General features: G+C 41.3%; 4 protein-coding genes across 7 annotated transcripts in view; 2 read left to right on the forward strand and 2 right to left on the reverse strand.

Moving 5' to 3' along the window:
* The window catches only part of tarbp1 (TAR (HIV-1) RNA binding protein 1), a 20,113-nt gene extending 5,590 nt beyond the window's left edge, over window positions 1-14,523 (forward strand). The window contains exons 11-29 of one of the 3 annotated variants that reach the window (XM_065959502.1): window positions 874-1,140; window positions 1,962-2,059; window positions 2,160-2,309; window positions 2,402-2,631; window positions 2,707-2,950; window positions 3,077-3,265; window positions 4,497-4,687; window positions 4,779-4,850; window positions 4,963-5,086; window positions 6,505-6,615; window positions 6,737-6,886; window positions 6,970-7,056; window positions 8,502-8,710; window positions 8,798-8,879; window positions 8,960-9,131; window positions 9,211-9,396; window positions 10,283-10,407; window positions 11,323-11,459; window positions 13,827-14,523. In XM_065959502.1, the coding sequence (XP_065815574.1) occupies window positions 874-1,140; window positions 1,962-2,059; window positions 2,160-2,309; window positions 2,402-2,631; window positions 2,707-2,950; window positions 3,077-3,265; window positions 4,497-4,687; window positions 4,779-4,850; window positions 4,963-5,086; window positions 6,505-6,615; window positions 6,737-6,886; window positions 6,970-7,056; window positions 8,502-8,710; window positions 8,798-8,879; window positions 8,960-9,131; window positions 9,211-9,396; window positions 10,283-10,407; window positions 11,323-11,459; window positions 13,827-13,995 (2,993 nt within the window). In that variant the 3' untranslated portion in view covers window positions 13,996-14,523. Of the gene's footprint in view, window positions 1-873; window positions 1,141-1,961; window positions 2,060-2,159; window positions 2,313-2,401; window positions 2,632-2,706; window positions 2,951-3,076; window positions 3,266-4,496; window positions 4,688-4,778; window positions 4,851-4,962; window positions 5,087-6,504; window positions 6,616-6,736; window positions 6,887-6,969; window positions 7,057-8,501; window positions 8,711-8,797; window positions 8,880-8,959; window positions 9,132-9,210; window positions 9,397-10,282; window positions 10,408-11,322; window positions 11,460-13,826 lie in introns of those variants that run through there. The other 2 variants (XM_065959501.1, XM_065959503.1) reach the window with 2 other exon arrangements.
* Window positions 14,524-14,603: 80 nt separating this feature from the next.
* On the forward strand, window positions 14,604-18,531 carry LOC114920250 (5-hydroxytryptamine receptor 1D). The gene is made up of 3 exons (XM_029277133.2): window positions 14,604-14,935; window positions 15,383-15,543; window positions 15,892-18,531. The coding sequence occupies exons 1-3, from the start codon at window positions 14,776-14,778 to the stop codon at window positions 17,134-17,136; spliced, it is 1,566 nt and encodes a 521-aa protein (XP_029132966.2). The 5' UTR covers window positions 14,604-14,775; the 3' UTR covers window positions 17,137-18,531.
* Window positions 18,532-19,304: 773 nt separating this feature from the next.
* Window positions 19,305-98,963, reverse strand: slc35f3b (solute carrier family 35 member F3b). Of its 2 annotated transcripts, XM_020632807.2 has the most exons (8): window positions 98,736-98,963; window positions 97,680-97,894; window positions 35,904-36,246; window positions 29,847-30,066; window positions 24,871-24,996; window positions 23,394-23,586; window positions 23,203-23,292; window positions 19,305-22,078 (listed from the first exon to the last, which is right to left on the reverse strand). In XM_020632807.2, the coding sequence occupies exons 1-8, from the start codon at window positions 98,831-98,833 to the stop codon at window positions 21,837-21,839; spliced, it is 1,527 nt and encodes a 508-aa protein (XP_020488463.2). In that variant the 5' UTR covers window positions 98,834-98,963; the 3' UTR covers window positions 19,305-21,836. The 2 variants fall into 2 exon arrangements, with proteins under 2 accessions (XP_020488463.2, XP_020488464.2); XM_020632808.3 differs by lacking the exons at window positions 97,680-97,894; window positions 98,736-98,963 and adding an exon at window positions 56,216-56,674.
* A 10,463-nt stretch (window positions 98,964-109,426) lies between these two features.
* Window positions 109,427-121,151, reverse strand: kcnk1b (potassium channel, subfamily K, member 1b). The gene is made up of 3 exons (XM_020632795.3): window positions 120,615-121,151; window positions 116,171-116,566; window positions 109,427-112,542 (listed from the first exon to the last, which is right to left on the reverse strand). Exons 1-3 carry the CDS (start codon window positions 120,967-120,969, stop codon window positions 112,286-112,288), a joined length of 1,008 nt encoding a protein of 335 aa, XP_020488451.1. The 5' UTR covers window positions 120,970-121,151; the 3' UTR covers window positions 109,427-112,285.
* Window positions 121,152-121,896: the final 745 nt, after the last annotated feature.

The raw sequence follows: 121,896 nt of genomic DNA on the forward strand, positions 1-121,896 counted from the left end.
CACACAAAGTACAAAATATAACATACATAATAAAAATAAAATATAAAAATAAAAACCTATTTCAAACTAAAAAAAAAAGGATCTTAAAGGAGCAATATGTAACTCTGACACCTAGTGTTTAAAATGGGTACTGCAGTCCAAATATAAGACATTGTAGAGAGCTGTCTCTCTCTCCCCTCCTCTTTTAGAGTGGATGCTCACTCAGGTCACCATGTGGTGGACACTGAAGCTTCAGTGTTTATCCAGCTCTGCATGGGTCTGTAAACCTTTCTGTGTTCTAACCTCTCTCCATTTTTCAAAAGCATCTCCAATATTGATTCTAGTTTGAGCACGTTTCTGCTCGTGGAGCTTATTAGAAACATGCAGAGGCTTTTTAGGTCGGGTACAATCACTTCTATCTGAACCACTTCTCTTCCATCGCTGCAACACCTGTTGACCTGATAACTGCTCTCATATCTGACAAACCGAGGGGCGTCCAAAACAACCATTTGGTGGTGCCTTAAAACCGCCTACCTTCTCTGGTCCAAACAAATCCAGAGCATTCAGGAGCAGAATCTAAAGTTAGAAGGAGGACATACTGGCTGCTGCATTGTTGTCAGAGAAGTCAGCACTTCAACATAGCATGTTTCCTTAATGTCTGATCAGATAGTAAGGTACCTTTATCATTTAAATAAACAGAAATCAAATCAAATTTTTGTTTCCATAGAGCATTCTATTTCTGAATGAACCACCTTCTAAGTTGTTTTCCTTTTATCAGATGATGCTAAAGGTCTTTGATCCGTTATTTAAAAGGTGAAGGGAATCGTCCATCATCCCTAACCCTTAACTAAGTTATAGTTTGTTAATTAAAGTTGTTTTTGTCTTGCTCTTCAGGTCACACTGAGAAGTTACCCGACCCCAAAGAGGCTGAAAAGTTGGCCCGGGCCGTTCTGCTGTGTGTGGACGTGGAGAGGAGTCGTGTCGGGGCACAGATCCGTCACACTCTGGACTCGTTACTGTCTCCTCTGCTCGACACTCTGAGCAGAGTCAGCACCAACATCTACCTGCCCGTGCGCAAGAGTGACAAGAGCCTGCAGCTCGCGCTCCGGCTGCTCCAGCTCGGAGGGAAACGGAGCTGTCAGCGGGTTGGAGAGGAGAAAGGTTTGTGATGAAAACAGTGAATAAGGGAAACAGTGTGGGTATAGTAGATGGACAGCTGCATCCATTTGTTACCTTAATATCTATAATGGTAATTGTATTTTACAAAGTGATGAGTAATACCCTGAAGTATTTAAGTACATTTGGGCTTTTTATCATTCCAAACAGTATTTGCATCTCATAGTCGTTCTGATATCTGCTAATGAGGTCCATCTTTTTTTTCTCTGAAGTTAGTTTTAAACAGAAGACTGCATAAAAGAAGTGGAAAAAGCTCACTGGCTTTAAAAGTAAAACTAATGCAGACTTCCCTTACACGTGCATCTTTTCTAATGGCCAGCAGGGGGAGACTCTATTAAGAAATTGAGTCTGTATTAGTGCTTTCACACTTAACACAAAACTATGTAAGTATTCGGGGGAAGCTGCATGTGTGAACGCAGAACGCAGCAGTCTTGCCTCAGAAGAGGTGATTTTTTTTACGACTTATTTTACACAGGAAGTTTTCAGGCACCTTTATGCATATTAATGAGAGTGCAGATTAATCTTTTTTTTTTTTACTCAGTTTTTATTGGATTTTTACGTGTTATACAGCACACAACAAAAGGAAAGAAAAGCACAGACTTACACATGAGAACAAAAACAGTACAGGAATGCATGCTAAAAAAACAAAACAAAAACAAAACAAGCAAGGTCAAAGAGTCACATTTTTGCGTTATTACATCAAAACAGAAGGCGTCAGGTTTAGGAGTTAGTTCATGTGCAGATGAATCTTTATGTTTTGTATCTCGGGGGTGTGTTACTTTCCCGTCTCTCCTCTCCTCTCACAGTAGACGAGGTGACGGCGTCCTTGGAGAAGCTCGTTCCTAAACTGATCGATCCCATCCTGGAGTTCATCTTGAGGCGGCTGTTCGGGGAGCTGCAGGAGGTAAAACAGCAGGTCAAACAAAAGCACTCCAGTTAGCAGAGCGGCTCCTGTAGGATCTGAAGTGTGGAGTGTAAAGGTGCTGTTCTGGTTTGTTTAACAGCTGTTCGATGTGGAGCGGGCCGAGCTGTACCTGTGTGTCCTGAGGACGCTGTGGGACAGTTCTGCACAACACATCCAGAACAAAACTCAGCAGACATATTTCCCTAAGCTCGTCAAGTACAGCTTGAAGGTCCTGAAGGAGCCCAGCCAGGTGGTAGGAAGAGAAATACTAAAGGTAGATACTTCCTAAATATGTTTGCTTGCTTGATTATTAACGTCTGATTGTTTTTCTTCTTCTGTTAGATTAACTCTGTGGCAAACCAGGTGGCTAAAGCGATCGCCATGGCAACTCTGGCTACAGTCTGCAATCTTTTGGAGCAGGAAGTGACTGATATACAATCAGAGACCGTTTCTGCCATGAAGTCACTCAATGAGTATTTCTATTTCCAAACCTCACCTTCTCCTCAAAGTCCTCCTCTGCTCGGAAACTTTAACAAACGGCTGCAAAAACCGCGGACAGAAGACGGCTCAAGGTCAGTTAGAGGCTGTAAGAAACAATCGGGGTTAAAGTTTACATGCTGGTATGATAAAAGTATCTTTTGTTTTAGTGATGTAGGAGTGCAGGGTCCGCTGCTTCAGGACTGGGGACGCGTTGCTGCCAGTTTTATGCGGGACCAGTGGGTTTGTCTGAGCTTCCTGATGAAGACTGTTGGGTTACCGGAGTGTGCAGAAACGTCCAGACCTCCTGACGCTCTTAAAGCCGCTCTGAGCTGCAGTATGGAGGCCCTCTCTCTGCTGCCCAGTGACCTGGTGCTGCCTGTGCTCACCTTTATGGAGACACTTCTGCCACAAGTGAGATTTAGTCAATTTAAATGATATGCATGCATTTAAAATGAGGGTTTTGAGTTTGAAAATATGAAGAACTCTCAGCAGAAACTGAAGTGTGTCTGGTTTGTTGATGTTTTTGATTTTTTTCAGTTGGTGCTCCACGAGGAGGCTCTCTGCGTGGAGGCCGTGACCCTGAGCTGGGAGCTGGTTCAGGGGCTGAGCACCAACGCCCACGACTTCTGGCTGGCCCTGAAAGGCTTCGTCTCCATGGCCTTCCACCAGAAACTCCTCCAGATGACGGACAGCCAGGCTCCCACACTCACATCCACACTGAAACAGGTGATTCAAATGTTGACTTCACAATCAGTTTTATTTTTTTTATACTTTATTTTTCATTTTTGTTTTACAAGAAACACAGAACAAGTGAGGACTAGGGCAGTAAGACAGTATGAATACAATCAAATACAAGAATGTAAAAGGCACAGGTACAGTACAAAATGGATGGTACATTCTAATGAAAAAATATATATTTATGAGTCTTTATCTTTGTGTAAATCCCATTTTCTCCATTATTCTTCTCCCTGCTCCTTTTGAAGTCGCAGGACAAAAGTCATTTTTTCCATAAAGCTGATGGACTTCACAATGTTCCTCAAGAGTCTCATGGTAGGAGGGTTCCTCTGAAGCCAACATTTACTAATCGCTTTTTTACTTGCCACCATAAGAATCTTTAAAAGGTATTTGTCCTTTTTACCAAGACCTTCAGGAATTTTTCCGAGGTAGAGGGATGTGAAAGAGAAATCCAATGTGATGTTCAGAGTCTCTGCGATTACAATTCTACAATTCACTTAGCAGACTCTTTTATCCAAAGCGACCTACATCAGAGAGTAAGAACAACACAAGCAAGGATCTAGAAAAAAGGGAACAATGTCAGTAAGAGGAAACGATCAGCTTTGAGTCTGATTGGACACACAGGTGCTGACAGGAAGTGACCAGAGGCAAAGCACAACATGGAGGGCAGTTCTTGAGAGCTCTAATCAGTATAGAAACCATCTTATAAGTCGTCGTTATCAAACAAAAACCATCGTCATTACCATCATCATCATCAATAATATGGAGACCATCATCATTAAGTTAGTAGGTATTCATGAAAGAGCTGGGTCTTTAGCTTTTTCTTAAAGGTGCAGAGGGCGATTAATAGAGAATCAGTTTTATTGACTGAGTATGAGGGCGCATGCAAGGAGTCTGACTCCGGTTTTACATTTCTCTCAATGCACTGACAAACTTTTGACTGCCTGCTCTTAAAATTGATTCTGAAGCGTTTTGGGAGACAGTGAAGGGATGCTAATTCAGGACTGATATGCTGCTTGTTCCTGGACCTGGACTTGGAAATATCCAAAATAAAGAAATATGAGTTGCCAAAAATAAGCATGAAAAGTGTTTCCAGGTCCTGTATTGTAAGGAGAATATTTCTTGCCTGTTGGTAAACCGCTTTTTTTCAAATCTGACCTTTTTAAAAAAACAAAAGTGACTGGCCCTAAAGTTCTGTATTCATGTGTTGTCATGTTTTCAGATTTCCTCCGAGCTGATGGAGCTGTCTCAGTCAAAGAGCGGCGTGTTCGGCGTGCTGCTTCAACACTGCTGTCAGACGTGGCTGCCCACAGGCGGCGACCGCGACGACGCCGTGTTCTCAAGTGTTTTCAGCCACATCGACATCCTCACTGAAGCCTGCGTCTACGGTCCAGTGTTCAGGAGGGATCAACGGTACCTCTCAACAGCAGGTCCTCATGTTTACTCTGCTGTTTCTCAGACCTTCACTCACTTTCTCTGTTGTTGTTGTTGTTGTTTTTTAAAGGCTTGTCCAGGACGTCCAAACATATGTGGAGCAGCTGGGGGAAGAGTGTTCAGCCAATGTCGCCGTTTTAAGGTGAGCTGCAGCTCCTGTGTGACTGTGGTTTTTAAAAACGGGCACTAGGGGGCTCTCTCGCTCTCTACATGTTTTCACACTTCAACCTCATTACTTCTGTCATATTTTTCAGTGATAACAGGGACGAGCAGTTTCCCCGGACGTGTGCTCTGGCGTTTCTCGTCCGCCTGGATCCCTTTAATCTGCCGCAGCATCAAAGGCTCATAGAGGAAGTCGTTCTGGATTTGTTGAAAAAGGTAAAAGATGACTCTGTCTTGCATAAGCAGTCACCTCCTTTGAACTGTCCCATATGTTGTCACGTTACAACTTGTGTTGCACGTCAGGGACCAACATGAAATAGTCCTTATTTTAGAAGTTTGAGGATGAGATATTAAATGGTATAATAAGTTATTTACAAAGGAAAAGGGTTGACTGCTTCATATCTCTAACAGAGATCTGGGGCAACAACTTGCCTCGGTATAACTTGTGCATCCAACAGGTCTCTTCTTGGACTTTTCTTGGTTATTTATCAAACTTTTTAAGAGTCTATAAGTCTCATTTTAAAGGGTTATTTCAGGATACAACATTTTAAAAAGTGGAAAAGTCAAAGGGAGTGGAATATTTTTGCCAGGCAGCGTAGTTTGGGAGGTTTGATTCAGAGCGATATTAATCATACAAATATCAGATTTAGTAAAATCACACAAAGAATTATTTATTAATGTTCACTCTTCACAAAATGTATTAAATGAAAACATTTGTGTTTTAAAAGATGCTTTAATTGATATATTTTATTCAATTTGATTAAAAAAAAAGTTATTGATCTCTCTTTGGGCTATTGGTTTGCATTCAAAAAAACATAAATAAAACTAGTGATAGGACAGATCTGATCTAATATCTGTATCGGGTCCGATATTGATGTAATTTATGTATCACTTATCGTACTGACGGCACCGATCAAGAAAAATTGTCCACTTTAAACATACTGAAAGATCAGTCAAATTAAAGGAGACAAAGGATCTGTGATAGTGAAATGATAAAAAGTCAGTAACATTATAAAAGCTAAGGAGCACTTAGTAATCTAACTGCAGAGGGGGATGAATGATTGACAGGTAAAACATAACGACGTCCTGATGGCATCACACAGATTCCCTTAAAATTCCAGAAGAAGCTGAAATCATTTGAGCCTTCCTGAGGATCAGATCTATTTGTTTCACGCTCATAAAGTTCAAACGGATTTGAACAATTCTGTTCAGACTGTTTCTCTTAACTTTGATTTGCTTGAAATCATTTTAACACAATTTTTAAATTCCTCTAAAATTCATTGAATAAGAAAAAGTATTTAGGATCAGTTTGAAGGTTTTGTTTCCCACACGTCTGCCTTTTTTAATTTCATCTCCCTGTAAAAACATGTTGATTTTAAAGTGCAATCCAAATCCCTCACTTAGTGTTCGATTCCCCAGTTGGATGTAAATACAAGCTTGATTCTGATTTGTCAACATGATGTCATTTATTTGTTTTACTTCGACGTGCTCACTCTTAATACCTGCTCTGCTACGAGTCGTCTAATTTGCACTCAGAGTGTTTTTCATCAAGATAATAAGCAGAGCATCAGTTACAGATAATTTAACAACACTTAACACCAATTTTCATTATCTCCCCCCCCCCATCTCTCCAGGATAATGACATATCAAAGTCAAAAGTGCGTTACTATAGCAACTCCCTGCAACATCGAGTCAAAAACAGAGCATGGCAAACGCTGCTGCTGCTGCTGCCCAAACTCAAAGAGGTACGATTATTCCAGTCACGTTTACAATCACACAGGTAATAACCACTCAGGTAGTAACTGTGTGTGTGTGTGTGTGTGTGTGTGTGTGTGTGTGTGTGTGTGTGTGTGTGTGTGCGCGCAGGAGTTTATTGCCTCTTCAGTAAAGCGCATGTTTGAAGCTGGATTCTGCAGCAACCAGGCCTCAGTCAAATACCTGATGGAGTGGATGATGATCCTGATCCTCGTCAAACATCCTCGACACATGGAACACTTCTGGGACTGCTTCAGCATGGTGAGCTCGCACTCTCTCTGAACACCAGACGATCCTGCAGTATGAGGGAAATAGTTCAATTATTCACGGTCTCTTCTGCTCAGGATCATGAAAAGACAAAGACGAGCGTCTGCACCTTCCTGTCGGTGCTCGTACATTTCAACGTCATCCTTCCTCTTCTCACGCAGAAGGTAAGGCCTTTGAAGATTTGTCTCCAGTCAGTCACCTTTCTTCAGCTTCTCAGCTTCTGCACGATCCCTGATCCTTTTTCTAAATATGTTTATTTTGCCTTTTCAATGTTGAACATATTGACAAACTGTGATTGATTATTTTTTGATATAAAAAGGAAAAATAAAGCTACATGAAGGTACATAAAAATATTACATTTTCACCACAAGAAAAGAGAATTATCAATCATTTGCAAGTATAAGTTTTCAAATAAACCAAGAGGGACGTTTCTCTTGTAAATGGTTTCACTCTTACTCTCAAACAAATAGCTTTTTTTCTCGTCCTTGCATATTAATAAACATTTCGGTAAATATGCCAGATTTTATAAAAAGCTCCCTTAAAAGAAAAGCAAATTCAAACATCGCTAAAAGCTACATAAATAGAAATATCATAACAGTAATGAAGCAGACAGGTAAGCAGCCACAGGAGAAAATACATAAACCCTGCAGGATACACATAAAGCAGCATTTGGTTAATATAAAAAATGTATATCATGCAGAACAGACACGGAGCAGCATTGAGCAAACAGAACAATGTACCAAAAAAAACAAACAAGTATTAGTAAAAGCACGTATCCAATAACCTACTAAAGTAAATGTAATGTGCACACATCAAGACAACATGTAACACTGTAAGGTGTGTCCTTGGACAAGACATTTAACCCCAAGTTGCTCCAGCTGCTTAGTTAGCTGCGTGTGAATGTGTATGAATGGGTTTAGTTACTTCTGATGGTCTCTTTACAAAGCAGCCTCTACCATCAGAGTGTGAACGTGTAGGTGTGACCTGCAGAGTAAAAAAGCTTTGAGTAGTCAGAAGAGTAGAAAAGCGCTTTCTAAAGTGTTGTAGTTTGAAAGGTTGAATCATAACAGAAACACACAATCTGGACAGCAACAGGCACAAACCAATAAGTATCTAACCTCTGAATTTGGTTAGGTCATGATCTGATACTCGTACACACATACCCACACACTCTTTCCTTGTAAGGAACCAGGTGTCTGTCCAAAAAACTTCTAGGAAATGGTCTGTATATAGCACACATGTTGTAATTGCCCAGTGTGATGATTGCCCATAACAGGATGATTGGGATGCTATAAAAGATCTGCTCCAAGGGAGATAAACAGATCCTCGATTCACAAGCCATAGTCTCTGTGTGAGTGTTCAAGAGCATTTACTCTTCTGCAAAAGCTTAACTGTAACTTAACTGTCTAAGCCCTTTACTTTTGCTAAGAGAAAGTAATCCATCTTTTACAAAGGGGATGATATTGTGGGGGCCATACTTGTTAAATGTGTAGGGCGTGATATGGAGCTGATGAAATTCTTTATATGCACAAAGCAAAGAAGGGAGAAGGAAAAGTAAAATGTAGTTTGATCTATTTGATGTGAGCAATCATCTCTGTGTGTTTTTCAGGCTGCACAGTTGCGTAAAGCGCTCGACATCATCCTGCAGTGGTGTTTCAACCACAACTTCAGCGTGCGTCTGTACGCCTTGCTGGCCCTGAAGAGGGTGTGGAGCCTGGCTAACGAGGTCATGGCGGAGGAAGGGGACTGTGGTTTGGGAGGTCTGTCCACTGTGATCCAGGCCTGTTTGAACCAGGCTGAGGCCATGCAGAACACCGGGTGAGAGCAGGAAGTCCATACTGTGATACTGATAGAAGTCTGTTGTCGCATGCTCATGTTTGTGTTCTTGTTTTTTTTTTTTTTTAGAAATGCCAACAAGAACTGGTTGAGGATTCAGGAGCACTTCTTCTTCGGTGCCTTTCATCCGATCAGGGATCACAGCGTCGAGGTGTGCTAGTCTGTTTTTCTGAAGCCTGTTCTTTCTTTACAATCAGACCGTGTAATGACTTTCTTGTTTCGCTTCCTCAGACCATATTCTGTACGTTCCCCAGTCTGTCAGAGGTGGCTGACGATGAATGGATTCCACCCTGGAAGTTTGAGGAGCATCCGGGTTTCTCTGACACTTTATCTTTATGTTTGAGGAACCCTTCTCCGGACCTGAGCCGGCTGCAGCCTGGAGACTGGATCCAGCAAGACAAAGGTAGAGCAGCACCTCTCACAAGTTCAGCGCCTTACTTAACACAACACATTCTAATCTACACCTGTGGTTGTGTGATCAGGTGAGCAGAATAAGGAGGACCGCTGGGCCGAGGTGCAGAAGAAGATCACTCCCTGGAGGTTGGGGATCCAGGAGCAGGAGCCTGAACTTCAGCTGGTTCCCCAGCAGAGGGCGGCTCGTCTGGGCAAACTGCACGGGGCCCTGCTGGTGGTCGCCTCGCTCATCGACAAGCCTACCAATTTAGGAGGTCAGACTTACTATGAACACAAACATTACTTAATGATGGAGAAAACACGCTCGGCTACCTTTCAGCGTAAAACATAAAAGAACTGGGAGCTGAATCCAGAAACATGTTCAAACAAGAAAAACGATTAGGACAGCACTCTGAAATATTATTTTAATTGCCGCACAAACGTTTCTTCTTCAGCGTGTAACAAGCAATTTTCTCAAACACACAATGTGGCAATTAAAATACAATTAGTTTTTCTTGACTTACATTATATTACATATCTATCAGGTAATAACAGAAACATGTATGGAAATTTGACCTGATTTGTCTCGTATTTTTTGCAGATTTTAGTTTGTTTTTATATTTAAGATTTGAAAGGGGCGCTGTTATCCTCCAATCGGACGCACAGGTTTGCATCCGACCTGTGGCTCCTTTCCTGCATGACATTCCCCACTCTCTCTCTCTCTCTCTCTCTCTCTCTCACTTTAAATACAGCCATAAAAAGCCCTAAAATAAACCTAAAAAAATTAGGATTTGAAAAATGCATAAAACTCAAGTTTCAATCACAGATGTTTCTGTTTTCTAACACTGTTGTGTCAGGTGATAATGGACTTTGTCAGGATTTGTTTATAGAGGACACACAAAGACTAACTTTAAATCCAATATTGATTTGCGATGATGTAAATAAGAACATCAGCTCAGCTGTGCTGTGAATACTTAACTGCGTACTTTACAGATGTGGCTTCTTTATGAATGTCTGACAACATCAGTTTTATGTCTAAAATATAACAATGAGTCGACGTTTCTTCAGCTGCATGGTGGTATTATAAATAAAGAGCACATAGAGATGTCACTTTAAGGTGTTAATAACATTGTTTGTTTGTTTTGTTTGTTTGTGTTCCAGGTCTGTGCAGGACCTGTGAGATCTTTGGTGCCAGCGCTCTGGTTCTGGACAACCTCCGCCACGTCAGCGACAAACACTTCCAGTCCCTGAGCGTCTCGTCTGAGCTTTGGCTTCCTCTGTTAGAGGTACATGTTACTCCAGATGTCATGATGATCACTTTGTCTTTGAGTTAGCTGTCTCAGTAAGTTTTAGAAAGATGTGTAAATGGTATTTGGACTTGTACTTATGTGACTCCTTGACCCCTCAAAATGCTTTTACCCGTTCACACACTGATGGCAGAGGATGCTACGTTACATTCACACACTGATGTTAAAGCCACAGCGATCAATTCAGAGAACACTTTGACTGGTAGACTTCTAGAACTGGGATCAAACTGGCAACCTTCTGATTAAAAGACAACGGACTCAGGGGGCGCTGTTGGTCTAGTGGGTTGGTCGTTGTGCCCCATGTGCAGAGGGTGGGTGGCCCAGCTTCGGGTCTGGCCACATGTCATTCCCCACTCTCTCTCTCTCTCTCCCTGATTTATGACTCTGTCCACTGTCCTGTCTCTCCAATGAAGGCAAAAAAATAAATAAAATAAATCTTCAAAAATCTTCCATGTAGTCACATCCCACCTCCTTGCTCTCCTGATTTCTGCTGCCGTAACCAACAACAACAACATGTCAAAATCATGTGTACATTTAGGAGTCATCAATCTTATGACGTTGCTAAATAATAATAATACATTAGTTTTATATAGCGCTTTTCTGAAAACTCAAAAAAGCTTTGACAAAAACATAAAACAATAAAACAAAAAAGCAGCAGGAGGTTTGCATCTGCAGACCTGAGAGTGCGGGGTAAATGCTCGGGTAAGTTTAGCTTCATCAAAGCTCCATCTCTTCATCATCAAAGCTCCATCTCTTCTTCCAGCACATGAAGCAGGAACAAGTGAACATATCTTCAGCAGATTGACTGAATTTATGGTCCACACTGTCAAATGTATCTTAGCTGCTTTGTGTGGTTGAAACAGAAAGGTTATATAAACTGTTTCTGTCCATCAGGTGAAGCCTGCAGAGCTCGCCGACTTCCTGCAGATGAAGAAGAGTGAAGGTTACTGTATCGTCGGAGTGGAGCAGACCGCCAACAGCCAGAGCCTCCAGGACTACCAGTTCCCCGAGAAGACGCTTCTACTCCTCGGGTAGGACAGATTTTAGAGTCACATTATTTTCCATCAGTGCGGTTACTTAATGTATGCAGGGTCTCTGCCTTCCCCGTTTCCCTCGTGGCTCTCAAATAGATTAAGGTGCGAGCTGACGAGGCTGTTTAACGTTATCTCTCAGGTTTTTCTGTTTCCCCCCGCGGGGCCATGCGCTTCTCCTCTCCATGGAGTGAACATGTCTGAGCATGCTGGGCTATAATTGGTTCTCCCCCGAGGAGGAGAGCTCAGGAAATAAATTACAAAATGCAATACAAGCAGTGTGATGAAATCACCGGGCACATTTTTGTCAGACAGTAGTGAGGTGTTTGTTTGTGATTGTTCCCTGCTGCTTTCATCAGTCAGGTCAACAGGAGCCAGACGTGTGTCCTGATTTAGTCATTATTTTCAACAAGTTTTTCAGGTGAACATCAGTCAGTAACCGCTTTCAGTTACAACATACATCCAACAATACAGAAAACCAACATCCAGTTTTCACCTGCAAATGTACACTCCTCTTAACCCCACCCCCTTCCTCTCTCACTTCTTATTCCACTATACAAACACTGACGGGTTCAAACTGGTTCACAGAGAGCTCTGTAGATTAAAACGTCTGTCAAAGAGTGAATCAGCTGATGAATAAAAAGAGAGTTCAGCAGTTTCCAACAAGCTGCCAACTAATTTTAAGCAGCACTGCATGCAGGTGTCTTTGGATAAAATCAAAACTCTTTATAATAATTCAACAGCATACATTAAGTAACAGTGACCGTGCAATCACAGCTGATCTTTGAACCAACTTTATCAAATGGATGTTTTAGTTTTTTTTTTGCTGCACGGTGGTGAGCGCTGTTGCCTCACAGCGCCGTCAGTCAGACGTGCAAAGTGACGCCTTGCATCGTCACCGTGCTTGTATAGGGGCACCACAGGGCAGGGGTGGTGGTTTAAAAACAGGGTTGGCCGTAGGTGTAAATGTGAGTGTGGCTGGTGAGCAGGTAGAAAAATTCGGAAACTTTAAGGGAATTTCCAATGGAAGGTTCTGAGATTTTCAGGAATATTAATGGGACATTTTAGGACAACAAGATTCTCAGGAATTTTACAAAAGGAAATGTTTGGGGATTTTTTTTCCTTTTTATTTTTCAGTAGACATTTTAGGGAACTTTCTGATTTCTTTTTGAATTTTAAATGGAAATTTAAAGAAACTTTCAAGAATTTTCAATGTAAACTTTCAGAAACTATGCGCATTTTTCAGTAGAAAGTTTTTGAAAACTTTTAAGTGACTTGTTCATATCTTTCAATAAAATTTGTCATGAAACTTTCAAAATCATTTTTTTTTCCTTCACATTCATTAACACCAAAGTAAAGCAACAAAACCTCACAGTAAAGAAGTTGAAACCTCCAGATTTATGCAATTTCTGCTTGAACAATGACTAAAACAATTAATAAATGATCATAATAGAAGCTCTTTAATGTTCTCACTCTGATGCAAACCGAGCTGTGAACTTAAACATTCTTCATGTGAGCTGAATGTTGAGTGCCTTCACAGCTGCGCTCTCCTCAGCGCAGCACGCCCCGCTTTAATCTCTCATCAGGTCGCTATTATCTCACTCGGTGGCACTCGAGAGAAGTGTAGCTCATCAAATCACCCTTTTCCTAATGTGTGGCCTCCTCCTGTAGGCTCGCTGAACGCCAGGCTCATTACCTCTTTATGTGAGCTTTGCATCGCCCATACTGCTGCATCTGGATGTATGCTGTGTTGATTACTCTTTGGTCTGCAGCTCTGGAGACATCTGTGCATGAAGCTCATGTCTCATGACGGTGAAAGCTGACGAGCAATAACTTGACTGCTCATGCTACGGGTTGAGTTAAAATATCGAGATAGCATCACTAAACGGAGTATAAACACTCAGTTTACTAAAAAAATATTGTTTGGTTGAAGATGATACACAGCAGTGTGTGACTGAAAACAGATGGTGTGATGTTATGTATCAGATGTCTGGGAGTTGATGTTTGCAAATTGCTGACTTGATGCATATTCTAACGTTAATTAGATGCATGTGAGTGTAATACTGATCTGTGGGTTTGCAGCATGCTCCAACAGCAGAGTGTAAAAGTGGAATTTCCCTTCTTCTGTTTTTGTCTCACTCTTGTCCTCTTCAAAATAAAAAATTGTATGCTTCTGTTAGGAAAAACTCAGCTAAACATGTAGAGGCTCGAGCTCTGTATATAGAGCGTTTACTTCTGTAAGGTTTCTGTGATTCTCTGAACCAACCAAAAAAAAGTGTGAGTGATAAACATGGGGGATAATGTCGATATTAAAAATCTCATTGTAACTGTTTGCATTGTATTGTTTTTCTCTTTTCTACCTCGCAGTAACGAACGAGAAGGAATTCCCGCCAACTTGCTCCAGATGTTGGACGTGTGCGTGGAGATCCCTCAACAAGGCATCATCCGCTCGCTCAACGTGCACGTGAGCGCCGCGCTGCTGATCTGGGAATATACACGGCAACACCTCACCTCAAGTTCAACTCCAGCTGACTGAAAATTAAAAAAAAAAAAAAGACATCATGCAGCAACAGCTTGGCCTGAAGGACACGACTTCCAATCCTCCTGCATGAGAAACATGAAGACTGCTCCACACAGTCTATTACCGTGGTCAGCGGGCCTCAAGAGGACACTTTTCATGCGCTTTAATGAGAGTCATGAATAGTGATCGGCTTTGGTTATTGCAATTTTAATATTCCAGCAGGCATGCCGTGATATTAATGGAGGCAATCTGAGTATCAGTGGAGCGGCAGCATTAACGGAAATGTTCTCATTTGAGGAGGAAAAGTGTCTTATTTATGTGAGCAATTAGTTTTTGCCTCAGAGCAGCAGGACTGGACTATAATCTCCACACCCAGGAGAATATCATTCATATATATATATATATATATATATATATATATATATATATATATAGCTGCTTTATCGATAGGCATCATCTTCGTTTCTTAAGGTTTTTATTTTGTTGCAACTTGTGGTTTTATAAACTTTCTTACATGCTTGAATAAATAAATGCTATGACATATTTTATGTCGTTTTCTCCTTTATTATTGTTTGAGATTTGAGCTGAAGGGGTTAAAACAGGTGCTCATGTACCCCCGCCCTCCTGCCCTCCTCTTTTCAAAGAGTAAAGCGTTCACCTGGAGACTGTGCGACCGGAGGGGGGGGGGAGGAGGGCAGACAGGAGAACATCTGATCGCGCTCATTTCTTTTTTCCATCCAGTCACTTGTGTACTGAGTCTCATCATGTGAGGACATCAGCTGTTCTGAATGGGACATGGAGCCCGGGCCCGAGTCCGAGTCTGGGTCCTCTCTGCAGAACGCATCGCAGGCGGGCAACGTGAGCTGGACAGGGGCCGCAGGTCTCGGTGTGTCCGGACGGGCCCACCTGGTCCTGGAGGTCCTGATGGTGCTGATGTGTTTGGGAGCTGTGACAGGTACGGAGGTTTTGATTTTGATTTGATTTGATTTGATTGATTTTAAACATAGCATGTACAGAACACAACATTTTCTATTTTAAGCTCACAGCTTTTTCTATTGATTGATCTATTGACTCGATGATCCTCTTGTTTTTCTCAGATAAGGTCATAAAAATGCAGTTTGAAAGTTAAATGGAACATAAAACATTCTTGTTCTAGCACCATAACGATGCTCGGAAAAGTTTTGTACTTGATTTATTTGAATTAACTGATAGAGAAGTCTTCATTAGCTCTTATTGAGAAAGCACATTTAGAGTGTCCACAACTTCCTGGAATCAGTTTGTAATTCACACGTGGACTTCTGTGTAGATTTTTCTCTTTTGCTTATTGAGAGTTGATGAGATTGCTGCTTTAGAATCCATTTAGTCTCACAAACGGTGTCTTCTTGTGTGTATTCCTGTGTAGGTAATATACTCGTCATTGTTATCGTGGCTGCAAACAAGACTTTCCACACGGTGACGTCAGTGCTCGTCATGAACCTGGCCGTCAGTGACCTCCTGGTGGGCGTCGGAGTGATGCCGTTTGTTGCCTTGTCCATCATGAACCGTGGATGGGTGGATTGTGCTGTGAGTCACCTCCGTCCTGAGTTAGGATGAGCTTTTCAGATTTTGTTACATCACAGCATCAGTGTCTGAAGTCATTTAAAGTCAACGTAGTGACAGCAATTTATACTCTTTATCTTCCTGGACACGTTACCTGTTCAGGGTGTAATCTCAACATTTTCCCCATATTTAAAATGTTCCTACACCAGCTTTTTAGACCTTCAACAGTAGGGGGAAATCGTATCTTTGCATGGTCCTGTCTGACATTAAAATTGATGCCTCTTCATGTCATTTAAAAACAGTCTGTTTCATTACCAGCTCACAGGAGCTTTCAGCTAACTGGTGAGATTCTGTGTCTCTCCTCTCCTGCAGGGTCTCTGTCTGTACGTGGGCTACACCTCCTCCGTTTACTGCACAGCTTCTGTTCTAACTTTAGCCGCCATCGCCCTCGACCGCTACCACTCCATCATGGACTGCCTGCGCTACAGCTCTCGCTGCACCCCGTGGAGGACCGGCGCTGTGGTGATGTGGATCTGGCTGCAGGCTCTGCTCACCAGTTGCCCCCCCCTGCTCGGCTGGGGCTCCATCAGTTATGTGGCGCCCGTGTACAGCTGTGCAGTCAACTGGTCCAGCAGTTCCAGCTACGCGGCTTTCACGGCCGCCCTCTCCTTCCTCGTACCCGCGGGGGTCATCCTCTTCTGCTACGGGAACATTGTTAAGGTTGCACGCAGCCATGCCAGGAGGATTCACACATTGGAGGAATCGGTGCAGCGCAGCAGGAATCAAGACTCTGCCTCTTCTCCATGTGGTTCATCTCACCAGTGCTGCCCCTCCAGACTGATTTATCACATAAGCGGAGAGTTTGTGTCTGAGATAAGAAAGGAACAGGGGCATTATATGAGCTCTGCTTTCCCTGATTCTGCTCCAGAGAAGAATAACTCAACATCCAGGCGTTTCTTCACCTCCCTGTCGCAGCATCACCAAAACCACCAAGGACTTCTGCGTTTATTTCTGGTTATCTCAGCCTTCTTACTCTGCTGGACGCCTTTCATATGTGTGGCCCTGGTTCAGGCTGCAGAAACGGCAATTTCAGGCCAGACCAGCCTGGTCCCGCCCCCTGCCGTCACCTTTTCACACCTGCTGGTGTTGCTGAACTCTGACATCAATCCTCTTTTGTACGCTCTGCTCAGCAAGCGTTTCCAGTGCGCTCTGCGGGGACTGGGGCAAAAGATCCGAGCAGGTGTTGGGATTTTTGTCTGCAGGGGAGAGGAGGTCAGAGCAGATGACCCCAATACCCTCGTCACCACCCACCCTGGTCCGCCTTCCTGTTCTGAGACTCTGAACTGTGATGATTATTCCTCCGTTTTTACCGTGAGCACCGACTTCAAACATTACTCCAAGGAGCATCAATGCAAACTGTGTCACCACAAAGACATCTCTCCCTCTTGTTTGAGGGAGCAAGATGCTGCTGGAGGATGTAAGAGGGTGGACTGCTTGCAGGTCCCCTCTCGACCACAAGAGGGCAGCAGACTACCTTTCTCTGCTCTGACCAAAAAGCGTCAGGCCACTTTCTTCTTCGGCCAGATTGTAGTGAGAGTGGAGCATGATGTTTGTTAAGACTGACAATTGAAGATGCTGTTGGATTTGAATAGAAATCTAAAAATCAACATCTTTTATAATTATGAACCCTCTCAACTGTCTTCTCAATTTATCTGTTAGACATAAAGAAACAAAATACAAGTTGTTAAAGCCTAAATTGGCATCATTGACCTTATTATTTCTGACCTAAAGGTTACAAACTCAAACTTTAATATTGAAATCTGATACAATACTGGTGTTAAACTATGAAAACTTTACTATGATATCAGACAAAGTTAAGCATAAAAAAATCTCTTGAACACTGTTTCCAGAAAAAAGTTGACACAGTGTCAAATATAAAATGACAAAAGTAAAGATTTGCAAAAGATTGAAACCCATATTTATTTGGAGTGTAGTTAAAAGACGAGCTGAAGCTACAGGGGGGTAAACATGATCCTGCCTCATGTGATCGACATCAAATTGAAAATGGGCGTATAATTTATAAAACAATGACTGATTTATCGGTTTCAATATTTGACACAGTGTCCTTGTGCTCAGTGTTTCACCAATCATCACTTTCTGTTTTTATCCCAAAATAACTTTAAATCAAAGTCTTCACTATTTTGGAAACATGGTTTTACATGCGAGTGGCTGATGTTACATTTTTACTTTCAAAGATGACCACAATGATTAACAGACGATAACAACAGTCGCAGGTTAAAGGTCACATATTATCCTCCTTTTCAACGGGTTTAAAGAAGTCTCAGAGCTCCCTGAAATGTGTTTCTGAAGTGTCTTGTTCTAAATCCACTCTGATCCTGTCTTTGATCATGTCTATAAACCCCTTTATTTCAGCCCTGCTCAGAACAGGCTGTTTCTGTGTCTGTACCTTTAAATATGTAAATGAGCTGTGTCTGACCACGCCCCCTCTCTGGAAGTGTGTACTCGGTGCTCTCTCGCTCTATGCCTTATTATTTACAGTAAGAAGGCAGACTCAGAGGACAGAACAAACACCTAGCTGTGGGAGTGTCACCCACCTGGGGGAGGGGCTACTGCCCTTTGTGATGTCATGAAGGGAAAATCTCCAAACGGCCTGTTTGAGCACACATTTTCTGAAAGACTTTTCTCATAATTGGGGGGTTTGTAGACAGACTAGGGGCACATATTAGTGTTAGAAAAACATGGAGTGTATTTTGCACTGTATTCTATATGTTGCCATTTAGAGTAGTCAATTGTTGTAGAAAAACTTAAGAAAACAAACTCAGACAAAGAAATGTATTGAAAAGAAATCTTTTATATAGTACATGTGATTACACTTGAAGACACCCAGCAGTAAATCGAGTAAACCCGTCTTTTATTTGCACTCCTAATATCTCTTCCTCAAACGTGATAATCATATGTTGCATCTGCAGTGTAAAAATCATCATTCCTTACAAAGGTTTACATTTATGTCTCGCAATAATTCCAGAGGAATACAATATTATTATTTATTGTCATAGAGTATGACAATGGGAAACAGTGCTGATGTACTCTATATTGCAAAGAAAGAAAAGGCAGTGACGTGGACCGGTCAAGCTGTATCTGCTCGTACAGTTATGTGCATGCTCCTCCTGCAGATGTTACTCACCGTCCCCTCCAGGTTACTAAGCAACCAAATGCAACAAACAAAACAAAAAAACAAGTAGTAGAAAAGTAGTCCAAAACGAAGCTTTGAGAGATCTCCCTTTTAAAAAAAACAAAAAAGCAACTGAGTCATCAAGAAGGGAAGTATTAAAGAGTGTCTCTGCAGCAGTCTGTAAAAAATCAGATAGCGAGCGTGTGTGGTCGAGTGATGTTCATACATTCACAACAAGGCAGAGTATCCATCCGTCGCTTTGCAAGGCGTGGGGCCTCGTTCTCTCTCAGCTTCATCTCCATCGGTTTTTTTTTTACTTGCCTTAAGAAATGTGTTTCAGTAAACTACAGGTTTTTTTCATAAAGTGTAAAGGTGGAACAATGTGTCAGCATATTTAAACATCACCTGATGTCACGCTCAGAGGGGGAAGCTCAAATGTTGTTAGCATGTCGTACTTGTGTGTCCCAAGAATGCAAATCCTATAAAAGCGGCACATCCTTCAACGTTCCTGCTTCTCACAAGTTCTTGATTTATCAGCTGGGAAAACTGAAAATGTATAATTTTAAAGGCAGTCAGCAGCTTTCCCCCCCCCCCCCCCAAAAAAATGTAGAATTTACCTAGCCACCTAGCGTCTTTTTCTGAGCGCCATCGTCTTTTTCAGTTGTTTTCAATGAGGAGCGAGCGTTCGCAGCAGAAAGCGGCTGCTTGGAGAAACAGGGCAGCTCCAAGCGTCTTTGTATTGAGTGCTCACGGTCGGATGTGCACACAAACGCTTCATGAAAACACTTCTGAGTGCACAGCCAGCACTTTTCTGCACGGAAAAAAATGCTAGGTGGACTCGGGGCATTAGACTTAAGACAAAAGTAATGTCGCTCAATCATCCCTTCTGGGCCTCCATACATGTGTGGTGCTGATTGTGTCTGCAGAGACCCCGTCCTCTGACTGGATTTTGATGTTTTGGTTTGTTTAAGTTGACTGGATGTTTCTGGAGTGCAGCTAATGACCACCCACAGGTGAGTTTAGGAGTGGATACAATTCAGCTATAATAGCATGTGGTAGCTTGCAGTGTAGGTACAAGCAGTAAACGTACACACTAAGTCATTTCAAGGGGCGATGAGTCCAGGAGGAGGGGCCCAGTTTGAATGAAAAATGCTACTGACTCCACCTTAAATTAATTAAATCAAAGTGGGGCGAGAAGAACCGTACCTGTTAGTTCAAGTAGCTAATGTTAGCATTTAACCACTCAAGTCATCACCACATAAAACAATGTTGAAGTTTTCAATTCTGAGCTTACAACAACACTTACGTCTTCTAATCACATCTTTTCCTGTGACCTCCTGAGCTCTCTCAGGCTCCTCGGGGTCGTTGGTGGACGTCCTGCCTGAACGACCATTGATTGATTTAATGAGTAATGATGGCTAGGAATGATTACACTTATTATTTAGAGACTGTACATTACATTTGTGGTTAAAAATGTTGGTTGAAATAACATATTTCGATCATTGCATGTCACAAACAGTGTCAATTTAAATGTTTCTGCATGTCAGGTGGTCAGGGGAATCTAAATGCTGATTGGTTTTCCTGACAGCGTCGAGCAGATTTGTGTCTGAAACATTCAAATGTTTGATCCGTAAATGACTGTTAGGTGCACTTTTATGAGAATATCTAAATATCCTGTTTTTATAGGATTTGCAAACCTGGAAGAAAATCAGCATGACATCATGACAGCATTTCCGCTTCCCTCCCTGAGCGTGGCATCAAAGAAAAACGTCGGCCATGTGAATATGGTGAATTCTCATGAGTGGGTTAAACTCTCCTCAAGCCCCCAGCAAAGACAGTTTTCGTCTTTTCTCTGTAACTAATCCAAAAAAACAATCTTACCGAACAATGCTGCAAATAAGTTTTTACGTTCCAGCCGAAAAACAATAATGTGATTAGAGTTCACAGGGAGGCTCAGTGATAGCTTTGAAGTTATTAAAGGGCGATTTCATGGAGCTGTTGAGTCCAAAAGACTGGGACACCTGAAACCATGCAAGTGGGCTTAGACTGAGATAGTGGATAAAACTCACAGTCGCATGTTAATAGATGTTTTTACCTGCATTGCTTGGTTAAGAGAATTGTAATACTGTTTGCTGCCAATATCGGCAAGAGAATATGTGAGGCAAATGTGCATCATGGACGGACTGAAAACTCAACTGTATCATGCATTGATAACTTATGCAATGGAGATACTGGTGTTAAATCTAGCGTGACTCATCTGTGGGCCTGAGCAATGGGTGTCAGCGTTGACAGAGTGGGAGTTTGGCCACAGGAGAAACAAATAACCACGGGGGCGAGGGCGGGGGAGCCAATCAGTGTGATCAACAGAGACCTGACCTCTTCTCTCGGGGAGGAGCAGAGTGAGGCGTTGTGAAAGCTCCTTCAGCGCTCGGATTTGATGCTCAGATGTCCAGACAGGTCCCCCCCCCCCTCACACCAGATGAGACCATCAGGGTCAACAACTCCCAGGACATCAGGGGTGTGAAAATCAGCTATGTACAGTGCATGAAAGGCAGGTAGTCAAAGTCAAACCTGAAGGCAGCCTCTGTTTGGCCTCCCTTTTTTTTGTTTTTGTTTTCAGGCGTTCAGCATTTTAGGCATTCTTCTTTGGATCTTAAAAGGTGTGTAAATGTGTACAACAGCAAGTCCACGCGGTGTCTGTCTTTTTTTTTAAGAGTTGAAGAATATCAGGCAAGTTGGCAAGTCTTCCCAGGCGTGAGGATGTCGTGAATGGAATGATGAAAGCAAAATTAAATCGTGATTCGATCAGTTTTGTCTGATCTTATTATTTTTTTTTTTTTGGTGAAGAAGGATTTCAAATGATACGAGTCCATGCAGCCACTCGGATAACTTCTGAGCGGAATGGACGCCAAAATGAATAATACAGTCCTGTTCCTCTTGCTGCTTCTTCTTCTTCTTCCTTTTGGCTTGACGAGTGACAAACCCAGAGGACAGTCTGTAATACTGTTTTCTCCTCGGGGAGCTGCAGGTCAAAAAAAAGTCCCGACACCAACCCTGTGAGAGGTTAACGTGTCTCCCTTCCCCTGCGTCCATCTGTTTGTCTGTTTATTACCTTTAAACGCAGTCAGTGTGCAAATGTTGACATGGAGGTCCTGGTTCTGCCCCTCCAGTTGAGCCCTGTGGTGGCCCCCGCCTCCGCGCTGCCCTCTGCTGGCTCGTCCCGCTTGCGCAGCTTTGTGCTGAGCTGGATGATGCACTGGTCCCAGTCCTCCGGTAGCAGCAGCATGAGGAAACCCAGGCAGATGATGCACACGGCGATGAGGCGCACCGTGTTGAAGTTAATTTCACATGTGTAGAGGTCCACCACTGCAAGATAATGACAGCTACTATCAGAGTGAAAACATTAAACAGTCACCAGTTACATTGCTTCACATTCTCCATTTCTCCACAAGATGCTCTCAAACTCTCCCTCACTTCTTCATCTATACACCTGTTTTATTCCAATCCACCAGATCATCTACCTCCACCAGATCATCTACCTCGACGGACGTAGTCTCAGTGAGATCACCAATTTATCTCTGATGAAGCATTTAGAAGCTCAATGATGCTGGTCACCATTTTGGAAAATGCTATCTCTCACTAACTTTGGATCATATTAGTAACAGACAAAGAGGTGGATTTGAGGCGGGCCTTAAGTCTCCTGGCAACATACCAACCTGTCAGTAAACTCGGCCACGCCCCCAATTTCTGCAAATGTATTCAAAACTCTTAGCTTCATATCTCTAAAATTGATGTTATATTCAAAAAATCAAGCCCTGTGGAGTTTCAATAGGACTTGTGCTATTTGCATCAAATCCATTTTTGGAACCAGGCTGTAAACATGTTTATTTTCATCTCTAAAAGTGGACATAATTATATGGGACCTAAAGAGGATTCCTTGGCTTTGCAGCCAGCTTCAAGTGGACTCTCGAGCAACTGCTGAACTTGATTTCCTGACTCATCAAACCCCACTTCATACCTGACCTTTTACAGCATTTTACAGCAGTTTGTATCCTTATTGCTTTGTTCCATTGATTTTTTTTTTTGTACTTTGTCCTTTAGAGTTTTTGTACTGGAAGCCTGGTTCTTCCTACCTGCCTGGATACCACTTCTTGCCTATGAGCTGTTAAGTTCACCAGCCTGCCTGTAACCATCTGCATTCTTGCCTGCAACACTTTCCCTCATAGTTGTTGTCAATATTGTATTAATATCCATAGAAATCAGGATTCATTTGAACAATAAATATGCAAATTTGTAAGTAAATCAACATGATCAATACTCGGTTTTTTTTCTACATAAAATCAGAAATTGTTCAGCCAAACTATTCCACTTTGTTTCATTAAACATGAAAACCATTTGGGGGAATTTTTAGAGCCATAAAAAATGCTGACTGGATCTAAAAGTCCTTCAATTCAATTAATTTATGTCCGTAAGAAAGCGGAGAGACTTACTGGCATTCACTGGGACACTTAAGACGATGCCAAGGGAGATTAATGTTGGGTATGTTATGGCAATGCCAAAGTTCACCAAGACGTTGAAAGCTGTGGAAAGATGCATAAAGAAGCAGGACATTCATCGGTTACATGATCAGTACAGTGTCATGTTTATGCAACATATTGAATCACATTTTGTCTTCACATACCAAAAAGCAGGCCAGCAACGCCACAGAGGTAGGCCCACGGGATGTCTGCAGGCGAGCCGATGTACTCGACGCGTGTGAAGTACAGGATGACCGGCACAAAGCTGACAAAAACAAAGTTTGCGCTTCCGACGATGCTGAGAAAGAGTGCAGCCTCTCCAAATTTGGCACTGCCCAGGACCATCTTGAAGAGCACCTGAGGACAAACAGGGAGGAGGGCGATGATTGCACCAAAAAAGGAATCTGCCCCCTCATGGAGCAGAGAGGGATAATGCAGAGGCTGCACCATGCCAAGCACCTGTCATTTCTTTGGCACAGGGTCGCTGCTGTCGGTTTATCACATTAGGCAGTACAGACAGCAGGCCAGAACCCCGTCAAAATAAGGCCACCCGTCCCGTGACCTCCTTGATCAGGACATCACAGCCTTAGGGCGGCAACCGAATGCTCTCATATCACACGTTCTGTCAGCTACCATGTCATAATCTGCTTCTGTCTAACGCTACCAGGTTATATAATTAGACAGGAGCTAGAGACGAGTTTAAAGGGAAAACACACATAGTCACAATTTAAAAAGCAATCTAAATCATTACCTGCAATAGTGCTTAGAAATCTGTGAGGTTAAAAAGATCACACATGTATAAGGACTGAGATGAATCATTATTTAACACTGATTAAACAAATCACGTACCAAAAATGGTTAAAAAAAGGAAGGTAAATATCTTCTGCTGTTCAATTATTCCTACATCGTTTATTTTCAGAGTTGGTCTTAATCTGAAAGCTGCTTCTGTCTCTGCACACATACTCTAAGAAATAATGTGAGTTGGGAAACTTTGGTCTCCACATTAATTTTATTCTCACTGCCAGAGGGCCGAGTTGTTACAGATTGTACGATACTCTCAATTAGACAATTATAATTACTTCAAATTTAACAAAAGGAACAAAAATACAGCTTTCATCAGATCTATTATCCCAACATTTATATTTTTAATACGCAAATATTAAAATAAATGCATAATTAATGCCAAAACACAGAATTAAAGCCCATTTAAGCCTCTTTTTCAGTACAGTGAACAGAGTCTTTAATGGTTATTAAAGCAGATATTTCTTACTTGACTATTGATTTTAAATGTATTGCTTAATAACAGAGATTAACAGAAACATTTACTGCAACAATGGTATCTACTACATTTTTACAAAAAACAAAACATATACCAGTTATTAAAGATTAAAGAAAGATTTATATTTTTCATATTCTCATAGATTTGGTCTTCGTACATGTTCTATTGGCAACAGATTATTTCATATTTTCTTTATGTTTACAAGTTATTGATATATGGAAATTGACTTGCAGGCCGCATTAAGTGAGAACGGGGTCCGCATGAGGCCCCCAGGCCGCCAGTTTCAACTCAAGAGAGGAATGGATAAAAGTACACAAGCTCAGTAATTAAGTTCTTAAAGTGTTTCAAATGCAAACTAATACCTTGTAAAGCGCTGACATTGAAGCCGAGGCCACGACCAACGTAATGCCGATGACGGAGTGGCTGTGGAATCCATCAGCGTAGGTCATCATTACAATGCCTGCTATGGCCAAGATAGCAGCTACGATCTGCAGAGAGAGAGAGAGAGAGAGAGAGATCAGCGGATGACGGATGGACATGCTGCTCACAGTGAGGTGATAAAGACGCTCGAGCCTTCACCGCTGTGGGGGGACACAGCAGGCCCACATGGCCGACACTTGCAGAAATCACAAGCCTAACAGGACGCGGCTTGTAACGATATAATTAATCTGTTGGTTTTTCTTTTACAGGCAGCAGCATTTGATATTTTAAGGCAAACACTATCATGTAGACATCAAACATTCATGTGCTTCCAACACAGGACAGGCAGCCTTCTGCAGCGTTGGTGTCTTTGTCTGACATTGATCATTGTTACTACACTGTCATGTTTACAAACTAACCCCCCCCCACCCCGCTTTAGTCCACCAACCCCCATCTCGTACTCCCACTCCCTGTCTTTGGAATTTACACAGCTTCAAAACAGCACCAAGCCATCTCTTTCATCCCACCAGCCAAGGAGAATCAGAGCCAGCATCTTTCATCTGTGCTTAAAGGGACAGTCCAGATATTTTCAATAGGGATATTTTCAGAGTATTTGCATTCAGCACTTGTCCTGTTTGGTGAAGCCAGCCAGAGTACAAACATACATGGAATCTAAAGTATGTCTTACAGTGGAGAGGCTTAAGAGAAAAAATTACTTTAAGGACCGACCAAAGACTTTGAGTACAAGCTACATTTCTGTACATTTCCACAGCTTCAACTTGACGTCAGACAGCCCTGACCTTTGACACTTGCCTGTCCCAAGCAGTGCACCGTATCAGTCCAGCTGTTTGGTCAGACTTTTATGGTAGACACTAGAAATACAATGAAATATGAAATAACAATTGAAATGCAATGCAAGGTTGAGATTAAAAAAAATAATGATACTTATCATGAACCTGAGTACACACGGATAACTTTTTCAGATGAGAAAGGAAAGAAGAGACGCAGAAGGCTTTTACCTTAATCTGGATAAGACTGCTCTAGAAGAACAGGTAAGGTAAGAGAGAGAGAGAGGGGGAGGTGGGGACGACTTGCACCAAACATTGTCAGAATCCAGACTGTAACCTGCAACCACTGGGTCAAGGACTGTGGCCTCTGGACGTGGGGCATCTGCTCTACCAACTCAACCCCAACTTTTTTTTTGTTTCGGTCCAATTATATTTTTCTTGAAGTTATTTTTTGTGGCCAGTTTGCCTTTATTAAATAGGACAGCTGAAGAGAGTTGGTAGGAGAGAGTGGGGGATGACATGCAGCTGCAACGAGGAATCTGACCTTTGTACACAAGTGACATGCGACCTAACCGACGGCAAGTGGTCCAATGTTTTTTTTTTAAAAAGGCTAACGTACATATTGCAACAAACCACATCCAGAGCATTACAAAACTCAGCTACCTTGTGTGTACTTCCGCCAGCTTCTCCAAGCAGAGCCTGTGCTGACCGACCTCTCCTGTCTGCAATAAACCACAGACAGTGGAGCCAGCCTCAGGTGGACACTAGAGGAACGGTAGCATTTAGCTCGTCAGGTTGCAGCTTGTAATAAACTGCCTAATGACCGACACCTCATACACCCCCACTTTACAACCTCCAAACTATCCCTTTAACACTTCTGCAGCACATGTCTTAGTTTGATCTTAAAGTGCACGTGAACGTAGTTGTGTGCTGGGCTGATAAATAGCGGCAGGGCACAGTCCAGCCGAGTGGATGAGTGCTGCATTAAAGGAGGTGTCAGGAAGATAAATGAGCTGCGTGTTTTTGCTCGGACAAAGCCCCCCCCCCGGGCGCCTTTAGCGAAAACGGCTCTTTCTGCACTGCAGGCAGCCCCGTCAGTCACACACACACCTTCCATTTGTGCGAAGGGCTGTTTGCTTACAAGGTCAGCGACCCGGCATGTGTCCCGTGTTTTTGTTTTCTCGAGATGGGTTCAGCACGACGACGGAAAAGGATCATGCCACCTGCAAACAGAGTGGCTTATGTGATTACAGTGTTATTACTGCAGTATGTCGATGTGGATTAGGCCGTATCTAACTCCCTTTATGACTGATAAATCCAGCCACAAATCCCACATAAACCAACACTTGTCTGTTTATTTATAAGCATCCAACCTGGTGGTTTCTGGTGCTGCTGTTGCCTCCAAGCTAAGCCTCTAAATGGCCGTATTTTCATGCACACAATGTCCCAAAAACATTGCTTTTTAACCAGAATGATTTAGCATTCCCATCCCCATCTCTCTCTCTCTCTCTCTCCACTCCTTTACTTTCATGACAAACTCATCCAAGATCCCCTGCATTGCTGCAGACGTACAAACACTGCAATCCTTCCCACTGAAAGAGAAAGAGAGAGAAGATGGGGGTGGAAAGACAGAGAGAGAGAGAGAGAGAGAGCGAGAGAGAAGACATTTTACAGTATTTGTCTCTTTCTGAGGCCTTTCATAGCAGATAATGGGGGTTGGGGAGTCGGGGCATGCACGAGGGAGTAGATGAGATGGTTGGGAGTGTGTGACGGAAACAAAAAAAAAAAGGGGGAAATTCATTCTGCAGGAGTGCAGGACGGGCTGCAGATATGAAGGCTTCTGAAGAGAGCAGCGGGAGGAGAGCAGGAGATACCCCAATTCACACCCCGCTAAATCCCCTCACTCCCCCTGCTGCTTTTTTTTTATCCTCATGCTGAAAGAATCAGTTACAAACATGGCAACAAACACACCACGATGCAGACACAAACACACACACACACACACACACACACACTCCAGGAGGTACATTTGAATGACACAGTGATCACTGGTGGGAAATCACGCTGTCACACAGGTAAACCCACTCCAACGCGCTGTGTGCAGCTCACACCTTCAAATGGAAAGTCAGTCAGAGCAACAAAACACACATTATCTGCACTCCTGTGGGGGGTTTATACTCTTAATCCTTTCACCTTCATGAGTGAACATGACACAATAAAGGGGACTCTCCACAGTAAGGTTGTCAAAATGTTTGACTTCTTTGCGATGCTATCACTCATTAAAACAAAGATTTAAAAAAAATGCTTTTTTACCAGCTGCCGCGAGAGAAGGCAAACTTGCATAAATACAATGGCAACATTTTTGCCTTTGTTTAAGTGCAATTTAAACAATGTGCAGGAGTTTTCCTGGTTTCAAACCAGATATTCATATTATATGATTTTTACTAGTACCATGTCTAAGTTAAATTAGTGACAACCCTTCTCCCTACCCCTTTGAGCGCTGCAATACAACTGAGTCGGTCGTGCCTATATTGTTATTTTTGCTGATGGTGTTGTTACTTCTTGGAGTATCTTGAAATGTCTAATATCCCTAGAATCTTTAAAACCTATATGCAGGTTTGGGAAGGGGTTGCACACAGCCTCAATTGGTGTTTTCTACTAAAGCAAAGAGGCTCTTTATTAAAAGCTTCAGGTCAAGTGAAGGTTATCTTGTCATCTCAAGCTGCACTGCAAGTCTTTACAGCAGCACTGCCTTTAAGGGATCGGGACATACTGGTGGGTCAATATGTGCCATGGATTTCATGAAAAAGAATACAAATTGAAAACGAAGCAAAGATATCCAAAGTGATACGTTCGATAGGAGAGGGAAGCAGGAGGAACAGACCTCTTCTTTGAGATACTTTATCAGCCTGTTCTTTAACTTTGGCTTGGTCCTTTTGACAATGTGACACTTTTAGAGCTCTAATACTAACTAATGAAATCCCTCCCAACGGTATTGACGAATGAGTAGTGTTGTAGTCAAGACCACACTAACTGAGACCAAGACATACCCGAGACCAGAGTGCTCCGAAACAAGACAGAGACCATAAAGATCACTGAAAAATCACCATCTTGTGTGCAGCAGGTATGTCACCTACTTAGACTGTAACACTTTGGAACTGACTTTGGAACAGCCTGCCAGAGGAGATCAGACTTGCAGATTCAGTCCCTTGTTTTACATCCCTACTCATTCTTTTATAAAAATGCTTTTACTCTGTTGTAAAGCACTTTGTTACATGTATAGAAAAGTGGTATACAAATAAAGTATTATTATTATTATCACACCAACAGAATCTTTCTAGCGTAGCACCAGTGTCAACACAGAACAGTTTACACATGCAGCTCACTTTCAGTTCACAACAGTTTTATGTACATAAGTGTGAAAACACCAAGAGACTTCACGTTTTTAAGGTAAAGAGGATGATCAAATGAAAATTCAATTCTCAGTGTAGCCATCAGAAACCTGACCTCTCTGTTCTTAATGGACACAAAGTTTTGCAAAATGTCATTCATTGAAATATGGTATTTTTTTCTATAAAGCCAAAGCATTAAAACTATCTATCCATCCATTATCCATACTGCGTTTTCTCTTTCGGGGTCAACGGGTGCTGGGACTGATCTCAGCTGTCATTGGGTGAGAGGCGGGGTTACACCCTGGACTGTTCACCAGCCAATCACAGGGCTGACATATAGAGGCAGACAACAAGCAACAACCAATCACACTCACAGGCAATTTAGAGTCACCAGTTAACCTAACGAGCATGTCTTTGGACTGTGGGAGGAAGCTGAAGCACTGGGAGAACATGCAACTGCACACAGAGAAGTTCCTGCCCGACAGGGATTTGAACCAGACCCTCCTTGCTGTGAGGTAACAGCTCTAACCGATGCACCACTGTGCAGTGTGTTGGTTATTTTGTTGGATATTGAAGGTAACGGTTGCCACAGATGTGTAGCCTGAAGCACAAATCTTTCATTTCTTTGCTTTTTTGTGACTAAAAACTGTAGCAGCAACATTTTTCTCTCAGGAAAAAGAAGAAGAAAAAAAGACTAGACAAAAAAACACACACACACACACGGGCAGCTGAACTCACCCTGACCCCCATGAAGCGGTCTCTGAGTACAATCCAGGACAGCAGGAAGACGAAGGCCTTGTTACAACAGAAGAGCGCCGACACGTCTGTTGTGTTGATCTTCCTGAGGGCCTGCAGGTACAGGTAGTTGGTGAGGATCCACAGGAGGCCAAAGGGCGCCACCTTGGTGAAAAACACCTTGGGCGTCAGCCCGTCGTCCCCGAAAAACCTACAGCACTCCCTGAGCAGAGACAAAATGCAGAGCACGGCATTAGAATATTAAAAACATGTTGGACAAGTAAATTAAAAACTGATGGGTATCATTACAGTGTGGGAGTTTTTTAAATCAATGTTTATGAATATAAATAGCTTCTGCTGAAATAATGATACCACAGAGACCAGAGGTTTTAATCAGTGATCAGTAATGAGTGTGTAAAGTAATTCCCATTGTAACAGTCACATCTAAGTGATTATTGCATTGCAGTGCGTGTGGGAACAACTCCACTCTGCTGGAGAAGAAGTAAATGTTTACAGATAAAAATCAGATCTGCCACGAGGTACTAAAAGTTGGAGATCGAGTGAGATGAATCTGAGCTGTTTCCAGTCATGACACTAAACTATTGATCTCTTCCTCAGGCATTTTTTTTTTATGATCTGTCTTTGCCAATTCCTGCTTGACAGTGTGAGCTTAAATGAGGGCAGATACAATATGTTTATAAAAACATCCCACCAATCAAAACACTACAACTAATATGGAGCTTTTTTTAGACTTCTCAGTGTTATTTGACAAAACTGAGTGTTCACTTTCCTGGATATGAAGGTCCATATGTCCTACATGCTGGAGGCCGAAACATTTGAATGATTTAGGAATACAGTTGGGACACACACAAATAACTGTTTCCAGGACGTATGCATGTGTTAAATCTCATGATGACTCAGCATATTCACAGGGTACACGAACTGTCTTCCTATTTATGTTCTTTACTGAATCCTGAAACGTCAAGTAGCTCCAACGTTTAATTGTGTGGATGTTTAATTTTTGTCAATCCTTAAAATGCCTTTAAAGATGTTTCTCCATTATCTCTGTATAGGCCGCAGTGTCACCTTAAACTAGACTTTTTTTTTTTTTTTTTTACCAAAGAAGTTAAGGACGTAGAGGATTAAGGATTATCTGACCAGTGAACGTACATGCCTTGTTGCAGAACAAATCATGATAAAACATTCAATCAATCATCAAAAAAAAAAAAAATGAAGTTGGTCTGGTAGCTGCAGAGGTGCCAGGTCACTTCCTGTGTACTGCCGATGGCTCTTTAGCACGGTACCCAACCCCTATCAGCTCCCTGTGTAGTAGAGTGTTGCAGCCCCACTCTGACATCCCTCCATCTTGTGCATGTCCACAGCTCCTGATGGTGCATGTGTGTATATTTTGGGCCTATGTGTGTGAGAAGCATGACAGAGTGTAAACCAGAAATTCCCTCAGGGATTAATAGAATGTGTAATCTTAGACCCAGCCCGTTGTATCAGACATGTTCAGGAGGATTCACCACGAGCCACGGGGAAGGGGTGATCATGTTTATATCCTGTGACCACCGCACGACCATCTCTGGATCTCTGTGCACATAATAAAACTGAATCATCTCTGTTTGCCCTTATATCCTCTGCTCTTTTGTTAACACCAGATATAAAGGCAAAAACTCTCATTACAGAGTCCAACTCCGCTGCTTTGTCCACCCCACTCTGTGTCGTTCTTTTCACGTCATGATGGGAGGATTTCAGGGGAAGCCTGCCTGACATTTTCAAGAGTGCATGTGTGAAAACAGATCATAGAAATGTATTAAGTAGAATAAAGGTTGGATAAATATTTAACAATGTGTCAGGTCGGTCGTACTGGATACTTGGAGTCAAAATTGGGACATTTTGACATTTTATTATATCATAAGAGATGAAACTGTAATGCTAGCATTCCCCACCATCATTGAAGCTAAGGCATAAAGCATATGTGATTTTTATTTGAAGTCTTGTCCTTGTGACTGTCAAGAGGAGTTTTTAAGTACACAAAGAAGAAGCTGTGGGGTTTTGAATATTTGAAATGGATAAAAAAAAAAAGCTGTTAGATAAATGCAGAAACTCGAGACTCATTGGCCTGACAGTCGATGTTTCACACTCTTTGTAATGTGAGAAAGGAACCAAACGGTGACATCATGTATCAGTATCAAAACACTCCAGACTTATAGATCCTGTCCCCTCACGTTACAGTGTGTTGATATGTTCAGGGGTCAGAATACAACATCATTGCACTTCAACAGCTTCTGTTTACGTTGCTCTCCCCTGAAAAAATCCAGCCCTTTGGAAAGCAATGAAGCAGCAGCAGAAAACGAGGATTGGCAGGTGGCACAGTTATCGGAGTGACTGAAGAGGAACAAGCTTTGTTATAAACGCGCCGAGTCTGCACTAAAAAAACGCACTTTTCACAACCTGCTTTCATAAACACAAAGCTGCATTCAGTGACAGCTGCATTTACGTCTTTCATCGTTTCTTTACAGACACTGAAAGAAACAGCTGAAATCAAAATACTGACAGTTTGTGAGTGGCCAATCAGGGAGGGTCTGGATCCCCCTGCTGTAACAGATGGGTGAGTTTTCTATTAATATTTACACTCTTACGGCGCTGACTAGAGGAGCTTCTCAAACTGCAGTAGAAGAGAAGAAGCAAAACATGAACAGAAGGAGAATTATAATTCTTGAATTGAAAGTCAATACAGCAGAAAGCTTCCAAAGAAAACATCCAGTTACAGTGAAAATACATCACCAACGTCAGGTCTTCTGTTACTCTAGCTGCTGTTTTGCAGAGAACGGACGGGCAGCTGATACAAACGTCAACTCTTATCTCTTTTCCTCTGCATTTTCTGAAACTCACCGGGAGCGTTTCTAACTACAAGGGAAACAGAGGGATTCATATTCTGAACACATCAGCTTTTGGTCGAGGAGCCCCAGTTTCCTGGTGTAAGCCCTCAGAAAATTAAAGGATTACATCACAGAGGTGCTGCAGAGATACAGAGCCGGGACCTTCCACCACCGTCCTTGTCTCTCTCTCTGCGCTAAAGCAGCACAGCAAGTATAGGAGAGATAAGACTTCTGTTTAAAGACTGTGATTAATGGACTGTTTGAATTGTGGGAGCTCTTCTGACACACCTAAGATGACTTTCTTTCTGCTCGCTGCTGCAGCAGAATAACTAAACACGACCAGGAAGCTGAGAGTACAAATTAAATAAGTGGAGTGCTTAGCTGGAAGTCAGATATGAACGGGGAGTGACTGTACATATACAGTATAACCAGCAAATATGACAAGCAAACAACTCCAACTTTCTCTCTTAAATATGAGGATGCTTCTGTTCTAACAATAAACACAACACATATACTTTCTCACACAGAAGGTTTTTGGGTTTTTGAAAGTTCTTGTCAGAAACATTTCAGACCCGGGCTTTGAAGTTTGACCTTTGTTATCAAAGGGGTCATGTTGGTGCAACTCACGTTTTTGTACAAAGATATAGTTTTGGTAGATTTTTATGCCTTTATTTTATAGACAGGACAGACTGAATAGAGTCACAAATCAGGGAGAGAGAGAGAGAGAGAGGGGAACGACATGTAAAGGAGCCACAGGTCGGATTTGAACCAGGGTCGCCCGCTTGGAGGACAGCCTCCGTACATGGGGAGCGCGCACTAACCATGTATTTATTCATGCTTTTGTTTAAAAAAAGATCTGGGCGGTTTCGCTACCAGGTTTTGTATATATGGCTATATTAAAAGGTTAACAGGTGGTTTGGAGATTGTCCCTTCATGACATCACAAAGGGCAGTAGCCCCTCCCCCAGGTGGGTGACACTCCCACAGCTAGGTGTTTGTTCTGCCCTCTGAGTCTGCCTTCTCACCGTAAACAATAGAACATGGAGCGAGAAAGCACCAAGTACACCCAAGCCCTTCCAGAGAGGGGGCGTGGTCACACACAGCTCATTTACATATTTAAAGGTACAGACACAGAAACAGTCTGTTCTGAGCAGGGCTGAAATAGAGGGGTTTATAGACATGATCAAATACAGGATCAGAGTGGATTTAGAACAAGAAACTTCACACACATGTATTTGGAGAGCTCTGAGACTTTTTTAAACTGGTCAGAAAGGAGGAGAATATGTGACCTAATAATTCCCTCATAATCATCATAATCATTTCATAATTTTATTCTGCTTGCTTTTCTAAAAATCCTTCCTGATCTTCTTGTTTAAATTGTCCAACTACTTCAACCAAAGAGTAAGGTTTCTACATTTTACTCCTTTCTTGAAAGGCCCAATTTGTTCGGCAGAGGTAAAGATGGGAGAGGGAAAATCATGGGGTTAAAAATAAACATTTGAAATGTTGTTTTTCCTGTCTGATTTATGTTGTGTTGACCCCTCAGGCTTGCGTTCGAACACCTTTTTCAGCTTGGCCACAACTGCATACAGATATTTCTCACAGGGCTTTTCGTCAATCTCTACAGGACGTGCCCGAGCATTTCAGCTGCATGTTTTATCTGCATCAAGAAGAATAGTGAGATTTGTTATCAGTGAAGAAAACAACTTTCTGCAGAATGATTTCTAATTGTATTCTTGTCTACTGTTGCTGCTGCTGCTGATGGAAAAGTGCTTTCTCTCCCAGTTGTGTGATTGTTGACGTCTGTGCATCATTGGTGAGTGTCGAAAGAAAACAAATCTATTTGTAGTTGACGAGACAGATATGGTTTCTATTTTTCCTCCAAGTCGTCTCTATTTGAACCTGCAGAAAAAATACTCTGACTACACATCAACTTTTGTGTCTTCGGCTTGTTTACAACGACAATAAGAAGAAGAAGCAGTACAACAAAAAAACAAAAAACCTGAGCACTGAAGAAAACAAAAGTGCAACATCACTGAAGGTTGATCTTTTATAGTATTGCAGCTTTTTTGCCCTAAAAGTTATGCTACACTCCTTCTTATACAGAACAACATGAGAGACGCTATAGGAACGTCTCTGTCCACAGTTTTGTACGTTCAGAGCTCTACATGCTCTGCTGGAAATGTCTAGATAATGTCAGGGGGACTTCCCCTGAAATCCTTCTGATCTTGTTGTTCACACATGCACCTCATACCTCACACCCTGTCAGACTGGAAGGGGACAGTGGGGGACCTGAGGCAAGACATGACATAAAAAGAACGACGCGGGAGTTTTGGACAAAGCAAAAGAGTCCACTGCAGCACGCTACAATGAGAATATTTGTCTTTATATCAATGCTATGTGTAGTTCCACAGACTCACAATATCAACAAAAGAGTGGAGAAGAACGTACTGGTGAACAGAAAATATAGTGAAGCAAGTATTACATGTACGGAAATTGCAACATAAAGTCTTTGGTCACACACTGATTGAAGGGTATAAATGTCACCACACCCTCCTGGCTCGAGGTGAACTTTCTGATGAAAATATACAAGGGGGCTGGCCAGAGAAACTCTTTTTTCAGGACGTTTTTTTTGTGCATGTCTGAACACGGCTTCAGATACATTTTTACATTTCAGCAGGTTCAGGACACTGAGAGTCAGCTGCTTTGATTGTTTTTTTTAATCACAACCAACTCTTGAATTTGTTAACTCTTGGTTTCTCTGATTTCAGGAACATTTTGAAAACTGGAAACTACTTCAAAATTCAGAAATCTTATCCAGACCTTGACTATTGTTACATCTTGTTCTCCTTGTTCCTTACAGCTCTGATTGGCCTTAAACTCTCACTAACTAACTCCATTTTGTCTGTTAAGGATGGATTTTGAAGTTCACCAAGAAATACAAGAGATTAAATGAAAGCTGTCTGACTCTGGCCTTCAGAGCAGACTCTCAGGTTCTTATTTCAAGGTCAAGGAGCGTGACATTCATGTTGCTGATTCTAAAACAGCCTTTAAAGATGTCTTAAAGAAACCAAATCAAAACCAGCTTTCGTCATTACCCCCTCTTTCAAACGTCTGTTTTAAAAAAATGCTACATTAACAATGTTTACTTGCTGATGCAGGTAAAGCCTCCTCACCTGAATCTCTGTCTGGGCGTCTGCCTCTCCGGACTCTTGCACAGGTGGCCGATGTAATAGAGGGGGAAGAAGAGGCTGTTCCAGGAGGTGGCGAACCATGTGAGGGTGAAGGGGGCGTCGAACTGCTTAAAGGTCAGCTTGGCCAGCTGGGTGGAGCCTGCCCAGGACGAGCACACGCACATCACCATGGCGACCCCCCACAGGGCCTTCTGTACCTGCACGGTCGTCACTCGGATGCAGCAGTGGAGCTTCCGTCTGCTGGAGCCGGACTCTGCTCCAGCTGTGCCGCTCGCTGCTTGTGTGTCTGTTGTGCCCACCACATTCTCCCTGACGCGGTCTTCTCCTGTGGATGGACACAAACATGTAACACTGACAGCTCAAAATATCAATGTTTTTCAATGTTTATTCAGGCAAATCTTTGGGAAAACAGCTTATCAATCACATTTTCCAAGTATCTAACTGCTCAAAAGTGGCTCTACACTGCACCTTTTGCTGCTGTAGGTACCCCTATAGCCACAGTTTTGCCCACTAAAGAGCTATGCAGTATAATTATTAAGTTAAATCTGCATTTTGTGGGTAGACCAAATACATATGCCCATACCAATTTGAGATATCTAGATGACACGTTCTGCATGGGCTCTTTTGTTGACATTTTCTATGTTCAGCGTCCTGAGCACAAAAGAGCACCATGTTTTTTGTCCCTGCGTTCAGAGGCTGGTTGTCAGGCAAGGCAGGCAACTGCTTGGGGCCCCGGGCCTGTAGAGGACCTCCGAGGGCTGACAAACCACTGCAGTGACTCAAAAGCCACTCACTTAACAAATAGTAAATTACTAAATGTTGCAATTCTAGCCCTAAATCTGCAATTTGTGGGAAGACGGTCAAAATAAGAACTCAGGTTAACAATGACACATATGCAACGTCTAATGGGAGTGAAACCGGGTCAAGATAACAGTTACAAAGTTACAATTTTAACAACTTTTACATCTTTTGGATATGCTGACTTCAATTGAGATGGATTGGATGCAGCCTATAACAATGGTTGATTTCTTCGTTCTTCTTCTTGGGTTATTGGTATGGAAGAGAGTTTTTTCAGTAGGTCCCAACTTAATACATATGCCCATTCCCATTTGGGATATCTAGATAAAACGTCCTGCATGGGTATCCTTTGCTAAAATTTTCTAGGTTCAGCGTCCTGAGCACAAAAGGGCCCAAAGGGACAGTGGCTCAAAATGTGACAAGTTTGCAATTACAGTTGGAAAGCCCCCTAAATGGACCCCATCTGACAGCACTCACTCAACAAATAGGAAACGACTAAATGTTGCAATTCTAGCCCTAAATATGAAGAAAAGACACTAGAATAACATAACTTTGCTAGGATTACATCATAATGTTTTTATTGTTCTTTGTATTTATGTTTTGAAATGAAACTAATTTGAGCAGATCATTTATCACATAAAGGTGACGAGGGACCCCTGTATGTTTTGGTCGCACACAGCACTCTTAGCTGAAATTAGTTGAACTTTTAGAACAAGGCCTCGTTTGTCCATGTCACCTCACCTCACCCTCACCGACCAATCAAAATGGAAAAACAAGAATGGTGGAGGACATGACTCATTTACATTGTTTCCATGTCTTCTTGTAGATATTAACATGATGAAGGAAAACATGAAGCACAAACAGCTATTAAAAACAGAGCTAACGGTCACTACCAAGGGAAGCGGAAGCTGAATTTTGTAACCAAGCAACAATTAGTGCCGCTGGGAAAGCGCTCTGAATCTGAGGATGTGGGCGCTGACGGCACAAAAAGCATCGTCAGTGGACACTTAAAGTGGAAAATCACTGACGGACAGAAAGAAAGAAAGAAACCATAGCCTAAAGAAAGACTCTTACTCTGCACATATATAGATTATCAGATTATTCTCGGAGTGGATCTGAACTAAAAGCCTTCACAGGGAGACTCTTATCTGAGCGAAGGCCTTCAGGTCACCCATGTCGCTCTGTCTGTTTTCCAGATAAAAATAGCTCCTTTCACAGTTTAATTGAACTTGAAGGTAATCAATCAGACATCCGAGTTCAAAATGTGGTGATCAAGTGTGTCAGGCTGAAGCCAAACAGAGGACGAAAGAGGGCAGATCTGACATCCAATACAACACAACCTCTTCTCCACCTCACCAGCTACCATGACGCTTGTGTGTGTGTGTTTACTGGAGTGCACAAATGCAGACACAGCAACACTTTACTTTTCTATTGTTCCTGTCAAAACCTGATAGCCTCCATACTTGTTCAATAACCTGTGAATTGAAGCAAAGTGTTTGTTGTCCCACTCACACCCACTCTTTGCTTCGAAACCAATTCACTCGCCAAGGTCATTTTGATTCCTTCAGACTTTAAACTTTTGTCACAAATAAACAGAATATCGTCTCCTTGAGGCAATTCACCGACATCTGTGCAGAAAGTAAAATAATGAACAAATCAAAATGCACCAGTAGAGTCATTTTCAAGATGTCCTTCACGAACGTGTCGTAATCAGTGCCAGTGTTTGAAGGCAAGAAGGCTTCAACTTTCAAGGAATATGTATAGAAAACAAAAGCTACAAAAGAAGAGTTTTCCTCCTGTCAAGACACTTAAATCAATAAAATAATAAACAGCAAAATATAGAAGAATACCTAAAGTTTGCCTTTTTTAAGGGGAATGAAAGAGCTGCACAAATGTTGCCCTTTATATGTTTGCAAAAGCTCACAGTTCCAAACACAGGAAAACTCTGCAATGTGAACAGAAGATAATCTGCTGTGTTAACGTATTCAGTCAGATTCTGATATATTTTGCAGATAACAATGGATGCATTATTTACACAGCACATCTTCATTCGGAGCAGCTATCTGCCTCCTTTAATCTCTCAAGAGAGATTGGGTATCGATGATACCATAAAAAAAAACCTGGCTATGAAAAACAGTTATTAAGATTAATAACACATTTGTCAATAAACTCCTCCCCCTTTTCCAACCAGAACAACCTCTAACTGTTCTCTTTTACAACAGGCAACCAAACTGAAAGACCGCAACCTCTAATACCTCACACTGCTTGTATAAGCCGCCCCATGAATCTCCTGCAGCCTTCCAACAAGTTAAGTTTGAGGGATCTCCCTGCTGGTGCTTCCAGGGGTAATGATGTGCCGCAGGGAGGCTTTTTGCAGATTCATCTGCACTGTACACTGCTGACTGGAATACAGAAAGCACTTCAAACAGACCTCTGCGAGACGAGATTAAATCTATCACATTAAGTAGGAGTTATACACTGTGAGAATTATCATCATGGAGCATCAAACAGAACCCTGAACGCTCTCATATTGTTATTTGAGTTGTCCTTTATCGCAACAATCCCCGGGACTGATGACGCTGTTTGTCTTTATGTTAATGTGATGGATGTAATCAAGAGGACACCTTTGCCACATTTTTCACAAAAGGAGGGAATCCATCATGCCTGATGAGGCGGCTCATTCGTCCTGGGAGAGTTGCCTCTGACCTTGCCAGGTGGCCTCATCATATCGCAGATTAACTCTCCTGATGTCTGTCGCCTCACATGCTAATGCCTCGGCTTCCCTCCCAGACTCTCTCCGCTGAACGCGCAAGAGCTTCTTCTTTTTTGTTTGCCCACGGTGAGTGAAAAGCAATGAAGAGGTAATCTATTTAAGATGAAAAGATGCCGCATTGTTTGGACATCCTGTACAATGCTCCCTGCTGTATGCTGCATAAACACTCTGACAGCCCTGAGGTAAACTTTACAGCAAAGGAACATGACTCAAGATCCTTTCTGTAATAGTAGACATAATGAACCAGCAATGACCAAAAAAGCCAATAAGACACCCCAAGAATGAAAACATGAACTTAAGATAAAAGATATGTTTTGTTGTTTGGGGCATCCTGAATAACGATCCCTGCTGCAGAAACACTAAAGAGCTCTGACACCCAAAGGCAAACTGTGCAGCTATAAAAACATGATACAAGATTGTCCCTTTTATAGTTAGAATAAAAACATCGGACAAGCTGTCAGCCTCCAAAACAAAAGAAGAAAATCATTTAAAAAAAACGACTCATTTCAGTTGAGCGATGTTGCATTACTTAGACATCATGAATATGCATCTCTGCAGTTAACAGCCTTAGAGGCAACACAGCATGTTTTTTCCACTAAGAAAGATGATTCATGATTGTTTCTGTTTTTGCAATGAAATAATAAAAGTGGGCCAAGCACCCCTCCCCCCTAAAAGAATGCATTTAAGATCATTTTGATGTCGCATAATTCTTACATCCTGAACAATGATTCTTACTGCAAGCTGGATAAACATTACAAAGCTCATTTTTGTTTTTGCAACGAAATCAGTAATAACAACAAAACTGGAAAAGCCGTCAGCCCCTTAAAAATGATTCAATTAAGACGTAGATGTGGTGGACTACAGGCATCCTTATCCTGCTCCTTGCTACATTCTGCAGGAAAACATGGATCGAGCAGCCTCATTGCAAATTTTGCAGCAATGAAGATAGTCTCCATTGTAGCAATAAAATAATGAATCGGCAAAAAACAATGCATTTAAGATGAAAAGACAATGCTCCCTGCTGTATGCTGCATAAACACTCTGACAGCTCTGACATCCCTAAGGTGAATTTTACAGTAATGAAAGATGACTCAAGAATCTTTCTTTTATAGCAAGAAAATAATGAATCAGCGGTGACCTCAAAAAAGTTGGACGAGCTGTCAGCCTCCCAGAAAAAAAAAAACTGATATAATGATGCATTAAAAGGGCGTCGATGGCCAAGCTGTTAGGTAGCACCCCATGTATGGAGGCTGTAGTCCTTCAAGACTTTGACATACCACACAGAATGCTGCATACTCACTTAGCAGCAATAGCAACCACATGGCAAGATTTGGAGCAAAGAAAGATGCTTTAAGAAAGATAGCATCAGCATTGACCAAAGAACAGAAAAAATGGAACAAGCAGTAACCCTCCCATCCACCCAAGTTATGCCATTTAGATATACATGCTCTGCAATTTTGACATCCTGAACCATACAAGCTCCTGCATGCTATGTAGAAATGTGACAGCCCTGACAGCATGGAGGCACATTTCCTGCAATTATGGATGAATTAAGATTTTTTTCTGGTTTTGCAATGACATCATGATAGATACATTACAAAACATGGGTTACAACAATCAGCATCTGCCCGCACTCACTCGAAGAAAAAAAGGAAAATAATGCACAAGTATGAAAAGATTTTGGAAATATTTGAACATCATGAACAGTGGTCCTTTCTGCATGCTGCATTTTCACTTAACAGTACAAGCAGCCCCCTGCGGAACTTTAACAGTGATGAAAGATGACTCAAAACCATTGCTGCAACAAAATACTGAATCAATCAAAATAGAAAATAAAATAGAAAATAGAAAAATGCATTTAGGATAGATGTTGTGCAGTTTGGACATCCTACACAATGCATCCTTGCTTTATGCTGCATAAATGCTCTTGCAGCCTCACTGCAACTCCAATAATGGATGACGACAATCACCCCCCTCCCCATCCTAGCCCTAAAAAAAGAAAAACACGATGCATTTAAGATGAGCTAATGTTGCATTATTTGGACATCCTAAACAATGCAGTAACACTTGACAGCTCTGGCGGCCCCACTGTGATTTTGCAGCAATAAATGATGATTCGAGATTGCCTCTCTCTCTAGTAAAGTGATGAATCAGCAACGACCAAGAACAAAAAAAAAAAAAGACGGAGAGACGGGCACAAATGTCAAAGTCTGTGTCACGAGGTGCGAGCGTTAAGTTTCTCTATTCTGAGCTCTGTGCCTCTTTGTCTTGTCCTGAAGGTCATCTCTTTGTTTACACTGCACAGTTTTTTTTTTGTCCTTCCTGGGCTGCCATCCCACATCCCCGTGGCCCCTCCGTACTGCAGCACAGTTTAATCTTCCAAATGCAGCGATGGGCCGAGCCAATCAGCCGCCCCCAGAGTGGGACTGGGGTCCAGCTAATCTTTTCCAGCTCTGGCACACATGTGAGAAGTCTGAGTATTGCCATGACAACATAAAGTTTAGTCATATTCCTGTCACACACTCTTCAGTTAAGCTCTTAACATTACACTCGACATATAATCCTCTTGTATTAAATGAAACATATACATTATTAATTAAGATTCGACACCTAGCGACATTAATGTGTTGGTTAGCCGCTCAAGCTGTGACTTAATAATTAAAAGGTACTTGTTTCACACTTATCCTGACGCTGAATAACGACTCTGAATCAAGTCAACCTTGACTGTCAGGGATGAACAATACGCAGCAGAACTCATCAGTAAGAGAGAGAGAGAGAGCCGACTCAAGAGATTGGCTGAGCGAGGCAGAAAGGTTCCTCCATCAATGGCACTTGAGGCCATTATAACCATGAGTCACACACCAAAGAAGAGCCCTTTACTGTAACTGCTAAATGATTAACTAAGAAGCTCTTTAGATTATCACTTGGTAATCAGACGTCAGACGTCAAGGTCAACCTGTGACGGTGAGAGGACTGAGGTGGTTACGGCTCTTAGAGAGAAGGAAGTTAGATCTCATCAGTCTGAGAGCGGCTGATGACGACAGCTTATCTCAGGTTATGATGTAGATCTTATATACGCTGTATAAAAAGATGGACAGTATGACAACTCGCAAAAAAGTGAAGCCAAAGCATTTGGACCCTCCTCTACTTACTAATGTTTAGGTTATAAAGCTGCTGGCCATTACAGCCTGTCCTGCACGAGTATGAGTCAGTAATAAAATCAGCTTGATTCTATTGTTTCCTATTTGAGGTTCCTAGCTGCCCATGAGCGACGCAGTGCAGCTCATCTATTTTCCTCTCTGCCGCTGCGTAGTCAGAGGAGGAGTCTCTACAAGGCAAGGCACTGGGGCGCTCGTTTTTCTCACTCATCAGATCTTGTTAGCATGTTATACAAGGTGAAGATAATGGTGCATTAATAATATCCACATCCTTGATTGATATGTTGAGCGTTGCCTTGTGTCAACACCGGAGAACAACTTCATCAAGCTCACCGTGTGCTGTTCAACGACGAGCCTCTGAGGGCTGTGATCTGAGTCAACAGCTCCCGCGATACAAAAGCACCACTCTTCTGTTTGTCCACTTTCAATACAAACGCACTAGATGTGGTACTGTGTTCGTAAGGGGAAACTGAAGTTCACAGAGCAAAGAGTGAAACAATGTGGACAGGGATCCTGCGGGATGTGACGCGATATCCAACACTTCCGTGATGTAAAAACATGTTGGAAGGAATGCAGTCTCAAGGCACTGCAACTCCTACATGTACACCATAGAAAACTAGAAGCTGTGTCTTCATTTTGAATGTGAACAAAATGGTGTTTATTGAAGGTTGGCAAGCCATCTTGGTAGTGCATTATTTCCCCCAAACTAATCGAAAGAGGCAAAAAGGGTGTTGGTTTGGGGCAGGCAGTATAATTGGGGCACAATGACAAACAGAAAAGCCCGAAAGTAGGACTCGGTTTGCTTGTTTAACCAAAAGAGAAGCTGACTGTGTGCGAACATAACTGCATTAAAGGTCACTAAAGGTCAAGAAAAAGCCTGCTACACAATCTCTATTTTGTTAAATTATGTTTTTGATATCAGCTTTAACACGCTAAAATCGACTTCTATTTGGTGTAGTCTCAGACTAAGCAGAAGCAACGATCCTTAATTCAACACTAGATAAAAATATCTGCACTCATTTAACACACATTTGTGTCCACATTTACTAAAACACACCTAACAGGCATCTGTGAAATCACTGCAGACATGAAGAGAGTGTTTGGCATCCTTGTGGGAGCAGCTTTGGATCCTCTCTGACAGCCGGTTATGGATTCTCGCATGCATTCATCTTAACCACGCAGCTGAATCAAGCCATAGAAATACATTGGAATTCAATATTCACACGTTGAGCTTTAACTCAGTAGATATCTTACATGTTGTACCTTTAAACAATATTTATTTAAATTACTAGTTCAGGAAAAGTCCACTTGTCTAGGGTGACACCCCTCCGCCTGTGTGAGAACTCTTGCTAAATAAGTCTCTTTATCACCAAAGGCAGAGTAAATCAATCTTTATCTGATATGCTCATTTGTTTGCCTTCAGTGTTTTACACTGAGCACCTCACAGGCGGGTATTGAGTACATGCCCCACTGCCAGCAGGCTTGAAGCATGCCGATTGGTGTGGAGATTTATCTGGCCATTAACTGGTCAGTTTTCCAGTTTTTTCCCCCAGTCTGTGTCCATGCTTCCCTGCTTCCCAACCGGCCTCGTTCCCACTCCGACTCTCCCTCCTCCTCCCTGCAGACTCTGCAGTGCAGATCTCTCCTGCTGATAGCTGCAAATCCCAAACGTGCCAGCAGAGCCCCGCATGACTGCCTTGCTCTCACACTTCACAGAACCGAGCCATGACAGGCCGAGAAAGCCACACTATACAACCCTCTGTAGCTCCCTAAACAGGCCACCGCCCACACAAACCACCACTCTCTCTACTCCCAGAGCAAGAACAAAGATCCCAACAGGCAGCAGTTGCGATAGCATCAGGCAGGGGGGGTGGTTGTGCTGTCCTCACAATGGAGCCTCGACTGAGTTAGAGAAGTAAGAGGGGGGTTTGTCTGTTGGCTGTTTGGTGACACCTCTGTGGGAGTGAGCGTGCACTGCAGCGCTCTGCCTCACTGATTCAAGAGGGTAAACAGATCAATCACTGATACACACTTCAGAGCAACTCCGTTCCTTGTCTCGCTGTCTGCGGGCTCTCTTACTGAGCGATGAATATGAATTGACTGGTGCAACTTCTTCGTTTTTGTCACGCTCATAATAAAACATCAAAGTGTGACATCCTTATTTAGCTAAAATATGCACACAGCTCAAAACATCTTAAATACCTTACATTTGATTTTAAAGGAGCTTCTTTCCATCTTTAAACTCATCTTTCGGCTGTCACAAAACATCAATCACTGCATCAGAAGTCGTAATAAAAATAAACCCTTCAGTCTCATGTTGATGTATGCAGTTTGTCATTTCTGACAATTGAGTCTTAGATTCTGAATTTGCCTAAAACATAAGAATTCCTAGGACATAATTATGAACCGTTTCCAGTTATCGTTAGAGGATAGTTGTACCATGGCAGAGAGACAGTCAGGCAGCTCGCAGACAGACAGGCAGCAGTCCCTGTCTGTGTGCGTCTGACAGACTGTGGGAGTCTGGGATACTTGGCTGTGACAGCTTGGCCTGACCGTGCTGTCAGTCAGAAGCCTTTCAACACACCAGAGCAGGCTCATCTGACAACGCTGTCTCACTCAATAACGCTACAGAAAGACAGGAGGAGAACACACCCTGCTGTTGTTTCAACCCGGCTGATAGGTGGGACCACATGGACACAGGGGGGGGAGCGAGGCCCCAGGAGGGCAGACAAGGGCGGGACGGATGTTACTGATCCCTCTATCCTGAACTTCCTTCAACCTCAAAGGACGACAGAAAGACATTCTCTCTCCAGAGTAGAATCCTGTTGTGTTCTGTAGAGACAGAAGCTTTTTTTCACATCTCCATCCCTGAACACTTCTAGAAAACTTCAGGACAGCGTGCGCCAGGAAAACTTTATGAGTTACTCTTTTACACAAGTCCTTCACAGTTGGAGATTTTCCCTGATGGAAGGGGGGCGTTCTGATATCGATGTTTGTTTCATGAAATCCTTTTGTTGTAAACTCCCACAATCTCAAAACTGTTGCTCATGTTTGACAACAACAACAACAACAACAACAAGAGTGTGTTCAACAGGTGACGCCATCTGTCCAATAAAAAACTTTTCTCTGAAACAGCTGTTTGGTGCACGAGATGCCAGCATTGATTTGGCACAACAAATAAAGACCGGCTACAGACAGTTTTTACCTTCATGTCACTGCTCAAAGTAATTAGACATCTTCTAAACCAAAGAGTGGAAAATAACATGTAGAAACCATAGACTGTAAAAATAAGAAACGCAGTAAAACAGAAAGGAGTATGAAGCAGTTCCATTTCACTTCAATCAAATCAGTTTCTTGTCCGATCCTTCATCACGAGGCCATCTCGCTTGCGATCACACATCTGCTCATCCTGACTTCTTTCTGAAATGTAACTTCAGGCAGGCTGTGGTGGTCCGTGTCATCCTAGCAATGTTGCTTTGCTGATTTTTTATTTCTGTACACGTCTGCTGGGTTTAAGCTTTTTGGAGGTTTCTGCCAAATCCACAATCATCCTTTAAAGTTTTTTTTTATACTTTTGAGTGAAACAAAATGAACTAAACTTGAGCTTTGTGTTGCTTCTCTCCACCTTGTTTTTAATAATTCATCTCTTTAATTTAATCTCCATGTAACATGATCATTATCTAAGTTCAGATCCCTTTCACAGCTTACTTTCATCCCTCTACAATTTGTCTGTTTTAAACGACTGATTGTCGGGATCACACAGTTTTTATACATTTCCTCACATTGCCTCATGTCTCTTTGATTTCTTTCTTCCTTCAGGTTTTTTTTTTTAAGCTTTTAAAAACTTAGTTCTGGATTCATGACCTTCTTGTTACTGCATCCCTCCACACAGCACTATTTAGACTTTTTTAGGTTTTTTTTTGCTGGCAGGTGAGAGTAAATAAGGAGCACCTTGACACACAACAAAGTCAGAGCGATGAATTTTGTTTTCCGCTCTGTTGGGGGCTTGACCTGCCCAGCCGGTTCAACAGATGCTCACAGTACAGGTCAGTGCCGCGGCCCTCTGACGCCTCATTGGTTGCTGACAATACAAAACAGTGTTGAAAGAAGGCCAGAGTTTGTTTATGCGTGTCAGTGCGCTGTGTGTTACAGCAGAGCTTTAGCATTACTCATATTTAGCAGAACAGTGTATCCCCCGGTCTAGAAGCTTCCCTCCCTCCTCTCTCTCTCTCTCTCTCTCTCTCTCTCTCTCTCTCTCTCTCTCTCTTTGGCAGTCCCTTCTCACAGTGAATATAGCGTGATGAAGCTGCAGTTAAACAGACTGGCAGGAGTCCCAGGACTTTCCGCGACAAATCAATATTTAAAAGATTGGCCACAGCCTCCGTGTTGAAGTAATGGATCGGCAGACATCGCAGGTGTACACTCGGAGTGTCGGCCCAAACATCGGTTTCACCCCCCGCCCTGCACCCCCAAGGGCCTCTGAAAATGCAGTGATGATCAGACATAAGCTACATAGTCCTGATTTATAATGTTGTCTATTTCAGACACATCCTGAGGGAGCAAAAGCAGAAAGTGTAAAGTCTTTACTCAAGTGGAAGTATTTCAACTTCTGTTTAAAAAAAAGTTTTCCACATAATTTTACTGAAATGATAGTGAAAAAGTAAAGCACTGCAACATACTCAGCTCTCTGATGGACGTTTGTATCTGCTGTTTTCATGCAGAAGTGAAGCTCACATCATATTTGAGAGAGTATTAAACTTTTATCATTCTAACTTTAGACGTTGCAGGTCACACCTACACATTCACACACTGATGGTAGAGGCTGCTATGTAAAGTGACCATCACAAGTAACTAATCCCATTCATACTCTGCTGACGAAGCAACTTGTGGTTAAAGGGATACTTCACCCATTTGCATTAAGCTTTGTGTCATTAGAAACCTGGTAGTATTTTTGAATGGTCGTGCATCCCGCCCTCATTTTCCCCTGAAATGGGAAATCTTTGTATTTTTAAGTCTGACAAGGAGCTTCCGCAGGCCGCCGGGACCGCCGCCGGCCGCTGCCAGCTCAGCAGCCGAGACATAATGCCTGCCTGTTGGCGGTGGTGAGGACGAGGAGCCCGGGCCGGCTCGAGCTGGGGTGGACTGGTAGTGTCTGTGCTCTCACTGTTTGTCTATGAACACAGACGTAGAGTCTGTTTTCTGCCAGAAATTTCCAAGATACCAATTCCTTGAAAGAAATCTTGGAATCAGTTGAGGAAAGGGCCGTATGTGTTGAAGTAAATATGTCTGTAAACCTGACCTTAGTGGGAGTGGCCTGCGGTGCTGTGCATTCTGGGATTTGGTGTCTTTCATCCACATGAGACAAAAAGACACTTTCTGCCTTTTCTCGGCCAAGAAGGCACCAACTTCAATATTTATTTACTTCATATATGACCCAATGTCAATACAGATTCATGTTTCAACGGGTGAAGTATCCCTTTAAGTGTCTTGCCCAAGGACACATCAGACATGTTGCTGCAGGAAATGGGGATTGAACCCTCAACTTTCTGGTTGAGAGACGACCGACTCTACCTACTGAGCCACAGTAACATCCCTCCTCTGGATACATTCCCTCCCGTCTGTAAGACTCTCCCTTTGTGTCTCTAACTGCAAAATGACCTTCAACATTTGGTGATTGATGAAAAGAAATCAAAAGAATAAAGAAGTTAATTTAACAAGATTTAGAGCGAGTCAACTGCAACCTCAGTCATTTTGCAAAGACGAAATGCAACACAGCACACAGAGCTCTTTTGTGCTGACACTATTCCTGTGCTGGTCATAATTACTACAGCTGCTGTAGGGGTGATGGAAATATTTTTGTTATTTCAGCTCTGTAACAGTTAGCCTTGGAGGCACACCACAACTGTACCATCTGGTCTAGTGGCTGTGTGAGACGACGGGCAGCTTTCCTGCAACCCCGCAGGAAGCTCTTAGATCTACTCCCTCAATTTAGGATTAGAGCTTTATCTGTGCACATTTTCTGCAGAGGCTTTTGCTCAAAGATGAAAGTACTACACTCTGTAACAGGGTCATGGCTCATGAACAAAAACCACCAAGCAAAGTCACGGCAGCAGGCCTCATATGAACTTAAACAATGAATCAATGGAGCACTTAACATCAATCCATCCATTCAAATCTCATTTATTACACTGAAACTAATAGCCTTTCTGCACACACACGCTGGATTTGATAGACCAGAGGAAAACGACTTGCCTCTTAATGAAATAGACGCCTTGTCATTGTGTATTCATTGCACACTTAAGACGCAAGAAAGACCTGTTTCACTTGTTTATAAAAATGAATTTAGACTGGAGAGGACGCCTCCTCCGACAGCCTTCAAAGTCGACTTTGATTACATTCAACTGATGAAAGTATTGAAGTGAGATTTCAAAAGGGTTTAAAGAGGAAAACTCCCGATGAATTTATCACCACTGCGCCGTGTGATCTTTCAACCGCAGGTGATGCCAGTCTAACATGTTGTGCGTATACATGTGACCTTCACTTTGGAAGGTGCAGCTTCATTTCCATACTCAGGTTGTTGGTGTTCACACAGGCCTGATGGTACATTAACATACAAATAAGAAACATGCAAACAAGTACATGATGTAAGATTCTAATTATGTGCTTTCAATCACGTGCCCACTCTCTTCTGATTGGCCAGCTCTCTGGAAGCCTTCCTGGGGGGCAGAACCAGGGGAGGGCTGCTCTCCAGAGCTGGGAGAAGAGAGTCTATGTACTGTATGAGGTTTGAACGGCTAACATAGAGGCTTGGTTTCATATTTGTGAACTGTGACGTGATTCGCAGAACAAGCTGTTTAGCGCCCTCTGCAGACTCATCCTGGGATTACTCCAACACATGTTCACCTCATGATCTAAAACTTTCCCCCCGTTTAGTTTGGGCATCCAGGATTATAACACTATATGCAAGTTTTAAAAAGGGGGATCAGCATAATGGGTCAAGCTTCACCCTCATTTTCCCCTGAGATGAGAAATCTTTGTATTTCTGAGTCTGAAAAGGAGCTTCCAGCTTCCAGTGATGCAAAATGATGATTTTTGCGTCACTGGAAGCTGTTGCGGTTAGCGGGGTGAAACTACAACGCCAGTTCCTCATATTTTCGACCACCGAAGCTAAGGACCAATCACAGATCAGTGGGTGGGAACTCACTCCCAGAATCAAAACTTAACGTCCGCCATATTGCTTGGAAGCTATGCTTTGTTTTTATTACTATATTTCTACTGCTATATTGTATATATTGGAGAAACTGTAACAATCGAATTTCCCTCTGGGATTAATAAAGTATTTCTGATTCTGAACTAGAGGACCTTAGTGGGAGTGGCCTGCGGTGCTGTGCATTCTGGGATTTGGTGTCTTTCATCCACAGGAGCCAAAAAGACACTTTCTGCCTTTTCTCGGCCAAGAAGGCACCAACTTCAAAATGTATTTCACATTTCTACATATATGACCCAATGTCAATACAGATTCATGATTCAACAGGTGAAGTATCCCTTCAAGGGTTTTTGTGTGCTAACATGGAGGATGGCCAACTGGGTTCTGAAAAGGGGAGCACATGCAAAAATGACTCAAATGTGCATTCTCTATATTGGCCAGCAGGGGGCCACTTCATTGTGGTGAAAAAGAGGTTTGAATGAAATCAGGTATTTATTTTTATTCATTCTTCATACTGATTTTTTCTCCCACAACAGATTTGGTTTTAAAATGTCAGGTCTACTTCAATACAGCGTAAAGTTTATTATGAAAATAAAACTAAAAGAAAATCCATCAGAGCAGTGATTTATAAAGACAGTGATTCTGGGACAGGGGTCCGTGGGTAGGGGTTCGGGGAATTTGAGTGCCGACCATTCTTCCAGGATTAGAAAGGCAACAGTCCATAAGCACCCTGTCACCCAAATATGGGTGACACTAATGGCTCCAAGGAAACCAATATGTCGACCACAGAAATGCTGAGTCAAGGCTCAGTTGATGACATCACACTAAACACATCCATTTCTTTAATAAGAAATGATGATATTTAAACGTAGCCACCAAATCAATATATATATTTGAATTGATTAAAAAGCAATCCAGTGATCTAGTTTTTCATACATTTTGACCAGAATATGTACTTCTGCATGTGACAGCAATAAATTTGCTCTCGTACCATTGATATACTATAATCTGAAGTTCAAGGTTCATGCAGCCCTCGGGGGAAGATTGAGTGTGACCATAACAGCAGCCGGAGAAATATAACCAGCCTCTAGGGAGACGTTTGTATGCTGGACCCCTTTTAGAAGACGCCTGCTCTGTGTCACAGCGTGTAATGTAATAACAGACATTAAAAGGGACTTTTATGTACTTCTTACCCCCCTGATGACTCAGAAAAGAACAACAGACATTCCCTGAGAAGTCATCAGCAGCAGCAGACTCAAAGAGGGAATCGATAGTTATAATCCCATGGCCGCTGGTTGGCTGAATTTGTCAGTAAATACTGCAGATGAGACAGTGAATCAAAGTTATGGCTGAAGGAGACAGCGGCGGGTTGGCAGAAAAATGCCATCTGTTACAAATTCAGGGAACACTAAAGGAACACTGGTGGATTCTGGGACGTGCTCTCTGATGATAGATTATAGTGTGTTTCCAGCCTCAAGACCACAATCATTTGATGTCAAAATTGATTGGTGGTGGTTCAATATTTTCCCCCTCAAAGCACAATGTGCGACCGTGTCTGACCTGAGAAATGTTGGTGATGTAGAGAGAAGACGCATAGACTGTAGTGGACATAGCAGTCCAAGTGGGCGTGGCCAATGCCTAGAGTGCCTCAAACCTGCATTATTTCTGACGCCCAGCAGGGACGACTCCACTAGAGGCAAAAGTTGTCATGACAGGATGAGAAAACGAGCTTTCTTCTCATTTGATTCAGTGCCTCAGTAAATACATTTATTTTGGTCAAAGTCGCCTTTTCTAACTCCTCTTTCACACATGCACTGCATACAGCTGAGTCTACTCACTCTGACTTCAGGCAAACTTTTTCCTGCCAGCCCCCTACCGGTATGTAGTGGCAACTTAAAGAAACCCTCCTTTAAAAACTGTACAGGGAGTGTCTTTTTCAATAACTTTAATAGGCTAAGCGTTAGGCATGTATTTGCATAATTAGGGGTGTGGTTAATTTGATTGACAGGCGGGTATGTTTTAGCCGTTTGTCGACAGGCTGAAAGACCACCTCAGCTCCAATTCTTCCTTTATTATCGCATGATTGATCAACAGTTAGGTGGAGATGTCATTTCCAACAGGGCGACGCCATCACAGGGCTTCAGAACGCCTCTTCAGAAACAAACGGATGACGTGATTGAGACTACATGCATGTTTTATACGGTCTACTATGATATGGACCACATTTATGAAGAAATGATCAAGAAACAGTTGATTAAACGTCTGCATATCATCCTCTAGTTTTGTACTTGATTTAAAAAAAAAACAATGGTACTGTGATGACTCGGATGTTAAATGGACACAAAACAAAACAGACAAAGAGGCAGCTAAAGATGTCAAACTGAAGAAAAACGATATATTCTTTTTGGCTGTCAGGAGCAGGTTGTTAGTGAGTAGAACAGAAGTTTCTGGAGCCGGTGTTACATAAGAAGCAGAGTCTCTGAAAAGCTGCATGTTGAGCCGCTGTGGCCCCCTGTGATTTCCTCTGCCTTTTTAAGCAGCTGGGGAGCTGAATGCTCACATCATAAACTCGACAGCTTTTGAGTCCCTTCAAAAAAACATACAATACCATACAACCCCAGTCATAAACAGACACATTGGCAAACGTGTGCCACACCACAGCTTTTCTTAAACACATATAACAGCCTAACATCTCACTTATTCTAAAAGTAAAATATTTAAAGCCGACTTTATCTCTAATGAGCTTAACATCTCGCCAACACAGCCGCAGCGATTATTCTGAGGTTACCCAGAATGCCTTACAGTAACTGAATAAATGCAACACAGTTTAAAACAGCTTCAGCATCTTAACAGTTCTCTGCAGTGTCCATGTGAAAACTGCAGGAAAGTCCTCATTCATATTCCAGCAGCTGGTGTTGTCATTAATTATGAATAATGAAGTACTTTATGATATTTCATATTAACAAGCACAGGCTGTAGAATCCCTCAAAAACAACAGGAGCATCAACATACAGAGAGTTAAGCTGCACTGACGAGTCTGAGTCAGCAGACTAGCTCAGCTTTGACTCAGTAACAAGAGGGTGAGGAGGAAACCGTTTCATAAGAGTTTATGTTGCATGGTGTTAGATATTACTAATGATGCAAGAGCAAGCCAATTCTGCTGATGTAAAAGCAGTTTTGAAGTTAGATAACAAGAGAGATGTACTCATTTGATTGGGGAGTTATTGAGATGCAGCAGCAGAGGCGGAGCCAGACTTTTTTTGGACTGGGGTGGCCCGTGACTTCTGATGGGGTTTGCATAAAAACTACTCAATGAAAAGCATTTATTTCCCATATCTCCACAAAGCATTTCTACTTTAAAGCAACAAGATCTAACTTTTAGTTAAAATAGTCGTTTCAAAGTCGATCAAATAGCAACAACAACTTTCAACAGGCAGATTAAAGTGTCTCTCAAATCAACCCGGTCACCTCCTTATAACAACATGTAAGTTTGACAGCAGGATGGGTTCTCTCCCAGCGTGCAGACGTCTTTACGGCACTATTTAATTAGCCTGTCTCAGTACTGTTTGATACAATGGCTGAGACCAGAGCCAGAAGAGGTTGGTGGCGTATGAAGCTAAGAAGAGAAAAAGAGAGAGTGACCGAGCAAGAAGCAGAGCGTACATCCCTGCAAATATTATCCACAACAGACTGCAATATTCTTATCTGATTTTCACTCATGTGCATGCTCTTCTTCTCGTCTTTTTACTGCTGCAACACTTGAATTTCCCCACTGGGGATCAATAAGGGATTATCTCATCTTATCTGTGTAATGGTTGTCTCATGTTTAGCAGTTTTACCAGGTGCAGAACCCAAGTTCTAACCCAAGTTATGTTTCAGGATTGCATAGAAATAAATAAATAAATAAATCTGTCTTCTGCCAATAGTCGTCTCTACAACGGGCTGTAGATGCCAGCAGAGTCATATTTGCACAAAATCCTGTGATATTACTGAACCCTGTCAGTGGGACATGGATTCTTGGCTCCACAACACCAGCTCCTCTGCTTGTCAACAAATGCCCTTTGTCTGTGCACTCAGAAACCGTTCAGCCGGCACCAGAAAGCACCAAACCAAATTCCTACATAGTGTTGCTTAGAAGCAACGAAGGGCTATGTTAGCTTAGAATCGTAGTTTCAAAGTTGATCTAATGGTACACTAACTTTCAACAGGGAGAATAAAGTGTCCATCCCATGTCCACAGATCGACCCTAGTCGCCTGCTTCCAGCACTATGCAGTTCTCTCAAGACAAGTGTGTCTTTACAGAGCAGCCTTCAACTAAAAAGAAGCCAGTTAGCCCGTCTCTGTGCTGTTTGATACCGCGGCTGATGTTAAGAAACAGAAAAAGACCAAGACGAATGAAGGCAAAAAGAGAAAAAAGAGAGAGAGCGAGCAAGAAGCCAGACTTGGGTAAATATTGGACAGACTGACACATTGGTGAGAGTCTTTTTAAGGACATTCTCCTCTTGTGTTGTCCTAATTTTTCATGGGAAACTTCTGGATTACTTTAGATATATGACTCCAAAATAAAAAGCTGTTTGGAGATGGATGGAAAGATGCATTTTATCAACCCCAAAGCTGAGAAATTATCAGTTGCAGCAGCAGGCAAGAAATGAGGCACAGTAAATTTAATTTGTCTCCTTGTGTAAATTAACGGCAAATGTTAAATGACTGGATGAACAGCTGCTAACACAAGAATGTCGCAGTTTGGTATCAATCCAATAAAACCAGAAAACACTTTTGTTCGAGCTAAATTAGCTCTGCTTGCTGTGGCACCATTAGTCAAGCCATCAGTGTTCATTAAAGCGGCACCTTACTGCACAAAGTAAAACTGCCGGTTTATTCCCTAACGCTAATCAAATGGCAATTATACAAGTCGACATTACCTCACAGGACGAGTCCACATATGTTTGTGTGTTTCAATCATTCAGAAATGAATAAAAGTGTTCAAAAAAATGCCTGTTTGTATATGATAATCATGCTTTAATTCAACATAATCCTTATTTCGCTTTAGTCGGTCTAAGAAACGTAATTGTTCTCTGGATTTCTTCAGTTTCAAGGCGCTGAATTGCTGTGAAATCAGCAGCTGATTCAGTCTTTACTCTGCGCTTATTCTCAACACTGGAGACATCCAGGAGTTCTTCGTGCTGAGGGGCGGATTAAAAAATGCATAACATCACTGCTTTTGCACAAGCGTGAGGCTGAGGAGAAGAGGAGCCGAGGAGCGGAGGAGGAGGCGTACTGTAGAGCCAGCAGAGGAAACATGGCACCACGCTTGTTCAAGGCGTCAGGACAGGCGTTCAAGAGGATGCAGCAACACACACACACACACACACACACACACACACACACACACACACACACACACACACACACACACACACACACACACACACACACACACACACACACACACACACACACACACACACACACACAAACATGAACAGTCACACAAGGAGTCAGTGGGGAGTAGTCCCTTAATGATGTCATAAGGACGTGTCAGCCTCCTGCATGATCAGAGGGTCTCTCTCAGGAAAAGGCAGGGAGACCCAAATAAAGGACAGATCCATTAGAAAGCCATGCACTGAAGGGCGACCTGTGATTACAGAGTAACATTTACAGGAAACCATTCAAATGTTTTAATGCCGACTGGGTTCATGTCCCAGCAGCTATGTGTGATGTTTTGAGATGTGATGCTCCGGTGTGACTCCTGCAGCCAGTGATGGGGTGGAGGGGTGGTGGAGAGTGAGAGTGAGAGAGTGAGAGAGAGAGAGAGAGAGAGAGAGAGAGAGAGAGAGAGAGAGAGGGGGGAATCCCTGCTGCAATAACAACTTAAGATCCTCCCTGTGGACCAGTCAATTTAGCTCAATGTTGATGAAGCCAGCTGCAAGAGACGATCCTATTATTCACAAAAATAAATAAATAAATAGATCAATGCGACAATAACAGGTAACTCAGACCATGCAGGTTGATTTCGGAGATTTGCACAACATGATTAACTTAATATATGGATTTCCATGTGTATATGAGGGCATTTTTGTGCAGAAATTCTGTGCAGAAATGTTGCATCTTCGATTTAAAGGCAAGTTACGCGCTTCGTTGATTCCCGTGTTTGCAGGAAGATTTCTCTAAAGTTGATCCCTGTCAGGATGCTGACAATATTTCAGCCATAATCCTTCCCATCAGGTCAACAGGAGAGGAGGATGCATCTACATTTTTAGAGTATTCTGTGGGAAAGCAAGCCCAACAACACACAGCATCAGTTCTGCACGTTCTGCAGGCTGCGCGCTCTTAACGCAACACGAACTCTCTCCCCTACCTTCCACTTTGGTGAGGGTGAGCACCGGACTGTTGCAGGCGGACAGCGGGGCGACCCTTGCGGAGTGCTTCTTCATGGTGCTGAGCTCGGATGGGCTGAGCTCGAAACCGCTTCGACTACATCCCTGAAGCTGATTTGGTGCAGACACCAGACCTCTTGATGGGACACCTTGATGTTTCAGAGCCTGGCTCCTGCTCTCTGTCCCCTCGCATCCATCCAACTCCCCGACGGTGTTTGTGTCTTTTCTCTTTCTCTCTCTCTCTCTCTCTCTCTCTCTCTCCTCACCAGCTTCCTCCACTTGCCCTCCCCTCCTCTAATCTGCCGTATTCAGCGCGTCCTGCCCTGCCTGGTCTCTCCCCGCGTACAGTTTGGCATATGCTGCAATTCGGCAACGTCACTTATTCATCAGTCACCCCACAGCGTCAAAACCATCTCCCCACCTCCCCACAACCCACCCACTTGTCCTGAAGCAGGCTGTGCACGGCTGTGCCCGGCTGTGCCCGGACCCCCTGTGGTCCCCCCGCGGGAAAAGAGAGAGAGCTCTGTCATGGAAGTGTGATGGTGGACTCTTGGCTTTGAAATTGAATCTTTCAGAATTGAGTTGACCAATGCAGATTGGCAGGAGAACGCTGCATAAACGACATAATTTGGTGCTTTAGTAAATTGAATAATAATGAGACAAACACATTCTTATTATATTCAGAGACAAGGTGAAATACCCACACCAAACCCACAGTAATACACCCAGACACTTTGTTATTCAGCCTTTTACTCGGTTTTCTTTGGAAAGGCTGTATTCCTCTTCATTTTAGTCAATGAGAACGAGTACTTCACAAGTTAATGCCTATAAAGTTAACATGTGATCTTAACCTAAATTACACCAAAATTGTGGAGAATATCCAAAGTGCTGCAACAGGATCTAAAAGGAAGGTGTTTCCTGAAAATATGTTCAAGGTCACACAGTTTTTCAAATGTATTTTGTGTGTTTACTACTGAAACCTACGGAAGCCCTAAGCAGACATGCATCAATACATTTTATCCAACTCCGCTTATGTCATAACAAGTGAATTAAGATAGCTTTTTCTATCTATTTTTTTTTTATCTCCGCATACCTGAGTGTTTGACAGGTGCGTCGGAGGAGGGTAAAACTTTAAGAGAATGAGAAAGGCTCCAGCACACTGCCTTGCTTTATGTTCCGGTTTAACAGACGGCTGATTAGACCGAAACGATGTCGACAAAATAAATATGTCATCATGAAGCGAGACAGTGTGTATCTATCTCGGGATAACAACGCTGCTTTACCAGTGATAAGTGAATGTCGTGAGATGTTGACAGAACAGAAGAAATGACTCTATCACAGGAAAACCAGCGTTGTTATTATTCCAAGGTCGCGAGATAAATAAGTTGAGATCTTTCGCAGACAAGTAACCATAACATTAGAAAATAAATCACCCTATAAGAGAATTCAATCTCACAGTTTTCCCCTTGCTTTCATCTCCTGCTTGTTCTGTTTTTCCCGCCCAGCTTGGCTCACAGTGTCCTGATGAAGATGATCTAGATATCATTAGATGCAAAAAGGATGATTAAAATTGAATGAAGGGCAGTTTAGGGAGATGATAAATTATTTGCAATCCTCAGGAGTAACACACCCTCACAGTCAGGTCCATTAAAATTCAATATTTACCTCATAATCTCATCCTCTCACATGATTTTCATTAGCAATAATACAATGCAGAAGGTGAGATCAACATGACAAAGCAGATTTATTCTCCGGTACCGCTCGGTCTGTTTGTTTAGTCTAATTGTCTGGCTTTGCAAAATTAGAGCCAATTGTGCTGACGCAAGAACGATTAGGGATGATTCAACTTTTTCTGACCTGATACTGAGCAGTTAAACGTGGACTCAGGATATCTGCCAATACAGAGTACAATGGTCCAATCTGTACGCTTTCCATTCCTGTAAATCCTGCACTGCATACATGTGAAGATGTTCTCAGTCATCCAGGTCAGAGTGATTCAAAATGAAATCCCAGAGGCAACTGGAAGCTGAGGTTCTTGAGGACACTTCACCTCTCGTCCTCAAGACTTCCTCAGTTCAAAGCTTAAGAAGTTTTTCCAACTTCAGATTCGTTTTAAGGAACATCCTCATGAGCTGAGACCAGGGCCAGCTGCCTTTTGGATTAAACTTTAAATGCACTGCAAAGAGATATTCTTTTAGGAAAATGGAGGGATTGATGTGGCAATAAAAACAGTAAGTAATTCATAAGCACATAAAAGAAAAGAAAATAACATTTAATTGATGTCCAGTTGTGTCATTTCCATAGAGTGAATTCATAGTGTTGCTGTGATGTCACACACCTGCCCAGACTACTGCTGCACGCTACAGAGAAGTTATCAGGCTAATTTGCCATAAATTTGTTTGTTTTTTTAAGGTTTATTTGTGGCTTTTTTTTATGCCTTTATAGAGAGATAGGAAAAATTGAAAGAGAGAGAGTGGGGAATGACATGCAGGAAAAGGAGCCAGGAGTCAGATTCAAAACCCAGGCTGCCTGCTTGGAGAACGATAGCCTCTGTAAATTGGAAGGCATGCACTTAGCACTATATGTTGGCTACCAGCGCCCCCTCTTATGTGTTTTAAGCAGTTTTATTTTTCAAATGAAAGATGGTTGTTTTTCAATTGGATGCACTAACTGATGAGGAGACAAGCCCAGCATGCGCATCTACGGAATCCAATCTGAGAGAGAAAACCAAGAGAGGAGGAGATTGTAGATTAACGCTATCAGATACTCTGTTGTGCCTTGTGTGAACAAAAGAACAGACGTCTCCTAATCCTGCCATAACATAGTTTTAACTTAAATAGCAAAATATTCCCGCCTTTTAACATTATTGCCCCAGAACATTGTCTGAAGGTGACATCTGACAGTGCTACTAACATTAGGTAACTTTAACAAGCTTAAAGGAGCAATATGTAACTCTGACACCTAGTGTTTAATATGGGTACTGCAGTCCAAATTCAAAACATTGCAGAGAGCTGTCTCTCCCCGCCCCCTCCTCCGTAGAGTCGATAGAGGTTGCCATGTTGTGGACAATGAAGCTTCAGTGTTCAGTCAGCTCTGCATGGGTCTGTAAACCTTTCTGTGTTCTAACCTCTCTCCATTTTTCCAATATTGATCCTAGTTTGAGCACGTTTCTGCTCGTGGAGCTTATTAGAAACATGCAGAGGCTTTTTAGGTCGGGTACAATCACTTCTATCTGAACCACTTCTCTTGCTCGCTTCCATCGCTGCAACACCTGTTGTTTTGTCGTTTGGTTGGCAAACTGAGGGGCGTCCAAACCGGTGGTAGGGTAGCCTTAAAAATCCTTCTCCCTCCCTTCTCTGGTCCAAACAAATCCAGAGCATTCAGGAGCAGAATCTAAAGTTAGAAGGAGGACATACTGGCTGCTGCATTGTTGTCAGAGAAGCCAACACTTCAACATAGCATGTTTCCTTAATGTCTGATCAGATAGTAAGGTGGTTTTATGATTTAATTAACCAAAAATCTTACATTTTGGACCTTTAGGGAAAAATAAAGCATTCATACTGTTGTATAAGAAGTGCCTCACACTGACCAGACTCTACATTAGTACCCGAGCTGCACTTGTTCAGAGTCTCCTGTCAGCTGTGTTCGGCTAAGTGACTGAGATTTGAATTCCAGCTGGCTGATGATACTGTGACTGACCTGCTGGGTTAAAGTCCTGATAGCGTTCAGTTTCACACCAGCCCTCACATCTTCACTCTCTGACTTTGCCAAAGTCATCTCAGTGCAAATCGCACTAGAAGTGTTGAAGTGTGTAACGTTTTTCTGGCTCATCCATGAGGGTGAGGAGGGTGAGCAGGAAAAACCCCTCGCTGAGTGTCCTTTTCATCCGTTTCTTTTCTGGTTTTTCCACCAACAGAGGAAAATTGTTTTTCAAAATGTGAAGTGACAGTTCAGAGCTTCACATCAAGTATCACAACATTTAAAAAACCAGAGAGCTGTCGGACGAGCTGGAGTACAGCAGTAGTTCAACTGAAACTGACTCACATCTAGAGGTGACAAAAGTAAACACACTCTTTGCACGTAGAAGTATGGAGGCTTTTGTAAAAAAAACAAAAAAATCTCTGGAATAAGTAAAAGTAGTGCTTGAACTTTTGTATTTAGAAAAGTGAAATAAATATGTGATCTGAAATGTACTCACAGAATAAAAAAAGTAGCCCTCTAAAGGACATTTCTACCAGACGTTAAAGGCTTTAGATTCGATTTTTCACACTTAAATGTAATATAAATCAAGTATATCCTCTGAAAATAACTCTGTGAGTCATGACTGTCTACAATGGGTGTAACTCCCGAGTCCCACTGTCTGTGATGTTTTCAGAGTTTTCAGAGTCCTATCTTCAGTTTGTTTACATCGCCTGGACGGCCGGCTGACTCCTCCCCTCGAGTATAAAAGTTGTTTAATTGAGGGACTAGAGAAAAGAAGAATAACATACTGTACTCACTGCTTAACTGTGTTTCTAGATCACGCTCATTTCAGGTAAATTTACATGCAGTGTGAAGATACCAGCATAATAAAGCTAGCATTAGCATGCTAACACAACAATGCAGCGCGAGTTGTTTTGGTTTCATGCTGGAGCTCAAGGGCGACACCTGCTGGATCAAAAAATCGCATATAAAGCCTTTAACTTAATTTTTTTTTTTTAAAACATAGAAAATTATTCACTTTAAATGTACTCTCACTGGACTAGCTGTCAAATGTTGGCTGGTGATTTTGAGCCATGTAGTGTAGGAATCAAGAAGCCTACATTACGCCTCGTCTCTGCAGTTGAGTTTCCCTCTCCTGTCTATTTTTTGATTCGTCTTTTCCGTCAGATTTGGTCATTTTACATCTGTTGCTTTGTGATAAGCACTGATAGAAGCTGCACGTAATCCTCTTTTCTATGTGTTACTGTCCAATCCGTTTAGACTGAGTCCCGTCTCGATGTTAGGCAGCCTACAGACAGTGGTGCAAAATAAAATAATCATTTTTTTTTTATCACAAATGCATTAGAGCTAAAGTAACAAACCTGTTAGGAATATAAAGCATAAAGATGTGTTAAAATAGGCGGCAAACTGGAAACTCAAATAAAGTAACCATAACTTAAATTATTTTTAATATTTTTAAGTGGATAAACTTTTAATCTTTCTATCTCTGCTGACACACTTTCAATATTCTCAAGCCACAACTTCCCCAGATCTCAACCCTGATTGTTGACATCTGATTAAAGGGGCAATATGTAACTCTGACACCTAGTGTTTAAAAGGGATACTGCAGTCCAAATTCAAAACATTGTAGAGAACTGTCTCCCCCCGCCCCCTCCTCCCTAGAGTCGATAGAGGACGCCATGTTGTGGACAATGAAGCTTCAGTGTTTAGCCATCTCTGCATGGGTCTGTAAACCTTTCTGCGTTCAAACCTCTCTTAATTTCTAAAATCATCTCCAATATTTATAACAAAAAAAGAGAATTCATCAGAGAGGACCGGATTTGTTTTCAGTGATGCAACTAGAGCCGCTTAGTATTGATCCATGAACACCTCTGCTGTCCCTGTGACCCCCTTTAAAGACATATGTGTGTTTGTGTGTGTCGAGGCCACTGAGTGTAAGCATGCCTAAAGGAAGCTGCACTGAATTATTCACTGCTCAGACTCCACCTCACACTCAAGCAAGAATCCCCTGCCTGGCCTTAACTAGGACAGGAAGCTCTTAAACCGCTCACAGCACACCCACAGCCTGGCGTCCCTCTGCAGCCAAACCAAAGTGATCTTTTTCTCCTTTTGACGATTTTGGTGTGAAAAGAAAGAACTATCAGGATGGGATGTAACGCATCATGTGCAATGACAGTATAAAAAGACAGCACGGGATGAGTGATTTATAACATAACAAACATGTCACCTGTGATTTATATTTTTCTGTGTCAGCGTCAAAGACTCCACATCCTCTCTTTTTTTTTTATGTTCCTCTGAGTGTCACATGATCCGCAGCTGCAATTCTCCTTTGGGAACATCATTTCCAGGAGCTTCTTTAGTCAGAGACAAGAGGATTTAGTTGCAGCACACGTGCTGTTATTGATAGAAAAGACACAGAGGTTGAAAAAGGTGAAGCGGGTGAGATCATTAAAAGATCCCAGTCAGTGACTCATACTGACTTTTTATGTGGGAAAAAAACGGAGGAGGATCAAACCAGTGCGTGCTCTGAGACACCACATGACAACGCTCTCTAAATAGTCACGTACTGTATATGAAGAAGGATTTATGTGTATGAGCAATAAATAAGTGTGGAGAGGCTCCTGCACCAGAAAAGCCTTTTGAATGCTTATTTCCACTCAGACTGATAGAAAGGAGATCCGGGATGAGAGGCGATCGCTCTTTAGTGTACATTGGGGATGTACTCGGGCGCTTATAAAGAGATGCGTCTTAAATGTTTATCCATGCAGAATAATAAGAGAAGTTACAGCAGCCTTTTTCCAGGTCAAAAAATCTATAGCTATACCAATGATTGTTGCTTTAATGTTTGATATACAGATATACAAAATGAGAAAATGCTTTATAACAAGCCTTTCAGGAAATAAATAAATAAATGCAACTATGTGAAAGAGACATTATGGGATATGACAGTCCAATGAATTCTGCTTAGTGCTTATGGGAAACTGAGATTGCTATTCAAGAAAGAGACAAATTCCTGCGCCCAGAATAAGAAAACTGCAAATAATTAGCCCGAAACTTATCCTGCAGGCAGGGATTAAAAAAGCGACATTATAGAGGAATACGTTTTTGTGCGCTCTGCTGCCAAATCGAAGGTCTCTGAGTCAACTGCAATGTTTTAAATCACACAATTAGTGTATTGTATAACCAGCTCTGCATTAATGCTGAAAACTGTCCAGGGTTCTCTGTAGAAATGGGATCGGCACCATTCTCCTTGTTGAAAGTTATTGTCATTGCAGATGGACTTCGAAACTACCATCTTCAGGTGGAAAAGTGACATATTGTTGCTTTAAGGGCTTCAAGTTGCTCGGGAAAGGTATTTGATGGAAAGCTGACTTACAGTTCATTTTAAGGCATGGCAAGGCAATTCAAAGTGCTTCACACAAGACAAAAGCATCATGACAGAGGAAAGAAAAGAAACATTAAAATAGAAAATAAAAAATAAATCACTGAAATTATTAAATCTGAAAATATGTTCAGATAAAAATTATTAAAATGAAATTCATTTAAAAATAATAATAGTAATAATAGTAATACAAATAAATAATAATAATAAAAATAAAAGTAAAGAAATTAAAATATATTAAAAAATAATAATAATTACAGTGCAGAGTAAAAGTTTAAAATCTTATTAAAGCTGTTTAATTAAAGGCAGCTGTAAACAGTTGTGTCTTCAACCTCGATTTAAGAGCTGAGAGTTTCAGCAGACCTGCAGTTTTCTGGGAGTTTGTTCCAGATATAAGGAGCATAGAAACTGAGAGATTTTTAGAGATACATTTACAAGAAGTGAGACGTTAGAAAGATTGTTAGTGATGTTTTATGGGGGGAGGTGAGAATGTGCAGAAAGGTCTGAACACTATAAAACAATTTGTTTTCTTTTATTTGTGCTCATTCGAAACCAGAAATGTCAATTTTAATGTCGGCTGGAGGAAATGTCAAAGGATCACCAACGTTCCCTTTTGGGAAACAAAAATGTGTTTTGAATCTTTTTGCCCAGACCTTCTCATTAAAACATCTACTGGATATTTTTGCCATGCCGCCTAGCAAAACACAACAGAAAGTGATTAAAAGAAAAAGTGTTTCTTTGTAAGCTATTGTCAAAGTTGACATTTCAAGCAAAGACATTGTTAGACTTTTGTGGCAGAAAATCAATCAGTTATTATTCAACATAACAAAAGTTCCTTCATAACTTGTTTTTAAAACGATTTTCATAAATAACTTTCATTTTTGGGGGTAAGACAACCTTCATCTGTGAGTCCATGATAATTGAATTTACTTAACTGTGCTTAAACCAAATCAGCTGTTTACTGTAATCCTAGAGGGCGGGATGACAACGAGCTACTTTGAAATCGATATTATTGATTATGCATTAAGTGCTTCGGCTTCGGCGGAGTCTGCACACAGGACTTGATACGATGATCGACTTTCTTTCTGTCTAATTTAAATCAACCAACAGCGTAATCGTGCCCGTCTTAATTTGTTTAACGCAGGTGTTGGTGGAGAGTGGAGGAGCGGTTGTATAGACGACGCTTTCTCAAAACATTTACTGATTGGCCTTTACTTTCCAATTAGACAACTGTCCTGATTCAAGATCAATCTCCTCCCTGTCCAACACCAGTAACAATCTCATATGAACATTAATAGTCCATCATGTCCATAAAGCAGGTGGTATAGTTCATGAAGGTTTTTCACTTTGTTTACCTTTTGTTTTTACCCTGTAGGAACCAAATATGGATCACAAAGTTTCACATTAGAACAATCATTAGTTATTTATCCTGAAGGGACATGTAGGCTTTGTGTTTGTAGGATGAAAGTAAGTTATGAAAAAGTTCCTTTAGTAGTCAGATAAAGAAAGAGGTCAAATTCTACAACCAGCATGCTACTGGACTAGCTCCTATGGTCCAATGGTTTTCATTTCTCTCAGTTGTTCTGTGGGTTCACATTTTTTACTTGATAAGAGAAAAGCGCCATCAAGGTATACATCCCCTAAAAAAACCTAACCCCCCCCATACTCTGAATATTGTGTAATTTGTAAAGCTAGCCTTATGTGCTATATGGTAGCATTTTTGTTTTTTAGAAAGCAGCACGTCTCGACAGAACACCGGCTCAAGTCCTGGTACAGACTAAAGCTCAGGGTCGCTGCTTGAGTGCAGCAACCCCACTCTGACGTCTCTGCATTAATGCATGTCCATAAATCCTGTTTGTGTACTTCAGGCCTATGAGGGTGAGTAGCATGCCTCACAATAACAGAGTGCCTGGTGGTTGTGTATGATGCGCCCCATGTAGTCCTTGTCTCAGCGGCTGTGGGTTCAAATCCGACATCAACACTTTCTGCATGTCAAAAAAAGATTAAAAAGGAACAGAGTGTAAACATGAGCTTATCCTCAGGAGACGATAAGGTATATCACTTTTTTGGAGGTGGTGGGGGGGTCAATTAAATTAAATCAGCGAGACAAGTTTAGCATGCTGAAGTTACAATTGCTGCAAAAATGCCACCTGTGGATTCTTCAATGGCACTTTCAATAACGACCTACCTTTGTTAAGTGCTTTTGTGTGGGAAGATAAAATAGGACAATCTACTTTAATACAGCTATAAATATTTATGATGCAATGATTGATTCTGATATCAAATATTGTCAGTGTTCTCTATGAGGAGACTGCAGAGAGGATTGTCTGTGTTTGTAAAGAAAGTAAATATTTGATCTCCTCTGAACCGTCTCTCCTTGCTCTGTTCCAGCCCGGGTCACTTCCGGCCGCTGCTTAGCATGGACAGCATGTAGCGGAGCTGTAGACATGAGAGCAGAGGGGCTTCATTACTGAAACCGAAGAGGAGTCTGTCTCGCTGCCCTCTCACTTAATAACCACTCCCAGGGCGTGGGAAGAGGAGGGAGGGCGGAGGCATGAAGTCCTAAATAACAGCTTGTTTCAAGTAGCAGAAAGGTCAAAACAGATTAACTTTCCCGTCTCTGAGGTGCGATACATCTTCAGAGCAGACGTAGCTCATCCGTGCAGGCACGCCGCTGTCGAGGTAGTGCAACCTGCAGCAGTTTATTAGATTAATGACTTCAGCAGGTTCCCCTGGGGAGCGGGAGGGAAGAAAACAGTTGCCAAAACAATTTCTGCTTTTGTTTCATTAAAAGGGCTAAATGGTGGCGCGTAGCTGTATTGATCGTTCATACCTGTGAGAAGGCCTGAAAATGCTGCGCAAAGATCCTTACACTGTAAAAGCAATACTGCAAAGAGCGAACATGAGGCTGATCGTATGAAAAATTCCACGTCTGTCTTTAACAAATCAATCCCATGTTGACTTTGGGTAGATGAATACTTCAGCTCTTGACAAGGAGAGCATGAATGATATGCTACAGTATGCGATAAATTGAAACTTTGTCAATCCACTCAGCTGCTTCGCTTCCTGGTGATTGTTGCTGCTCACCCTGGTTGGCAATTTGCAGTCAACATCTCTTAACCTCTCCTGACTCTTTGTTTCAGTCTGAAGATGCAAAAAAAGAGGATTAGTCTCAATGAAGGTGAATTGCAGGATGCTTAAAAGTGGATCAGTTCCGACGTGTGCTAATGAAGGTGCAGTTTATGTCTCTCAGAGTTAAAGTTACGATCAGTCATTTGCACCCTGATCAATTTGGGAAATACAAAAATGCCAAATGTGGCAAACCCTGATCGAAAAGACTCCAACATCAGTGTATTCACATTTTATCGAAATAATGAGATAACAAAGTCATAATTATGATATAAAAGTTGAAATAATGAGATAACAAAGTCATAATTATGATATAAAAGTTGAAATAATGAGATAAAAATTATCGTGCCAACGCTTACCTTTGCCAAATACAGATTTGTTTGTTGTCTCTGATTAATTTCCTTCTGTTGTTTGTTTGCACATGTAGTAAACGTTAGATGCACAATAAATAGAAATAAATCTTTTAATCTAGTTGTCGTTAGAACTAAACACATTACTGTTTACGTAGCATTGACTGTACCGTTCAACTGTGTGTCACAGAGTTCTTTTGTAGGCTAAAGTTCACAATAGTTGATGGTGTCCCTGACTTTTTATCTCATAATTATGACTTTATTATTCTCATTTTTATTTTTTTAACTGGCGGAAATGGGCTTCCATACATTTACTAAGGGCTGCAACCAACAATTACTTATTACGATATTTGTTCAATCAACTGTTTTTTTTCTTCAGATATTATTTTAGATCATTCATTTGGTCAATAAATGTCAGATAATAATTCATATTGATCAGATAAAATGCTCAAGTTAAAGAACACAAGATCTTGTTTTGTCCTTCAAAGAGTCAAAAGACCAAAAATGTTCATGACACTATAAATGGACTTGAGCTTCTAGTCTTCTGACTACTCAAAGTGCTTTTAAACTGCAGGTCACACCTTCACATTCACACACTGATGGTAGAGGCTGCTGAGTAAAGAGACCATCAGAAGTAACTAATCCCATTCATACACATTCACAAGCGGTTGAAGAAGCAGCGGGAGCAACTTGGGGTTAAGTGTCTTGCCCAAGGACACATCAGCTATGTGTCTGCAGGAGCTGGGGATCGAACCTCCGACCTTCCGGTGCAGAGATAACCGACTCTACCACTGATCCACAGCTGCCCACATACAACAACAAAACAGCATCATTCTAACATTTAAGAAGGAACATTTAGAACATTTTTCCTTACATTAACGACTGTTGGAACTAAATTCACACTGAGTACATTTCTATTGGTTCAGCTGATCGATTGACTTCTTGCCTATAAACTCTAGATTACACACACACACACACACACACACACACACACACACACACACACACACACACACACACACACACACACACACACACACACACACACACACACACACACACACACACACACACACACACACACATAGCCACAAAAGCAAAGTCATGGGACCCTGGAGAGCTCATAACCTCCCACAGTAAACAGAGCTGTCTGGGAAGACAGAGAGCACTTGACTCTCTGCCATGATGAAATAAAGTGGGACATCCTCTTAATTACCACCTCAGCTAATAAAATCCAGCAGCATGTGTTAAAATGCAGTCAGGTTTTGATACCTCATGATTACCCCTTTAATCACACCTCCACCCTGGTAGACCCCACACTTAATCAGAGAGAGAGAGTGTGAGTCTCCAGGATATTTACATGCCACCAGTGGAATCAGCCACATAACGTGTGATGTCACATGTTTTAAAGTCCAGATGTGCAGGGAGGCCCAGAGGCTGATAAAGGACCTGTACGCTGCAGGGAAAGCGGGCAGAGATGCTTTAACTCAGGAAAAATTGACTGCAGTTTAAAAAGTGAATCTGAGAATATCCAATGAGAACACATCAATAGAAAACAGAGCCCCTTCTGCATTAGTTGCATGTAGATCTATTGTCTTCTGAAATAAATGTAATGGACAGGTACACAGAGGTTCTGACACTCTCACTTAAAACTGCTGGTTGAAAGAAGTTCTCCTCAGATGATCCACATCCACAGAGAAACACATCACTCTCCAGTAAATGGTGCTGGCTCCCTCTGTTGTCAAGCTCAAGTATGACAAAGTCATCTTTATTTTGTGGCTGAGCAATAAAGCCAGGAGAATAGCTTCACATTTAAAATCTATGCAATATTTAAAATATGAGTAAATGTGATTATTTTGTGCTCGAGCATTAAATCTAATTATTTGTTTTTTTACTTTCAGAGTTGTGTCTGGATCTGAAACTCTCAGCTGTTTCTGCTGAAGTGGCTCCTCTTTAAAAAAGCACTTACCTCGCTTTGCTCCACAATATTCAAATTGTTCTAAATTGATGTAATTACAGGGCAGCTTTTCTGAAAAGAAAAAAAAAAGCTTCTCTCTGCAATTTCTCTCTGCAATTTCAGCCATTACCACCGCCTGAAAGTGTCTGCACAAAGTACAAACATATTAAAGTTACGTAACTTTTCCATTTTCCAAAAAAAAAAAAAGATTAACCTCCTCTGGTGTTACATTTTGTGTTATTTATGAAAAACATTTAGATTCAAACATAAAGTAAACTATAGGTACAGGAATCATGATGTCACTTTTTGATGCTAATTTACTGAAATGGAACTTAAAGGCAGTCAATCATGCTAATTGGCTGCTTTGGAAACACCTGTAGGGAGAGTATCCTGACACTGCAGAGCCTTGAGTTTGCCTCTAGGGGGCACTGTGACCACATGTTCTGTAACGCCTGAAGAGAGTATCACATGAAGACATCTGCTCGGGCTTAGGATGAAAAATGACCAAGAAATCAAAGAGCAGGCCAGCAGTGGAGCAGAAAGTGGGCCAGTGGTGATGAAAGGTGAAGATGTGACCCACATACACACCTTTACAGCAGACTTACATCAAACCAGACGTACACATTAAGAGGCACAGAGCTGTTCTGAAAGATTTTGATGAACTAAAACACCTACATGAGGGAGTAGAGCCTCTCTGTCAGATCATTTTCTTCTCGTTCTTGTTATTTAAGGGATGTTAGAGCCTCGTTACTCAGTGAGAAACTCACTCCAGTCTTTGATGTAAGGTGACAAAAAAAAAATGACTGCGAGTCCAGACTGACCCTAAAAAGGACTGAAACCTCTATTAGTGACCTTGTCTTCAGTTTGAATGTGTCATGGTTTAAATCAAAGTTTTCTTCAAATGTTGAAAAAAATACAACGAAAAGACTAAAAACCCCAAAAAAGTGTTAATGAGTTCCCCTTGTATGACCTTTACCAAAGATTCAGGTCTGATCAAATGGATTAATGAGAATCTTCTTACTCACAAAAAGCCAAATAATCTCAAACACGTCCACCCCGCTGGCCCTTAGTGTGTTTTTTATCAAATTTCAGCAATAGTGCCGTTGTTAAAGACATTCTTAGTCTGTTAAATACCCATTTTGCTCAATGGATAGTATTTACAGCAGCAGGAAAGTTTGTTGGATTTAATTAAAATGACTACAGTGCAAGTTCATCTTACTGGGTCCTTAGTCTCTGACTAGACTCTTCTCCTCTGTCGCCCCCCGGTGGTGGAATGAACTTCCAAACTCCATTCAATCTGCAGAGTCCCTCTGCACCTTTAAGAAAAAGCGAAAGACCCAGCTCTTTCATGAATACCTACTAACTTAATGATGATGGTCTCCATATTATTGATGATCATGATGGTAGTGACGATGGTTTTTGTTTGATAACGACGACTTATAAGATGGTTTCTATACTGATTAGAGCTCTCAAGAACTGCCCTCAATGTTGTGCTTTGCCTCTGGTCACTTCCTGTCAGCACCTGTGTGTCCAATCAGACTCAAAGCTGATCGTTTGCTCTTACTCACATTGTTCTCTTTTTTCTAGATCCTTGCTTGTGTTGTTCTTACTCTCTGATGTACGTCGCTTTGGATAAAAGCGTCTGCTAAGTGAATTGTAGAATTGTACTCAGATTTATTCTGTTTTTAATGATGTCTGTAATGTAGATAGTACGGGTCAAAAAGTTTCATCCAATCAGGACTCAGGACTCTGTCATGATCCCGTCTGCTTTTGCACAGGTGGCTTGAAGGATGACTTGAACTGGTTAACTAGGTGGAATATTTTTCAATCTCACTAGTTAACCAGTTAAAACCATATTGTCAACTAATTACGCTTCTGAAAATGTATTTTACTTAACCAGTATGAGTAAAGTAAAATAAGTTACTTTACAAACTAGTGTGAGTAACATTTGGAACTCGTAACACAACAAGTGGGTTTTTTTTTTAACCCTACTAGTTAACTATTGCTGCCAAAGACGCCCAGCCACCACCATCAGACTGTGTCGTCCCTCAACCCCCGCCTGATACTGGAACATGTCAGGTTATTTAACACCCAGGCAGTTAACAAATGTTATTAAATGTAACTTCATTCAGCATGTGGTATTCACCAGTGAATTTCTTCTCTTCCCTCAATGTTTGAAATGCTTTTATTGATCCCTCCGGCTGGAAATGTTCCGCTTCTCTCTTCTAATTCGGATGCAGCACTGAAAAGCCTTCAAGTCAGAGCTGATTAAAGAGGTTACAGACAGAGTAAAGAGTTACTTATGCTGCAGAAGGATGCTGAACCACGTACGGCCACACTGGGGATCAAACCTCTAACATTCACTCTCGATAACTGCTGGTTCAATCCTGAAGCTCTTCTTTAAATCACCTCAACAACTAAAGACAGAACATTATCTGAAGCTGTGCAGTTCAGGCCCCAGGATGGTGGAAATGGACGACCTGTTGTCACTTTTTATTCACTGCTTGCTGCAGCCTCACTGTCTCCATTAAAAGTTACTAAACCTTGAGCATATCGTTTACTCTTTTTACTAATTAAATACTAAACGGATCTGGTTCAATGTGAGTCCATTTACTCCCTCTCCCCAATGTCTGACACTATCCACTCTCCTATCTCTAAAGGCATAATAAGCATTTAAAAAAAGAAGCTTGCTTTGTCACTGACAGGCTCTTATATTTATTGTTAAGTGTTTGAATACATTACACAGGATCCCTACATGCATAGACATTTTTAAAGACTGAAAACCTTTAGTTGTATCCAGAAACATTGCTCTCTTCAAAGCCACCAAGCTCCTTTGACAAAATCAACCATTTCTTCCATGGAGAACATGGCAGTACAGTGTCTACCACTGACGTGATTTTATGTTGGTTGTTTTGTATTCTTTAGAGTTACTCAAACATTATATTACTGAAGCAGTAGTCCTGTTTTCTGGAAGGTCCAAAGACTATTTTGTAAATGGAGTCTGGCATGTTTTAGGTTGGAAAGTGACAAATGTTTCTGGTTAAAATAATGCACATCACTCTTAATATAAAGATATATTTATATTGGTAGCAATCTGTTCTGCAATGGTGTCCAGAACTTTGAACAACAATCTGAGCCTGCATGTCAGTGACAATAACAAACACACTAGTTGACGTACAATGATCATGTTGCAGCCATATCTGCCTTTTTATGCCTGTTGACTGAAGCAATCTATTGGAGCAAATTTAACAGATTTGTTTCCACCTCTTGATCTATAGAGTTCATCACATTTCTGAAATATGGCCCAGGATACACCTCAATTATGCAAGCTGTTGGACAAAATGAATCAATTTCCTTGACCATAATTGAGGCTGACAGACTGACAAAAGTGGAATTAAGACTCTGCGCTTAGTGGTAAATAATTCAAAGCTAGTAAGGAATAGGTCCAAATAGAAAGTAGCAGTAAAATACAGCAGTCACAATATGAAAAATCTTTGTCATAAAGGAGGAAAGGTACTCTATGATGCCAAACGGAAAGTAAGGGGGGGGGTCAATCCTAGCCTGTATAATCATGTTTTAATTAAGCTTCACATCTTTTTCTGTTCAGAGTGTGCGCTACGTCCAACCGGGTCGCTTTCAACCCTGATCAAACCGGTTTCTGATCACTGGCAATCACACCTTCTCCGTCTCCACCAGCAGCAGGTGGTTGGAGGCCCATCAAAAGGCCACGAGCATATGTGTGTGTGTGTGTGTGTGTGTGTGTGTGTGTGTGTGTGTGTGCGTTCTGTCAATAATGTGTAATTCACACTCTTTCTCCTCCATCCTCCATCTCTACTCCTCACTCAGTCCAGCCCCGGTGAGAGCACCCAGGCACAGCGAGCAGTCACCATTGGACCAAAAATAGAACTTGACGCCCCGTGCGTCCCCAGAGTCGTAAACGCTCGGCTTGGTGTGCCGGGTTATTGCGCAACTCGAGGAGCCGCTCTCTTCATCAACTAGAGGTAGAATTGCCTAAAATGAGGGGATTCATCACAACAATGAGACAGGTTCTCATTAGAGAGAAGTGTGGTGTAAGCAACAAATGTCACCTGAAATCATGCTCCATTCTCCACGGCAATTACCCAGAATTCACTCTGAGGAAAAAAAGGAAAAAGGGTACGTAGGCTGCACTGAATGTGTTTTTTAGACAATTTGCACAGGATGGATTATAGTTGTGCATCTTGTAACATGTTTGTAGGTATGGATGCTCATTGTTTGTCTGGGAAAAGGCACTTTTGTGCTTTTCCGGGTTAATTAAAGGTTAATGAAAATAAATATAAAGCTCCTAAAATGAAAGATCTATATTCAGTGTTTATCAAAGACAGTCTAAAGGACTCTCAAAGCTGTTATAAAAATCAAAGCTCTTTTCTTATGATGCGCCGATATCATTGTGTTCCTCCCAGATACCGATTCCCACACCTCGATGTAAAGCAGGGTTCCCACTCTTTTCCAGAGATCATCTTCCAGGACTTTTCTAGGACATCTTCAGCGATGATCGAGTTGGTATGATCGTGCCACACCAATATTAAGTGTCTTTAACAAGGTTAATCACACCCACTGTGAGCTACCGCTTCAAAGGTTAACCATTTAATATCAAGTTAAGGTCCAAGGTTTTTACCCTTAACAACGCAATTTCGCATTTGAAGAGACAACGCTAGCAAATTAAAAGGGTGGGAACCCTGTTAAAGGTAGGGTTGGTAATTTTCTCCAGATCCACTTTTTAAGATTTTGGTTGAAATTGCCTTTAGGTCCTGACACACATTAATATCTCGTGCTCTGAAAAAGGAACGAAGAAAATCAGTCATCTGTAGCAGTTGCTACTTTCAAAATCATGCTAGTTTTGGAAAATTACCAACCCTGTCTTTATTAGATGCTATGTAGTAAGTTTATACGACGCGGCAATCCCACAATAATTCATGAAACCATTTGAGTTTTTTGAGGGTATTTAGGTATTGGATCACTGCATTGACTGGCATACTTACCGATCTAGTTTTAGGCAGTATCGTTGGTCAATAATATGTTAGTACTGGTGTCATAACAACTCTACTTCTTGTGCTAACACTTAGAGTAGCATATTCTAAATATGAACATTTTATTCTTCGTCAAAAGATCATTTGAAGCAATAAATGCACATTTTTTTGGAACTTCTGCAGATAAAAGACAGCAACCGAAGCTTTCAAATGCTTGATGCAATTATCCAGTCCAGTCCAGCCCCTATAAACTGTGGGGTAATAGGGCATGGTAGATACTATAAGAAGCCTGTGCATTTGCGTGATTTGTATATGTGATGTGTACATGCAGTGGGGCTGAGGGACCACTCAGCCCCTGCATCCCCCCATTGGCTGTCGGCCCTCATCCATGTCCACAGCTCCATATATATGCTGGGGGCTGGGGGGGGGGTTATAATAATGAGTTAAAGTGACAGGCACGGGGAAGACTCACTCCCTCGACTTTCACAGCTCTCACCACTGTCACTGACCTCCTGATTTAACACTTCAATTAAATCCTAATGTTAAGCTCTTGAGGAGTTCAACACAAAAATATTCTTTGGTCTCTGCTCAGATCATTTGACACCCAAACGTTCAGATGACACCAAAGCAAACTGAAGAGGCGGAGACTTTTGTCACTATTTTTTATTCAGATTTATGAAGAAACCGTCCAAAAAAACCACATCGGGGACAAATCCTCGTTACTCTGACGGTGCTTAAATTTCCTCTGGCGTCAGCGTGAGGTTAGTTTAAGATGTATGGCTCTTCAATGAAGATTTATTTTTGGGGCTTTTCATGCATTTTGGATGCTGTTGTTGAACCTGAAGCACATATATGGTCTCTCCTGAAAGCTGATAGTTAACAATCTGCAGTTTAAGAGTATGTCGTAATGCTTCCAAATATCATAAGAACGGGCAAACTGCAGCGGAAACAAAGTAGAAGTTTGTCAGAGATCACAATCTGCTCAGCTTTAGGAACGCTCTTCCTGCATCCGGGAGGTGAAGAATTGATTGCAGCAGCATATCCACATGTTCAGAATTTCAAAATAAAATTGTCCCGGTTTAGATACATCACAACATGGGCAGGCACCTCCTTTTTAACAAATGTGGTGTCAATCAAAAAGGTCGGAGTTCGGCCGCCATTTTGATGTATTGCAGTCAAATGAATCACAGAAAATACAGCGGGAATTCTGGAACAGTCGTGGATGCATGGTGTTTGGATGATCAGCTGACTTACTACAGGCAAAATCTGACCAATCAGAGTCAACTATGTAATTTCTTAATATGGCTAAAATGAAAATAAAGAAAAGCTCTGTTGAAATATCACAAAACGGTTTCAGTTTTTATTTAAACTAGAATATTTTAAACCACAGAGAATTATATTTTTGCAGATGTTTGCAAAGCCAAATTAAGTAACATACTAAAAACTGAAGTCCGGACAGTTTCTGAGTTTTAAAGTCGTACATAAGAAACATGAAGTAATCTTTAAAGTCGTGCTCATTATGTTGAAAACAGTTAGTCATAAACTGCTTCAGATCTACGACCGTCAGGAGACGTGAAAACTCATCACTGGAGGGAGTTCTTCATCCTCACACCGAGTTGTTGTCACTATTCACGAAGCCCTTCATGCGGCGATAAACCAGAGAGACGGTCCGATGAGCTCGCTCCTGGCTTTGGGATTCTTCAGGAAATCAACTGCTGACACTCGCAGTCATTAGTGAGACTTCTGCGAGCGTGCCAATAAATCCATAAGAGGGAATAAGAGACTCTGCCAGGCATCAGTATTCGACTCACATGTATGACGCTGGTGAAGAATTACAAGACGACAAGTTACATTTAAAAAAATCTGTGTGAACTTTTTTGAATTAACCGACTCCTTCCTTGAAATTTGACACCTATGAAAGATAATTACTGTAAATGTCAGTCTTAAGAGCCCACAACACAGACGCTACCTCTCCAAAAAGATAAAAGTAGAAGTGCACTCCGTCTCCAGGAAGGATTATTCTCCTTTGAACCATTTCAGACAAAAGGCTTCAGCCGTCAAACATCCACCAATGCTAATTTTTTTCTCATGCAGAGGCGCCAATTAGACGACCTATTACAGTTTGAAAACAGCCTACAGAGGCAGTAGGGGAGTCTTCATCATCTGAAAATAGATCCATCCAGTCAGCTTCTCTGTTTTTCTTCCTGCCTCTTTCTCTGACAGATCTGCTCAGACGGTTTCTCTCAGAAAGCATCTCGCTCTCTCACATTCTCAGTAGCTTCGGTGTAAACCTGAATCAGTATCCTATCAAAGAACATATCACCCATTTTAAAGGATACTCACACTTCTTGGGATTTACATGCATATTTGCATAAATATAGTATAGGAAGACAATGGTATGAAAGCAAAACTTACAAGATCCATCCATCAACACCCCTTAATCTCAGCATTTAACATCCTACATCTTTATGTTTAAACTGTACACGATCTCAGCAACAGGTTAGGAATCAAGGCACAAATTACCCCAAGTAAAATTAAACTTCTTTTTATTCATACATCATTTTTTCTACGATAAAAACAACATTTGTACAGAATAATGCCAGTCAAGTGAGCGATGGAAACAATCAAATTGTTCTGGCCTTCAAGTCCTCCAGAAAATCGTTATTATAGATACCTTGAGGGGCATCTTCCTGATTGTAGCAGATTCAATTTTGAATTTTTTATTTTTTTTTATATATTTACATTCCTTTTCAATTTTTAATGAGCCATAAATCTGTTTCCCAAAAAAACACCTGAGGACAAAATCGTTACCATCCCTTTCGGTAAAGCAATGGAAATGTTGTTCAGTACTCCAGTAAGTAGAACCGATCAAAGCTACAACCTGGGAACATATGGCTCAGGGCGTACATCTTACTGTAGTTTGTCAGCTTGGTGCTAAGACATAATATAAAATAAGACATAATGATAATTGCTATTAACGGGCTAACAGAATTAGCATCGTGATTTGGGTAACACCTGGTTGTGAAATTAAACTTAAGAGAGAAACTAAACTTAAACTTAAGAGAGAATAAAAACAGGTTGTTTCTGAAGTTAGGATTATCCTAACAATTTGTTTCTTAGAATCTCATAGTTTGATGACAGTTGTGTCATCGGTTCATTTATTTACACTAAGTTAGTCAATGGAAGAGGATGCTGCAGGGCTTAGGCTGTAAAAAAACAACAACATATAGAAATACTGTGTTTTACGTGTTACTACTAAGTTTGGTTGCCGCCCCAGGTTCCACCTTAAATTTAAAACAACATGTTGAAAGTTATTTGAAGAATTTGCTTTATCTTCATTGTAAACGCAAAAGAGTGCTCAGCCCAGCGGGCCCATTTATACCAGCCATCCCAGTGAATGAATGGGATGTGAGATGATTGAGGGTGTATCCATAGTGTCAGCACTTTAAGAGCAGCTGTGAACTTTTTGCTGCTGGTGTGTCACAGGTACCATCTTTAAGTTTTCATCTATAAAGGTTAAAATAAATGTTTCAGCAGCTCATTGTGGTGTTTAAATGTTAGATTGTTAATGAGCTGTAGGCTATATGTTGTGGGAATAAGCTCTGACATCGAAGCTGATACATGGCCGGGGCATTTGCTCAGAACAGCGAAGAGATAGTTTTAGTGAAACTGCTCAGAAGGAGTCGATAGTCAGGAATTAATAGACACCCTGCAGCCAATCAGAAACGAGACATTTTGACAATTATTGAGCCTTTAAGGTGCTGGGGAGCAGTCCCAGTTTAATTGTAAAGCTAACAGGCTGCTGGCTGTAGCTTCATATTTATTACCATGTGAGTATTGATCCTTTAATCCATAAACCTCAGGCTTAAGTTGGTTACAAAGAGAGAATGCTTTGCCATAAAAAAAAGGTAATGCACAACGTCAGCGTGGAGGCATGGTGAGAGAATAAATGTGATCCTCCAATAGCAACACCGAGCACAATATCCTGGAGGCTCAACTGTTCTGTTTCCCCTCCTGCTGGTTTGCCCCAGGCTGCACCATCACAACCCCCACCGCTCCTCTACAACAGACTCTTCTCCATCTCTAAATCAGGACATGAAGAAAACAGTGCAGCTTCTCTGTGATTTTTTAAGACTGTTTCATAGAGATTCATCATTAAGAAATGCCCCCCCCCCCCCCCCCAAGAAAAATAGGTCTGCAATACTTTTAAAACATGCACCCTGTAGATTATTTCTGCACAGTAATAGATCTATATTCTTAATAGTAATTACTGCAGAGTTAGTTTTATTCCCACTGTCATTTAATATTTTACTGTATGTGATTCATGCACTTTGCAGACTTTCAAATGCATTCTGGGAAAATAACTAAAGGAATATTTCCCGCACACTGTCTACCTTGCAAACAAACTTTATTGGCAACATTTCGGTACCAGACCTTCATCAGGCAAACATTTTTAATGAACACGGCTCTCCTAAACATCTGTCTGATGACATGGATGTGCAAATGTTTTTTTTCCTATTTTAAAATAACTTAAGGAACCAGATTTTATAAGAAAATATTTAGCAATAACTTATCAAATATGCACACTGTGTAAATGATCTCAGCACTTTCACAGTTATAGAAATATATTCTCTAACAATTACTACTGCATAAGCTTTGTAAAATACTACTTTTTTTCCACAGTTACATATTTCAACAGTATCTCACTCAGTGCATTATGTAGTCCTTTAATGCATTCTGGGAAAAATAACGCAGGAAATCAAAGCCCAGTAACTGAAATAAAATCTTCAAACCTCTATCTTGAGTTGAAGGATTTTTGTGCAACCTTTAATTTATGGGTTTTTTTTAACCTAAGAGTTAAATGTTTGTGGTTATATGTTTGAAAGGTAACACCAGCTTAGAAACTGAGCTTAACTGAAGTCCAGGAAGATGTTTCAACAAATCTCTAGCTCATGTAAACTAGACTGAATTATTTTTCTTCACTTTATTGGACAAAGTTTAAATATCTGGCTTTTAAAGGCTTTATATGCGATTTTTCACACTTAAATATAATATAAATCAAGTATATCCTCTGAAAATAACTCTGTGAGTCATGACTGTCTACAGTGGGTGTAACACCCGAGTCCCACTGTCTGTGATGTTTTCAGAGTTTTCAGAGTCCTATCTTCAGTTTGTTTACATCGCCGGGACGGCCGGCTGACTCCTCCCCTCGTGTATAAAAGTTGTTTAATTGAGGGACTAGAGAAAAGAAGAATAACATACTGTACTCACTGCTTAACTGTGTTTCTAGATCACGCTCATTTCAGGTAAATTTACATGCAGTGTGAAGATACCAGCATGATAACTCGTATCTTTATTAGCATGCTAACACAACAATGCACCGCAAGTTGTTTTGGTTTCATGCTGGTGCTCAAGGGCGACATCTGCTGGATCAAAAAATTGCATATAAAGCCTTTAAAGGAAGCACATGCTGGAATAATTTCATCTCATCACAACTATTCTTGCCATGCAATGGATGGTTACCTATTTTTGTTTTCACTCCATGTCTTACTTGCCTTCTCCAAATTAATCCCTGGAGTCACATTTGCTTTTCTGCAGTTTAGACAAAAATGGCAACACATGTTTCTCTTGTCCATTTCACAACCAGGTGTAACTTTGAGAGGAGAAGTGACTGAGACAGATTGTAGGGGGAAAGCGAGGACAGAGAGGGTGAGAGTATAAGATTCAGGCAACATTTAACGATTCAATCCTTCGACCCACTGATGAGATTGTAGCTGTCGCTCTGTTGTATTCACACACATACGTCCAAGAAGAAGTGCCTGTTGCAAGAGACCACTAAGTGGAGGAAAATAATAGACAAGTGGTGTGAGCAGATGTTGCATGACTGTGCAGGGATAAGAAGAACGAAATCAAGAGGGACCTCAGAAAAGGATCGAGCGACACCTGCAACATTTCAATTTAATCCAAATGGACTTTTACACAAGAGCTGCAAAAAGGACACGAGAAAAGTAGAAAGTTTGCCAAAGGAGCCGGGCTGAAGAGTTAAATATGTATGACTGATGCTCTGTGCATCTTTGCTTCGAGCAGAGTCTTGTATCTGGACCGTGTTTAATCCTTGCATGTACTGTAATGCCTGCTGGCAAATTAAAGAGATGCAGTATGGTGCAACACAGCAGTCAATGTCAGAGGGTCAATGGTCGCAGTGTATGTCGTTTATAAGCGCTTTGTGTTTTTCCTTTAACAAAACATCTACATGTACAGTATGTAAACACACTGCAACGTACAGCAGCTAGAGAGACAAACATGTAAACAGCATGTAGTGAGATGCAGTTAAGGGAAGCTAATCTCTCTGGGCAATCAAATGCACAGCTTCTATCCAACTTAATTACTGATTCCAAATATGCTGGGAAGAGAAACTTCATTTGCAGTGTTGCAATACAATGCATAAAGTCTGCATACTGTAAACTTCAAACTTTGGATATGAGAAGCTACTCCTTAAAGGATTTGCATTTTTCTAGTCATAGAAACAGTTGTAATCATCGAGCAAGACACAATAAACACCGTGCAAAAAGATAATCTGCAGCAACACAAAGCTGACACACAACACAGCCAAGCACAGTGATACCTTTCATTTACATTCATTTACATGAATAGAAAAACAGAGAAAGGATCATCATGAGATGTTTTCCTTAAAAAAAAAATCAACCGTATATTCTCTCACTATGATTTTCCTCCAGGACACAGAATCAAGTTTAAAACAAACATATTACCTCTTGTGAAATGAGTCAGCATCACCTCTCTGTCGGTCGGCCTCTGGTCAACATGAGTCACTAATGAAAACAGTGTGGAGGAGAGCAGACTGAGCTTAATACATTTACTCTCTGTTTACAAAATGTTTACAGCCCTGTGTTTTCATTTACATCTGATAATAGAACTACTTAGATGACTCATATTGGTATGAAGTTATGTTAATGAATAATCTGTAGGACTGCATATTGATTGATGTTGATGATAAACATTTCACACTCACTCCTGTTCAAAGTGTATAACTTGCCATGACGATCTTTTACTATCAATTTTATGCTTTTTAATATTCCATTGTATGTTAGTAAGTTATTTTGTAATTTTTATGTTGCCTGATGTTTTGCTATATGAAAGCAACACGTTTTTTTCCTCCATTTTGCTGTGGTTTGTAGTTCAGATGAGTGGTTCTCAAATGGTGGGTCGGGACCCAAAAGTGGGTCGCATAGCCCTTTCCAGTGGGTTGCCAATGTGTGCCTTGAAAAAAAATATAAAAGAAAATATTTATTTTTGTTCTGTCACATTTTCTTGCATCCGATTGGATGATATTGGACTGTCTTATTTCTCAAGACAATCAGAAGCGAATCTGGCAAGAGCGTCAATAAATAAATAAATTAGCCCGTCTATGTAGCCCCTCAGTGGCTTTACGTTTAGGCGTATCCGCTATAGATTGGCTAAAGGTCTATTGAATGTTTGAGTGTGGTTTGAGAAAATCCATCCAAGTCTGTAAAACACATTTCAAAAGTTTCACAGAAACATTGAAAAATCTTTCAGGACAGTAGAAAAAAGATGCAACTTTTACAATCCTATTCTTAGACAATGACAGCAACATGAAAACAATTCATTAGTTAGACAGTCATAGATTGAGATCAGTTTCTATAATAAATTACTTATTTTCAAACATGTTACACAAGGCAGACAAAAACTACATTCTGATCGATTTGATGTTATATTTCTGGCCTCCTCACAGAATAAAATCCAATGTTCACTCTCCTCTCAGCCTGTTTTTTTTTTTCTATCAACTCCTGGGGGAAATATCTGGCTCTTTAGCTGCACTTTTACCAGTTTCTAACTTTGCCCTTTTCTGCGCTGGGAGGAACGTAGCAGACAGTGAGGCTGATGAGAGTATTTAAAGTCCATCAAAGCAGAGTTACTGAAGCTGCAGATGTGAAGGTTAGTATGAGAAGTTGTCACTGCAAATGATTGATGAGTGCAGCGTTAAAAAGTCACATCAGTCTGTAAAGTGGTTATAAGTGTTGTCAAATTGTGTGTCAAGCCATTTGTTTTGTCTTTTCTTACTGTAGCTTTACTTCTCTAAGGTAGGGTGTCCCGCTTTGTGCAGGAGGGCAAAGTATTTGCATCAATTGTCCCGCGTCTCGCAAATTGAGACGATGTCCCACTTTTGATTGACTCTAGTTTCCAGAGTGCAGGACGTCGCCTCTCTAAAACCTGGCTTTCATTCAATGGCTGTGTAGAAAGCAAGAGAAGGCTATCCCCATGGCCTGTTTGAGACATCAATCAGTCGGCACACGCGGTGGCTGATTACGTCCAAATTCCACAAGACAAAGACAAGCTATTGGGATGTACTTTTTGGCGGAATATGATGTAAACTATGACAAAGAAAGGAGATGCAGCTACAACAAAGTCGGGAATGTATTTACTATTGGGTGAAGCCAGTGGAGGGCCATGCACAGCACAACTGTTCGGCCTAGAGTTAGCAATAAAGCTAAATTACATCCATGGTCCTTGGGCAGGACATCACCAGCGTTTGTTTTTAATTGCTTATCATGCATGGAGGAGGATTTGACTTGAAGCAACAACAAACTACATGCGAGACTCTTATGAAACACCTGGTTCATCCATGGATACATTCCTCCTGAAACAAAAAAGAGGACCGCAGAACAGATAAGCTAACAGCAGCTAAAATAACTAATGTTCAGCACACTGTGCAGCACTCGGAATCATACAGGTCAGCAGACCATGGCTCCAGTCTCAGAAATTGAATTTTCAAGAAAATAAAATCCCATGGATGTACAAAAGCAGCTGCTGTAGCAAATGTGCTTAAACCTGCTTCTGCTGAGATATGCACAACCTGCATAGTGTGTGCAACCAAATCAACCTGTGGTAAAGCACTTTTGTTGATATTTATGAGCTATGGGTTCCAATAGAAGAGCTTATTTTATAGGGTTATCTGGAAATGATATCTATATCTAAACTACCTCTCAGCATTGTGGTATCATGTCCCATTCTTAGCTTGTTGACACATAGTTATCCTATACTTCTCCCACAGGAACTTCTTAATTACCTGAAAAGCAAATCCAAGGTCTCATTGCAATGAGAAGATCAGGCCATGCTCCAACCCTGCATATTGCTCTGAGACTGGGAATATAGAACATGCAGTTTTTTCAACACAGACATTAAGTGGTGGTGATAGAATATGCAAAACAGGCGGAAATAGGCTTACATTTTACAAAAGGCATAAAGGAAGCTTACATTTCTTTTGCCTTTAACATGATTGAAAAAATTTGGGAGGGTAAGATTGCTTGAGCTAAGGAGAGGAGAGCCACGGGGCTGTGAGTGGTGCCATACTTTTTATAACTAGGTCAGATGATTGATCACTTTTCCCCCAAACTGGAGCTAAAAACTAAAGGACCCAGATATAGATAGAGCTGACTTCTGTTTCTATTTTTACACCTCCACACTCATTCTTGACTCTGGGCTCAGATGCAAATGTCTAATACATTTTTTTGCCAACCTTTGTCTCCTGTTAAATTTATGTCTGCACTTGTTTCCCAAAATGCAATATGCAGAAGAGTGGACAATTCAAAGTATTTAACTAGTTAGAAGCAGTTGACAAGATCTTGGTGCCTTGTGTTCAAAAAGCTGCCATCAACACACTCGCATCAAGATGCTCCGTATACGCCTCCTAATTACTCGCAGAATCTCATTTCCATTTTGCTCTCCCAGTTCCCGAGCTCTGCTCTTCTGTGGCCACGCACACTCTGAACGATGTGTCTGTCTCTGTACGGTCACAGTAGACCCTGGATTAATTACGCAGAGGCAGGAGTCATCACTTCACAACTTCTAATTAACAGCAGATAAAAGGACCGAGGAGGAGGAGGAGGAGGGGAAAAAAAAGGGATGACAGCAAGACAGGACGTGGCATTTAACTGGCAGAATTTCCATTACAAGGAAGAGTGAGCACTGAGAGAACAGAGGAGTATAGCCTTTATTCAGTTACTGCTATTGTCCTCAAGATTAATTCTGAGAAATAAAAGCATCGACAATACCTGGGGGAAGCAACCAGTTGTCTCAAATATTACCATAGATTGTATAAATAATGGATGCATCCACTATGATGTCATCTATTGGTTCGTTGACGGCCCTTTTTAAAACCCTTAATTTCATCAGTTTGGTAACCGCCCTGTTGTTGTTTTTTGCAGTCACTACAAGCCATACTGTTTATTAAACATTTGCTTAAAGAGGTTATATTCTGCCCTTTTTGGGGTTCATATATTTAATCTATGTACCTACTAAAGTATGTTCACAACAGCTAAAGTTCTTAAAAAGTGTCTGTTTTCATGAACTGCCGCTCCATGCACCGGCTCGCTTCTGACTCTCTCTAAGGCTCTGAAGTGCCCACGTTCAGAATCCCCACGTGTGCCAAGTCTGATCTGATTGGTCAGCCTGTCGGCTCTGCCGTAATTGGTCAGTCGCTCAGCACGGTTCTTGGAAATGTCACGCCCCTTTTACCATATTGGGAATGCAGCCACTTTGGCTCCAAGCAGAGCAAAAACATTAGCACCTTAGCACTACTGTGCTACCGCAGGCTACGGCATATCGTGGGCGTGCTACAGAAGTTAATGGGCGTGCAACATGAGCTGCTGGTCTTGCCACAACGAGCCAATGGGCTTAGATCAGTGATCTCACACTGACAAGACATCACACTGGCAAAAAAATTTCAAGGGGAGCTAGAACCGAGCGTTACATGCAGCCAATGCTACAGCTAACAGGAGGATGGAGGAGAAGCCGTGTTTCTGCAGATTTTGAATTTTTGCACATAGATGTGCCTAAACATGCACAGGACACTTGGAAAACACACTAAAGAGCATATAAAACCAGAAAAAGAAGAATATGACCCCTTTAAAAAAAAAAAAGGACACTAACATCACAGACACACTACAGGGTAAAGTTCAGCTACAACGTTGTCTGTCTATCACAAGGACCACCCCACTAAATATGCTCATCATTAAGCCTTAATAAAACTTAAGCAGGTAACTTACATATTGTCATAAATAGAGATATGAGGATTATTAACCAAAGCCTGTTTGATTCTGTTCATAAGTTGTGTATTTCAAAGAGGTCTAATAAGGACGACTCCCTTTTGTAGCCAGACTCAAGTGGCCACTAGAAGAACTGCAGTATGAGCATTTTGGACCTGGGTTAAACGCACAGTATGTAAATTCTGCCACCAGGGGGCTCTCAATCAAAACAACAACAACAAAAGATGAAGTTGAGGCTGGTGGGGAATCATGGGAGTTCTCTCTGCCACCGACCCCAACACCCCCGATGAATACGAACTCTGATTTGAAGATTCTTGTCTGGTGCATGAGGTATAAAGATCCTACAAAAGATCAAATATTTATGCTTTCAATTAAGAAAAGTGCCCCTGTGCAGTGCATAATAAAGGAGTATTGGAGGAAATATCCAGCAGAGATCTAAGACTGAATCTTCTTCACAATATCGTTTTAAACACGACTGAACCTGCTCTCTCATTTGCTCCTCTGTGTGTGTCGTTCTATCCACGATAATTTACTCCACTTCAGATGACGACCGAGAGAGCCGAGACGAGCAGCTGACAGTGACAAGGCCGAGGGCTTTCTTCTTCAAAGTAATATAGCTGATTTGCAGCTGCTCCAGCCCACTGGGCATGAGCGTGGACTTTCTGGAGCAGGTGTGTGATGATCTATGCATCCATATCAATTATAGATGAGATGTTATGCAACAGAGGAGGTTTCTGCGGTGCAGGAGACGGTAAAGAAAGTTCCTAAATGCATTTGTTCTGAGAGGCTTTGCTTTTACAACTCGCAGAGAACATGGAACTACAAATGTTGAACCCAATATTGAGATTAAACACAGGGGGGGAATTATTGGTAAGCCGGTACAGTGACTCTTTTTGTTTTTGCATGTGCAGACACTTACAAACTTATAAAGCTAATAATACTGTAAAAACATCTCTTGTCCTGATTTGTGCTTTTTCTGTCATTTGGCTGCCTTAAAGGTGACATATTATTAAAAATCCACTTCTTCAGTGTTTTTGAACATATATCTGGGTAACCTGAGTGTCTACTGACCCACAACATGTGAAATAAACCCATCCAGTCCTTTTTTGTGGTCTGCATAAGTCTTACAACACAGAGAAAAATGCTCCGATTCAAATGTGCTCTCCTTGTGATGTCACAGTGGGATTCTGGTAAAAAAAATACCCTCCCCTCCCCTGGTATCTCCACCCACGGACTCCACCCCCAGCCTAGAACAAAACTTTTGCACAAGTCATTTTTATTCTCTCTACAGAGGAGTGATGTCTACGGGGAAAACTTAGGGAGGGCTCATTGCATTTAAAGAGACACACACACCAAAACGGAGCGTTCTGAGAGAGCTGGTTTATACAGGGTCACAAACCTCCTCTGGTGCTTGATTCATGTTATATTCTGACCAAAGCACAGCACAGATGTTTCATTTAGACCACAGGGGGACTGTTTGAAAAGGTGGAGAAGGGGGATAATATGTCCTCTTTAAAGTGAGAGCTGGAGAATGATAATTCCCTCACTAATATACCATAGACCAGTGGTTCTCAAGTGGTGGGTCAGAACCAAAAAGTGGGTCGTGGAGTCATTTTCAGTCGGTCGCAAAAGTGTGCCTGGGGAAGAAAGTATCAAATTGTCTAAAACATGTTTTTTTTTTTGCTTCATATCTTTGTTCTGTAACCTGTTTTGTTCTATCTGAGGTCTGAAGTATTAAAAAAACTAATCTCATTTTGTTGAAAAATATCTGACACTTGGGTCGTGATTTCTTGTTTAGGAGTTGGTGGTTGGTCCTGAGGCTAGACCATTTGAGAACCACTGCCATGGACTGTATAAGAAGTGGACTACATTTACTAGTGAAGTCAAGGCATGTTCCTTAAACATGCATTCCTGTGTGAGACCAGAAGGAGGCGCCACCACTGTGAGCATAAAAAACCCCACATTGCATGGAAACAGACAAGGCTACCTTTCACCTTGAATTACAATCTCTGTTCACATTTTCATGAGTTTGTGATCTTACTCTCTAGTTTCAAAAGGTCTTCAATACCACACGATGTTAATTTAAAATTAGATTACTCTTTTCATCCAAGGGGGACAGTTACGTTTTCACAGCCTACCAAGTCTTATTAAAAGAAATCACTATTAAGGAATCAAACACAGTCACAGAATTCTGACAATCTTCATTCACATCCTAGTAACAACGGTTCAGCAGAAGAAGAAGAGGTCGCCCAATGAAAAGCCAGATCCAAAAAGCACTAAAAACATAAATAAAAAATACAATTCCAGATATTTATCCCCAAAAAACTGAGGGGCGTCCAAAACGGCCGTGTGGGGGGGGTGTCTTAAAAGCGCCTACCTTCTCTGGTCCAAACAAATCCAGAGCATTCAGGAGCAGAATCTAAAGTTAGAAGGAGGACATACTGGCTGCTGCATTGTTGTCAGAGAAGCCAGCACTTCAACATAGCATGTTTCCTTAATGTCTGATCATGTAGTAAGGTCACTTTCTCATTTCATTCAGTACATATAATACATATTGGACCTTTAAATTCAGTCCTCTCGTCCACATTTAGTCATTTCTGGCAACAGAATTTCAACAATGGGACTGTAATGATGCAGAACTCAAGGCTGCAAAAACAGCCAAAAGAAACAAAACAATGGATGACATCACAGTGGCCATGACTACCTCTGATATAACGCCGCTGGAGAGGACAGCGGTCTGAATGATTCCTTTCACACAACATGTCAGATGCCGGCCTGTGAAACCATATGGATGTGGTCTGAACCTAAACTCATAAATATCCCACTCTAACATAAGCCATTTACATAAACTATTTAAAAATATCATGATGATCAACTCCTCTGGGTACAGTATATGATTTTTTTTCTGTCTGTTTAATGTAATGCATATCACTAAAACATGTGGAAGTGTATTTAAAAATGTATGCATACAGAAAAAGAGAGCATTAGAGGGATTTTAATCTGCAGGGAATTGGAGTGTTTTGTCTGAGCTGCTCCATTTCTTTGTTCTCTCTTTGCTCCGTCTCTGTTTGAATGAATGTGCATGTGAACAACAGTGACTCTGTTTACATACGGAGGTCGAGATCTTGCCCCTTGACTGAACATCAGACTTCATGACACGACTCGTGCCTGCTCTGTGCGTGCAGTCGCTCGGCTTGGATAAGGACTACAGATGGGAAGGCAGTGGATCAAGGTTTCTGTTCCAGTCGAGTACACACAGCGTGATAGTTTCAAATAACACAAAGGATAGAATAAAAAAAAAGATGTATTATCCTCCATCTGAGCCGATGAGTCAGGATTTAGGGTGTCTGCAACAAATTAACTACAAGAGGTGTTCTCTCAGGGTGCTTTCACACTTTGAAACACTCATGAAAACTTCCAGAAATTTTTAAAAGGTGAGCTTCACCCCGGCTTAAACTGGATTTTTTTCTGGATGCTCCTTTTGTAAATATTCTGTTTAAAATCAGGCTCAGCCTTCGTGAAAACGCTGCAGGAGCAGTGCGTAAGATTTCACAACATCAAGCAGCGACTATAGGATAACTTAAAGTGGCCTTAAAGCACATAAAGGCATTCTCTTAAAAAGAATGACAGAGCCTGAACACAGGTCCTTGTAAGTGTTATTTATAAGACAAAAAACTTTCTAACCTTCTGGGAGATGCAGGGTTTCTGTAGTCAAAGACAAATCAGTATTTTTCAGCAATATTAATTCAATTACCGGTAAACTTTTTCTTGAGTTTTGTTGTATGAAGGAAAATGTATGAAATATCAATAAGAAGGATTCATTTAAAAAAAATTGTTAAATCTCCCACTGTGCAGTGTGCACTAATAACAGCATGAGCTATTCATGAACCTTTGTTATGTGCCAGGTTGTAAACATGTTTATTCCTGCTATCAAAATGGGCTTTCATTTTTTTAAGCTCTATTTTGGGGCTTTGTGTACCTTCAGTGAAGAAACAGGACAGTGGATTGAGTTGGAAATTAGGGCCAAAGAGAGAGAGAGAGAGAGAGAGAGAGGGGAATGACATGCAGGAAAGGAGCGACAGGTCGCATTCAAACATGGGCCGCCCACTTCGAGGACTAAAGCCTCTGTACAAAGGGCGAGCTAACTAACCGCTCGGCCACCTGCGCCCCACAAAATGGGCTTATAACATGGGAACTAATGGGACTTTTAGGGCTTTTGCAACCAGCCTCAAGTGGACACTCGAGGAACTGCAGGTTTTTGCACTTCTGCATTTGCTTCATTTTCAACACCTTAGGTTGCCGCTTGTACAAAACCCACAAACGTTATCCAGATTGTTGCACTTAGCTTTTTATTATATTTCAAAGAGAGGAAACAAAAGCTGTTCTCTGTTTTTTTTTGGGGGGGGGTTTGTGGGTTTTTTTTCCTTTCTCTTCCTTCTCCTTTGACTCTTCTTCTCTTTCTGTTAATTTATTTAAATTATTCTTTCATTTTATATAACTAATTTGTTTGTTTGCCTTTCCTAAAGATGTTAGATATCATAGAGAAAGGGAAGAAAACCTTGATGGAGGGAAAAAATTATGAATTTATGTAACACAGATCCAAGCTACCTCAGTTTTACTTCAAGCTACTTTAAACTAACTGTAACACATGTTTCTGTATTGTAAGTGTTATTTTTTAGTATTTCCACATCACTGGGGGGACACAACCTTTTTGACACCACACCACTAGTAAAAATGTAAAATATTATCATCCTTATGTTGAATATAAAATATGTGTACTGTATGTTAAGACATGATGACAATAAAAAGTAATTTAAAAAAAAGAGAAAAAATAGAAAATAGATGTATTTTTCACTTTTTTCTAAATGGAAAAACAAATTTGTTTTACTCACTTGTGGCTGAAAAAAGGCGATTATGTGTTTGAGTGTGTGTGTGTGTGTGTGTGTGTGTGTGTGTGTGTGTGTGTGTGTGTGCGTGCATACATATCTTCAAAGGAAAATGCTTTTGTTCTTTGTCTTTGAGGAGTTTTGCAGCCCCGTATGCAAGATGGATATTTATCCATAAGGCGCCGATCAAGTGAGAGTGTGTGTCTGCATAACTATCCCCTTCTTTTTCCTGGATTCCACCTGAGTTGAAAAGAGTCATTCAGAAGCCGTGGGCCCGCACATACCTGGTCCATCCCTCCCAGCTGCTCTGCTACTGCCGGCAGTGAATGTGTACATAGTTATATAGGCTCTCTCTCTCTCCACCTTGCTCCTCTGTCACGTCTCACCAGTCCGAAACCCGGTGCTGAAAATAGAATCCAACCTCATTTCATGCCTCATGGAACTCTAAATTTGCACCAGAGGGAATGCTTCATTTGTTATAGATAGTGTGAGTAAATTAGGAAAAAAAGAACAAAGTCTGTTTGTGTGACAAATGCTTTACATCTCAGTGAGACCTAAGCACCATTTCAGCTTTCCAGCATGAACTTTGCAATGAGCTAAAAACTCTGAGTTTGTTTGGAACTCACACTTTAGTGACGTCATTTCAAAACAATACTGAAAGAGCTCCGTTTCCAACTCCTCTCCAAGCTCACCTTTCAGGTAAATCAACTTCATTTTAAAACAGCAAAACCAGAAGCTTACAGTCAATGAGTGAGTGAGTCAAAGCATCACATCTAAAACCCAACAAGGTCCATGAAAACTGGGAAAACGCAAGGAGAAGCACTCTGTAAAGTGGGCACAAAGACAAACTGACAGAGAGATTGGAAGAGATAAAGGTGAGACCACTTAGACACGAGCAAAAACAATAAGGGTCGTACACACAGTCCCAAACAGCACTAAAACACAATGGTAGGATAAAAAAGACTTCAGACACTAGAGATTATTATTTCATCATTTTAACACAATTCTGTATTTGTGCATCAGAATCAGAATCAGATTTATTGTCCAGGTATGCTTACACACACACAAGGAATTTAACTTCGGTGAACTGTGCTCTCTTATGTACAGGTACAACATTAAATATCAACAATAAACATAATAAGAAAAGACGAAGACTTACATGACTAAATATGAAACAGTGCAGTGGTGACTAGTGCAAAAGATGCTGAAGTAACATGATAATAAGTAAAATGCAGTTATGTGGCAGATGGGTCAATTAAGATGTCAATTACATTATTTACATAAATAAGTGTGCGTAGATTAATCATTTACATTAAATAATATATATATATACACATATATGTATATTCACAGTGACGGTTGGTTAAAAAAAAAAAATGTGCATGAAAAATATGTAACTTTCCGACCTTTAAGTCATGTTTTTGAAAGTTGATCGACATGTACAATAACTTACAACAGGGAGGATGGCGTCTATCTCATTTCCACAGAGCGACCTGGTCACCTGTTCTAAGCACTATGTAACTTTGGTTCTCTCGTGAGAAGTGTGTGCAGCTTTCTGACACTCATTCACACACCATCAGCCTCACGGTGTGGACACATCCAAGACGAGTAGAGACCTGCCGCTCCGCTCCTCTGCTCACTTGTTGTCATGCATTGGGGATTGTTTTCTTTGTAAAGCTGGATTTGACATTATGGAAGAGAAAAGCCAATTAAAAAGTGAGGGCGCCAGCATGGTCAAAGAATTCTGCTTGTGAAAGAACAAATGAACGTGAAAGGACAGTTTAAGGTTTCCTAAGATATTCCCTCTATGCTTCTTTTTCATATTTCTACTGAAAATCTGAAAGAAGTCTCTTCTTTTAGAGCACCTGGAAGAGTCTGAGGGATGATTGCATCAGACCAACGTAAACATTAACAGAGTAAGATGAATTAAGGGACAAAAAACTGAAACGAACACAATGTTTTAAATGCCTTAAAGCATTTCATTCAGGATGAGTTTAGAGATATCATTTCAGCTAAAAGTCTCTGTACTTTATGTTCTGAGAAATCCTCAGGCAGTGTCATGCTGACACATGATTTAAGAATATGTTATTTTTTCTCTCCGAAGTGGAAAGATATTCCTCGTATCACTGAGAGTTCAATTCTCTGTTCAGGGCAAAATTTCTTGTCAGTCTGCAAAGACGTTCAATTATGTTTTATTAATCGTGATGTGGGTAGGTTTCATAAGAAGACATTTTGCTGAAACTCAGCAAAAGTAATCCTCTGTGGTGAAAGGACATGGATGAGATAAAAAGACAGAATCACAGCCGCACTGATCGTATTATTGATCTGCTGCTTTAGACTGAATGTTTGAGGGCCTTCTGCTCTGAGTTAGCTCGACTCAGAGTGCTAATACATATCTCTATCTCAAGCTTTTTAAAGTCCATGCAGAAATGAAACAATCAAATAAGGAAAAATCTTACAGAAAAGTTATTTTTAAGCTATATATGAATTCTAGCTGCATCCGGGGAAAGGAGAAACGGCAATTTAGGCGATCTTTTGCAGCTGAAAGAGAGAGAATATAAGTCTGAGACGAGCATCAAAGAGACTGCAGAGTCATAGAGAAGCTCGGCCCGGGCTAAACGCAGCCCTGAAAGCAGAGCTGAGGCATCCTGGGATAAAAGGGACAAACCTGCCATGTGATTCACTTACATCTTCCACATCAAAAGCAAAAGCTCTTGGTTAATTCTGCTTTGAGGTGACATGAACACCACTCTAGGGGAAAGTGACTCACAGGCCGGTTTGATAACTGAGCGAGGGGTGGGTTTCATGTATTTGGCTTTTACAGCATCTCGCGTGTCTGTTACCCCAGCAGACTCAGAATATCAGAATATTCAGATGATTCATTAAAAGGCACAGAGAAAAAGCTGAGTCACACATCAAACCTTTTCATCCTCGGCCCGGGTTTTAAGGCGTACTACTTTGTTCCACTTTCATTCTCTCACTCCTGCTTACTCCTGTGTGAAGAGCGCATGCGGTGGTTTGGAAAGCGTGCTGCTAAATGAAACAAACAGAGATCTCTTTGTACTCTTTGTGTGTGAATAACTCCTCCGCCCACCTCTTGTTTTAAGCGTCTAACGTTACCATTAGTCACACAGTTTTTTAACCATTAGCCATTTCTAGTATCCACTGGGTCAGGTGGTGTGTTCATGAGAGGGCTGATTCTGCTTAACACACGTTATGGAAAGTGTTATGTGGGACTTTCATCCCCGAGCTGCAGCAGCTAACTGAGAACTTGGAAAAAGGATCGTGGCATGTTTTTAATTTGACTCCCATGTTCAGTTTTGATAGCAACAGAGGCAAGCTGAACGAGCCAGACATTTCCTGAAAGGCAAAACGCAACATCAATTAACTGCAGAGGTGACGTTCCCCTGATGGCCACGCTCACAGGAGTCTGTCTGATGTAACATTGCAACTCATCATGAAATTTTCTATTTTAAATATGGCTGCTGCTGATGAAGAGCTTTTTCAGGACAGGCTTTAATGCACATTTATGATCAAAGTCTCGCAAATAGCTGCCTTTTTTCATTATATTTCAAATATTGGGATTTGGTGCCAACTTAAAGGCTTTATATTCGATTTTTTGATCCAGCAGGTGTCGCCCTTGAGCACCAGCATGAAACCAAAACAACTTGCGCTGCATTGTTGTGTTAGCATGCTAATGCTAGCGATCTTTATTATGCTGGTATCTTCACACTGCATGTAAATTTACCTGAAATGAGCGTGATCTAGAAACACAGTTAAGCAGTGAGTACAGTATGTTATTCTTCTTTTCTCTAGTCCCTCAATTAAACAACTTTTATACACGAGGGGAGGAGTCAGCCGGCCGTCCCGGCGATGTAAACAAAGTGAAGATAGGACTCTGAAAACTCTGAAAACATCACAGACAGTGGGACTCGGGTGTTACACCCATTGTAGACAGTCATGACTCAGAGTTCTTTTCAGAGGATATACTTGATTTATATTACATTGAAGTGTGAAAAATCACATATAAAGCCTTTAATAGAATATGAATCATACATTTAGTTGACTTTCCTGCGTTTTGTCTTTCATACATTTCCCATTTTGAAAATAAAAACAAGCCCACCATTAAGCTGAGTTCATGTGAAGTGTTTGTTTACTAATGTGAAAATGGACAAACTGGGTCAAAACTCTCATTCGGTTTCATAAAAACAGAGCCACTCTAAAAAGCAGTATGTATTACATCTGTTCAAAAGCAAAAAATTATAATTGGAGCATTTCGTGGAAATGACCCAGCGGATTGAAGATAATGGGATCATGAATCAGCTTGAACACATTTCTAAATGAAGTGTTTACCTGCATAGAAATACGAGATGTGAGACTGGGTGTTAGGTGAGAAAATCAGCATACTAAACACAAACTCTGCCCGTGGTTAACTACAAAAAATATCTGTATTATCCACTGAACCTTTTAGTATTTCACAGGGATGGTGACCATAAATGGAGCAACGCCTGCGTGCAAGCTGGTTCAGGCAGGCCAGTGGAGCTGCACTCATTTCACACCGACGTGTCATTCTCCACAATCATCTGACAAACTTATCCTCCAAAATTAAAGGTCTTTTTAAAGATAAACTATGTCGAATTTTACACTAAAATATCTGAATTAATTAAAAATTGTCTAAACCTATATATTTTTTACTTACTGGTACATTTTCTCAAATGTTTCCAACAGTTATCAAAGCCAGAGAAATCCTTCATTTTATAGTCTTGTCTTGTCGTGATGACCGCCATGACAGAGCCACCATGACAGACATGACGTGTTTATTGCTGCCATGGAAACACCAGATGTTACTTTAAAGGCCGCTGCACAAGGAAGCGTGAGCTGTTACTGAAAGCTGCCGTTTTGTTGCTGCATGTGATGCTGTCATAAAAAAACGTCATGTAAATTATACCTAGATACATCGTCAGTAAACATAACGGGGAATCACTCCCATGATTTCCCATTAGCATCGAGGTTATCTGTTGTTATTGTTTTGATTGAGAGCCCCCTGGTGGCGGAATTTAAGCTGGAAGATTTCCCTTCTCTCCCATCATAGCCGCTCTGCCCTGCCTCACCTCAGTACTTCCCTCTTGCTTTCAGCCCCTGAATCAAGGGGGGTAAGGTGGTATTCAAGTTATCTTTATTAGTCAAATGCACAATATAAAAAGCAAAGCAGTCATAGCTGGCAATTACATTTTTGTGTTCCAAGCTCTCCTTAACAATGCAAAAAATAAAAATAGTATAGAAGATAAGAGTAACAACGTACTGCATCACTCATCAAATTTCTGCATTTAAAATAAATCTGCGTGCACCCATTACAGACAATTTCCTCCAGATACACTTTTTAAGATTTGGATTAAATTTGTCCTGACAGAAATGTATAGTTTTATATGGTGAGTTTGTCATTAGGCGTTTTTAGTAGTAAAATAGTCATGTTTTTTTCAAAACATTATGATGAAGTTTAATGTTTACTTAACGCTGAATGAGATTACAAAGTTTCTAAATAATGCGAGGACTGAGTTGAGGTCCGCTTCTGCAATGCAATGGCGCTTTGGCATGTAAGTGAGGGGGCGTGGCTTTTGAGGGAGCACAGAGGGGAGGGGGTGGTGTAGACAGAGCACTGAAGGAATGCTACTTTCAAATTCATGCTAGTTTTCAAAAATAACCAACTCTGCCTTAAATCGATTTCAAATGCACCTCTCTTCTTGTTACAACACACAGTATATATTTCAGTCTTGAGAAATGGTTATGACAGTTCACTGCAGTAGACGATCCCAGCTGACTTCACTATGCCTGTCCTTGTCACAGCACCAGTAGATGTCTGAACAGCAGCTTTCCTGTGAAGTCTGCACTGTTCTGATGTGAGGTATATAGGCTTATAAATTTTGAAAGTATAGCCGTGAAGCTCTTTAATATTGCAGTATCTCATATGAAAACGTAACCGACTTTTCAACCAGCTTCAACTCATCAGCCAGCAAAGTCCCCCTGAATGTAATGACACCAGAGCAGCACTAACAAAAGATCAAAAGCTCGACAGTTATTACGATTGTGGTTTGTTCTGACAACTCTGCACACAATGCAGCGTCTATAGAGCCAAAGAGCAAGACAGAGAGGCAAAGGCTGTAATCCATCACCCGGCTCAACGGTTTAAAGTTGTTCACAAGAAGAAGAAGAAGAAAATGATGCAAATGTACTGCAGTGATAGAGAGAATGAAAATAAGAGGAGAGCGAACGCTGCGTTGGCAACTTTTGTCTTTAAAGAGTCAACCCCTCAGAGCATCATCTCAACTGTCTGACTCCGAGCTCAACACGCTCCACTCATGCAAATATCGGCTGCTGCAACCAGGAGCAACAGTGATGCTTTAGCAACTTTATATAGGAGGGAGGAAAAGTGCAAATTCAGATTCAGAGACAATAAATATCAATATAAACGCAGCATCATGGTGACTGACACCTTGTGTAAACTTTAAGACCAGTCCTCGTTTAGACCAGCACATAACCCCGTGTACTTTGCATCAAATGACGACAATGAAAGGATGGAAAGAAGTACGTTGAGAGCTGGGATTTATACTTCTTGGTGACATGCATATAGACACAGCAGCTCAGTCCTCTCAGTGATGCGGTTTTGTTGTCATCAGGTTTGAATGTGTATTGTTTGTATGATGCCTGAGGAGTCAACACACATAATCTCGTTGTACACCTACAATGACAATGAAGTGTCTCATGTATTATTCAGAGCTCATAGTGTCTAAATGTGTTTCTTTTCAGTAGTGAAAAAAAATGCAACAGGATGATCTATTTCATCCTGTGAGGCTTACAGTGATGCTTTAGTATGCTGCACATGCATCCCAATAGTACGATGAGATGTGCAAATGGTTTGTTACTCACCATTTAAATTCAAAAGTACAGTGACCTGCTTTAAGGACAATTCAAACTTTGGTACCTTTTTTTATTAACAAAGCCATTTTTGGGCAAAACCCCCACCTATGCATCCTCTCTCAATCTCAAAGTATGGAAATTGTAACCGTTGGTTGTATTTAGATAGAGATGAAATGTGTTGTTCTACTTAATTCACTCAACTCGGAACCTTCAAATCCCAGCCATTTCCAGTCACTACCGGTGTTCCTCAGGGTTTTGTCCTGGGCCCCCTTCTGTTCATCATCTATCTCCTTTCTCTTGGCCATATCTTCCGTAAGTATAACATCCAGTTCCATTGCTATGCGGATGACACCCAGCTCTACCTATCCACCAAAGCCACCTCCTCCCTCCCGCCCGCCCACAACCTCGCTCCACTTTACCTCTCTGAACTCCTGCACATCAACACACCTACCTGCACTCTCAGGTCTTCTTCTTCCATTCAACTCACTGCACCACCCGCCCGCTTGTCCACTGTGGGGTCCAGGGCCTTCAGTCGCTCTGCCCCCCCAGCCTCTGGAATTCCCTCCCACCACAAATCTGTGATATCGACTCTCTCTCCATTTTCAAATCTCAAAACACATCTTTTTAGACTGGCATATTCAGTCTGATCATTCCCCATCCGGTCTCATAACTCCTTTACATCCTGTACATTTGTGGTTTTAATGTTAATTTTATCATTGTGTTGTTACTTTGTCTTTCTTAATTTTCTGCATGAAACAGTCTGCAGACAGATCTTAAACTTCAACACTTAGTTACCCTTTTTTAATCTTCTGTAAATTCAACAAGAGGGTGTGTGTTAATGCCATCATGGAGCGCCCCCTCCAAAAACTTCAAGATGTTTCACAATATGCTGCATCATCACTATTTGTAATGTTATCTGAACACTGATAGTTTTGGTCTGTGTAGGCAAAAAACTCTCTCTAGCCACTTCATACACCACATCATGCTCTAAAGTCACAGCACAGAAGCTCAATGCATGTCAAAAGACTCACTGCTGTAGCTTGCATTCCAAGGTTGGTATCCATAATATCCGGTGATCCGCAGTATCCGCTCCTCTATGGACGCGCTGTTGATGTCCTCAACTGAGCGCGACGATTTCATGTCCTCCTTGATGGCCTCGTCCACCACCAGGTACTTGAGCTGTCTGAGCTGAGGGCTGATGTCCGAAAGCCTTCTGGGGCTCACGTCGGGAGACTTGCGCATCCCGCTGAGAAGAGAGAACAAGGGGTGGGTGGTACAGGGGGTGTTACGAGGAAAAGTGTTTTTTAAGTTCAAAGGGAAGACTTTGAACCTAGTCAGAGACACGCTTTTGTTTAAACCACGAGAGTCAGTGGTGTTTGTTCCAGGGAGCCCGGTGTTAAGGGCCCCTGCAGCGCCTCCACACAGTACAGACATCATCATCCTTCACTGGCCCTGCGTCCGCACAACAACACCGTGCAAGATGCTAAGTGGAAGTGACTGCTCCTGCAACTGTTGGAGGCTATACTACGCACAGTGCAACTCCCATTATAAAAGCCTATAATGGAACAGCTATACGAATGTGAAACTAATGGATCGATCACGATGAGAGGGGGAACACTTGTGACAGGATGTGCAGGCACTGGAGCGCACACTTTCCATCCAACTCCTCGAATATCCCTTTAAAGCCCAGAGGAGATACTACTGGTGGTTTCTGTGTGTCCAGTAGGTGAGATGAAAACGTAACAGCATCATTTAATACTGAACAAATAGTGTTATGTTCCTGGAAAAGTAGCACAGTGTTAACCTGAAAACAAAACAGACCAAGTGAGAAAAACGGTGCGTAAAAAAATCTCTACTGTGCAGCGAAATCTTCATCATAGCCCGGTTAATGTTAATGCAAACACGCAACATTCCTGTAAGGTATTTACTCTGAATTTAAAACATTAATACAATATATTTTAAGCACTTCTCCTTCAGAAAAGTCGATGCACTTTATCAAATATGCTTTGGAATCATGTGCGCAACAGGTGCAGCCCGCCATACTCTCGTTCGGCTGCAGCGCATCAGTAAAACTTTAAATGTCTTACATCGGCATCAAAGTGGTCGGAGGTCCAAGGTAGCACATGCAGTCCCGGTGGGGCCGCCCGATCCGGTCCCACACTTTGCCTTCTCCATCCCCGTACATTCTCAAGGCCACTGATGGGGAAGCAGCTCCCGGGAAATCTAAATCCTCATCCAGACTGAAAGGAGGCGAGCACCATCGTCCTCCTGCTGCTGCTGCTCCTGCTCCTCACCCCCAACAAACATATGCCTGGACACCACAGCGCACACTGTTTCAGTGCTCAAAGGATGCGCTCTGCTCTGGTTCTACACGATCCGGGAGGCACTGCAACAGCGCCATCTACCGGATTGACTGAAACTGTTTTTATCTGCAAGTCTGAAATAGAGTGAAGGTTCTCTATGAGCTAAAGATAAGATAAAGATAAACTTTATTGATCCCTGTGGGGGAAATTTGTGCATTACAGCAGCTCCAGAAAACAGGGGACGGGAATATAATTATTAAAAATAAAAATAGAAGTTAAAATCAAATCAAACATATTTACATCAGTTAGATAAAAAATACAATAATGGAAAATTACACAGCAACTACACAGGATCATCAGAGCTGATGTTGTTTTAAATTCATCACAAGGAACCAACTATTATAATGCAAGCTCATACATATACATGAGACTTGTTTTTACTTAACTGTCTTCTATGATGAAAAATTTACACGTTAGATTTGATTTTCTTTTCTTGTTATTTTTTAGAATTATATTCCTGTTTCCTGTTTCTTGAGCTGCTGTGATGAAAAAAATTCCCCCATGGGGATCAATAAAGTTTATCTTTATAACAAAATATGAATTAACTGTCTTTCTAATGACACAAAAGTCTAAATCTCAATCTGCACATTTCTCCACCTCGACTGAAGCAGCTCTTTCACTTGAGGACGAGCTAAATGGCCAGAAAACATATTTTTCTGTGGCTCTGTGACCCCGAAAAAAAAGATTCAGTTAAGAGTAAACCAAACACCAATTGTCAGCTGCTCCAAACTTTGACTTTTATCAGTTCCTTCTTCCTTCAAACTGTCTTGTTAAAACACACGCAGCAAGTCTCCCTATAGCTCAAGATGGGGGAAAAGGAACACCTGTTACAGATAAACTTGTACTGTGAAGTAGGTGTTTCATATGTAAGCAAAGAAACCTGCCAATTTTATGTGGATCAAAGCAGCAGTCTCGATTTCAGAGTAAATAGGAGATGAGAATGTGAAGCAGAAGCGCAAGACACTAGGTGCTTAGGTCCTTTGAAACCTCTTTAATTTCCTCAGATATGTTTTTTTTGTTTGAATATTTTATGCCAATGCATCCATTCTAACACTTAAGGGAAACACAGAATAGTTGTTTCCAGGAAAGTCTATTGCTTTCCCCTCTTAAAGGTAAGCTGGTTCTTGAGTAACATCTCTCTCTAAAATGCAGAATACGTAAAAAAAAAGAAACACATCAGCCCAGCAAAGCAAACAGTTTCACTGCTTTAACCATCAGTTCATAGGCCACTGAGGTCTTCTTTGTTTTATTATTCATAGTCTTCTTTACCAGCAGCGTTTCACACTGATGGCAGGGCCTGTGTGTTTTGATTGTGTGTGAGGCAGAGGCAGAAGTGAAACAGTAGAAATGTTTCAGTTCAATGCCACAAAATCAAAGACAAATACAGGGGATTTGATTGCATCCAATCAGAGCCGTGCTCCCAGTAATGAGGTAATTAGGATCACATGTGGCGATAATATCTACTCGGAAAATTAAAATCATGTCACTCTCTGTTGTGTTCAGAAATGTGAATATTCAACAATGACAGGTCATGTTGTGTTTTCACAACTCTGTTAAAACATGATTCATGACCTTAAAAGGAAGTAATGTCAGATAAAGCCGAGAAGCACATGCAGTTTAAAGAACGGGAAAGGATGAAGCTCTACCTTGTGTAAAGGTGGTGGTGTCGCTCATAGGTCCCAGGTTGGTGGTCCACTCGCTGCATTGCGTCGGCATCCTGTGAGCTCCTGACTGTGAAGAGCAGCACAAGTACTCCGACAGTTTTTTTTTGAAGACAGGTTTTTCATCGATCAATGACCAGCCACCACAGTGGGGTGGATGGAGGGGGAAAGGGGGAGGAGGGGGGACCATTGCTTACTCGAGCAAAAAAAAAAAAGTGGAGTCCAGTCATCAATACTTGGGTCAACACCTTCCAGCGACGGTATTAAGGGAAGGAGAGGATCAGGTTCATCCTGCATAATGCACCTCTCAACTTCACAGCTCAGCCAAGGCCAAATCAATCCTCTCTGATTGACCTTCTGCTTTGCCAAAACCTAAATTGTGTGGAGAGCGCAGAGCCTATAAATATCAAAATAGTCGGGAGTGCTGATAAATACAAATCATTCATGGCCATTCAGTGCAACAGCACGATTCAACACAGGGGACCGGGGGCCAAATCAGGCCCCTCAAACAGCCATTAAATCATTTTAAAAAGACCATAAATAAAACAACTAGGGCGTCAAGCAGCACTGAACGGGCCCTTTTTCATGTCACAAAATAAATTTTGAGGGCTCGCCACGGCCACTTAGTTTAAGTTTTGTACACAAGCTTGCTAACTTTTCATCATCAAGGTCCCTCCTAGCTGTACACCAAATTTGTGCTTGATCATTTCTCTCTATCTCCCAGGAGGAGTTAATCAAACAATGACCCTAAAATGGGCAGAAAATATTCTACTTCCTGTTGAGTTTAGAGTTTGGGCACACGGTCTCTTTTGTAGCTATGCACACCAAATTGTATCCATGTAGGTGTCACAGTGTGAGGCTTTCTTGATCAAATATTTGGGGGCGCTGTGGAGGCATTTGGCATCTCCCGTTTGTGTGATTCATGTAGAAAGTCTGCTTCTGCTTCTGCTTTGAGTGCAACATTTCCAGAGTCTTTGAGGGTATCTAGGCTGTCAAAAATTAGATTTATTTGGCTCACTCAAGTAAACTCCTAGCCTCTGGACCATTCGTCCTATAGGATAATTGCTTTATTTGCAGGCTATTTAGCCCTTTAGTACAGAGCCCCTAAATTCCCCAAAAGTTTGTTATCTTGTTGGAGCTTTTTAGGGACATTAGGGGGTTCTGTATATTAGCAGGTGTGTCTGATGTTGTTCCTGGAAAGGTGTGTTTGATTTAAGGTTTCAACACAAGCTGATAAAATGAAGGGATTAAGCTCAAACTTAAGAATAAACATGTTTAATTCAACATCATGTTTATTCAAACTGCAGCCTACTTCTCTCCAAGGATTATAAAAGGATTATTGATGGCACATTCAAATCTGTCCAATCTAAATAGTTATTCACAAGCCTTCCAGTACAGGATCTTCAAATCCAGCAGCCCTCTACAGGAGGTTTAACGGATGCCCTGAACTACAGCTTGCTGCTCTCTTTTCTAAATATGGAGACGAGACGTCGTAGAGGCAGAAGCTCGAGGCAAAGAGACATCAAACACACTCAGTGAGAGTTATCCAAATGTTGCTTCCCACACGATAAATAGAAAAACAGATCATTGGGCTGTAATCAGAGTTCACAGTGATTGGTTCTTTATTATACAAATCAAAGGCTAACTGACCTCTTTTCCCAGCAGACATCGTGAATAGTAATTAAATTTACAACAACTCAGCACGCAAGCCGATTTGCTAACCTTAATATAAAGCAGCCATGGGAAGATATTTGGCTGGCAGGAACACATCTATTAAAACTGTCTCCAGCTCAGTGGCTCGTCTGTTTGGACACAAGAGCAAATTTAGGTTCCCAAGTCAAATCAATCGTTCTGAAAGTAGATTTTCTGGTAAATCTTCTCACCATAAACTATCAGTAAACTACTCAAGTTGTTGTTAATCAAGGCAAAACGCACATACAAAACATTCAGCTCAAACTTTTGTGAGGGGGAGGCATCCATGAGGAGAGCTAGCTTCCTTGTTTTTTGAAAATTTTCCCCAACAGGTGAGCTGGCTTCCTTTATAGACTCTGAAGCTCCGCCCATGCAGGTCGTAAAGAGGAAGTAAAGTTTGAGGAGAGGGTGGCATTATTATCATTTTTTTTGTTGCAAATGGCTGCAGTGAAAAAGTCAAATGGGCCTTTTGTCTGATTAGATATTTCTGTTCTAGTTTAACAGATGTGTGAATCCTAACACTTTGATATCAGGGCTCTGATTCTGTGCATTCTAACTCACAGAGGAGGTGCGGCTTGCTTTGGTTATGTAAAAAAACACATGGACACTAAATGTTGCTTTATTATAAGTGATGATACCGTCATGTCCATTTCTATCTTCCTTTAAAAAAAGGAACATTTCTCAAGATTGGGATTTTAAATAAGTTGAAATGAAAAAAGTCAAACTACATATCACTGATCTTGTTTTTCTGGAATTTAACAAGATTTCAGAGTGCAACAGCTCTGCAGTCGGGGGGGTGAAAACAGCGACAAAGTGGAATCAAAATCTCATCATCCTTCATCATAACCTCCCCTTGAGTTCTTTTCTGCACCCCTGCAAAAAAAAAAAAAACTTTGTCAGAAATTAGAGCCAGCTTGTAATAATTCCTGATCTTCTTCCTCCGTTATTTCTCTCGTTCTGGTGCGGCTGGTTTTTTTGTACAATTTCAGCAAGCATGATGTTAATGCTCTCGCTTTTCCCCATCAATATTTCATGCAGCTCCCAGCCTGGAAACAGCGTGACAGCAAAGCGGCTGATTGGCCGGCAGGGGAGGAGAAATGAAACTCTGAGCCAGTAAAAAGACACAACCAACTCTGCATTTTAATTATTTATAGGGTTTAGTAAACACTTTATTTCTCGCACCATGTGAGATGATTTCTGAATATGGTGACATAAGGAGGAATGCGTTGATATGATCCATAGAGGGATCTATTCCTCTGAAAGCGTCCTTATGTGTTCAAATGTTTATTCAGCCAAGAGGAAACATAACCTTTACGAAACTGGCACCCTGTAGTCCCAGGCGCCTCTGTGATTTCTTTGGGGTAAATGTGTTATTTTGCTGCCATTATTGGTAAGGTTGACACACAGCTGGAGTGTGACCAGGATCTCAGCGGATGAGGGACCTGCTGATTATGTGCTCACATTGTGAACCAGTTATCTGCTGAGGTGAACAGCTCCAGCTCCAGGAGGAAGAGAAGACTGACATATTCTATTTTCTTCTTGGCCTAATTTCCATTCTTAGAAAATCCTGTTTTAGTTTTGCTGACAAATGAGGAAAAAAATAGAGAAACATATACGATGACAAGTCCTGGAAATATCCATGCACTCAGAGGAAAATGTTTATCATGACCCATCAATCAATAAACAGGGGCTGAAGTGGTGGTCCCTTGGATTCAGGCAAACCATTTATGTGCACTCTTCTTGTCATGTTTCATCCTTGTTGTTATTGGTTACCCCCCATAGGCAAGGGAAATGTCATCACTGTGTTTCTCCAAGTCCTATAAGGGTGTGAAATTTTCATTCACCACATAAACTAAATTCTTTGAAGTATTTTTGCCCAGCCTCTTATCTGTGCTGCTTTAAATAATAATGATAATAAAACAGCTCATGCTCCTCAGAGGTTTCCAATATGAAAGCCTCACAGTGGTCCGTGCATAATGTGTCATAGGGATTTTCTTTTTACCGCACCATGGCCAGGAAGTGAAGTAAGACTCCTGAGGTAAGACATGACATTAAAAGAACAACATGGAAGTGGCAGACAAAGCAACAGAGCGCTTAAATGAGAAGATTTGCCTTCATATCAATGCTACGTGCAGTTAGGCAGAATCACAATATCTACAAAAGAGCGAGAAGAACATACTGGAGAACAGAAAATGTGTGCAGACAGTCAATCATATTGCACCGATCGCTGGGAATAAAGATCACCACCACACAGATTCGCTCGTTGTACATTTTCCTGATTATATCCTGCTGCGTTCTCACAACAGCTCACTCGGACTTTCTGCAGAAAAAATACTATGGAGGCTTGCGGGAGAAACACTGGATTAACTCTGTGCGAAAAATTCAGATGTTTGCGTTCACACATGCAGCCACCCTGAGCCCCAAACTTCAGGAGTTTTTCAGGAGTTTTGTGCAAGTTTAAAACAGTAATAGAAAGCATTAACTAAAAAGCCAAATGCTAAAGCAGCAACATGAATGCAAATGCAAAAGCCAAAACCAAAAGCTATTTGAGTTTTTGCGTCTGCTTTTGTCTTTTCTGTTTAAGCGTTTCTGTGTTTTTTCCTTTTGCAAAAGCAATTCCGATATGCAATTTGTCTCACACCTCCGTGATTTTACCAAAGAGAGCTGAACTGTGCACTGACATGTTTGTGCAAAAGGGTGAAAATAAGATTGTTGTCTTGTGCATGCAATATTTATTAGATCAGATTTAAATTCTATCTTCTTTCGTTTTACATATAAATCCTCCTACTTTGTGTGCCGGCTTAGACAACGTGTACCTGTCCTTTCATAAATGTCTGCTTTGCATTTGTATCGTCCAATTTGCCAGAAGAGAGACTCTCTGTAATTGGCGAGAAAACTCAACCTCCCTGTTCCTCCAAATCCTTAAAGTTGTCTGACATTCAATCGTGTGAAGAAGAAGAAGCGATCTCTTTCTATCTCTTCTTCCAATTACTTTTGCTGAGTTTGTGAGAATAACACATATTCAGACAGGGCTTTATTCTGAGTTCACTGTCAAGACACTGGAAGTGTAAGATGACTGACATTGATGTTGAGTTGAGTACTGCTTGTTAAGAGTGTGTTAACGATTTGACACAAATCTGCGACGGCTGTTTTGCCTTCTGTCAACCAATTAGTGGCCACAACAGCTTCTCAGCTGTCCACCTGCTTGCTCAGCTGGTTAAACACGTCAGGACTGATGCTAAACTGGTGTGTCAGCTTTAGCAGGGTGACAAAGTGGAAAAGGCAGAGCAACCTGCACGGAGCTGTTACATTCCCAAGAGATGCATCCTGTCAGAAGTCTTAAATCTTTGGGGGAAAACCACCAGAGAATAGTTTCCCTCTCCCCTTGTTCGTCTTTTGTGCATTCATTTTTATCATTCAGGAATCCTGGGCATGTTCCCTCTTTGCATGAAACAAGAGATGAAGCCTGGGGTTGAAAACATCTCACACTGCAGAGATGGAGGTTTCACTGCTGCAGAGAGAGAGAGAAAGAGAGAGAGAGAGAGAGAGAGAGAGAGAGAGAGAGAGAGGGCTCGTGGCTGCAGCATCCTTTCACCTCTCCTTCTCCTCTTTGTCTCTTCTGCTCCTGTCAGTTTGTCTCAACTCTTTTGCATCAAGTCAGAGGTAACTGGGCCAGTGTGTATATCCTGCTAAGTGTTTGCTGTGTGGGTGTCTGCACTAATACATGCAAAGGAAATATAACACTGCCACACCGAACCTCAGCCTTAAATTCTTGCACAGTTCAAGTGTCCACCATGGGGGTCCAGGGCCTTCAGCCGCTCCTTTACATCCTGCACATTTGTGTTTTTAATGTTCATTTTATCGTTGTGTTGTTACTTTGTTGTTTTTATCTCTGCTCTGTAAGGTGACCTTGAGAGTTTTGAAAGGCGCCTTTAAATAAAATGTATTATCATTATTATTATTATTATTATTATTATATATCCACATGATCATAAAGAAAATACAATCAACAGTCCCTTTTTCTGCAGCAAAATGAAAGCAGTGTGTTTGCAGTAGTAAATCAGTGAAGTTACAGAGTTGGCAGAGGGGAATGTTTGTGCTTAGGGCCCTCCTGCTCTCCTCAGTGTGTGTGTGTGTGTGTGTGAGAGAGGATATAAATAGAGTTGCTTCACCACCAGAAAAATGGCGCTATAGGGTAGATGCCAGTCGTATAGCCTCACTCCAGTCCAGCCCCGACCCCTGCACACTCTGTCCTGTATGACCTCTGCAAAATGAGTTTATGGGGAGTGAAAGTTGCAATATTGGATTTTTTGTTAAACCTGACTGATGACAGGTAATAAAATATGATTCTCCTGGGCATGCTCTGCTGTTGTAGAGCAGCACACAAAGCAGTTTTGCATTATTTGTACGATTCCACATCCACAAGTCAAACCACATCCCTTTTTCCTTCAGGATTAGCTTCAGGTTTCAGCGTAACGACGCATTTCTCACTTTCAGCACGGAGATAGAAATCATTCCGGCTGCAGGATTTAAACACAAGATCTCGCTTTTAATCTCCACAGCTCGGGCCTCAGGTAGTTTTGCTGTGTGCATATTGAAAAGATCAAATAGCAATATTAATGAGTAAATAAAAAGCACTGAGTGAATATCACACTGTAGACGGGCCTTCGGGGAATAGTCCTGTTCTGCACTGATACGCTCCTGAGTGACAGCTGCTGACAACTGTATGTATGTGTTTGTGTGTGGGCAGCGATTAGAAGTAAATAAAAGGAGAGAAAGGGTGGGGCAGCAGACTATGACATGTCCTAATGTGTAGCTGTGCTAAAGCTGGTAAAACTATGAGGCTATTTTTTTTATGAAACTGGAGTCAGCAAATGCGATTTCATTTTGCTGTAGGCTCAGATCTCCCTCCTGTCTGCAGAATCTACAGCAAGGGACGTTTTTTTGGACGTTGTAATGTTTGGATCATGTTCTGTAGGTTTATCAAACATGCAACTCCCAGAAATACAAAAAGCACAATGACAGTTTAAGCCGATTAAAGCCCGTCTGGGGGATTCAGACCTGACTCCGCTGATTAGCTACAATCACATTCTGTAAATGCACAAACACAACTGCTGTGATAGATTTCTAGATTATCAAACTGTTGGTACATGCTCGACAGATATTTATTTTATTTTTTTTGTGTTCTCTCTCAACATACATCCAATAAACACTTTGCCAGGAGCTGCCTCCCCCTCATCTTTATTCAGGTAACTTAATAACATGGATGTCAGCTCTGCAGCTCTGCACAGCTCTGCACTGAGAGAAGCCAACATGTCAGAGCTGATTACACTTGTGTTCAATAAGAAATGCAGCTGCTGAATAAAACAAAAGGCTTTACATTGCTGTCAGCAACATAAACAAACCTAATTAAACGCACTCTCCTCGGGGACACTTATTCTGCCTTGGGTCATAAAGTTCAATCTATTCTGTGCGACTGAGATAAATGCTGAGGTGAAAAGTATGCATACATAGGCCTAAATAAATGTTGTTTTTATTTTGTTCTATTATTTTGAAATGGTAAATGGACTTGAGCTTGTATAACACTTTTCTAGTCTTCTGACAACTCACACACTGATGGTAGAGGCTGCTGTGTAAAGTGACCATCAGAAGTAACTAATCCCATTCATAAACATTCATACACCACCAATGAAGCAGCGGGAGCAACTTGGGGTTAAGTGTCCTTGCCCTAGGACACATCGAACATGCTGCTTCAAGAGCTGGAGATCGAAACCCCGACCTTCCAATGGAGAAACGTTTTAAGTATTTCTTTAAGTTTATGATATGAATAAAAAAGTACATTGAAGGCATGAAAAGCCCAAAATAAATCTTAAAAAAAAAAAAAAAGTTTTAGTTCTTATGATGCATTTCCACTTACCTCGAGGCGAGGGACTTTTAGGAGACACTGGTGCATGCAGGGTCTAAGAAAAGTTGCCTTTGACATGCTTTTGCTCAGCATAAGGCTCCTTCTCTGCGGTTGGCACAATCTAAAAGCACAGGGGCCTTGCAGCTGTGAACATTTCTAATTGGGGGGAGTGCATGTGAGGGTTTTTCACACTTCAGCAGACTCGTTTCTATGACCTTCACAGGTCTTTAGACCTCGGTGGAAACGCTTAGAATGGGGGGTTAAGTTTATTTTTTAATACCTTGAAAAGAAGCTGAAGGAACCAAACGTTCAGGGTACTTTTAATGCAAACAAAGCCTTTGTTAGTCTTAGCAGGTTCTTATCATAAATCACTCTTTAAACAGCTTACAACCATCTCTTTCTAGTGTCACTCATAATGTGCCTTATGTGTGCAAATCGTTGGTTCTAATGCTCAAATATTTTAGTATTTCTGGTGAATCACGGTCTAGAAAAGACAGATTCAATAAGTGCTCTTTTTGTGATGTTGTACTCGGGGGCAGCAGTAGCTCAGTCTGTAGGGACTCGGGTCAGGAACCAGAGGGTCACCAGCTCAAGTCCATGTGCGGACAAAGCCTGGGAACTGGTCTGGTAGATGTAGAGGTGCCAGTTCACTTCCTGAGCACTGCAGAGGTGTCCTTGAGGACGGCACCAAACCCCACCAGCTCATGAGCGCTTGCTGTGTGCAGCCCCCCTCAGTCTGACATCTCAATTCAGGATCCTGTTTGTGCACATGTGTGTGTTTTTCAACCTTTGTGCACGTAGCAAGTTCAACAGCAGGATTAATAAAGTACATCTTGTTCTTCTACTAATCATGGACATGCCCTCACTTTATTCTCTATACATGCTGTCAGAAATAATCACATCTCATTTTCTTTTGTTCCGTTCTCCTTTCCGATACAAGAGGTGTGTGCATACAAATGCCTGACTACATGTCAAGTGTTCTTAACCGTAGATACATCTTATATAATGATGTGTTCCTGCAGGGCGAGCAGTTTAAAGTGCCGTCAGAACACATCATCCATGTCATGCCTCTGGATCTGCCTGAACATAATCTACAAAGAGTCAGATCTGGATCATTCATTCAGAAGTAGGAAGACAGAGTAACGAGTCAGATCGAGTAATAATAAACAAACACTTTATTTAAGACACACAGTTTTTTACAGTTCATGGATTCACTCCTGATGCTGAAATGAAATTTACATTAAAACCTTGATGCTGCGTTGCAAATCTGAATTACAAGAATGGTCATGTAACACTTAAATACTCAGTTAAACAAGAACTGAATACTGATGTACAGAAGTCTTCCAAATAATTCATATTTGTCAGCTTAAATAAATAATGTCAGTGTGCTTTATTTTTCTTGTCCTTTTCCTCGCAACGTTTCCTCCCAGGACAAAAACTTTAACTGAACCTGACAGCTTTCAACACTGAACGGTTAAGGCGTTGACATCAAACATCTAAAAATAAAAAATAAAAAACAGTGAAACCTTGTACAGTAAAAGAGAAACCCCAACCTGGGGGGGATTTCAAGTTCTCCTTTTTTTGTTTTTCTTCTTCTCAGCAGACGGTAAAAACGGTATCTACGCTTCACAGTTTTTACATAAAAGGCCTGAACTGGTGAGGGAAACAATGCAACACAATCCCACAGATGTATAAAAATCACAGCATGAAGGATGCTCCGCTACTTCTACTCCGACATGACATCTTGCCAGAGCTCATCTTGCACTGTTCGATTAAAACGTTTGGTTTATCTTTGCAGCAGAGCAGCCTGGAGAGATGCTGCACTCTGGTTAGCTCTCGGGTCTCACTTTTGCAAACAAACAGAATTAAAAAACAATTTACATTCAAGACTATTAAAAAAAAGAAAAAGAGGCTGCGATTGTGTCTTGATGAAGCACAGAGAGATGAGGTCAGTAATTCAGCTTCTTAAAGAGGACGAGAAAGCGTTACAATTCATGATGAATGCATGCCTTTCTTTTTGAAAAACACTCAAATGTTTACATGACAAAAACAGTATTCCTGCATTACAGCAGTATGCTACACTGTACGAGTAGGCGGCAAACAGAGGAGGACAGATAGTAGCATAAAATACAGATTTCCCTCTTGATTATTTTTCATTTCAATTCACAGAGGAGTGCAATGTTACTGTCGTACAAACTTGCAAATGTAGATCAACTGGTGTATATCCCAATTACAGGTACATTATCCTTGGTTGATAAGCAGATTAAAAACTGATTTGATAAATAATTTGAGCTGCAGCTACACTCCTGTTGTTTCAAAGTTTCAAGTTTATGTGATGTACCGTTTTCTAGTAAAATTTCATAAACCTGTAATATTCAAAAATATACATTTCTACATTCAAACGATGTTTATTTCTGTTCTACAGTTTTTGCCCTTTTTTTGCTTATAGCAATTATCAACCCTTTTCATCCAAGATAAAAGTCAAGTATTAAAAATAGCTTCTGTTCTGTTGGTTTTGGAAACCTCTTCCTTTTTCCTTTCAGAGAAATCCTAACCTTTTTTTTTGTGTGCGTGTGCGACTGTCAGCCTCCAGCACATGTGCAAACTGAGCTCTCTTTATCAACTGTGAAATGCAGCAGGGCGAGCCGGCATGTGTGGTTCCCTTTTTTTTTTTTTTAAGTTAGGCAAACTCACTTCCCTTTTCCACACAGTCCAGCACACATTAAGCGATTCAGACAACTCAATAAGCGATAGGGCTTATCGTCACATATGGACAACTTTGAAAAAGCACTGCAACATGTTGAGAAAACACACACACACACACACACACACACACATATGTGTCGACACAATATTTTCCCTCACGATGAAATGTGACGATGCAGAGTGCATCAAGACGAGTCTAAACCTCTAAGAAGATGAGTCACAAATGCTACAAAACAAACACTAAAACTACGTCTTGATGTGCAGAGTTAGGTTTTTTATGGAAATGTTTTAAGTTAAACATGTTGCACTTTCAGGAGATATTCTTACGAGCTCTTTCCTCTCATTGTTAATCAGAAGTATCTTACATTTGTGTCAGTTTTGTTACATTTTGTCTCATCTTTAAAGGCAGGGTTGGTCATTTTCTCCAGATTCACTTTTTAAGATTTTGGTTGAAATTGTCTTCAGGTCCTGATAGAAATGAATAATGTTCTCTGAAAAAGGAACAAAGAAAATCTGTCATCTGTATCAGGTGTAAGCCTGTAAAAACAGACGCCTCCCTGTCTCCCTGCTCGCTCTCTACCCCATGCACGCATGAGCCCACACTCAAAGCGATGAGCTGAGGTCCGCTCCTGGACCAACAGCGCTCGTGCATGTAAGTGAGGGGGCGTGGCTTTTGAGGGGAGGGGGAGGGTGCAGACGTAGCACTGAGGGAATGCTACTTTCAAAATGCTAGTTTTTTTAAATGACCAACCCTGCCTTTAACAGGTGTGTTAATTCTAATCAGCACTATACTGTACATGTTGAAACATCTACCCGTCTATGTACATCCCACATCGCTGTCGAGCATCTCTACCTTTAAAATACTCAAACAAATGTTCTACTTTGTGAGACACTACAGATAACTGTGCTATGTTTTCACTAGATTTAAGAGAACGATTACTGTCTATAACGCACCTACATGTGATGTCATAAATAATACAGCTCATACAGGATCTTAACTCCGGAGAGACATAAATACAGCAGAAGGCGTTTACTTTTTATCACTGGTTTTGTCTTTATAGGCGCTGTTAGAGAATATTCATGTTGTTCCCTTATTAATGCACATACATTGATTTCTGCTGCGTAGCACTTTGCTGTCAGTTTTGTGGTTCATTGAAGGAGACTGTTTGCTTGTTCTGACTATTTTTTGTTTGCAGGACCGAGTTTTAGAGAACGCCTACAGCTTAGATTTGTCGCCTTATCTACGTGTAGCCGAGTGTGCATTTAAACCTAAGGTCATATTTTCAACACGCGGTTTGCCGCGTCTGCGTTTACTGGATCATGGGGTCGTCGTTGGGAGAGCGCAGAGTTGGGACGCCGACGAACGGCTGGATTTTGTCCTCGTGCTGGCCCGAGGCTCTCTTGGACACGGTGGTGAAGGACAGGTGGTCGTGTTCCAGAATGGCGAGGCGGTCCTGCGGCTTCTCCTTCTTCAGGTAGAACATCTTGCGCAGCTGCTTGAGTTGCTGCAGCTCGCAGAAGGTTTCCAGCACCACCAGCATGACAATCAGACCCAGGATCAGGTAGACTGCAGACAAGAAAACACACAGTATGGGGTTACAAAAGGTCGGAGCGCTGAGCTGGAACAAAACAGATATCATGTGTATATTTTACATAACAGTCTTCATATTTATTTGGTGTATTTTATGTAAGTTTCTTTCTCAGTGGTGGGTGCACTGATGTTGACTCTATTTCTATATTTACTATTATGCAACAAAGAAAACAAAGACGTACTCCTTTTATATAGAAACCAACTTCTGATATCACTGAATAAAACCTTCTCAAAAACACACAATAACCCATTCATTGAACTGAGCTCTCTTAATTTTAGTACATGAACGCAGCTTATACGAATTAATTTCTTATTGCATAACCATAAGATCTGACAGCAATGGCGACTGCTCATCGTTATCATTTAATGCGGTAAATATTTTATGATTCCTCTGAATAAATCTTATGAGAAACGTGTGATACAGTTTTTCCCCTTTTCTACAAACACCTGTTGTATAAATGAACTGACACAAGGGGGCAGTGTTTCAAAAAAGAGAAACATAGCAGTGCTCTGATGAATCATGAGATGAGAGAGAAACAGTTCAGACATTAACGGAAACACCCCGCCCCCCCTCCCCTCCCCCCATCAGTTCATCAGTGCCAGCTGCAAACTCTATTACTGACTTTCATCCGTTATGTGCAAAGACTATCTGGGCCAAATCTGGCATGAAAACCCCTAAAAACCAAGAGTGTAACCGACAAAACCCATCCTACAAATGTTGTGAAACACTATTTTATAACGCTTAAAAGAGACTGGGGGTCAAACAGCCCAATCAGGGGCATCTGATTGTTATCTGACTGTTTGATGTGTAAACGTGTTGGTAGGTCTTCTGTCCACACACAGACTTAAAAACTGGATCTTATCTACAAAGCTATTTCTAGGACTAGTCCCTTCACACCTTAAAAACACACATCATCAGTCAGACGAGCACAGGCTCTTACAATCTGACGTCTCAGGACCTTTTCATACCGTCTGTTCAAAAGGTCAGAACTGAGCTGTGTTTGAGTTTGCTGCTCCCTTTTCTTGGAACAAAGCATAAAAATAATCTGAATCTTAATGAGCTGCTCTCATTGGATGCTTTTAAGGCCATTGTGAATGACTTGGAAAAATAAATCCTGAAAAAACAATCATGTGTGTTATAATCTTGATTGATACTTGTTCAGCTGTGTTTTCTCCTTGTCATAACTTCTTACTGTACCTATAGTGGTATGCTAATTATTGGTGAGGCGAGAGGTTTTGGAGGGTGGTAGGTTTTTGGTTAGGGGCTGTAGCTATGATGTAATCTGGTTTTATTCGCTCTTATTTTGTCATTATTAATCGTGTATTTTATATCATTTGTGTGGGAGGCAGGAACATCTTGAAGGTGTTCTGCATGGTGCATGTCTGATTGTTGTCGATTTTGACAAATATTTGCTGTTTTACTCTACTGCTGTTTTGTCGGTCTTGTCCAGGACACAAGATTCATGATCTCAGTAACATTTTTCCTGTTTAAATAAAAGGTAAAAAATGATCCAAAATAAATTTGAAAACCCCCTCTAGCAGAATATAATCATCTTGTATTGGCTATATTCTTTAAAAGGTAGAACATACTGCACATAATAGTGCTAATCCCTGTTTGCAAATCACAAAAGCAGCAACTGCTTATCACCAAAACCACCAAACCACCGTGTAAACACTTCAGCAAACAGCACAAACTGTTCATTATTTTTGCATGAAGCAGTCCTGTTCCAAAAATCCAAAAAGTCCTTTCAGGGAGCTCGAGATGTCACCTCCGATACAGGCGAGTTATACTTGACAGAGGAAGCTGTGCAAATGTGTCCGGTGTTATTTGTCTAAACAAACACACTCCTGTCACCGCCTCTCTCTCCTCCTACAGACTGACAAAAAGTGCCTACTGAATGACGTCTCCCCGGCCCGCACACACAGGCTGCTGCAGCCTGCGGCGTTAATGCTCGCCCACAGCTTTGAAAACAGTAAGATTTTGGCGTCTTTTTGAACACATTTTAGTCACCGTTAGCCCTGACAGAAAGCTGCACAGCCACTCAGACTAAGCAAACAATGCTTTGCCCCTCTCCGTTAGACCATGGCTTAATTTATCCCCTGCAACCTCAGTACACTGTTCTACCTGATAGATATCTAGCAGACCTTTAAAAACGTAGAAAAAAAGCAAATAAGCTGTCAAAATCCTGCTCCATCAGCAGCATGCACCAGTTTATAAATATCCATAGTGTGGAAAAAGCTACACACACACCAGCTACTGCAAGTGAACAACTTTTAAAGAGTTCAGCATTATGAGGAAGTCTGCAGTGCAAAGTTTTCAGTAGAAGTAATTTCCATGCCCCCAGTAATCTCCAATCTCTCATGTTAACTTTATCAGTTATAGTGTCGTGTGTGTGTGGCCTATCTTCAATCAACACTATGATTCATACAGTGTTTGTGGGAGCACTAAAGCTTTACATAGAGGAGGCTATATGCACATCACACCTGAAGAAGTTCCTAGCGTCTAAACTACTAACTCAATTAAAGCATTGTGTGGTAGTGAGTACATGTGAGGGCTGCAGTAAAACTACAAATCCCATCCTCTTATGTCCACAGAGTTGTTTTGTGTTAAATTAAATTTAAAGTGCAAAAACTGATTTGTGATTTTTAATGTGAGTAAAGATGGAATAAAGCCACTTCCTTTAATCACAAGCTAGACCTGACACAGTTCTATACCTGCACAATATTCTTAAAAAAATGTATTGGAGTCAAGTGCATCTAAATTCAACATTTGTGAAGCTTTTGTTTACTACATTGCACCAATAGTAGGGCTGCACGTTATGAGAAAAATATGCTATGTGCTCCAAAAATCGGTTTACACAATATATGGTTATGTGCTGGTTGCTAATACATGTATGGATGAAGATGTTACAGAATCGATATGGCTGCAAAGCTGTGATGACAGTTTTGTTAAGATATTTGACTCATGATGCAGTTCACAATAACATCATCACCATGGCTCTGGAATTGGGCAGCGTTACATAGTAGTATATTTTTATGCAAGTTTGCCCCCACAGGGTTCAAAAAGCATGCCAAGCTGATTATCTCACACACAGGGTGGATCAAAGTTCATAGTCATAAAACATATGCCATATGTGATGCTCTCACATCAGTTAATCATTACATAATAATTCAGAGAAACTGAAGCTATAAACTTAAAACAAACTGAGACTGTCACTGAAGTACGTGTTGCACATGGTGTCAACAGTGTTTGAATAAAAGCTTTATGAGTGTTTCCTTTTGGGCTGGATTGCTTAATAGCTCAGGTAATAATAGAAATGTTGTTCTTTCAGTGCAAACAAAGACGGCTTTCACTTCTCTGAAGTATGCACAGAACAGGATCTGTGAAGGTTTGTGAGAAATGTGCTCATGCATCTCTATGAGCATCACTGTAATGCTGTGAGAAAGTAGTCTATACTGTATAAATATATATATGATTGAAGCTATTTATAGTTCAGCTTCAAATAGAACTACACAAACCCACGTCAGGATTAAAATAGCAAGCAGAATTCAAATGAGACCTGACAGCTCGTCATGGAACAAGCTCCAAATATACAGAACTCACCAGTGATGGCCACCTTGTAGAGCTCCCTGAATCTTTGATTGACGGACTCCCCCGGTACGTAGTCTCCCAGGCCGATGGTGCTGAGGGAGATGAAGCAGAAGTAGAAGGACTCCAGGAAGTTCCAGTTATCCTCCAGCGCCGAGAAGATGGCGGCCGGGATGAGGAAGAAGCAGGAGACGGCCAGCATGGCGAGCAGAGAGGCGTGAACGATGGCCACCAGGGGCTTCGCTATGCCCCATTGCTGGTGGAAGTACATGACGGGCCTCCGCGTGCTGTACACCATGATCCTCTGCACCACGGCGGTGAGGAAGAGGAGGGTGAAAGGGATGCCGATCACAGAGTAGATGATACAGAAGGCTTTCCCTCCGTCGGAAAGGGGAGCTGTGTGTCCATATCCTGCAGAAAAACAAAGAAACAGACCAATTTAAATCAACATGAAGACAGTATCAGTTAAATAAATCCATCGGTATGCAGATGATATTGTTCTGTTTTGTTCTAGTGACTCCGTAAAGTATGCTGTTGAGAAGCTCTAATTTTCTTTTCATGCTTCAGAATATAGAATGCACAGATCAGTCTTGAGCAACTCAAAGCAAACCCACTTTTTTTAGAGTAAAGAATATTAATTTATCCAGCTTAAAACTATCTGAAAACCTTGTCACCAAACAGCAAAATCTCTGGATCTGATCGGTGCTGTTGCGCAGAAAAAGATCCAGTATCCTGCAGAAGTGTAAGAAACGTAAAGTTGAAGAAGTCTTTCTACCCGGTCTACATTTTAGTGAAATAATCTACAGACATGCTCATAGCTTCTTCCAGTCTTAAATCCCTCTCTTTATCATAATTCACAAGTTAATTAAGGTCATTTTACACAAGTGACAAACAAGACACCAGAAGCACAGTGGTCCAACGATTCATTACAATGTTCCTTTTACAGCTCGGTCTTAACACCTTATTTTTGCCTTTTTTCTTCCAGGCTTTGCAGATAAGAATCTGCTACAAAAACATGTTCCTCTTCTGAAGCAAGACTCAAGCTTTCATAGTTATCCAACCACAAGAAATCAGCATTAATGAGGAACATCATAGCTACGAGTTGGTTAGTCTTCTTTGGCACAGAGGCATACAAATGACATCTTTGAATTGAATCCCTTGAGTCCCTTATTGGACGTTCATCCCCCGATATAACATCTCTGCTGGCCAGGACCAGAAACTGAATCTACTAACTGTCTCATGCTTTAACTCCTGCTGGTTAACCTTGAACTTTAGCTCCTATTTTTGACACCTGTCTTATCTCCAGTCTTTTTTTTCTTATATTTTTAATTGTTTGTTATGATCACTTTTAAATGCCCTCTTTTAATGTCTCTTTTTCCATTTGTGGTGATGCGTTCAATGTCTCATGTGAGGCACTTTGAATTGCGATGTTGCTGAAATGTGCTATAAATAAAATTGCCTTGCCTTGAACTTGCAGAAGCCACCTTTTAGTGCGAAACACGATAACTATTTACGACACAGTTTAAAGATAAACTCTGACACATGTATCTCGATGGACTCCGCCTCAATGTGAAGTTATGTTCAATGTATATAGAGGTTTATTTATTCTAATTCAGGATTGTTCTGTATACATCAGGCAGTCATGTTTGGTTTATGTTGTCAAAGCAAAGCTAAAGAAACTGTTGTGTTCCAGCATCGTGTTTGTTCTGTCATAGACTCTGGTGTTTTTATAGATTGTGTTTGTAATCATCAATTGTTGTATACTTTAAATCCATGCACAGCACTTTGTTTGAGAGCGCTTTCAAAACAAAATTATTTATTCATTAAAGCAAACGAGGGAAATCTTGATTATCTCAGGGTTTTTTTTTAATGGAGGTTTGGAGAAGCAGAGTCGGTTTTTCTGGCACAACTTCACCAACTACCCCAGTGCATGGAGAGGCTAGAAGAGGTCAAAAAGCTCCAGCAGCACTTGTTACATGAAGATTGACTTTATTAGACCGACATGTTTCGGCTTGGGGGCCTTCATCAGGGTCAGGATCATCTGATGACCCTGATGAAGGCCCCACGTGTTGCTGAATCTTTTTGACCTCTTTATATGCAGCTTTGAAATGTGATGAAAAGCATTTGTCTCTATCTCTATCGTTTCCCAGTCTCATACGGCACTAGAGATGGGACCGATCTGATCCAATATTGGGTTTCCTGTCCGATATTGATGCAATTTACATATCAGATATCGGACTGATGGCGCAGATCCACGTTGGGAACTTTGGACATTCTCAGCTTGCACAGAGTCACTCTGAAGACACTCAGACTGAACTGCCAGAAGCATCCACAAATCGTCTCCATGACGACGTTCAGACGAGATTGACCAGCTACTACGTGTGTACCAAAATAAGGGATTGGTACCCGTTTTTTGGTACCCTTCTGTTGGGTACTGATCTGACCCCAAAGGGTCCCTTTTGTTTACTGTGTCCTGTTCTTCTTCTTTGTTGAACTTAATTAATAGCGGGCTACACTGTGTTGGGCTGCTATGATGTCACACTATTACATAGCTGACGCGGCTTTCTCCATCTGGCTTACAGTCTGCTAACCAAATAAGGGAACGGTCGGCTGTGGAAACGCAAGCAAGATCAGGGTTTACAGAAATGTACTGAACCATAACGTGTGAAGGTACAGGCAGGTATCAGACAGGATTGTCAAGAACAGCCTTGAATTTCTGTTCTGCTTTTCTGGAGGAAGCATAACTGTAAAAAGGTAACATTTCCTTGTGAGGTGACCCTAACAAAGAGAGTCAAAAATACCACCAGTGTGCAAATGAGGAACTGATGAAGGTTTGCTCGTGTTTTGAAAAAAAAAATCCCCAACAATCCCATTTCAGCTTCTCCTTCGGTACGATGCAAACCAACGAGACAATTTACGACTGCACGCTGGTTCCTGCCCTGCTTATCTTTCCAGTGTTATTGTATTAAAGTTAATGCCTTCATGGCGTCTGGTGTTTTATTTTGTAACTAGTCTGTGTGTCGTAAGCATGAAAAAAAATGTTTCAGTGTGTTAAATTCAATCAATCAGCCATGACTGTACAAGGTAACTTGAGCATAACATTCAAAATTTGAGGTTATTTAAATATTTTTTTGTTTTAAATTTTCTTATTTTTGCTTGATGTCATATTTATTTATCTAATTTATTAACATATTTTCCTCTCTGATTGTTAAGAGTTTGTTTTAGTGATTTTTTTAAATGACAGAGCACCTTTGTCCTGATGCATTGATGTCTCCTGTGAAACACTTTGAATTGCCTCGTTGCTGAAACGTGTTGTATCTCTCCTCGCCTTGCCTGATGGCGTGTTGTGAAACATCAGATAACTGCTAAACTCGGCCAGACTAAAGTTCCTAAGATATCTTCACTCACTGACGCAAAACCTGCAACCGTGATCCTTTGAGCAACGCTAGATAACAGACACCATGCAGAGTCACACTTTCCACAAGACAAAATAAATTAAAACAATTTGTTTAAACGGGTTTCGTCTCATTTAGAATATGTCACTACCTGCAGGGAGGGAGAGAGAGAGATGTTGATGTCTGCTTATCCATGGAATAAAAAAAACACAATGTCTATTTTTCTGTTCCTTTGAGGTCGAGGACGTGCTGACGGCTGCAGGGCATTGTTTACCTCCCAAACATTCACTGCCTTGAGTATTTTCCACCCTTGAAATGTTCCATATGTTCTCATGTCACGGCAGGATTTTTATTGGGATTACTCGTACTTAACCAACAAAAACTAAATTCATGTCAGGTCATTTATACCTGCAAATCAAAATATGAAAGCTTAGAGTGCTCTTCTGTGAAACCTGTGAATATAAGTAAAAAATAAGTTTAAAAAAAATCCTTTAGGTTAATGTAGGCTACCTTTTGAAAAATACAGACATGTAGATATTTGGACTCTTGTTTTTCTAATGTGTTAAAAAAAAAAAAAACCTACATAGCCTAATAAATGCAGGGGAGTATGTTCTCTTACAGCTTTAGCTTCTGCAAACAATAAGAATTAAAATTAAAGACTATGCAACATAAATTAGCTTCATGGCCTTGTGAAAGTCTTGGTATAGGGTGTCGAATTAATGCAGAAAGGGAAGGTGAATAAATACTATTTTGTGCCCAAAAAAATGTAGTTTCCAACAACTGCCTTGTAGCTGGTAAGCTAACTGGTTTGTTTGTAATTTTCCATTTTGTTTAAACTGGTTTAACCCTTTAACAGCAGGCTTGTTTGGCCTGGTGGTAGCTCAGGTACTCAGGTAAGAACATGCTGTTTTGATAAAACGGTGACATATTTTATGCCAAAACTGAAAACAGGGGCTCCGATTCTCACTAATGCAGGTTTGAAATAAAGGTATACATTGTGTGCACCTGATCTGCTGCAGCATCAGACACTCTCACACCCGGAGGTGACCCCGGCTGACTCTTACCTGTGGTGGACAGCACGGTGCTCGCGAAAAACAACGCCGAGGTGAAGTCCCAGTTCCAGTTAGCGGAGGCGTTATTGAGAATCGACACCCCGTAATTACTGGCCTCCAGGGCTTTCTTGAGAAACCTCTCCAGACGCTCCTCGGACAGACACTCATTATCCTGCAGGAACTGTTTCTTTATGGCCCTCAGCTCCTGGCGAAGCTGGTCCTCATAAGGCAGCTCGACCGACGAGAAGACGACCGCGCCGAATATGAGATAAAGGATGTACCCCAAGACAAGAGATGCAAAATACCACGTCGATTTGTGACTCTGTATCAACCGCACACACGAATTGCTGGCTAGAGACTGAAGCATTCTCACTCGGGGTTTGCGTTTCCTTTTTTTAAAAAATATAAATATAATAATAAACTAAGGCTGTTAATTAACCCGCGAACCCGTGCTGTATTTCCGAAATGTATCCGTCCGTGAGAGATGTTGTTATAAGGACGACGCTGCTTCCCCTCTTCACGAAAGGCTGCTGTGGCACTTGCGGCGTTCAAATGAACTCGGAATTTGTACCATCGTACAACAAGAAGAGCATTATTTTTGAGTACAAAGGCTGAGATTGCCAGATATTTGAGCAGTGGTCGTGTTGGAGTTGTTTAGCGGACATGTATAGATGTGAGAAAGTTAAAAATAAATAAATAAATAAATATTTTAATTTATGTATTTATTATTCTCGTTTGCTGCCATGCTGCCAAGGCTACACAAAACTATTTGGGGTTTTATTTATTTGAATAATAAAGACCACACGACGTACTTACGACTAAATGTACTAAATTGTAGTAGGCTATGTTAGTTAAAACATCAACTTAAAGGCTACTATTATTCTATTTTTTATTTAAGAGATGTAAATATGTTTGATTTTTTTAACTTCTATTATTGTTTTTAATAATTATATTCCTCTTTCCTGTTTTTCTTGAGCTGCTGTAATGCAAAAGTTTCCCCCATGGGGGATCAATAAAGTTTATCGTCTTTATCTTTATCTTTACTGAAACTGGAGGGTTCGTATTTCCGAGCTTTGAATGACACATGAAGGCATCGCGTGATGTGGAGGCGACAAAGACAAGTGTGACGTAAGAACTTCCCCCTTCTCTCCTCCCCAGGTGTAGACGCGGGTAGACGTAGCTACGCCTTCAGTTTCTATTTAAAACAATCGAAAACAGTCTGCGTGCTATTGTCTCCGAGTGAACGCCTGTCACTGTGTGGCTTAATGAGATGGTTATATATAGAAGAGGAGAC

Source organism: Labrus bergylta, chromosome 10, assembly GCF_963930695.1.
Source record: "Labrus bergylta chromosome 10, fLabBer1.1, whole genome shotgun sequence".
Classification (NCBI taxonomy): Eukaryota; Metazoa; Chordata; class Actinopteri; order Labriformes; family Labridae; genus Labrus; species Labrus bergylta.

What these genes read in the sequence shown, in the direction of transcription:
- LOC114920250 (XM_029277133.2), top strand. Translation starts at nt 14,776, where the DNA reads ATGGAGCCCGGGCCCGAGTCCGAGTCTGGGTCCTCTCTGCAGAACGCA. An exon ending in GTGTTTGGGAGCTGTGACAG is followed by an intron (nt 14,936 to 15,382) that starts GTACGGAGGTTT and finishes ATTCCTGTGTAG; the next exon opens with GTAATATACTCGTCATTGTT. An exon ending in GTGGATGGGTGGATTGTGCT is followed by an intron (nt 15,544 to 15,891) that starts GTGAGTCACCTC and finishes CCTCTCCTGCAG; the next exon opens with GGTCTCTGTCTGTACGTGGG.
- slc35f3b (XM_020632807.2), bottom strand. Translation starts at nt 98,833, where the DNA reads ATGTACGGGGATGGAGAAGGCAAAGTGTGGGACCGGATCGGGCGGCCC. An exon ending in CAATGTCAGCGCTTTACAAG is followed by an intron (nt 23,587 to 24,870) that starts GTATTAGTTTGC and finishes GTTTGTCCTCAG; the next exon opens with GTGCTCTTCAAGATGGTCCT. An exon ending in CGTTGCTGGCCTGCTTTTTG is followed by an intron (nt 23,293 to 23,393) that starts GTATGTGAAGAC and finishes ATCTTTCCACAG; the next exon opens with CTTTCAACGTCTTGGTGAAC.
- kcnk1b (XM_020632795.3), bottom strand. Translation starts at nt 120,969, where the DNA reads ATGCTTCAGTCTCTAGCCAGCAATTCGTGTGTGCGGTTGATACAGAGT. An exon ending in CACCGTGCTGTCCACCACAG is followed by an intron (nt 116,567 to 120,614) that starts GTAAGAGTCAGC and finishes GTTTTTCTGCAG; the next exon opens with GATATGGACACACAGCTCCC. An exon ending in CTACAAGGTGGCCATCACTG is followed by an intron (nt 112,543 to 116,170) that starts GTGAGTTCTGTA and finishes TCTTGTCTGCAG; the next exon opens with TCTACCTGATCCTGGGTCTG.